This window comes from Malania oleifera, chromosome 8 (assembly GCF_029873635.1).
Source record: "Malania oleifera isolate guangnan ecotype guangnan chromosome 8, ASM2987363v1, whole genome shotgun sequence".
Taxonomy (NCBI): Eukaryota; Viridiplantae; Streptophyta; class Magnoliopsida; order Santalales; family Ximeniaceae; genus Malania; species Malania oleifera.
Window position 1 is genome coordinate 19,493,712 of NC_080424.1, and position 144,179 is coordinate 19,637,890.

The 144,179-nt window shown below is 35.6% G+C and overlaps 2 protein-coding genes across 2 annotated transcripts; one reads left to right on the forward strand and one right to left on the reverse strand.

The window, feature by feature from the left end:
* Positions 1-34,329: 34,329 nt before the first annotated feature.
* On the forward strand, positions 34,330-46,604 carry LOC131161502 (receptor homology region, transmembrane domain- and RING domain-containing protein 2-like). The gene is made up of 4 exons (XM_058117313.1): positions 34,330-34,898; positions 35,120-35,353; positions 42,244-42,660; positions 45,590-46,604. The coding sequence occupies exons 1-4, from the start codon at positions 34,769-34,771 to the stop codon at positions 46,147-46,149; spliced, it is 1,341 nt and encodes a 446-aa protein (XP_057973296.1). The 5' UTR covers positions 34,330-34,768; the 3' UTR covers positions 46,150-46,604.
* Positions 46,605-56,639: 10,035 nt separating this feature from the next.
* LOC131161503 (protein disulfide-isomerase 5-2) lies at positions 56,640-89,535 on the reverse strand. Its single transcript, XM_058117314.1, has 5 exons — positions 89,095-89,535; positions 76,484-76,587; positions 75,804-76,174; positions 71,512-71,819; positions 56,640-57,291 (listed from the first exon to the last, which is right to left on the reverse strand). The coding sequence occupies exons 1-5, from the start codon at positions 89,284-89,286 to the stop codon at positions 56,971-56,973; spliced, it is 1,296 nt and encodes a 431-aa protein (XP_057973297.1). The 5' UTR covers positions 89,287-89,535; the 3' UTR covers positions 56,640-56,970.
* Positions 89,536-144,179: the final 54,644 nt, after the last annotated feature.

A 144,179-nucleotide genomic window follows, 5' to 3' on the forward strand; every position in this document is an offset into this window, starting at 1 on the left:
GAACCCCATATATCTTGTGCATTCTAGTTGTGTTTTTCTTGTTTTTATTATTATTTTTTTACCTCTTTAGTATATTTCATCATTGAGTGTTTGCCTTAGTGATTGTTAAGTGATTCGTGATTGATTGTGTGCTTCCACAGCGCCTATTCAAGTTGAACGAAGCACCAACAAATGGTACAAGAGCTTCAAATTCTACAATGGCTGGAGCTCTTCGATGAAGTTCGACGTGAACAAGTTCGATGAAACAAGTAATTTCGGGCTTTGGAAACAAAGAGTGAAATATTTTCTAGTGCAACAAGGGATAGTGAAGGCTTTGTACTAAAATAAGTCAAACAACATAAACGAGGCAAGTTGGAAGGAGCCTAAAACAAAGGCAATTTCAACAATCTGACATTGTTTGGCCAATGATATTATGTACAACGTTATGGATGAGGAATCACCAGTGGCGATATGGTTGAAGCTTAAAAGTTGGTACATGTCTAAGTCGCTAACGAACAAGTTGTATCTTAGGCAAAAGATTTATGGACTTAAGATGGCAGAGGGTTTAGATTTTTCTCAGCACATCAACACTTTTAATCAGATCATTAACGATCTGAAGCGCATCGATGTGAGGTTCAAGGAAGAGGATAAGGCATTGATGCTACTAAATTCCCTACCAACGTCTCCTACATACGAAAACCTGGTTACAACTCTAACTTAGGAAAAAGAAACTTTGAAGTTGGAGGATATCACGAGTGCATTTCTGGGGTTCCACCAAAGGAATAAGGCCAACGACAAGGGTCCACATGCTGAAGAGCTCGTGGTAAAGGGGAATCAGGATTATGGGAAGAGCGGTTCCCAGAGTGGATCGAGTAGCCATAGGGCTCAGTCTAAATGTAGGAAGAAGAAGGGCGTGCGGTGTTTTAAGTGCGGCAAAGGAGGACATATAAAACCCAAGTGTCCGGAAAGGAGGAAGGGAGGTGATGAAAACAAGGAAGGTTCATCAACAACAGAGAATGTAGTTGAAGAAGGAGACTTTGGATGCAGTGATGGTAATATGCTCTCGATTTCATCGAGGACAGATGAGTTCGCGGATTCTTGGATTTTGGACTCTGCATGTTCACATCATATGACGCCAAATAAGGACCTGTTCACTAGGCACAAATTGATCAGTTTTGGTTTTGTTCTAATGGGGAACAATACTGCGTGCAAAGTGATCAGGGTGGGGAATATTAGAATCAAGATGTATGATGGTGTAGTGTGGACGTTGTCTGATGTATGGCACATACAAAAGATGAGGAAGAATCTGGTTTCATTAGGCATCTTGGATTGTAACGGGTTTTGTTACAAGTCCGAAGGTGGGGTAATGAAGGTGAACAAGATAGTTTTGACCGCGATGAAGGGGAAGAGAGTGTTCGATAATATTTATACACTGCTAGGTACTATGGTTATAGGTGGAGCTGCAGCTGTAGAGTCTGAGTCTGATAGTACTCTTCTGTGGTATATGCGTCTAGGGCATATAAGAGAGAGTGGGATGCAAGAACTTCACAAGAGAGATCTTTTGAAGGGGGTAAAATCATACAAGTTGGAATTTTGCAAGTACTGCATACTTTGGAAGCAGAATCAGGTTCAGTTCATGATGGCCACGCACAAGATAGAAGGAATACTGGACTACATTCATTCGCCTGTTTGGGGATTGGTGAGAGTGGCATCATGAGAGGGACATTTGTATTTCATGAGTTTTATCGACGTCTACTCACAAAAGGTCTGGGGGTATCTTATGCAGCACAAGTTGGAGATGTTTTCTAGGTGTAACTTATGGTTGAGGTGGAGTACCAAACCGGGAGAGAGTTCCTCAGGCCAGAAAATTTTTTTGAGTACGCTAGTGTTTAAGAAGTTTTGTGAGTAGGGCATGGTGTATGCAGGGCTTGAAAGGGACTTCTTGGTGAAGTTAGCAAGTATGGTGTATTTCTTAGTTAATCAATTGCTAAAGGAATCGCTAGATGGGAGAGGACTAGATTGGTTATGCAATAGACTTTGGGGGTCCAGCCGTGCACGTTTCTAGTGAGGTGGGATCTAGGCTTGGTGTGATGTCTAGACGGTGCATCTTTCTGGTATATAAGAATGATGGATTCAAGCTGGGTGATCCAATGGCAAATAGGGTGACGATTGGTGGAGACATGGTTTTAGGTGTTAAAGCCATGGGACATCATACTCATGTTTATGAAGAGAAACGGGTGCCAAAAAGCTGCAATAGAAGCAATGAGTGTGTGATTCAGGCGGAGTTAGAGACATAGGGCAGACATGCAGGGAGTCCTAACCTGAGAGATCAACCAGTGGTGCAGGTGGAGTCAGAAATTCAGGGTGGAGATGACACAGGGAGTTCTAGCTCAGATGACCAGCAGTCGCTTTGGAGCATAGCTGTAGACAGACATAGATGCATCATTAAACCAACCCCAAGATACTTTTTTCATGTTCTGGTGTCTTATGCACTTATCACCGGCAGCGGGGATCCTACTACCTATCAGGATGCAATTCATATCTAGGAGAAAGGTAGCTGGATAGGCGCTATGGTGAAGGAGATAGAGTCGTTGCATAATAATTAGATGTGGGACTTGGTGGAGCTTCCATCTGGGAAGCAGGAAATTGGATGCAAGTGGGTATACAGGAAAAATGAAGCAATTTTATAAAGGGAAAGAGAGAAGTACAAGGCTCACTTGGTAGCAAAGGGTTACTTGCAGAGGAAAGGAATAGATTACGATGAAATCTTCTCCCCTGTGGTCAGGCACACTTCCATCAGGGCAGTGTTGGGGTTGGTGGCGCAACATGATCTGCATCTAAAGCAGATGGATGTAAAGATGGCGTTCCTTCATGGTGACCTTGAGGAGCTAATTTACATGACACGGCCGGAAGGGTTTAGCCAACTTGGACAGGAGCATTTAGTCTGCAAATTAAACAAGTCATTATACAGGCTAAAGCAGTCTCCAAGGTAGTGATACAAAAGGTTCGATGCCTATATGACCCAGATTGGCTACATTAAGTGTGAGTACGATTGTTGCATCTATGCGAGGGAACTTATGGATGGGTCTCTATTTTTTTACTGCTATACGTAGATGATATGCTAATTGCCCCTAAAGACATGATCGAGGTAAATCGGTTGAAGACTCTGTTGGGAAAAGAGTTTGACATGAAATACTTGCGTGCAGTCAAGAGAATACTTGCCATGGAGATTCCTAAGGACAGAGTTGTAGGGAGACTATGGTTATCTCAGTGCGGCTATGTGGAGAAGTGTTGGAGAGGTTTAGCATGGTCAATGCTAAACTAGTGAGCTCGCCTTTGGTGAGTCATTTCAAGCTATCTACCACCTAATGCTCAAGTACGGACGATGAGGTCTAGGATATGTCGAGAGTCCCCTATGCTAGTGTAGTGGGGTGTCTGATGTATGCCATGGTGTGTACGAGGCCAGACCTAACACATACTGTCAGCGTGGTGAGCAAGTTTTTCTTAAATTCGGGGTGACAACACTAGGATCCTGTGAAGTGGATTCTCAAGTACTGGAGGGGTACAACCGGGTATAACATAGAGAACATAGCACAATAGAGTGATCCGACAGTGGTGGGGTACGTGGGTGCTGACTACGCAGGAGACCTGGATAATAGGAGGTCTACCACGGGGTACGTATTTACCCTTGTGGGGGGACCCATTTGTTGGAGGTCTCTGGTACAGTCGTTTGTGGCATTGTCTACTACCCAGTCGGAGTACATGGCAGTGGATAAGGCTACCAAGGAATTGTTGATGCTTACAGGGTTCATCAAAGAGCTGGGTGTCTAGCAAGATGGAGTTCAACCGTAGTGTGATAGTTAGAGTGTCATTTACTTGATGAAGAATCAAGTGTACCATGCGAGGACGAAACACATTGATGTGCGGTATCACAGGGTCATGGAACTAATTGCTTTAGGGCAATTTCTTCATGAGAAGGTCCATACGTCTAATAATGTGGCGGATATACTGGCGAAGCTGGTCAGGATGGATAAGTTCAAGCATTGCTTGGACTTGATCAATGTCTCCAAGTGCTAAAGGGGAGATAGATCTAATCTACAGTCCCAGGAGGAGTAGTAGTTGTGCTTTTAAATTTCCAAGGTGGTGAATATTGGCCAAGGTGGAGGCTGTTGGAGATGTGACTCATATTGGAGCGAATCACATGTACCGGAGAAAGTTACGTGAAGCAAGGGACAACTGCATGAGAGGAGTATGCAACACTAGGGCAAACTGTCGACTGATTAGGCCAAATTGTGGACAGTTTCAGGCAGTAAGCAAGAGTATTTTCTCAGCACCAAACAGTCGGCTGTTTCAGTCAGCGTAGATTACGTGATTTAAATTTGGGGGCTTGTAGGTTGGGCTTATTTGGAGTATTTTCCTCCGGAGAATCACTATAGATGTAGTTTAGTTTTACTAGAATTCTTCTATGGCATTGGGTTCATACTTAAACACTATTGTTGTAAGGACCCGAACCCGAGTGAGTTCCTACATATAAATTTTTTAGTGGAGGCAAATAAATCTAAATTATTTTTATTACGAGAGCATTAATTAGCTTTATTACAAATATATGTCTCAACTATTAAAATGCAAATTTCTAAAATTCTAAAATATACAAACATATTTTAAATTGTATTTTGCTAACTTTTTATTCTACTATGCTTTTTCTACTCCCGCCCATGCAGTTGCTACGCCAGATTTCTAGTTTTCTCTTCAAAATTATCTGAAATGTAAAATAATAATTGGGGTGAGACGACGCTCAATAAGTAAGTAAGATTATTATTAGTGTGTGGCCAAAATGAGCTTTCATAATATTACAATTTCGTAAAATAATATTTAATACTATAATTTCAAAATTGCTTTTAAAATAAATGTAAATTTAAAAATTTCTACATAAAACTTTTACCATCAACTACAGCAGTAAAATCTTATAGCCACATACTATATTGTTAAATTAAACTTTTAACTTTAAAGTCGTAACTATAATATTTAATTAAATACATATACATTTTTCCTTATACATTTCCTTTCGATCATCATTTAGGTACAAAAATGACTTTATTCACATAACGATATATTTTTCTTTCAAATCATCAATAACTTTGTACACGTAATTAAATATGTATATACATTTATTATAAAAATCACACTTAGGCCTGTTAGTCGTAAGTCATGTTTCTGTTAGCCGTAAGTTATGTTTACCCCCATGACTGAGTTGTGCGGTCCGAAAACTGAACTTAACTAGTTGGCCTGCCAAACTAAATCAATGTACATAATCATTAAGTGAGATTTTTCCTATTAAACCTTGGTCCGACTCAGGTGTGCACTCAGGAGAAATCCACTACCATATAAAACCACTTTGTAAACAGTGTAGGTGCATTCTGATCCGTTTAAACTTTAAACTACGGTAACGAGCATTCGTAATTTTCTGTATTATTTGAGCCATAAGAGGTTATGAAAACATCTTATTATATAATTTATACAATTAAAATAATATCCTGAAAATCTCATTTTTACTCATATTTTCATGAAATACGAAATGTAAAAATCAACTCATGTCATCTTTACTCATATTTTCGTAAAATATGCAAAGTAAAAATAAACTCATGCCACACAATTTTCGGGTTAAAAATATTTTCTTGAATAGAAATTAATGCTATAAAATATCTGAGGGGTTTAGAACATTTCTTAACTCAAAAATAAATGTAAGTATATTAAAGATAAAATTGATATAATTATATATGCATAAAATAAACTCAAGAGACTTTTATGAAAATAACTAATATAATCAAAATTTACTTACAAATAAATTCGAGTATAAATTTTAAATAAAAATCTAACATAATCAAATTTACTTACAAATAAATTCGGATATAAATTTCAATAAAAATCTAACATAATCAAAATTTACTTATAAATAAACTCGGGTATAAATTTTAATAAAAATCTAACATAATCAAATTTACCTACCTCTTACTTAACCTTATGATACGATCACAACGAATATCTTAAAAAAAAAAAAAAAAAAGAGATCGGAAATAGTAGGTGAGTGAGAATTTTAATTATAAAAAAATTTCTCCCTCCACCACTAATTATTTAACTCACCAATCATTCTTTTCGTTTAGAAAATTATTGTGAAAAATGAAGGTTAAGAGCTTCTTATTTATAGAAAAATTTTGGGGAAAAAAATGGAATTTGTAAAAATATTGGTAGAATGGTGAAGTTATATTTTTTTAAAAAAATAAAGGAATGGGTAAGGAATGAGCATGAGATGAGCTTGGCATTGTTAGGAACCTGTGAGCATCCAAATCAAATATGACACCAAAATTTTAACGTGGTTCGGTCAATATTGACCTACGTCTACGGAGCATACACCAAATATTCACTATCACCGAAAAAATTACAATTCTCTCTTTCTCTCCCTCTCTTCCTCTCTTCTTCCTCTTTGCTCTCTCTGAGCTTCTCACTATCTTTTGTGTCATTCCTTAGCCCTCTATTTATAAGGTTGATCTTCCAATCACAATTTAATTACAATTTAAACATAATGAATCAAAAATATAGGAAGTTACAATCATGAGGTAAATAGATATCAATTGCACTGCGTGAGATTAATTTCACCGCGTTTTCCAACTCAGCTCCTCATGGCTGTCTCCTAGCTCCAACTATAACAGGCATGGGAGGTATGAGATGGGGATGGGAGTACATGTGGGGAAAATAAGGTGTTTGCCGACACTCCCATTTAATTAATTTATTTTTTGAAATCATTATTATTATCATTGTTATTATTTTTAAGTTATGTTTTAGTATATATATATATTATGAAAAAAAATTAAGTTCGAAATTCAAAAATTTATGTGAACCCAACATAGTCTTATAGGTCTCAGACGACTTTGAGACCCAAGTGGGTCCTACATAACTTCAATAGTCTTTACACGATTTTAAGAGTCCTATACAATTTCGGGACTCACATGGACCCCACACGACTTCATGACTCATATGGGCCCTGCATGGGATACCTATATTATTATTATTATTATTATTATTATTATTATTATTATTATTATTATTATATATTTCTACAAATTATGTTAGTTAAAATATTATTTTATATATATGTACTTATTTACGTGTACGAACAGTGTCTACCCAATTTATCTTATGAAATTCCATTTTGACCAGACCGACCTCCAGGGAGTGACTGAGCTGCAGTGGTCTCTGAACACTCGCTAAAATAAGGACTTTCTTAGGTATCAAACATGAAATTAAGGATTCTAACAGAAAAACACATTCGTATTGATATTAACTTAATGAGCATTATTATTATTATTATTATTATTATTATTATTATTATTATTATTATTATTATTATTATTATTATTATACTTTAATCATGTATACATTTTTTGGGTCATTACATGCCACCCCTAACTAGGGGTGAGCATAATTCGGTGAAAACCGAATTAATCGAATTAACCGGCTGAAATTGGCCGGTTTGGTTCGGGTAAAAATCCCGTTTCGGTCGGTTCGGTTATAATTCTAGAAAATTTCGATTAATCGGTTTTGGTTCAGTTAAGGGTAAAACAAAACTTCGGTTAACCGATTAACCAAATTACTAATTAATTAGATTTTAAATACAATTTGTGAATATAAATTTTGCTTATGCAAGTGCATTAAGGAGTTTAATTAACCTATTTGGATTCTTTGTTCTATGGTAAAATATTATTTTCATTAATATAATTAATAAATAAGGTATTTAATTAAGCTGGATTTGGTTTTAAAAAAAATTTATAATTGTATTATATTTCTAGCAATTAATTTTAAATGATTTCGGTTAAAATTGGTTAACCAAATTACCCGAATGGGCAATTCGGTCGAGGTCAGTTCGGTGTCCTTTGTCAATTCGGTCGGTTTGGTTAATGGTATTATTTAACCGAATTTTTTGGTTAATTCGGTTAATTACCCGAATTTAACCGAACCGACCGTTTGCTCACCCCTACCCCTAACCATAAATGTTAAAATTGGAGAAGAATGATTTTCTGTATTGATTATCTTAATACAAGGATTACAAGGGTATATATACATAAGAGAATTGGAAAAAATGGAAAGGAAATATTGTGCTAAAATGGAAAGTGTATATATCTCTAATACTCCCCCTCAAGTTGGAGCATGGAAATCCGTAATGCCCAACTTGTGTGATAAAGTGTGGAAATGATCACGACCCAAAGCTTTGGTGAAGATACCGGCAAGTTGACTGTGGGTAGGAATATGCTTAGTGAAGAAGAGGCCAGCCCGTAACTTTTCACGAACAATATGACAATCGATTTCTATATGTTTGGTACGTTTGTGGAAAACAGGACTCTGGGCAATGTGAAGAGCCGCTTGGTTGTCACAATATAAGAGCATAGGCCGAGAATGCGGTACACCAATATCATGTAAAAGAGTTTTGAGCCATGTAAGTTCACAGGTAGTAGAAGCAAGTGCCCAATACTCAGCTTCAGTAGAGGAGCGAGAGACTATGGTTTGTTTCTTAGTACGCCGAGAAATGGGACTAGTGCCCAATTGAATGAAAAAACTAGTGGTGGAGCGGCGAGTGAGGGGACAACTAGCCCAATCTGAATCAGAATAAGCTGAGACTTGAAGAGTGTTGGCAGTAGAAAAAAATAAGCCTTGACCTAGGGATGCCTTAATGTATCGAAGAACACGTACAGCAGCATCATAATGCGGTTGTCTGGGCTGGTGCATAAATTGACTGAGAATGTTGATTGGAAATACAAGATCGGGACGAGTGATGGTGAGATAGATCAAAGGTCCAACGAGTCACCAAAACGAGCTTAGATCGGAGAGAAGAGCACCATCAGTATTATTGAGCTTCAGATTTTGTTCCATGGGAAAGTGAGCAAGACGAGCACCTAGATGACCGCTATCAGTGAGGATGTCAAGAGCATATTTGCATTGGTTGAGAAAAATGCCAGTGGGAGAGCGAGCAACTTTGAGGCCAAGGATATATTTCAATTTGCCAAGATCTTTGAGTTTGAATTTCTGAGCGAGCATGACTTTGAAAGTGCTAATAGCTGAGAGATCATTGCCTGTCATGTGAATGTCATCAACATAAACAAGTATAAGAGTAAAAGACTGACCCCCAGAGCGGGTGAAAAGAGAGTGATCGGCCTGAGATTGGGTGAAACCCACAACAAGTAAAACAAAAGATAATTTAGAGAACCAATTGCGAGAAGCTTGCTTGAGGCTATAAAGGGATTTCTAAAGACGACAAACACGAGTCTCCCCCTGTTTGCAATAACCTAGGGGGGGATCATATAAACCTTCTCATCGAGGTCACCATGGAGAAAAGTGTTGTTGACGTCCAATTGAAGGAGAGGCCAATTCCAAGCGGCTGCCACTGCAAAAACACACCTAATAGTAACACGAGTTTAGCAACAGGAGCAAAAGTATTATGATAATCCAAACCTTCTACCTAAGTGTAGCCCTTGGCCACTAAGCGAGCTTTGCGTCGCTCTATGGATCCATCAGCCCAGAGTTTTGTTTTGAACACCCATTTATAGCCAATTAGTTTTTTTCCAGGGGGAAGGGGTTGAAAAACCCATGTATTATTGGTTTCTAAGGGTTGGATTTCAGAAGTCATGGCATCACGCCAATGGGAGTGTAGCACAACCTGAGAATATGAGGTGGGTTCGGGATTTTAGGACATAACAGAAAGAAAAAGCCAAATGTGGAGTAGAGAAACGAGGGTAAGATAAAAAGGAGGAGAGACAATGAACCGTACCTGAGGGACATCTTGAAACTTGTGAAGCCGTGGAGGACTTTGGTAAAGTAGGGCAGATATAATCAGCTAAGTGAGAGGGATGTGTGACAACTCGTTTGGGTCGTGAAGAGGGAGGTGGAGGGGATGGTGGGGGGGTGGAGGGGAAGGGGGTAAGGGTGGGGGTGTCTGGGAGAGGACCAAGGGAGAAGGAGATAGAGAGGAGGGGCTAGGGTTAGGTGTGGGTGGTGGAGAAGGTAAAGAGAAGGTAGGATGTATATTAGGAATAGGAAGAGGAAGGATTGGAGAAGATGTGAGAGTTGGAGAGACGAGATGATAGGGAAAAACATTTTCTTCAAAAGTGACATCACGGGAGATGAAATTTTTTTTGTTTTCAAGATCATAGACACGATAAGCCTTATAATGAGTAGGATAACCTAAGAAAACACATCGAAGAGCATGAGGAGAAAATTTATCGCGATGTTGGCGAGTAGTTTGGGCATAACACAAGCACCCAAACACTCGCAAGTGTGTATACAAAGGGGGTTTCTAAAAAAGAGTTCATAAGGGGACTTATGATTAAGGCTAGGTGAAGGAGTGCAATCAATTAAATAGGTGGCTGTTAGAATGCATTCGCCCCAAAAGGAAATGGGAAGATTGACTTCAGAATGTAAACACCGAGCCACATTAAGAAGATGACGATGTCTACGCTCGGCAACACCATTTTGCTGTGGTGTATCCACACATGTGCACTCATAAAAAATGCCTTGATCATGGAAAAAAGATTGAAGTGGGGTGGATAGAAATTCTTGACCATTATCAGTACGTACATGCTTAACAGTGCAATTGAAATGATTTTTGACCATGGCGCAAAAATTTTTAAGGCAAGTGAAAGTACCAAATTTCATGCGCATAAGATAGACCCATGTAGCACGTGAGTAGTCATCCACAATTGTTAAAAAGTAATGTGCACTAGAGAGTGAAGCGATAGGATAACCACCCCATATATCACAATAAATCCAATTAAACAAAATGTGCTTTTATGTGTATTCAATGAAAAAGGTAAACGAGTATGCTTTGTTCTAGCACAAACATCACAAGGCAAATGAGGAGAAGAAATATTTAAGGTTTTCGGCATACATGAAATGGAAGGGTGACCGAGACATTGATGCCAAAGAGTAGTGTCAGAAACACGTTGAGAGTGGAAAACTGAAGCGGAGGGGGGTTTATAGTGGTAAAGCCCATCATGTACTTCACGCGTTCCAATCAGCCTCCTCGTTGATAGGTCCTGAAAGACACAAAAGGTGGGAAAAAATATAGTAACACAATTGAGATCAGTGGTAACTTTGCTGATGGATAATAAGTTAAATTTAAATGAAGGCACATAAAGAACATTAGAAAGAGAGAAATTAGGAGAAAATTGCATAGTGCCCATATGAGTTACAGGAACAATGTCACCATTTGAAAGCTTAATGGGCATGGCTGATTGAGAAGTTGAATATTATCAAGAGAAGACAAATTGGAAGTCGGAGGCACCTGAATCAACAATCCATTCAGTGTTAGAAAGAGAAGCAAAATGACAAAAGGCGAGATTACCACTAAAATTGGTAGAGTTGGTGTTCAAGGGTGATAAAGGATTCAATAGTCGACGACATTGTTCGTTGGTGAGACAAGGGATAGCAATCTCAGAAGAAGTTGAAGAACCAGAGAAAGTAAGTGCCGCCATTGAAAAACTAGATGCTTCTAGATGTCAGATTAGTTCAGTTCAGAGGAATCAAACCACTGAATTGGGTCAAATCCGAGTTTTGCAACGACCAAAAATATAAACCTTCAATTTAATAGTCTTCAAGTGTAGAGAAGTCGAAGGTGCCGTCCGAGTGTTGAGACCACGAAGGCGAGCCAAAGCCAGAGATGGTCAATTAAATAAAATAAAATAAAACTGCCGAAGCATATGGGCTATTGTAGTGAGTATTCTTCTGTATGCGGGTCTGGGGGCTGTTGGTATGCTGCTGATTGTGGTGGTCTACTGCAGGGATTTTCGTAGGTGCTTGTGCTACTGTTGTTGAAGGCAACTCCCGGGACCTGCTGCTGTTATGGAGTGAAACAGAGAAGAGCTGGTGTGATTGGTGGGACTGCTGATCCTCTCGAGTTCTTCAAGGAGCAGATGCAACTATGGTGAAGATCTGGAATAGAGTCAAGGCTGTTGAGTAGTTGGTATTGCTGCTGGAGTTGCTGGCTACTCTGATGTGGAGAAGATATTGCAGCAGTAAGGGGATAGCCTTGGGTAGCCTGCAGCTACTGCTGAAAGTAGAAGAAGAACCCGAGAGATGGCCAGAAAATCGACAAGGGTATAGTTGCTGTTGAAGTTCTTGAGTGGATGACAGAGAAGGCAACCCGAGACTGCTGCAAAGTGCCGAAGACAACGACGGTTGAAACAAGAAATGAGCGGAGATGCTGAGATGAGCCGGAGATACTTGAGAAACTGAGAGATATGGCCGAAACTACAAGACGAAAATGAGAAAGCTAGACTGAATGTTGCGACTGCAAGATGGAACCGAGACTGCCAGACTGAACACCGAAACCGAGACGCTGGAGAACTGAGAGATACGAGCCGAGAGAGAGGCTGAGAAGACTGTGAGCATCGAGGAGGAACCAGCCAAACGACAGAACTGAGAAACGAAGATATGAGAGTAGCAACTAAGAGACAACGGCTGCCGGAAACAGAGAGAGATGGGAGTCCGTCGGAGAGCCTATTGGACGTGCGGCGGGAAGGTAGGCTGAGAGAGAGAGCAGACTATGAACAGAGAGAGCTCGGCTAAGAAGGAGGGTCTCGGCGAATGCCGGGTTGAGAGAGAGCTGCTCGTGAGGCTGACGGCGGCGGCAGGGACGGCCGAAGAGGACGAACTGACAGTCAGAGAGACGAGCCGCGAAAGACACACCCCGGAGAAGACGCTGATGAGCGGTGACGAAGATACGTTGGCCGGAGTGTGGTCCTGTTGGGTGTGTGCGGCGGCGGCGGCAAGGTAAGAAAAACTTATATTAAAATCTAGGTTAAAAACCACTTTGCTCTAATACCATATTAAAATTGGAGAAGAATGATTTTCTGTATTGATTATCTTATTACAAGGATTACAAGAGTATATATACATAAGAGAATTGGAAAAAATGAAAAAGAAATATTGTGCTAAAATGAAAAGTGTATATATTTCTAATAATATGTAAATAATTTAATAAAATAATCTCAAATTTTAACTAATTTTTTAACATTAAAATAATTTATAAATCTCTTGTTATCTCCATAATATTCTCATTATCCAAATAACTTATACTCATTCTAAAGGGGGAGGGAGAAATACTATAGAATATAGACAGTTTAAGGCCACAGCTAACTAAAAAAGAAGAAAGTTTTTTCAATTTATCTTTATTCATTTATTTTTCTTAAAATATCTATTTTTCTACTAATTCAATGTTAAGATAATTTTCAATTAATGGAAGCACACAAATAATTAATTGGTGTTTTTAACTTTTAAAGTATTTCTTAATTTTTAAAATTCTTGAATTCTAAACTTTTAAAAATCACATTACTTCACTTTATTTGTTAACATATGTTTCTTTCTCTCTAAATAGATGGAGGTGTCGCCCTTCTTATTAAATATATATATATATATATATATATATATGTTTCTTTCTCTCATTCATTTTCTTTTAATTTAACATTTAATGTAATCTAAACTCACTGCATCTCCTAGTATGATGTGTTTTCCTCTCTCACATATTTTAATTTTTCTTTACTTTTTAAATTTCTTAAATTCCAATCATTTTTTATAAAAAAAAAAAGTCAATAATGTTTTATTCCAAATGTAGCAAAGTTTCTAATCATATCAAAACACAGAATAATATACACAAGTAAAATATGAAATGTAGAATCATAGTATAACATTTTTATACACAAAAAAGTTGTCACATGGATGTGTTACGGGTAAATTTTTCTTTTCTTTTCTTTCTTGAAGATATTCTCGGGATGTGCACATGTATAAAGCCTTATTGTTGGGATATGCTCATACCTTCATTCTGTAACGCCCCAAAAATAATTATTATAGGAAGACATAGTGGTTTCAAAAAAATATATTATTATTTAATTAATTAAATATTATTAAATTAAATTAAATAAACAAGTAATATTATAATAATAAGAATTATGAATTAAGTAATATAGCATATTAATATATTAATATATATATATATATATATACACATATATGCTAAAGGTTATTATTATTATTATATATAATAAAATATAATATAAGCAAAATAAAGATCCTGAAGGATTTTTTTATCCTTCAGGTGATTTCATTTCTTGAAAAGCAAAATACCCCCCCTGTTGCGCTCAACTCTCCATCTCTTTCTCCTCATTCTCCCTCTCACATTTCATCGTCTTAACGAGCACTGATTAGAAATCAAAAAATATCACTGGGATCCTATCTTCGCCACTAACATTTTTACCGGAGCGAATTTTTCTTAGAAGCGAAATAAGCATATTTCTTGGGGTAAGGTAAAGTCTTATTCCTACCTCAATTTTTCTTAAATCATAAGTCAAATTGACGATCGGACATCATCACGAGAATCTATGGATGATTCTCTACAAGTCTAGTGGAGCGGATTTCTCGTAGGATCATCGTATGCATAGCCCCAAAATTAGGATAAGGGGGTTATTTAGAGATTAATTGTTATTTAATAATTGTAGATTTGGAAATGCTACAATATTGGGTATTTTGGGATTGAACTCAGTAAGTAGTGTTTTTGGAATTCAAGACTCGGATGAACACCACGAGTATGATTTCGAGATCCCTGCTGGCGTAGTTCAAGAAACCAAGTAAGGAAATAAATTATTACAGTTATTTTGAGAACTACTGATCTAGTTACTACGTGAAAATATGTATATGATATTTTGTCTGAAATTATTATAATATAAATATCAGATAAAATTGTGTGGCATATGATTTATATTGAATTGTGGTGTTTTGGTTTTCAAAATACAAAAGGTGATGAAAGTGATAAATATATTAATGAGTATTTTCTGAGAAATACTGATATGTGAAACATTGATGTGTTTACGAGAAAATGATTATGAAATGAAGATATGTTTTATTAAGAAATGTTGAAACACGTTAAACATGATATATGTTATTATGAGATGATGAAGTGTGCACAGAAAATGATGAGAATATTTTTATTGAGATGAATTAAAATATACTGACACTACAAAAAAAATACTAGCTTTTAGTGACGAAATTATTAGTGACAGATTCAATTTTGTCACTAAAATCGGGTATTAGTGACGATTTTAGTAACCGTTACTAATACGACACTATTAGTGACGAAATTGAATCTGTCACTAATAGTTTTGTCACTAATAATCGTCACTACTATTATTATTTTATTTTAAAAAAAAAATTAGTTCAGAGTATTATTAATGAATTTACAGATTTGTCACTATTGGTCCATTATTAATGACGGATTTGAGAACCATCACTAATATTTTCATTTTTTAAAAAAAATTTAGTTCAGAGTATTAGTGACGAATTTATAGATTTGTCACTATTGATCCATTATTAGTGACAGATTTGAGAACTGTCACTAATTAAAAATAAAAAATAGAAAAATTTTAGTTTAGAGTATTAATGACGAATTTATAGATTTGTCACTATTGACCCATTATTAGTGACGGATTTAGAACCGTTATTAATACTTCCTTTTTAAAAATAAAAAATAAAAAAAAATTAGTTCAGAATATTAGTGACGAATTTACAAATTCGTCACTATTGACTCATTATTAGTGACGGATTTGAGAACCATCACTAAGAATTTTAATTCAAAGTATTAGTGACGAATTTACAGATTCGTCACTATTGACCCATTATTAATGATAGATTTGAGTACCGTCACTAATACTTCTCTTTAAAAAAAAAATGTTCAGAGTATTAGTGACGAATTTACAGATTCATTACTATTGGCCCATTATTAGTGACGGATTTGAGAATTGTCACTAATACTTCCATTTTTAAATAAATAAATAAAAATTAGTTCAAAATATTAGTGACGAATGTACAAATTCGTCACAATTGGCCCATTATTAGTAACGGATTTGAGAACTGTCACTAATACTTCCCTTTTTTTAAAAAAAATATTTCTGAAACTATTTGTGACGAATATACAAATTCGTCACTATTGGCCCCTTCCCCCGAATCTCTTATTTCCCCGTTTCCCCCCCCCCCCAAAAAAATGTCCCTCCATTCTCTCGTAGCCCCTCCCCCCCGATCCTCCTCTCTCTGTTGCTATTGCATCGCCCATCACCGTTGGCTCGTCGTTGCCGTCGCAGCCAGCTTTCACCCGTCGTCGTTCACTACTCCAACCGCCGCCACCGCTGCTCCTCGCCAAGATCTAGGTTTGCTTCTTCTTCTTCTGCTTCTCCTTGCCGCTGTTGCTCCTTGCCAAGAGATCCTATTTCTCCTTTTCTGTTTGTTCTTGTGGTAGATATTTGGGTAGATTGGTTTTTAGAGCTGTAGATAGAGATTTTGTATCACTACAAAGACAAAAAATCAATTTTATTTTTTTCATTTGGTGACTGAGTTCATGATATAAAACTTTTGCTTAGTTGATCTATCATTGAAGAAATTTTCTAAACTGATGCATTAATATGTTGTGGGTTTCTGCTCTTTGTTATTTGGTGATTGAGTTTTATTCTTAATCTCTTCATCTCATTTGGTGCGAAAAGGGCATTTCTTCATCTGCCACTTGGAGATTGTTTTGTCATTATATTTCCTTTTAGGATTAGTGATGTGGTTGGCCTTTTGCTTGATTTTCTGCAGATTATATAGGACTACATGATATCCATTGCCATGATTTCAAAGTTTCATAGTATGAGCAGTCAACACCATATATTCTATAATCCACGATTGTGTTTCAATGAATTTTATAATTATTACATCAGTAGGTGATGGCCTGGATGTTAACTTTGCCTTTTTCATTTTACAGTACTTTAATGATTTTAGGTGGATTTCTTGGTTTCTATAGTATTTAATAGCTTACAATTTTTAGATATAGCACGAACCTTAATTTAAAAGAATTGCAATTAAAAAATAAAATTGCTCACTATTTTTCTTTTTTTACAGATGAATTGTTTGAAATTAAAATATGAATTTTCCTTTTAGAACCAATGACATAGCTAGCGCGTGTATAAGTTCATAAAAAAGAAAAAAAAAATCAATTTGTCTCAAACTCATGATAGGTTGGAATTGAAGATGGGGGATGGAAACAAGGGGAGGGGAAAGCTAGGAGTCCAATTGGGTATTCGGTGGGAAATCAATCAGTGCAGCCTATGTGAGTTGCTTGCCTCTTTAAATTTAATTTGGTGAGATATAAAATTTAGGCTTGTGGACTTAATGATCATCTCCTCTCTGTTTTTTTTTTGGTCTCTAAATGGCGAAAATGTAATCAATGCAGCAGAGCCGAGGGAGGCCAATCTGGTGAATAAGGACGTATCAAATGGTAAAATAAAGTTTCTGCAATTTTTTTAAAAAAAATTAAAATTAAAATTGGGAAAAAACTCGAACCCTAACATGCAACCCTCAGAGGCCTATGCTAGAAGGTACAGTTCAATTTAATTATTGAGTTAGACTGAATGATGGCAGAGGAGGGCCTCAAACAAAAGTATTTGGTAATAATAGTAATGAATAATAATAAAGAATTTTCATTGCTAATACTTGGAAAAATTTACCCAAACGAATTATTTGGACTAAAATCCATTGATTAATTGAACTAAACCAGTAAATCTACGAAGTTATATTTTTTCATGCTTATATAAGTATTATTAATAAAAGGATGAGGTGACAATTTATAAATGTATTTTTTCTCTTTCTTCCAAAAAAATTTGTGGGATTGAGAAAACACATCAAGTAAACAACTTTACCTTTGCATAAATATGACATTATTTCATGTAAACAATTAAGCTCAAGCAAAAAATATTTTAATTATATCCTTATCCTAATTGAAGTATGCATGTATGTATAATGCATTCGGCAATGGCATTAAATGTTAGTTCATCAAATTATAAGGTTGATAATAGAATTTAAACATCTTAAAGCTAAAAATAAAAAGTACAAAACATGTGATTATTGGTGAGTTATTAAATAAGTAATATTTTTTTAATACTTTAGTAAATACATATCATTGTGTTTATCCTTTAATTAATTATGGCAATATATAGACTACAACTTTTGGTGATGTATGTTATATTCCAACATAGAAGTAATAGTTAGACTATTGGGTGTTCTTGTTATTAAAATTATTTAAAAAAAAAAGTGTTTGCCATAGATTCATGTTGATACATTTTCCATGTCAACCACATTACTCTTGCAAGGGAGAACCCATAAGTCCACAAAATTTACTTTCTTTAGACTGCCCCTACAAAATGGGCATGATTCCAACCTCATGTTCCTACATCATAAAAAATGTCCAAAAATACACAATTAAGAAATAAAACCAGTAGTAAACTTCAAATTTTGAACTTGAAATTCGAATATGTTGTTTTTGATTAAATTATATTGAATTACGACATTTTCGATCTGTCCATTTGATGACTAGGAAGCAAAGGTAAATTTTATTTATAACTGTGTGAACTTAAAATCTTTTGAAAATTTAAATTGAAATGTTAAATGACTAAATCTTTTTTATGGATGGTATTATGTTATATGAATTGTAAATTGAACTACTAAAATACATGCTTGTGTTGAACGCCAACTGCATGGCTGATGTAGTACATTGTGAATTGCATGTTGATAGTGGATTTAGGTTCTCACATAGTCAAACTCACGGGTATTTGCATGATGCGTATTATTGTGATTTGTTTGCTTGAATCTATTAAGTTTTAGTACAGAAATTTTTTGGGAAATGTCCAATTTATAAATGGCATGCTACCAAAATTTCGTTAAAGTTTTTCCAAAATAAAACTATGTACAAAGAAACGTATGCATGATCAGTTAAAACTTAAAGTCATTCTAACTCGCGCCTCTCACTTGTTGAAATTCATAAGAAAAGAGGCGATCTTAGGCTTATCATTGAAAATCTAAAATACTTGGTTAAGAACAACAATGTATAGAATACAGTGAAAGGTCAAGAACTAAATGTCATATGATGTAAAATGTCATATTAATTACTACCATTTCATGTGTTCATTGAAGCTTAGACCCGTTTAAGAACGGTTACTATACATTCATGCCTAATCGTACATATGAGACAAATCAATTGTTATAATTCAATTAATTATCAGTCATATTATGTTGACTAATAATCAATTGAATATGTTAATTATTTGTTTCATTTACGATTAGTAATGTTTGTATTTCAACCATTCTTGAATTGTCCAATATGGACAGTTCAGGAAGTTGTATTTACATTGTTGTCATCATTCACGTTGTGTCAATTTTCATTATATATTTCGAAGTTGTATTCTTATTTCTTCCTTTTTATCATTTTCATGATTGAAATTAGGCAGGGGTGGTCGAGCTGAGGGATGCACCTGTTTTAGAGGGGAGTCAGCAAATGACGGATTACCAAATAACTGCTCAGGTGCTTGGGGAATGAGCGGGAGGCTGAGTAAAAGGTCTTGAAAGTGGATGCGTCGCTCCAACAACATCATCATCATCTATGGGTGCGGCTGCTCGTGCTGACATGGAACGAGCGAATCAAGATGCCAAGTCTTGAGCGGAGGAGATGATTTGACAAATGCATACAGTGGAAATTGAGAACCAAGAATTGAAAGACACGGTGTCCACTATTGTAGTGGAGAACCAGCAATTGAAAGACACAGTGTCCACCATTGTAGTGGAGAACCAACAATTGAAAGAGACGGTGTCCACCTTTCAAGCCCAACTGAAAGCCATGATGAATAGGCAAGCGCAGTTCGAACAAATGATGCGCCAATCTCGACCAGATGATGCAGGTGGCTCCTCTCATTAGAAGGTATGTAAAACGTAATTTGAACTGCATGTTGGTAGCTCTGTTGGTTGTTTAATTGTATTCATATGTTGAATTGTGAATTGTTGGGAGATATTAGAACTGTATTTTGATTGTGTTGTCAATTTAATTATTTAATAACATTATGTTTTCTTTTTTTTTTGTTGAATACAGGGTGATGGTTGATCGAAACTCTAAGCTTCTTCAGAGTGGTGTTGCTACTTTCTTGGTACTGGACTTTAGTTTGCATCATAAAATATATATGCTTCCCTTTATGTGATGTATTGCTAAAAGTTATTCTCTGGATCAGTACATGTAAGAGTATCATAAAATAGAAATTGTGGTTAATTTCTATAACTGCCTTGCTTATGGGTGAGAATGGCCACCAAGGGATTTCAATATATATATACTGAATTGTGAATTGTTTCGAGATACTAGAACTGTATTGATTGTGCTGTTAGGACTTGATTTATCTTTTCTGCAATATCATATATGCGTAGACAGACCCTAAGTTGTGTACTACTGTTGTTGACTTAACTAAACCTAGGAAGGACTTTGGTGATTTGTAGGTTTGGGAAATATTCTATTTATAGGCAACATGCTGCCAAAAATTTGTTAAATTCCAACGCTTTCTTAACCTCCTCCCAAATATTTTTGTAGTGTGTTATGCTCAAGATCAATGCCAACGTGTATTGCTTGTGCTATTAGGACTTGATTTCTCATTTCTGCAATTTTATATATGCGTAGACAGACCCTAGGTTGTGTACTACTGCTGCTGGCTTAGCTAAACTTAGGAATAACTTTTGTGACTTGCAGGTTTGGTAAAAGTTCGGTTTATAGACGGTATGTTGCCGAAAATTTGTTAAATTCCAACGCTTTCTTAACCTCCTCCCAAATAAATCTTCCGAACACTATAACTTAGCTACTTATGACAATTAAAACCCATTAAAGAATCACAACTCGAAACCTCCTATGTATTGAAAACTTTTCTAGTCAAACTTAAGTTAGCAAATTAAATCCTAAGGACCAAAGACAAGCTTAAAAATCTCCAACAAAGCAAAGGCAATCTTAAAACCTTCTAAAAATCATCAACAAAGTGTACATGAGAAACAGACTTCATTCCTGCCAAGCAACAAACCTTCTACAAGACCACAAGCCTCACACCTAATTAGAACTCTAATTAAGACATTTACCACCAAAATGAACAAAAACTGAAATAACAGACTGCCATGAAGAAAATGGAAGATGTAAACTAGGATTCCACCTCTATCATTGAATAGAAGAAAAACAAACCATAATCCATTTCCTCAATCTATAACCAAACCTTTTTATGTCCATAACTGAATTCAAGAAACCCCAACTCAATCTATCACAAGCCTTCTCACAATCTAAATAATAACTTCATGCACAACCCAAACTACATCAAGAATGCTTGAGAAGTAACCTTCTGGACAAAATTAGAAAACCTTAGTTGAATTGTGTTTTAACTTTTTCCTGATAATATTTTCTTGATGGATGGTATTATGTTATATGAATTGTATATTGAACTACTGGAATACATGCTTGTGCTGAACGCCAACTACATGGCTGATGCAGTATATTGTGAATTTGTTAGCCTTGGTGTATTCTCAAGAGGGGGGTGAATTGGGTATTTAAAAATTAAACTCCTAGGTTCAACTAATCCAACAATAGTATATCTCAACCTAGGGTCTTTCTAGCATATACCAGTTGCGCAGATGAAAATAATAAATAGAAAATAATTCATGCACAACATTCACAATATAACATACACGTGCAGAAGATAAATTACGAAAATGTAAATTGCACACACGATATGTTATCGGGGTTCAGCCAACTGTGCCTATGTCTCCGCCTCTAGCTCGCAAGCTCGGGAATTCCACTAATGCTCACTTAACAGGTGGAGCGGCACCGGTTACAACTAGCTCAATTAACGGGGCTGACCTCAACCTACACCTTACCAAGATGGTGTACCTACCTTTCCTAATCGGGTCTAATCCAATCTGAGACTATTCCACAGCGCTAGTCTACCTCTTCAGGCCCACACCCAAAATACAACGAATATAAAATTTATATACACGAAAATGCTTCTTACACAAGCTAATATGTACCACAAAGCACTATCATAAATCAATGCACACCAACAGTATATGAATTGTAAGTTCAGTAATGTGTATGTGTGCTATCAACACTCAGTAATGTATGTGTGCTATCAACACTCAGTAATGTATAATCTCAAGTATGCTCAAAAGTGTACAAATAAACTATTTCTTTGAAACAAGATATAACAAATCTCTATGTTCAATTAGGGTTTCAAAGATGCTGATGAAAATATTCAAACTAACTCAAAAGATTTTCCTTAATGAAATAAGCACAAGAGTTGTTTGAAATATAGCTTGTAAAAATTCTTTGCACACAAAAATTATTGCTATAGGAAAACTTGTCATGACAATGCTAAGATCCTCAAGCTAATGAGTTTTCCTAACACAAGATTTATCGAGTTAAATCTATGGGAAACTCTCTTACTTAACTCTCAAAAATCAAACAATCAACAACCACAAAAATGAGAGTTTAAGCAATGTAAAATAAAGCGCTATCACATTTAGGAACTCTCACAATGCTTGAATGATCAAGGAAATGAGTGAGTGAGAGTATTCAGAAGTAGTATAGGCAAAATAGGCTTTTTATATTTGAGAGGATTTTTCGTTAATGATCGTGCTAATCTATTGCTAATTTTCACAAATGAGCCCCTATATAGAAGTGGGTCAAATTATGACCGTTGGGAAAACCAAGGTAATTCTTAATATTGTTTTAAAACCATTTAGAAATATTAACCTTGTTTAATCGTACTTAACCATGGTAAAAATTAAAACAACCCGAAAGTTTCGGGTGGCTAATATGAGGTTTGGTCACCCGAACAAACTCAATGAGAAAAGTTATTTTTCGAAATTCAGGTGCTTGAGTCAAGGTTCGATTGGATTAACCAAGCGATTTTCCAATCGTTCGAGGTTCAGTCGCTTGTACATAAATTTGGTAGCCCGAACAACAACCTTCGGTCATTCGAGGGTATTTTGAACATAAAATTCGGGCGCCCGGGGAAGGTGAAAAGTGATCGGTCTAAGGTTTGGTCGCCTAGGGACACTCAGTTCAATTTGGTTCGATTGCCTAAACCAAGTCAAACTTGTTAACCAATCAACCATTCGGTAGACTGAGGCAATTTGACTTGCCTAGGTTCGGTCGCCCGAAACCTTACAAACTTTGCCTAAGTCCTGTTTCAGTTAAAAATTAAGTGTAGGGACCTAGGGTCAATGTGACGCCCCGACCCGCCAAGTGGGGCCTGAGGTGTTCCAATCACTTGTATTTGATACCATAATTAACATACACGCAGCGGCACATAAATAAATAACCTCAAATAAATACCAGAGTTCTATCTAACAACCAAAAACCAACACTACAACATCCAAATATCTATCTCCACAACCAGTATTTAAAACATAATCTCGTACAAATATATCCAACATTTAAAACATAATCTCGTACAAATATATCTATACATATATCAGTATCTCACAATACCGCAAAAAGAAACTACCACAAACAGTCCCTGCCTAGGCCTTCAAACCCGGTCTCCAGAAGAACCTGAAAAATTGTTAATCCACTAGGGTGAGACACTTCTCAGTAAGGGTGAAATAAATTATAACAGTGTGTGACAAATGAGTTTTAATATTAACATATCAAAATAAACTGTTTCTCATATAATATCAATAACAACTGAGAAAGTGTACCATTAATAACATTCCCGACATCTAATATCACACACACATTTAATATGCACAAGTACATAATTTTTATGCAGGCGAAAGTCCCCAAGGATAGGGAAGATTACCCGCCCATACAAGTAACTTATCTCTGCTCTAATACTAAAAACTACCTACCAGAACACTCATCTTACTCAGTAAGCCCTCAGGTGAAGAATTACCTCGTCGTTAGTACACACATCTTTATTATTTTAAAGGCGAAGGTTTCCGAGGATCGGGATGCCTACCCGCCCATACAAGTAGCATCCCTTTGCACTGATACCAAGAAACTACCTAGCAGAGCACTTGCCTTTCTCAGCAAGCCCCTGGTGGTATGTTTACCTCGTCGCATGCACACACATGCATACACAATATGTTATGCCATTATTTTTATGTTATAATTAAATTCACATGTGCACAACACATCCCACAGGAATCATGCATCTCATACTTCATCTTCCAATGTCCTCAGTACGTGGCCCACACAGAACAACTGGGTACATGTTAGTACGTGGCCCACACAGGCACCTACATACTTCTTATCTACACGTGACCCACACAGGCACCACTACCGAAACAGGGTACATAACCGACATAGGCGTCATTATCCACACAGGATATAACGTGGCCCACACAAGCACCACTACCCACGCAGGGTATATAACATGGCCCACACAGGCACCATTATCCATACAGGATATAACGTGGCCCAAACAGGCACCACTACCCACACAGAGTATATAACATGGCTCACACAGGTGCCATTATTCACCAGTATCCAATCCCCATAACCTACCCATTATACGTCAGTAGAACAAGCTCCTTGACCTGCTAATGTCCTACCCTATATAAATGACAATATGACAAGCTCCTCAACCTGCCAACGTCATATCATGATTTACATTTAGACAATATAACAACCTCCTTATACCAACGTTATATTGAGATGCATACGAATAACCACACCAGTTAGTTCACACAGACGCATCAATGCATTTCCACACAGGAATCCAACAGATTAATATATTCCCACACAGTAATCCAACAGATCAATACATTTCCACACAGGAATCCCAGCAGATCAATACATTTCCACACATGAGTCAAGCATAACAATTCATTCACCATGTCATAATTATTCCAAACATCTCCACATGCAAACCCAAATGCCACAACAATTTATATTCAATTTATTAGGAAAAAATACTCTCATGTCACACGAATTTAATATCATAAACAATTATCCCAAATATAACCTTAAACCAAAATCATCATTTTCCCAGTAATCAAGCTATTATGAAAATCATATAGATAAATAATAAATTTCGTATGCTCGTAAATAACTGATTCACCTTAATAAAATACTGATATAATTTTATTCGCCTTTACCTGATTCCCTGAATCACGCCTGCAGGGCTCCCAAACTTATACCCGCGGCGCTCACCCGAATCCTGATTCAATCATATCAATCCCAATAAAATATTATTTTAACATTTCCTAATTTACAATAATTAAATATCAATTAATTTCTAAATAACACATTTATCCTAATTTTAGAGCTATTCCTACAACAACCCCATGAGAAGTTCGCTCCGCTAGACTTGTAGAGAATCATCCCTAAATTCTCATGGTGGTGTCCGATCGCCCATTTGACTTAAAATTTAAGAAAAATTGAGATAAGAATGAGAATTTAGTTTACTCCATGAGATATGCCCACGTTACTCCTACGACAAATCCACTTCGGTAGATATGTCGGTGGCGAAGAATGGAGTTCGTTGGTATCTTCGGATTTTCAATTGGACGAGAATCGGCCGCGAAATTGTTGAAAGAAGAGGAGTGGAGAGTAAGAGAATATATATAATTTTTCTTTCTCTTTCCTTCTGTTTAAAGCGCGTGAATCTGTTTTTTTTTCTTTCCTTCTTCTCTTCCTGTTTCTCCGAAGACTTAACCTTTAAGTTTTCTTTTCTTTTTTTTTTTCTTTCCTTTATCCTACTTTCTCCTTTATCCATTCTTTAATATATACTTATATATATATATATATATATATATATATATATATATATATATATATATATATATCCAAAATCCTTAAATTTCTTAATTTAATTAATTTTCTTAATAATAATAATTTTTTGAATTAATAATTTTTTATTTTTATTTTTTTGGGTCGTTACAGTCAATCTAAGGTCTAGGCATTTTCATTTACCCTAAAAAAACCTTGTGTCGGTCGACCAAAGTCAGCCCTAGGGTCTGTCTACAGTTCTATCCGAGCTTACATTCATATCATGCAAGATGAATGGAGTTATTACAAACCAAATTAAAAAAATAAATGCATTACAAATGAAATAAACAAATGCCTTCGTCTTCCCTTTGCTCTTTAAGACTCCATGGAACATGCCAAAATGATGATAAACATGAAGTTCCTCCTGTATTCCACTTCTCCTTATGTGTGTATTGAATTATAACATGTTCAGTCACTAGATTACACACATAAGTAATATGTGTGTCTGTCAGCATCAAAATAGATATCGGACTCAAAAAGCTAACAGAATTGCATGCTGGTAGTGGATTTAGGTTGTTGCATGCTTGAAATGTTTTATTTTGTAAAAAACCATGTTTCAGGTATAGGTTTTATGGGAAAATGTCAAATTTACAAATGGCATGCAACCAAAATTTTGTTAAATTTTTTCTCAAAAAAAAATCATGTACAAAGATAATTATGATAAAATGAATGTAAAAATATTTTTGAAAGGATGAGTGAAAGTTAAACGAAAAGTCATTTCATTAAGCCCTAAATTTGCATCTATTAACATACATGACATATCATTTGCTTTTAATTATGGATAAACATTATTATTTGTCCACCACCAGGGATATTCTGTTTTGAGAACGAGTTAAAGTGTTTACATGCATGGTTTGATGCATGCAACTGTATATATTCATACGTACGCCATTCACATTTATTTCAGTTATTCGTTTAGGGTTGAAAATTATTGTACGATGCACTCTCTATATTTTTCTTCCTGATTATACTAAGCATCAGCTCTCCATTTTGCTCTTTATTTGTATACTAATTTTTTTTTTTATAATTTTTAATTTGTAGGGTTCGCGACTGTCATAACATTAGCATGATGTCATGCATGCACTATAGTCGTCTGATGCAACTTTTGATTATTTCTTTGTAATTTTTATTATTATTTGAACAAATGGAATTTCTGTATTTTAATTTGAATTTGTATAATGTATTTGTATTTGAATTTTTAATTTTTTAAATTTTTTTTTTGTTATCTGAACAGATGTTATTTCTTTATTATAATTGAATTTGTATTTGAATTCGAAATTTTGAATAATTTATGAATTTTGTAGTGATTATGGTTTCAAGTTATGTATGCGAAAATGTAATTACAAATTTTTACAGGAATTGATGATAAAAAAATTAGTATTAAAAAATTTTTAATTTTTTAATTATTAGTGAATGATTCAAATTCGTCACTAATAGTAGGGTATTAGTGACGAATTAAAAATTTGTGACTAATAGTACAGTATTAGTGAAGGATTCAAATTCGTCACTAATAATAGAGTATCAGTGACGGTTTTCAAATTTGTCACTAATAGTAGGCTCTATTAGTAACGAATTTGAATCTTTCACTAATACTGCACTATTAGTGACGACTGCTCAAATTCATCACTAATACCCTACTATTAGTAACGAATTTGAGTAGAGCCGATGTAGAATTTATAGTGACGGTATTAGGGTTTTAGTAACGGCTATAATCCGTCACTAATACTATATTATTAGTGACTAATTTTAAATTCGTCACTAATACTTATAAATTCATCACTAATACTATACTATTAGTGACGAATTTATAAGTATCAGTGACAGATTTGATCCTTCACTGATATATATATATATATATATATATATATGTATATATTGTTTCAATGTTTCTTAATAAAACAATTCGTCAATATTGAAAGTATTTTCTGAAAAATGATGAAATATGCAGTATAGAAATGTTTTACTGTGAAATGTTGAATAATGTGAAATGAGATATATATGTATTATTATGAAATGAATTTTGAAATATGAATATTAAAAATAGGAATATTGCAATGTAAATTCTGTAATATGAATATTAAAATGTTTAAATTGAAATGTGAACATTGTAAAGTGCGAAAGTTGCAATGGGATCATTAAATAATAGGAAATGTGAACATTGCAAAGTGCAAAAACTGCAATGAGATCACTGAAATATGACTGATGAAATGTCAATACCGCATAATGATTGCAGGTATGTGATAATGATAACCCTGACGAATGGTTATGAAAACCCTAATGATGGGTTGTGATATTGAGCACAGTACCGTTGCTAATGAGATGTTAGTGCAGCCACACGGTCTCATGGACAGTGTGGTGTGGGCAGTCGACTAAGCCGTTTAGTAGAGTTGTTGTACTCCTTGAGTCCGAATCAGGGCTATAGGTCAGCCAGTCGTACTACAAACGCATGGATGAATTTCTATTTTAATCTAACTAGGTAGGCCAACCGCAGTTAGATCCAGCCTTCGGGCTGCACAACCTTATTCATGGAGGGAAGCATGACATGAAGAAAGAGATCCTCAGGGCAGCCATGAGTTACAGATGCGATGTTGATACTAGTACCAAGGATACTCATGTGCTGGATAGTGAAATGGAAATGAAAATGAATATGTGTGAGTTAATAACATAAATAATTGAGATGAAGTAAAACTCTCCACCTGAGGGCTTACTGAGTAAGGTGAGTGTCTTGATGAGTATCAATTGTAGTCAAACCCGAGTTAATCGGGTAAGGTTACAAACGATATTAGGGCAGAGGGAAGCTACTTGTATGGGAGGGTAAGCTTCCCTATTCTCGGGAATTTTGCGGGTAAATATGGGTTGTATATGAATGAACTTGAGAAATGGTTTTAAAGCTTATAAAAGCTTGTGTTTTATATCTATATGATTATGAGCATATATATTAGTGTATTTTTCTCAAAGGAATTGATGATTTGAAAAGTAAAATGTGTTATAACTGAACTTATATTGTCATACACTATAAATAATTTATTCCGTCTTACCGAAATATGTCTCACCCAAATATCTAAACTTTTTAGGAAACCGAGATAAACCTAAAGAAAGAGCTCTGAAATAGTGGGAAGCAAATACCCTGATATACAAGGTGAGTTATGGGTTAGGAATGCGTGTTTTCCCTAGAGTTCTATGGTTTTTGGGAATGTGGTAAAATGTATGTAAATGGATATTAATGCTCTAGATATTGTATTCTAGATAGTATGTACATTATGTCTTCTGCAGTTAGGTTAATATAAATAAAATATCTGTTTATCCGGTATCCAATGCGGGTCGGGTCATCTGAGTGGTATATAGTTGTTGACATGACTGATGTGATGGTTGATGAGTATTTGCTATTTTTTTTTTATAAAAATAATACAAAAAATCGAGGCATCACAGTTAATTAAATAATAATAAATTTTTTATAAAAAAAAAACCACTACATCCTCCTGTAATAATTATTTCTTGGGCATTACACATTCACCCACTCATAATAAATTATTATACTATTAAACTACTCCTAAAAGGTTAAAGGAAAAAAACATGGTAGTTTTCCAAGTGACAAAAATCAAAATTTCAATTCTACCCTTAATTTTATATTCATGTAATTTGTAATTTCATATGTGTTCCAAAAGTCAAATTGCTATAATCTTAATGACAACAAATAGATTTGTGTACAATATTTGTAGCAAAAAACTTCTATAGGACCAAAATTTGCAACTTCATTAATGTGGCAAAAACTTACCATGGAAGTCGAGGCAGTGAACTAGTAAGGAAGTTCAAAAGCAAATGTATGTGTGTCATGCACCAAAATCTGCCTAGAGCTCTCAGTGATCTCACTGACATAAAGAAGTATTTTTGCTAGAAATATTGAAGTGTAATACCTGTAATGATTTACACTTCTATGTTAGAACATTATCTCTTGTAATGTTGTTAAATTTTATTTTGCATAGAATTATGTTTCATATTCTCTTATTATGTATACATAATTGTTGAGATTGGTGAAATAAAAATTATTTATTGATAATTATTTATTTTTTTGAGACATTGGGCATTGACAGGTTCATTGTATAGTAAATTAGAATACAATGGACTTGAAATTAGCCACATGACTAGTGTTTTTATTGATTTTACACCAATAAACAACTCAAGATTAGGCAATCATTCTAGTATTAAACTACTATTATTGATCTATTATACATATTTCCTTTAAAGGAATTTGTATGAAAAACTTATTATTTTCTAAAATGGTGATGTGTTAAAGATTTTAATACAACCCAACAACAACAATAACAACAAGAAGCCTTAAGTCCCACTAGGTGGGGTCAGTTATATGAATCTTTTTTTGTCAATTCACCCAATCCAAAGAATTTTTTTTCTATTAGATTAAGGGCTATTAAATCCTACCTCATTACCTCATTCTAAGTAATTTTGGGCCTACCACTACCCATTTTCATGGTAGAAACCATAACTAACTCACTCTTCCTCAAAGATGCTCTATTAGGCCTGTATTTTAAAAGGCCAAACCATCTAAGTCGCCCCACCCTTATCTTGTTTTTAACCAATGTTATGCCTAAGCTTTTGTGTATATATATTTATTTCTTAATTTATCTTTTAATGTTAAACTACTCATTTACCTTAGCATACACATTTTAGAAACTTTCATTCTTTATATATGTTGTTTCTTAGTTACCCAGCGTTATAGAGCATAATTGACCTTATAACTGTCTTATAAAACTTTATTTTTAATTTTAAGGGTATTCTACGATTACACAATACCCTTAACGCACTCCTCCATTTTACCCAATCTTGTCTTAATTTTATATACTACATCTTCTTCAATTTTCCCTTCAATTTGTATAACAGATCCAAGATATCTAAATCTATCATGCTATTAATCTCTTGATTATCTAATTTAATCTTCTCTTTGTTGCTACTCCTTACATTATTGAAATTACATTTCATATATTCAATTTTATTCTTACTTATCCTAAACCCTTTAGATTCTAACGTGGTTCGCCAAAGTTCTAGCTTATATTCTGCTCCGCTTCTACTGTCATGAATCAACATGATATTATCAACAAACAACATACACCAAGGGATCTCATCTTAGATATTCCTAGTAATTTTATCAACTATTAAAGTAAAAAAGAGAATGACTCAAAGTAGAACCTTGATGAACACTTATTGAGATTGGGAGCTCTCTAGACTCTCCTCATATGGTCCTGATATGCTAGTTACTGCTCTATCATACGTATCCTTAATGACCTCCGTATATCTACTTCCAACTCCCTTCTTTTCTAATACCCACCAAAGCACTTTCCTAAGCACTCTATCATAAGATTTCTTTAGATTAATAAAAACCATATGCAAGTCCTTCTTTTTTTCTCTAAACTTTTCCATTAAACTTTTTAAAAGATAATTTTTTGTGTTCTACAATAAATTGAACCAAACATTGGGGGGGGGGGGGTTCTCAAGGATTTGGCACTTGCAACTTGCTATGTTTTTGAATGTTTAAAAACAAAACCCATAAATGTTAATAATTCACCATATAATTTAGCATGTTATAACTTTGATCAAGGTTGAGGGGAGCAATTTTCGTATAAATTATTAGTCTTTATATCTATTGGAAATTGTATTTTTTTTTTTCATGCATTGCACATGACATCTTTCAGTTAAAGGTTTCTTAAATGTCAATTTTTCAATCAATATAAAAAGTTAGGGTACAGTAAACTCTTAGTTTCCAATCTTAAGGTTTGATTTGTCTATTTTGTAGCTTGTATAATTCTTCTAACCCTAGTCCCTTTCTTAGAACAAGCTATTTGTTTTATCTTCATAAGATTCCACCACCCAAAATAGTGTTCAATTTTTTATAAAATTCATAAAATAGTTGCATTTTTCGATGTAGATTCGCCAATAAATTATAACATTTTTGCTGCAAAATACATGCAAAACAATTGCTTTTCTGTTGAAAAATTTTCTCCATGTGTTCAAACACTTATGATGCGTTTGGGCGCATGAATTTTGAACATTGAATTTGGATTTGTATGGATTTACATAAAATTTAAATGCAATGTTATACCACATTTCATTCAAATTCACTCAAATTGAAATCCAAGACTTCTCCCAAACATATGGTAAATGAATTTCATGCATATCTTTTAATTATGTCCAAATTTTTTTGAGAAAATGAATATTTGAATATAATGGCAATGGTTAGAAATGAGATAGAACATTTATTTTCCCTTTTTCTACTCTTCAAGAGTTTTGTTGTGCCTCTTATAATTTTAGATCTTCTTGATGATACTTTTCCTTCTTGAAATTATACCATTCTAGATGTGAATGTACCAAAGGAGTGTTCAAGTCTTCGTAAATAAAGCATAACACCACAGGCAATGCACGTACCATGCACTAATATAGACAAACGTCCAAAGGCTCAACAAAGTGTCCACTAGAAAACTTTAATTCTTATCACTTTCCTTATGAATGTGCACTTTTATTTTGAACATCACATGTTTATTACTTATCCATATTTATAATTACTCTTTTTATTGTTTAGTGCTTATATTTGGATGCGAATATGTGTTTTGAGAAGTATTTAGGGCTATTTTTTTTTTTTCATTTTTCAACATTAGGGGCGTTGATGTTTCATTTGACTTGAATACGCGCAGCAGAAGCACACAATCTATCATAAGTCACTCAACAATCACTAATGCAAATACTCAATAATAAAATATACTAGAGAAACAATTAAACAATAATAAGAACAAGCAAAAGACAACTAGAATGCACAAGTTATACATGGTTCGGCTATAGCCTACGTCCACGGGAGCAACACTTCTGTTTTCACTATGAACAATGTCAAAGCTTACATATTTGGGTTACAATTGTAACGCCCCAACCTGAGTCTGTTAAGGAGCAATGTGCCTCTCCTCCTCCACCTGAACTAAACATCAGGGGGCGGACCTTATTGGACTAATGACTGGTCCCACAGATCAACATGTATCCTTTTCAGCATGCTTTGTCCTCATTCACACACTTCTTGAGAAAACTTTCTAGAAGGTCACTCATTTCAAGATTACTCCAAATCAAGCACATTTAATCGTGGAGTTCTTATGGGAAGGCTCCCGAAAAGAAAAGTGTACCTTATTGATATGGATAGTAATATCAAATATTTTTAAATATTTCTTTCACGAGGTATCATATTCTCCCCGACTTACAGAACGCAACGTTCTCGTTGCGAACCCACATTTCCAAACCCAGACGATGTAAATCTCATCACACTTCCAGCTGGATAATTACTTTGATACCATTTTGTAACGCCCTAACCTGGGTCTGTCAGGGAGCACTGCATCTCTCATCTTCCACCTGGACCAAACAATAGGGGGGTGGGCCTTATCAGACTAATGATTGATCCCACAGACCAATACATGTCATTTTCAGTATTTTGTCCTCACTCACACACTTCTTGAGAAAACTTCCCAGAAGGTCACCAATCTCAAGATTACTCCAAATCAAGCACGCTTAATCGTGAAGTTCTTATGGGAAGACTCCCGAAAAGAAATGTGCACCTTGTTGATATGGGTAATAACATCAAATCATTTTTAAACTTTTCTTTCACGGGGTATCACATGACAAAATGGGCTATCGGGTCGGGTTTGGTTGGGTTGTAAATAGGTAGGGTTAAACGGGTTTGGGTTTGGATTGACTTGTTTATTAATGTGTGACTAACATATAAACTCAAACTCGTCCATTTAATAAAACGGGTATCCATTAAGAATCTGTTTAAAAATATAATTTATTTATTTTTAATTTTAAAAAACATTTCATATAAAGTGACAATTTTTTTTATAAAAAAAATAGCACTCTTTTATTTTTTTTTATTAATATCATGACAAAAAAACGTAAAATGTAGAAAATAGTACATCTCTTTAATTAATATTTTTTTAATATATATATATATATATATTAAATTAAATGGGTTACTCGCAACCAAAACCTGTCTAACCCATTTATTAAACGGGCCAGATTCAAGTTGACCTGTTTATAAACGAATCACATTCTACTAACCCCGAACCCGATTTAAATAGTGTCCAATCCGCTTTGCCACCCTATTTATAGTTTATAAATCATTTAAATAAGTGATTACTTTAAAGATTGAGGACAATTCATGAATAATGAAGAGAAAAAATATTATTAAAAATTTATCTTTTTCCTTAATGAACATAAGAGATTAATAATTGATTCATGACATATACTTAGTTTTTTAAGAAGTTATTTTGTATTTCATACATCCGTCCTAGAATAGTTTAAAATATATATATATATATATATATATATATTTATGTTCTCATTTGTTTTGAGAAAAGCCAAAAGCTAAATTTTAATTAATTAACATATTTGATGTATTAATTGTTACATTCTCTATTATGGATTGACAACTAGTTTTGATATGTCAAGGAGTATATCATTGTTATTAATCCTATGTTCAACATTGCATATATATATATATATATATATATATGAGTAAGGAAATAATTTTATTTCTAGATTTCAATTTTCATTATTAATTTTTATTGTAATAATTTGTAAAGATAATAAATACTTAATGAACCTTAATCTATAATTTTTATTTGTTTTCAAATGCAATTAAATCTCAAAGCCAAGGGCGGTGGGCCAATGAGGATAACGCAGCCGCTTATTTTATACAAGTAATTCAATTATTAGAGACACCCGTCACCGTGACTCATATCCTCATTCTCAGTCTCATCTACCTATAAATGGAAAACCTAATTTCCTTTCTTATCATCTGTGTCACTGTTTGTTTTTAATTTTAATTTTTTTTAATAAAAAATCTCGAATCTTATTCTTAATCTTCGCATCAGAAGGGATCCAAGCAGCATCCGATTTCCGATTCTATGAAATGGAAGCTGATGTCTCCATCTCCAAAACCCTAAATGTCCGGCACTTTCCCACGCTTTCTCCGTCGCCTGTGTGATCTGGGAAAATTAGGGTCTGTGTTTTGTTTCTTAGGCGGGTTTGGTTGTGTTGGCGGTGGTTTTTGAGTAACAATAGATGGAGGGTTTGAATCTTTTTGCTTTTTCTTACACTTTTCTGTCTCTTATGGCGTGCGTGGCTCTTGCTAAAGTTGTCCTAATTGGGAATAATGTCACCCTGTCTTTCGATGATATCGAAGCTAACTTCGGTGAGTTCTTCGTTTTCTCTAATTTCTTTTTAGCTCCGTTGGATCATGTTCTTGTTTTTTGTTTTTGAGTTTAAGAAACAAAAACAGCAGCGAGCATATAATTTTCCCTTTGTTTTTCACCAACAGAGGGCAGAAAATTAAGGGAAGGACTTTTATTGCTGTGTGATTGTGTTGTGAATACTGAATACTCATGTAAATTTTAGTTTTGTTGATAATTTCAGCTCCAGGAGTAAAAGGGTCTGGGGAATGTGGAGGGTTGTATGTGGCTGAGCCTGTCGACGCATGTTCACCACTGACGAATAAGGTTGCAGGCGTTGAAGGTGCTTGTGCTTCTCCGTTTGTGTTGATTGTGAGAGGAGGATGTAGCTTTGAGGATAAAGTTCGAACAGCGCAACATGCTGGGTTTAAAGCTGCTATTGTGTATGACGATGAAGATGATGGTGTTTTAGTTGCAAGTAATGATGATTCTCCTCTAAGCAATTTAATAATTACTATATCCTGTAGTGTTTGTTAGATATTTCTTTTGTGAACGCTAGTCATTAAGCACCTGGTTGTCAGTATGAACTCTAGTTTTAGAAAGGATGACTACCTGATTTATGCTACACACTCTAGTTCAGGTGGGAATGCAGTTTCTTGCTGGATTGAATTAGTCCTGGTAGATCCAAATTTAGAGATTTATCTCCTTGTTTTGGCTATATAAGTAATAATGAAACTGGTTGTTGATCCCTTCATATGATTCTTGGAATTTGTTTTCTTGAAGATTAGATATCTATGCCATGTTTTATGCTTTGCTATGTTCATGTTCTGTTCTTCGTCACATAGGTTAGCCCAATGCTAGGAGTGAGCTTTGCTGCTTGCTCTCATCTTGGACACTTTGGATTCGAATCTCAAAAGATTAAGCCCTTATATTAGTGGACAGTTGTGAGAAAGAGTTGCAGCACTAGGTGCCTTGGAGGTTGCTGGTCAATTTTGAACCGGCTCCTCCTCCATAATCAGAAGAGAAAAAAGGAGTCCCAAGCACTTTCTTGTGCATTCTGTGTGAAACTTTAGGACTCTGTCGATAATCCCTTTGGTGAGTGCTCTGTTCAGTAATCCCTGTGGTGGGTGCAGAGTTGCTTTGAGCACCAAAAGCAGTAATTTAAGTATTTGGTGAGAAAAAAGAGAAGCAACTACAGTCCCAAAGTAATGTTTGAGAAGCAGCGAAGGGACACGCTTCTTTTTCTTTTGCAAGAAGCTCTATAAATTTTAAATAAGTACTAAAGCTATGCTTATATATTAATAATTACAGAAAGTAATGTTAATATATGTCTAATTTTTGTCATTTCTAACACAGCATTGTTACACTATTATTAACCAAAGTTTATACTACCAAACATTTTTCAGTAGGAAACTATGACAATTTCTTTGTAGTGATTTTCAACTAGCAATATCCATTGTACTATAGTGCCACAAGATGATCTCTATTACCCTCTCTATAAGGGAGAGGGAGGTTTGGATCTTGGTAATTTGGTGTCCAAAAACATTTCTTTGGTAGGGAAATCGTTATGGCACTTTCCTTTGGAACCTATTCCTCTTTGGCATAAGGTTATTCACAAAAAAAATTCTCTGGTAGAAAACAGGTGGGATACTAAATTTGCTTGTTGCACTGAGCATGGCAGGAGACTTGCAAAAATAATGATCATGTGCTTCCTCATTGGTGCAAAGGAATGAACACTCATCCCCTTTAGACTAGTCTAGGAAAACTTAACTTGGATGGAAACTAGATTGTTAATTAAAATTTGTATGTCTTCTTGTACTTTTTGCTAGATAAGATTTGGAGGGGGAGTGAAGGGACTATATTAGCAATTCTGTTGAAGTAACGAATTCAAAATTTTGATAAATATGTGGCTTGAAGCATTGGTTTTGACTTGCCTTTTATTGGTATGGGCTTACTTTGTAGCAAAGATATGGATCAATGGTGAAATAGATGCTAAAAGTTTCTATAAAATTCAAAAAATATGAATTGAGATCCTCTTGGATGAGAACAAATAGTTACTACAACCTTGTTATAATGTGAACATCATTATTACCAATCTATTTGATACATATTGATGTTTAATTGATTTGGTTTCCTTTACATATGGTATTTACTACTAATAAACTGTTAACAAAGTTCAGTAATATTGGAATACCTAACACAATAATAGCTATCCTTCCCAATTTATAATATATCTCATGTACATCATACTCGCCATCATACACTTGCTATAACTCACGGTCACTAACATATGGTAACAACACTTTTTAAGTAATTGTTATCACTACCCCTAAAGCTAATGCATAAATATCATATGCTCCTTGCTTGTTACGAATGAATTTTGCTCGACCACCCCAAGAGTTAGCAAATACATGAGCTAGTTGGCATTCAAACTTTACATTAGCAGTTATGATGAGCTTCTATAGAAGGTTCTCTTGAACAAAATGACCACCAACCTCAATGTGTTTGTCCTCTCATGAATGACTAGATTGGAGGCGATATGAATGGCTGCTTGGTTACCACACATTAGTTCCATAGGTTTGGAATGTGGAAAATCCAGTTTTTCAAACATGTTCTTTGGCCAAACCAATTCACATGCAGTATAGACCATGACACTATACTTGGAATTGGTGAATGTGCAACCATAGGTTGTTTCTTACTATTCTGGGATATTAGGTGACTACCAACAAACACAGAGTACCCATACCTAATTGTGGATTTTGTGTTAAGAGGCTGACCAAGCCCAATTTACATCTGCATGTGTGTGTGAACACAAGTGAGACCCTGATCTCGATGGAAGAGACATCTCCAAAGTACTTAATTACCACAAGAAACAAATGACAACACCTGGTGACTTGTTATAAGGTAATCAGATATGTCCCATCTTGCGAGGTAGTTTAACTTTCCAACAAGTTTCTGACATCATCCAAGATTAGCCAAAAAGTCACCCACATTTGGCATTAATTTGCTATTAGGATATGTAAGTGTATAGGTTTGGAACTTTGGTCCAAATAGCATAGTCATGTTTAAAAGGTCTAGAATATACTTCCTCTAGTAGGGTGGTCTCGACATGATATCTAGATACCTTTGTGTCCAAAAAAGAATTTCAATGGTCCCACATTTAATCCAAATCTTTGTTTATAGAAAATGTTTCAAGTGTTTTATGCTTTGACTATCATCACTAGGAGTGGAACTTCACGCCTAGGCAAGAGAGCGAGCTATGTAGTTATTCTCTTGGTGAACTAGAGCTACATTTTTCATAGAGAAAGGTAGAGTTGATAGAACTAGGAAAAGTTGGGGGAGAGAAAGAAACGGGAGACGTTCAAATTGGTCCACAAACACAACCAAAAGCCTACCCACAACACTATGGTGGTAAAACACACAGTGAACATCTCCAAAGGCCAAACTCAAGCACTATTGCATTGGAGCTACTATACCATCTTCTAGGAGATTACTTTGGACCATATAAGAATTTTCTTTGACACACCAATGCTAACAACCCATGAGCAACAAACTCATGTGGTTGCTCCACATTGATCTCTTTTGAAGGTCAATGTGGAGGAAGGCATTAGTGATATGTCATAGCTAAAGAGATGAAAAATACACATCGAAGTAAGTTTGGAAACTTGGGACAATGTGTCAGAGCATTTTGGACTGTACACTTGAGCGTACACTAGCAACTAGGCAAACTTTTACGTGAGCCACAAAACCATCTGCTTTGACCTTCACAGCAAACAACCAGCGACATCCAACAAAGGTCGTAAATTTTGACTTGAAACTAAATTTTCGAGGCTTCAAAAGTGCAAAAATTTCAATATTAATGTGAAATTTTATTTCAATTTTTAAAAATGGTGGGAATATATGCTAATTCGGGGAGTTCTTCTATGAAACTTTAAACTATTAATGGGCATGACAATGCAAGATTTTGAACTGAACTATTTTAAAGAAAATTCATCAAGGGTAGGTGTGTCGTGTATAAGGTGCAACAATCGTAATATAATAATGGTATTAAACTTATTCTCTTAATATGAATGAAATTCATAAATTAGTTAAATATCATTTATTATACAAATATGGATAATTTAGACAAAAATGGTCAAAAAAATGTTGTAGCCAAATCTAAGTTTATTTATTTTTAATTAATTTAAAAAATTTGAAAGCTATTCACATCCTTCTTGTAATAATCTTTAGTTTCAATAAGAAAAGAAGACTAATTAATAGAAATTTGAATCTCAAATATGAATTTGAAGGAAATTTCATTCTATAGTTAAAATTTTGAAAAAATTTTTTGAAATGGAAATTGTTTGGCATTTTGATTTTGAGGGTGGTAGAAAGCACGAATTTTGACAATTTTGTGGAAATTTAAGGCCATGCATCCAATCACATACTTATCGTTGCAAAGTGGCACAAGCAACCAAATATCCTTTATTTTTTTTCTCAATAAAGCTTGCATCTCTTCATCCTTTGCATCTCTCCACCTAGAATGGGATAGGGCTTCTTGCACAAACTTGGAAGGGAAATGTATAGTCACAATAATAATATTAGGGTGGAAAAAAAATCATAACAAAAAAAGAGATCTATGTTGTGTACAGGTGCATTAACCTTTTTGGATAGAAATAGGAAGGTCAATATCAAGAGGATTGTATCATGAGACCAGAAGAATAAAGGTGCAACATTAGGATTTGGAGGAATCTCTCATACCTTGAGTTGTTGTGTGCACACTTGCAAATTAGGATGATCTAAGCAACTAGAATGGCTCAACTAAGAAGAAGACTCAAGAGTATGTCCTAGGCTAGGCAAAGAAAAGTACTCCTTAAGATCAAGGACTCGAGGATTGAGAGTAATATGGTGTATATTCAAAGAAGCTATCATTAACAAATGTTTTAGAAATGACCCAAAATAGGACTATAACATTGATACTCATTTTGAGTGAGAGTATATCCCAAAAAAACTCATGTAAGAGCATTGGGATCCAACTTGTCCACCCTTGGGTGTAATTGATGAATGAAGGACACATTATATGGGGAGGTAGTGAGATCAATGATGAATCAAGAAAAAGAGAGTGGAATAAGGTATTTTGCTTTCACCAGAAATGACGGAAGATGGCATTTTTGTTGACAGGGGAGCAAATAGTGAGCATGACACTCTTGAACACTTTGGGGACATTCAATTGATAAAATAAAGTATAAGTGACTTTCAGGATATGTATGTTCTTTCTCCCTACAACTCCATTTTCTGTGGTGTGTGGGCACAAGATGGCCAATGAATCCTTACAGTTTTAGTCACGGAGGTAGTGAATTGGGTGACAATCTCATAGTCTTAAATACCCTTGAGTGACAGTGTGAGATAGGTGTTAAAGGCTATGTGATCTGCTACAGTACTATAGAGCTGTTAAAGGCTGTTACATTTGGTTTTTTGAGTCCCTTTTTCACATTTTTTCACTCTTTGCCCTATATCAAATCTTAGAAACTCAAATTTAAGTTGATTTGTTTTAGTTAGTAATTTTTTAATTAAAAAATCATTTTTAGGTTTAAAAAAATTTCTTTAACTAGCATTCAAACAGGTTTATTAGTTTTGGTTTTCTCTTGTTTTTTTTGCTATGAGGATCTCTTGTCTCCTCCATTTTTGATAGCATCTCTCGTCACTTCTATGTTGGAACTTTTTCTATTCTCTTTATATTATATTTATGATTCCTTAGTTTAAGCATCATTTTATAATCAATAAAGTAGTGAGAAGTAGTTGCTATAGAAAGAAGTAGTGAGAAGTAACAATCGCATGCTTCTCGCCTATAGCGACTAAAGCAACCAAGATGTGATGACCACAATTGCTACCATTACACTGACTGCTTCTGTTTTTAAAACCATGCCAGAAGTCTTTATTCTGGAATAAAGCACAAGATATTATATACCTCGAAATGATCCTCTTGACATGTGACACAACTAGGAACCCACACATCAAAATAGATGGAACCTAAAAGGGCTCATGGCCCCTTTATTGACTGAAGATTCAAACAGAACAAGATGTTGCTTTCACTGAAAACACAAACACTCTAAACCAGAACAAGAACTCATATCAGGATCCAACTTTTTAACTTGTCCAATGAAGGATGGTGGAGATGATTATGGATTTGAATCGACGTGATGTGCGGTAAAAGGAGATAGTGACTCAAAATAGTAGTCCATCCCACTCATGTTCATTTAGCATTCCTCGTCTTAAATCCTGAAGAGTGAATAACAGGAAAAATGATGGAAGAAGGTTATAGAACAATTATTTGATACTATAATCTTGCTAACCGAAATGACATTAAAGGAGCATCTAGGAATATAGACAACATAAGAGGAGGAGGGGGGGGGGGGGGAGAGGGTAGGGTTTATTACCCTTATTCCCCTAAATGTAGCAGTGCTCTCATTGGCAAGGGTAACACAAGGTAAGTGTTTCATAATGCTAGGGGTGAATATGAGAATAAGATGGTTTGTACTTTCGTTATATGGCAAGTGCAGAGGATTTAGACTTAATAATTAGAGAGTGATATGGACACAGGAGATTGTGCAGTTACCTATATGAGCAAGTGATGCAATAGGAAGAGATGCTTACTGTGAAGCCTAATATTGCAGGAACTTTGAATACTCTTCCTATGATACAGATATAGTATACTGCCCTTCAATAGTTGAATCATTGGTGGCTGCATTGGCTGTTATGCGGTCCTACAATGGAAATCCCAACATTGCTCAATGGATGACCCCTTTGTCCAAACCTCAAGGGAGGTTAGTGTCTTTTTCCCTTTAAAAGAAACTTGTAGTTGAGATAAAATAAACTATTTTTCTAGTGGAAATGCAATGTTCTGTTAAGATTTTTAATTTTCTGATTAGGGTAATGATGCGTAATATCTTTCAACTTATCAATAACAATTAACAGCAATCATGATAGAATTAAGTAGCAGATGATTAGAACTTGCGGTTGAGATAAGAATTAAGCTTTTTCAGTGGAAACACAATGTTCTTTAACATTTTATATGGGAGCATGGAATTCTGACCTTGGATTTGGATTTGTATGCATTTCGACATTACATAAAATTGTATTGAGTATCTTCCAAATTCATGCAAATCCAAAGTCGAGTCATGAATCCATGCTCTGAAGCGCTATAAGGTTTTTAATTGTCATTGTTTTATCCATGAAGCTGTTTCCTGTTCCTTTTTCTGTTTTTTTGGTGTGTAATTTAATTATTAATCTGAGTTGTCAAAATTGTTTAGCTTTATTTTGAAGGGCAACCAACATATTGTTGTGTTGAGTTTGTAACAATCTTCAATTCGCAATCTTTTGCTAATGCAGTGGCAGGAAATTCTGCTGGTATAAAAATACATGCTGTGTTTGTTTCCAATGCTGCCGGTGAAGTACTTAAAAAGTATGCTGGTAAGGCTGGTGGCCTTACCAGCATGGAGTTGTGGATAATTCCAAGCTTTGAAAACTCAGCATGGTCCATCATGGCCATCTCTTTCATTTCCTTACTTGCCATGTCGGCCGTTCTGGCTACTTGTTTCTTTGTTCGTCGGCATCGTATAAGACGAGAGCGCCCCCGAGCTTCTCGTGTTCGGGAATTTCATGGAATGAGCAGTCGCTTAGTGAAAGCAATGCCAAGCCTGATATTTACATCTGTGTTAGAGGATAACTGCACGTCAAGAACATGTGCCATTTGTCTTGAAGACTACAGTATGGGCGAGAAACTGAGGATTCTGCCTTGCAGTCACAGTAAGTCATTTTGTATCCTCCGAATTATGCTATCACATACTAAATTGATGCAACTGTGTTTAGTTTCAATGGTTTAGAGTTGTTCAGTGGTGAGTTATGGATAGCAAATTTGTGCTAATGGACGGTAGAAAACCTTCTTTGACTTTTCTCCCAGTTATTAATGATTTGCAATGTGGACAAACAGGTTATGTTACCTCCCCTCCCCCCCCCCCCCCCCCCCCCCCCCCTAAAAACAATTAAGAGAAGGTTAATTCCTGTAAATATCTTTTGATTTTTCTTCTGGATTTCTTTCCCATTTTCTACAAAGTTTCATTCTATATGTTCATTATTAATTCTGAGAAATTTTGTCTGTTCAAATCAAAGGTCTTTCTTTTAACAACATATCTTGATTCAATAATCATTACATCTATTGAAAGGGATATTATTGCAAGAATTTTGTAATTCATATTGGAAGAAGTTAAGGGCTGTTTGCTATCTGTTTTCTTCCAGTAAATATCTTTTAAGTTTTCCTCCAGTCTTCTTTCCCATTTTCTACGAAGTTTCATTCTATAGGTCCATTATTTATTCTGAGAAATTGTATGTGTTCAAAGGTATTTCTTTTAACAACATATATTGACTCAAATAATCATTAAAAGGATACATCTATTGAAAGGGTTATTATTGCAAGAATTTTGTAATTCATAATGGAAGAAGTTAAGAATCTGTTTAGGATCATTTTTGTTTGCTATTTCCATTTTCGTAGCGTGACTGCACGTTTTTTTAGTTGTCCATTATTAATTCTGAGAAATTGTATGTGTTCAAAGGTATTTCTTTTAACAACATATATTGACTCTAAATAAACATTAAAAGACTACATCTATTGAAAGGGTTATTACAAAAATTTTGTTATTCATATTGGAAGAATTAAGGGGGCTGTATGTTATCATTTTTGTTTTCTATTTCAATTTCTGTAGTTTCAGTTTTTTAAAAATTGAAAACCAGAGTTTATGATTTTCAATTGTTTTTCACAACTTGTTGGAAAAATACTTTTAATATCCAGAATTAATGTTTTTGGATTAAATTATCATTTTATACATAATTTTTAATTAATATTTAAACAATACAACCATGTTAATTCAAAATAATTAAAATAGAAATATATATATATAATTCTAAACATTTTAAAAAAGAAGTCTTTTAAAAAATATTTTGACTGTTTTTCATTTGTTAGATGTAATAAGATTGTTCTTGAAGCACAAAAAGTTTGTTTTGGAACATAATAATTAAGTAAAATAATTATAATAATTTTTATTTTTATTATGCTATTTTGTAAATTTATATTCTTTTGTTGTTTTTTATTATTTTAATAATACTTTTAAATTTTATTTGATTCAAGGGTAAAATGAATGTTTGCTCAATCAAGTTCTAACTTGTTTTAATTTTAGATAATATTAACCAAATAGGTTGCTGGCTTTTGGCTTTTAGTTCTTTTTTTTCCTATGTTTTAGTTTCTTGATTTTATCATAATTTTTTATAGTGATGCCAAATGGCCCCTAAGATTCCTTTTGTGATCTATCTGGAACTTGGAGCATGAAGGGATAAGAAAATAGGAGTTCTTGTTTGTTGCACTTTTTGTATGCTATTGAGTGCAAGTATTTTACATTATTAAATCTCTAAATTTATTTATTTTTTTCAAAAATTTATGTAATTTTGAGTAGTTTTAAGCAATTACAAATGTAAATGGGCATAAACTTTTCAGCAGTAATGTTTGCTTTTTTAAACGTTCATTTTTTAAATTACTCATGAGTCCTTTTAAATATTTGATGTTGGGTGCAGGCATGTTTATGGTGAAAGGGCTTTTTTAAGGAATGTAATTGTCTTGCCAGGCTTTCTTTTACCTAATAGTGGAGATCAAGGAAAATAAGAAAGAAAGCAAATTTTATAGTTTACCAGTGAAATGTGTTTTTGGAATAGAAATTTTATATGTCAATAACCTTTCTTGCATCTTTTGCAATTAGAAAATTCTTGAACTAAGTGGGAGCTATAATTTGTTATAAATTTTGTAATGAGGTAGATTCTTAACTGCATCCGGTGTCAAAAGACCTTCTGCATGATTATAAAACCTTCGTTTATTGAACTAATCATAATAATCTTGATTACTTTTGTTAAGATTAAATTTTTGCAATGACTACACAGGACTGATGAAGTATCCAGACAACTGTTGGAAACTGAAAAGCTCCAGCTCTAAATTATATTTGAAGTTGCAAATCCATCGGCTGTACCATAAAAATATTTATTCAGAAATCAATATATATTTATATTCCTGTATTGCAAATGAAAAATTAGGACCAACCTAACTGTTTGTAATTTTAATTAATTCAACTCATTTAGCACAGGAAACAGTTTCATCTAAATGCAAGAATATCTGCTTGTTGACTGAAGTGTTTAGGGCCCAGTTGTTTTGTAGCTTGTTGGAGTCGTAAGCAAAAAAATTTGTGGCCGTTCATTATTTGTTTTTTATCAGTAGTCTTGTTCATTGGGGTATCATGAAGGAATCAATTTGGTGAAGTCAGGGGCTGTTCAAAATATCAAGAAATTTGATCTAGTTGATCTGGGTATAGAATCACATGGTCGTCTGGTGCACCATTCCTCGGTTTGGCAGAAGAGAGCTCCTTGTGTTTTAAGAATAACCTAAGGTGTCATCAGTTTAACATAGTGACAGTATTGCATGTTCTGTTGCATAGATTTTGGCTTCAAACAAGTTTTCTTTGTTCAATTTATGTGATAAGAATTTAAGCAATGCTATTATTTAGTTTACTTAACTATTTTTTACATTGATAAGTGTTTTTTTTGGCTTAATCCATACAGTTATTCTCTTGTTTCTTGTTAGTTGTCATAGACTGTCATATTAGGCCCTTTTTTAAATTATTTTTTCTTGCAATTTTGGCAGAATTTCATGCATTTTGTGTGGATTCTTGGCTTACTACATGGAGAACTTTTTGCCCAGTTTGCAAGCGTGACGCCAGAACTAGCACTGGTGACCCTCCTGCATCAGAGTGCACACCTCTGCTTTCATCCAGCCCTGCTTCCAGGGCGTCCTCATCCATATTGTCATCCATGAGATCATCATTTATATCATCATCAGCCATACAAATAGCCCCAGCAATGGCAGACTCTCGAATTCACTCCCTCACGAGCACTCCTTTTGTTCAGCAGTCTTTTTGTTCATACCACCAATCCCCTCCAATCAGTGTAAGCCGAAGCTCAGTAGACCTCAGGAATCCATCTTCCCAACTATCTCATGCATCCCATTTGGTTTCCCCCCATTCCTTTGGCTACCCATCTATATCGCCGAACTCAAGATACATGTCTTCATACATTCCAAGTTCCAGCAATGCGTCACCAAGCTATGTTGGCTCATCCAGTCAACAGCCACATCCACTTCATTGTAGCGAGTCGGCAGCAAGTTTTTCGCCTTTTGCTTCTGCTCAATCTCTTCCAGAGTGTTGACCCAAAATCTGCTGTTGGTGAGTGGTCGCAGCAATAGCTTTTCCGGTGGAGGCAAGCCAACATTGGGGTGTGTAATTTTACCTCTACGGTGTTACCCTACTAGTGCCGAATCCCCAATGGATTCTTGCCGACATTGTCCGTCGTCTGACTGATTGTATACCCTGAAAGTGCTATGGTGTGTGCTGGTTATCCAACTGCATTGTATCATATGTGTTTCCCCCATTTTTAACCGGATTATTGCTATTCTTGTGTTTGAGGTCTCTGAAATCCCCTCCACTCAATGATGAGTTCTGTGTGCAGTAGTCGATATGTTAATTACGTTCCGAGTGTTCTGTTTATTACATAAATGTTCATAGTTTGGCAGAAATGCAGGAGATGTTTTCCTTCCTCTTTTTTTTTTTTTTGTAATTTCATCAGAAATTTAATGGTAAAGATGCCCATCGTGTTTTTGAGCACAACTAATTTCCTCCTTTTTACTATTTGGATGTTTTATTTTTCCTGTCATTAGCAAAATGTTGCTCTGGGTTGCTCTGTACTGAGAAGTAATCTCTCCTATTTAAGAAATGTCCATTGTTGGATAAATGAAGTAAGAACTCTCTCACAACTCTTAACACTTCTAATATTGTATTTTTTTTATATTAAATATTTTGAAAATAAAAGAATAGTTTAATATGATTAAAAGTCAAAAAATGTTATTGATATATATAAAATTAAAATTTCATTGATTGATTTTTTTAATATTCTATTTTTTCTCATTTTTCTTAATACGAAATTGTGATTAGTTTCATGTTTTCTTTCCCTTTTTCTAGTAAATTTTATTTCCAAATGGGCCTAAACACTATCAAATACTACTTGGTTAGCCTCGGTGTGTGTCCCAGTAGCCATGGTGCCAGTAGCCACCATGGCTATTTGGTGGTTCTCATATAGCATTTTTGTTTGTGTTTTTTTTTAAAAAATAAATATGTTGCATTCAAAACCATGCTCTGCATGTAATTTGTGTTTCAGATGTCTTGAAATTATGGGGTTTAATTTCTTTCGTAAAAGCTCATATTTATGCATTTGCACAAACTATGAGCAGTTACTAATACAGCATGCAATACTCCAAAAAAGGCATGAATAGGCCCCACGGGCATGGTTCCCGATAGATGCACTCGTCAAGCTAGCAGTTGAAGCGTGTAACCGTTTCCTGTAGATGGTGAAACGAGATGGGTGTTGGGTCTCGGATTTGACCAAAGGCTAATTGATGAAAAAAGTTGTGACCGCATCTGAACTTTATCCGGTACAATGAGACCTGGGGGAGGAGGATGCTGTGCTGTGGGTTTGGCACCGTACCGGAGGGTCAAAATGACTTGTCGGTGGCTGAAGTTCCCACGTCATTAAAAAAAGAAAAAGAAAAAGGGCGTGAATAGCTAATGAGGACAGTCCACATGAAGCTACCAATAAGAAAAACCCTATCTCTTGATTAGTGATCCCATGAAAGAGAAATACAAGCAATATGTATGAGGATGATTCATAAAAGAAGTAAAACTATTTATTATGCGAGAGTGTCTCCTCCCCATTTATGCAATGATTGTGCTTATAGTGCGATGATGAAAAAGGGTGTATCTCTAAATGAGTCACATTAGTAGAAACAATTTGTATGGGAGTGATTCATAAAAGAAGAAGCAGATTATTTATTATGCAAAAGTGTCTTCCCCCCATCTCTATGATGCTTATAGTGTACTAATAAAGAAGAGTTTATTCTTAAAAGAGTCCAAGGTAAGAATTCTTGCTAATTAAATTATACAAACCCTTTTAGTGGTCATGAGGCTGCAACTATGGGATTGATTTTATTCCTAGACTCATGAGACTCAACTTATAATGAGAATCAAGATTGAACCCATGACCTTTAATAATGCTAATCTATGAGCAAGTCCTACCGTCTGTACTGAGTGTATGATTTAAGGGATATACTTATGCTTTAATATTATTTTCGTAAATATATAACATATCATTTGTTATTGTTTTACGATATTTTGAAAATTGTGAGGGGTTATTGAAAATTTTAAACAAGTTTCAAAACTTTTCAAAATTAGTCATATTTTATATATGTACCTATTATTGTCTATACTATATATAAAAATATGAACAGTATAAATCATTTTATAAACAAAAGATACCCTTATTTTTTTAAAAATAAAATAAAAAATGTCTAAAAGCTAATTTTTATACCATATCCTAATGAAATAAATATTCATACTACACATAAATATAAATATAAATTTATATATATATATATATATATATAAAAGTGGAAGTTGTGTTGATAATCTTGTGGGAAAAAAATATTATTGTTTTTTTTTTTAAATAAAACAAATCATTTATGCAAAAAAAAAAAATTCAAGAAAAATTATATAGACACACATTACATTTATAAGGAAAAAACCATTCAATTAAAAAAATAAAATAAATACAATAATTTTGTAAATATACTAAATAAAAAAATTATTTCAAAATAAAATAGGTAAACTCTTCTGATGTCATTCATATATATTTTGAAGTATCTAACGTCGCTTAGATATATAATAATATTATTTTTAAAATTAAAATTTAAAAATAAAACTTATTGAATTGTAAGTACTCCAATAATTTATTTGAAATTAAAAAAAAACTCATTAACTATTCATTAAAAATAAAAAAATAATAATTATAAATATTTTATGTAGTAAATCAAAATTTAAAATTGGTAATATATTTATTAATACTTTCAGTGGAAGAGGAAATACATTGAGATTTTCTTATAAAATAAAAATAATAAAAATAATATTTATTTAATCTCTTATCTTAATAGTCTATAAATATTAAACTTTATATTTTATGTAAATTAATTAGAGCACTTCAATCATATCGTATCTTCTTATTCCTTCATGTATGTGGTGTCATAACAATATGTCATGTCCATATTTGTGTTTATAATTTTTTTTAAAATATAAATTTTTATAAACAAATTTGAATATTCATACTTCAATATTTATAGACTAAATTATAAAAAATATGTCACTAATTTTAAATTGAATATTACATAGTATTATTTGATATGCAATGCATGGGACATATTTACTAGCAGGTATTAATCACACATATTTATAATAGGCGTATTCTAACTTTCTAAATGAACCTACTATAATATATATTATTTAAGGATTATCTTGTTTCAGAAGATATAAGTCCGCATGGAATGTTATCAAAGTTAGAGCTCCAAAGTTTGATTGGGCAAAGTGGGTTTGGAATAAATAGTTACCGAAGAAAATTGTTATCTGCATGTGGAAGGTCGCTTTTGAGTGTTTAAGTGTTGATGAAAAGGTTATAAGGGTGGGGGTTTCACTCGCTTTTGAGTGTTTAAGTGTTGATGAAAAGGTTATAAGGGTGGGGGTTTCGCTGGATGGAGCATGTGTTAAATAAGAGAGACATTGCTACTGAGGTTTGGAGGAAATTTCGGTGGAGGTAGGCGTTCCTTTCCTTAGACAAGAAAGTTGAAAAGAAAGAGTCCAAATGTGGTTTAATAGAGCTTCCAAATTTTCTCAATTGGAATCATTGATGGGCTTGATTCCTTGTTTAGTAGTTTAGAAGCTGTGGAGAAGGAGGTGTGCGGCTCGAATGGAGGGGAAATTGGAGAGTACTACAAATGTGTGGCTGTCCATTAAGTGTTGGGTGGAGGTTTTGAGCAGGAACATGACAGGAATGACTCAGTTAAAGGATGCTAATTTTTGGATATTGCAGAATCTAGAAGTGCAAATTATGAATAAAAGAATTAAAATTATGCAATGTGTGAGATGACTAAAACCGGGGCAAGGGAGGTTGAAATTAAATTTGGACGGGAGCAGCTTGGGGAACCTAGGGCCGGTGGGTGGTGGTGGCATCCTTAGAGACCATACAAGTTCTTTTGTTTTTGCTTTTTCAAAATATTTTGGTTCTTGTTCAAATAAAGAAGCTGAATTGAGAGTTGTGTTGGAGGGAATAAAGATTTGCAAACATTTTAGTCATACTAGTGTTGATATTAAATGTGATTCGCATATTGTTGCAAATTGGATAAGATCCAGTAGGTGCTCCTTGTGGTATTTGTGGGATTTTTGGGAGCAGCTGATTGGTCTACTGGAGAGAGTAGACTTTTCGATAAAGCATTGGTATAGAAAAGGGAACGAAGTGGCAGATGTCTTGGCTCGTCAAGGTGCTATGGGGAGGAATAATTTGTTTACAAATAGTAGTCAACTCTCTAAAATTATCAATGGATTGTATAAACTAGAGAAGATGGGTACGGCTTATATGAGTTATGTTTAGCTGATTTTCTATTGATTTTGATTTATGTTTTATGTTGTTTATCTTTTGTTTGTTTTGTTGCATGATATTTGTTTTGTAGGTCCTTGTTTCATTTTGTTTTACTTGAACTTGTAATCCCGTTTTGGCTGGTTGTTGGTATTGTTTTTTTTTTTGGAGACCTTTATAGTTTTGTCTTTTGTTTCTCCCATCAATTGTCTTAGAACTACAGTATTCCTCCGCCAAAAGTGAGAGTTTATCAATAAATAAATGGAGGTGTCGCCCTTCTTTAAAAAAAAAAAAGATATATTTATTTATAATAAGTGTCTTCTAAGACATATCTCCTTTAATAAGAAGCGCTATGTGTCTCTATATAAGAGATAATGTCATACAAGAGAGAAAATATATGTACAATACTATCTCCTTTCATTTTGTTCTCTATTATTATTGATTTTCTATAGTTGATATTTTATTTGGGCATTGATACGGACTTTTCTATTCTTATTTATAAGTATTCGTGTCGATAATTTTTAAGTACTTTGTTCAAAAAATACTTATTTTTGTTTAAAAAATAGGTTAAAAAATAATAATAACTCATTTAAGTGAAATAAAAATAATAAATATTTAAAATAAGTACTCATTTAAATGAAATAAAAATAATAAATAGAGGCTAAGAGGTATGTCTACTCATCCCTACACAAGATAACTCACAAATGAGTCTCCTTGGTGAATCAATTGAATTTAGCTTTATTTGTATGCATAATTAAATTTCCACACTTGAATCATGATCTTTTTTACTTTCTAACGTAAGCATACGATAATAATTTGTACGAGCCATCTTCAGTGATATGATCTTCGTCTTCTTCAGGAATCTTCACTGTACAAGCCAAGAGTGAAGAAAAGAAGATAGGATCCATTGTCCCACTTAGCTTCATCAAGTTGTTCAAAAGTCACGCCCCTTGCTGTGGATAAACAGCTTGCACACTCGATAGATCAACATGAGAAAAATCATCATTTTTTTTTTGTTTTTATGAAGATGGAGAACAACTTTCATGTACTGGATGTATATTAGCCTTTCGGCTCTGATTTATAAGCAATTGTGTGTTACCGAGAGGTAAGTTGTAGTAAGCCGAATAAAAAAAATAAAGAAATAAATAAAAGAAAAGAAAAAGGAAAAAGAAAAGAGAAAAAAGGGTTTGGTTAGAACCAAACCGTCGACGGTTTCATGAGGATCAGGTAAACCGTCGATGATTTTCTTGCAGATTCCCCAGAATTAGAAGCCAACAACCCTACAAAAATCACCAAAAAGCCCCCAAGAAAATTTGGGTCAACCTAACCCAAATACACTAGAATGACTCGAGTCAAATGACCCGAAAGCCTATACTGGAATGCCCTAGTCAACTAAACTGACTACCTGTCAACCCTAGGTCAACCAACCCGACTCGAACCCAACCCAAGTCAACTTTGACTTGGGTCAATTAACGCATTTACCCACTAACTAAACCTAGCCCAATCCTCAACCTAAACCAGTCCATAACCCAATCCTTAACTAGGCCTAGCCTAACCAAACTAAACCTAACAAACCGATATGAACCTGAAGCCCCAATAAACTCAACCTAAACTAAACCCAAAACTTAAATTGAACACCAAGCCCAAACCTAGCCAAAATCCCTTTAGCCCTGAAACGTAAGCCTCAATCCACTCAGCCTAAAACTAAGGTCCAATTGGGCCCAACATAACCTAACCTAAAACTTTATGTTAGGTAACCTAATACTATAACTCCTAAAGTTCTAGAGTTTGTGAGTGCATGCAAACTTGGGTTTCGCTAAGTAATCCTAGTAACTATTAAAAGATTGTACAAACACTGTGTACCAATCGATGCCTACACCATTCTCTACATGTTTCATTTATAGAATTGCAAAAACTATACAAGGAATTTTTACATACAAGGAAAGACTTGATAAGTGCGATATACAAGGAAATGCTAACTATAGACACATTCTAAATAAGGAGATGCAATCATGAAAGGAAACTATGTGTCCATTGGATAAAAATTAGACGAGTCAATCACCACACGTTGATTGACCGATGATAGCTCCAATCTCTGAGTTGTCTTATTTAACACTCCCCACAAGAGAAAGGGGGGTTCACGCACCATGAGCTTAGACAAAATATATTGGAAGCGATTTGAGGTGAGACCCTTAGTGAAAATGTTGTCAATCTGATCTTTTGATGGTATGTAGTGAAGGTTAACATCTTGATTAACCACCTGTTCACAAATAAAATGGTAGTCAACCTCGATGAGTTTTGTGCGTGCATGGAACACTGGATTAGAAGCAAAAGCAAATAGCAAGAGCCTTAGGGAGAACAATTTGTAAATCACATAACACCATTCTACTTGCTTAACCTGCCACCCAAAATGCACTGCAAGTGTCAACACAAATCGGATTGTAGCTGGCTTTATAACAGGACTGAATGTCTCGGAAAAATCAACCCCAAAAACTTGATGAAGCCCCTTTGCCACTAATCTCGCCTTATACCGTTCAATTGCCCCAGATGGAGTCTGCTTGATCTTGTATACCCATCGCACTAGAATCACCTTTCTATTTAGAGGTCGAGGAACCAACTCCCAGGTTCCATTGTCCATCAGCGCCTGATACTCCTCTTGCATCGCCCTACGCCAATCACTAGACACAACATCTCGTGAGTAGTAAGATGGTTCAGATATTTCAAGCACGGTGTGAAAGGCTTTTATGAGCTGTTTGGAGGCATAGAAGAGATGATAGTCTATGTATTGCTTGGGACGAGAGGAGCCGGTTTGGGATCTAGTGACTATACGTGATTCAAGAAGCATGGGTTGTGACGTAGGAAATGGGTCAGGCTGAGGGTTATTTTGTATAGGTGGGCTAAGTGGAGAGGGGGGGGGGTTCTTAAGGCTCAGGATACGAGACAATGGGATTTAGGTCTAGAGGATCAAGTATCGTGACGGGTTCAGGTGATGTGATAATGAGATTTTTAAGAACTAGAGGGTTAGATATCGTGACGGGTTGTGTGAGGGATTGTGTCCTTCTAGCAGTGTGTGTCCCGTTTTGCAATCCATTACCCACGAAAATTGTGTCTGGGCCATTATAAGGCGCTGGAGAAGCCATATCACCACTATCATTGGTGATGTGCCTCTTTGCCCTACTATCAGACAGGCAAGTATTATCTTCCAGTAGAGAGTTCGAGTGAGCTACCACGGTGGCAAGTTAAGTGGGTGGATGCTGACCTTGTTAGCTATAGTCGAATATGTGAAAGTAATCGAAGGTAGTGTGGATTTCCTTTTGGAAAATATGGCCGGCATAGGGATTAAAAAAACATCACCATTCGAGTTTTGTTTGTTTCTGAATGGCTGAAAATCCCCTTGAAATTAAAATTGATTATTCTTCTGCTTATTATTATTCCCTTGGAATCGAGGAGGGCCTTGATTTTGATTCTGTCCAGGAGGATTGGGAAACTTGGGTTGAAAGGGTTTGTTCTACTTCTTTTGGCCTCTAAGACAACAAGCCATCATAGCAAAAGTGCCCTCATTGTGCAACTATGGGACATGCACAGGTCGCTGGCTTTGAATTTGAATTTCATAGGACAATAGCTTAGAGGAAAAATCATCAAACTCATTGATTTGTCATGCAAAACAACTCCCATGGAGATCGACAAAGATGAAAAAGAGGAATTCAAACCATTGAGAACGTGATGAATTAAATCATCATCCTTTATCCGACTACAGCCAGTTGATCTGCCCATGACTTTGCATCCTGAAGATATTCCCCGCAACTTTTCCCGTCCCGATTTAAAGATTGCAACTGGCGTTTCAGGTAATTGATGCAGGAACGAGATTTTGAGGCATACCTATCGGCTAAGGAAATCTAGACCGCCTGAGCAGTATCAAGACCAAAAGTTACTAACACAACCTTCTCATCCAAAGTGGCATTCAGCCAGCTGAGAACGAATTGGCCCTTCTTTGTCCAGAGGAGAAAAGCCAGATTAATTCCAGGAGTGGAAGTTCCAGCGTTTCTAGTGGCTAGAAGAAGTTTAGCTAGGTACGATTTAGTACCATCTACGAAACCCAGAAAATCATTACTCCGTAAAATCGGAAGTAATCGGGAAACCCAGTTTAGATAGTTCGTTCCATCCATCCGTATCGAAATCAGCTGTCCCATATTCGGGGCATTAAAAGTGGTGGACGAGGAAGACATTTTTGCGGAAGTTTACAGGTACGCAAGAAAGGGCATTGGCTTGTATAGCTCTGATTACCATTAAAGATTATACAAACATGATGTAGCAATCGATGCTTGTACCATTCTCTACATGTTTCATTTATAGAATTGTAAAAACTATATAAGAAAGTTTTACATACAAGGAAAGAATTGATAAGCGCGACATACAAGGAAATGCTAGCTATAGACACATTCTAAATAAGGAGATACAATCATGAAAGGAAACTATGTGTCCATTGGAGAGAAATTACTCGAGTCAATCACCACACATTGATTGACCGATGATAGCTCTAATCTCTAAGTTGTCTTGTTTAACGACTATGTGCGTTGTGACTTGTGACTATTTGCACGGATAGACATTCTCCGTAGACGCGAAATAAATTTTAAAGACAGTAGTTCTACCATGGCTCAACTCCTTTACAATAATCTTTTCACTAGTTTAATTTAGTTATTATTTGATTACATCTTTAATTCTTATATTTTTATGTTATATATATATGATCCATTATCCCACATAACTTGGCCAAGTTGTCCAACAGTTAGGCCTCTTGCAATGGGTAAGTATGCTTGCAAGCTGGATTGACCATCATGAGTAGCATTATCATTTTTTTTGAGAGATGGAGAACAACTTTCATGCACAAAATGTGGGCATGCAAAGGATGATGGTCATTTACACCGAACGAAGGAGAGGATACCAACCAATCATGATCACCCTCAAATTAGCGACTCTCAGCCATTTAATCGTGAAAATAGTTTTTCTTATTTTATTTTTCTTTAAAAAATTAAAAAAATTATTAATTTTTTATTTTTGTAATATTTGTAAAAAATAAATGAATAATTATAAAAAATTTTGACACTGTTTACTTTTGAAAATAGTTTTACTTTTTGTTTTTAAGTTTTACGAAATATACCATGTGTTTTACAATTTTCTAAATTTATATAAAAAAATTTGAAAAATATCTTTTGTATCATTTTTTAAGATTTCTAACTCTTACATCATCTTGAAATTTAATTTTTATGGATCATAGATTGAGTTTCTTCAATCCACCTAAATTCACATTCCAATCTCAATATTCATGATCCCAAATATTACTTTTTTGAAAAATTAAAAGCAAGTTTTTTCTTAATTATTTTAAAATCTAGAAATAAAAAGTAAAATAATGTTTAGCACATTCAAACAAATTCTTTATTTTCTACATATTTGATATGAATTTTCAATGATTAAAAAAAGTATAATTCTTTGAAAAACTAAAAATAGGAGATGAAAAATATTTTTCACAATTAAATAGGCCCTTTTATTATCCAAGTATGTAAGATTGAGAAAGGTTTGGTTTGCATCAAAGATTTATTTGAGAAAAAAATGATCTTTTATTATGTTTTTGTATAACATATATGATTAAAACCAATTTTTTTTGTTGTGAACAATTAAAAATTAAGAAAAATCAAATTTTAGGAATGTGAACTTAAAGTTTTGTTCATTAAGCTATTTTTCTCACTTTTCTTAATACCAAACATGAAAAAAGAATTTGTTCATATTCTTCTTCTTAATCTTTTTCAAGTTTCAAACAAACTCTAAATATAGGGATGTTCATGGTTATTTCTAAAATTCCAATCAATATGACCTTACCCCATTCATAAAAAGCCAATTCTAAGTCGCATAGTTGAATATGCACTTTGAATTAGTTTGCACTGATTTCATTATCAGGTGAGCCGTGTTGGATTGACAGTTTAACTTGTTTAAAGGTGAAGTAGATTAAAACATAAAAATTTAAAAAGAAAATCATGTGTGTGAGAGTTTAGCCATATAAATAACATATGATACATTAAAAACACTACTTATACTAATGTCATCCAAGTTAAATATAATAGATTTGTAGATTTCTCGTTAGAAAAGAAAAATAATAGTATCAATTTTGCTTTGATAACACAATATAAAGAAGGTTTTGAGACAAATCAAAGAAATATCGTTTTTATTGTCTAACATCATACCAAAAGTAGCTACAAAAGGGTAAGTCTCGTCTCTGCAAGTAATAGATCATGGTGTATAAAGTTATGCAACATTTTATACCAAGCTAAATAAAATACCTTGTAAAACAAACCAAACCAACCAAAGTGCAAAGGAATTGATCATGATCTGTACAGGCATGGGAGACGGGGGGACTGGTGGTTTTCTGAAATATCTCAGCAAACTGCGTTTTTGGCATCAATGAGCATCTCCATTTTCACAGCATCCCTAAACAAAGTGAGTAAAAAGTCAAAAACATCGCCCAGCTTAATCTTCCTTGTCGCCCAATCGATATGGTTCTCTACCCTCAGCCTGAGGGGCTGAGCTACCATCATAATCAGCCTCATCTCGAGTACCAACCCTCAACGGTTCATCGTCTTCTTTGTTGACAGTTTGTAAAAGCATGATGATGGCAACCACAAAAACAATAAGGTAAACAGATCTGATGCCAATTAGAGAATTAATGAAGCCAATCAGCGAAGGGCCACCAATTCTTTTCTTCACTGTCCTTCCTTCCCTATATCCTTGAAGAAATTGTGTAATTTGGGATGCCTGATCCTCTTCTTCTATACTGTCGGAGCCAATGACCTTTTTGAACAAACAGAAATGTCAAGTCAACATATGTTTTCATCTTCCCTGAGCCTAAACCCATTAAATATGACAATGAACTGAACTAGAATTTTAAAAAAGGGACTGAGCAGCAAAAATAATGCAGGCATCCTTAGCAAAATGGGATGAGCAATACAATTGACATGAATAGTTGAACATGAACAGTAGGTGTGTGACAATCTTATTCACTGTTTGCAAATTAATAAGCATTTAACCTACTATAATATTTCAAGTGGTAGGAAGGGAAACGAAGAACAAAACATCCATTTCATTTTATTTTCTTTTATTTCTACCTAGCAAACATATAGCCAACGTAAACCAATGGAATAAACAGTAAAGGTAGCTAAAACTAGCACGCTTAACCATAATAATTGGCAGATAGGACACTTGCTACCAAAAACAACCATGTTCAATTGTCATCCAAAAGAAATGTTGCCTAATTTATTTTTGGAAGTTAGAAGTGCAAAAAAAAAACAAAAAAAAAAAAAAACCACAAACAGAAACGGAAACAAAAAAAACAAAACAAAACAAAAAATATAACAAAACAAGTAATAAGAAGAAGAACAAATTGCCCTTTACTTGAGTTGCTGAAGAAAAATGTTGGCTAACATCCACGTGATAGTATACTTTTTAAGACCAACAGGTAGCAACAAATCTTGTAATCCATAAAAAAAGATATCCACTCAAGCTCACACCCTAAATGCCATACATTCATTCATGAAGACGGTTCATGCAAGAATCAAGCACAATTCTGTTTGCCTAAGATGGAATGCATTTTAGTAGATGTCCTTTATTAATATTCAATCATGATAATAATAAAGCGTGGTTGCTGAACATAACTTAAGGCCTACCTCAACTCCCTCCACAATCAAAGGTAAAAAGGATGATAAAACTCTTTTTTCATCATCAGCCAACTTGAAAGGAGCTGAGCGCGCCCAGACAATAGAGCAGTTGTGGAAGGTCCACACACAATTTCCAGAATCCCATCATCTTGACACTGATCCAGCTACTGCAATGATATCCATTTAGCTCCAAATATGCACATTTGAGAACTGTTATCATCATGACGTGACAGCTCGCTCCTTTTTCTTCTTTTCTTGATAAGCAAAAGTTTTATTATAAGGGAAAAGAATGTACAGCAGAAAAGGAAAGGGAAGAAAAAACAAAGAAAGAACAGGGAGAATAAGAAGTCCTCCCTCTACATCAATAGCAAGAAGTAACAATGAAAACACATCATAAACTGAAAGCTAACTCAATAAAGCAGAGCCAACTAAGCCCGCTGCAGTTCTTCCAAAGAAACGTGAAGAAAAAAACCATTATCCGACTACCACAGGACGCAAGATAAACCACTCTAATGCAAAGCAAGTTATTAGCAGTAGCCACCCATTTGAAAATTCTAACATTCCCCTCCAACCAGATGCACCAAATAGCAGCCATATCACTGCATTGCCACAAAGCTTTCCTATCCTTTCCCTTGCCAAAATCCCTAAATGTTGTCAGATTTGCTCGATGACCCTCAATCGAGTGGTCTTTTTCTTATATAGAAGTCATTTTCCCAAATTACAATATCTCCTGATTACAGCATCTCCTAACCTTAAGCATCCTAATTACAGCATCTCCTAACATTAAGCATTGACCCCTAATTCAGGAAAGATATTTACAGATCTGTTTCCTAAATAACTATACAACAATTTATCCTAGGTTTGACAGATTTGTTTCCTAAATAAATGTAGAACAATTCATGGCAAGTTTGTTGTCTATCCTACTAACATCCCCCCTCAAATTGATGCTGGTCAATCAAGAAGCATAAATTTTCCAACAAGAAACTGATGACGTAGTCGTGTCATAGCTTTGGTGAAGACGTCCGCTATTTGAAGGTCGCTTGAGACATGTGGAAGAGAGATAACCCGAGTATCGACAGCTTCCCAAATAGTATGGCAATCGACCTCGATATGTTTGGTACGCTTGTGATATACGGGATTTGTAGTGATCTGAATAGCACTTGTATTATCAGCATGAAGAGGAGTAGGAGTAGACTGAGGAAAACCTATTTCAGCAAGTTAGCCACAGAGCCACACAATCTCCAAGCAGGCTGCTGACATGGCACGGTACTCTGACACGGTTGAAGATTTGGAAACACGATCCTGTTTCTTACTCTTCCAAGAGATAAAGGAATCATGAAGAAACATACACCACCCGGTGACAAGCCGGCAAGTATTAGGACATCCTGCCCAGTCAGCATCACTAAAAGCCACAAGGCAAAGAGGAGTACCGGTGGAGAAGAACAAGCCACGGTGAGAGGACCCCAGAGATGTCGAATAATTCAGCGGACCGCTGCAAGATGAAGGTGGCGAGGAGACTGCATAAATTGACTGACTTGCTGGACAGCAAAGGAGATGCCAGGCTGTGTAATAGTGAGATAATTGAGACTACCAACTAACTGTGGAAACACTGTGGGATCAGGGAGGAGATCCCCCTCCTCACGTCGATACTTGACATTCACTTCCAAAGGGGTATCCACTGAAGAGGATTCCTGCAAACCAGACAAGGAAATCACGTCCTCCGTGTATTTATGCTAATGCAGGAAAACCCCAGATGAATCGAACTGAACTTCCAAACTGAGGAAATACCGGAGGACCAAGATCCTTCATATGGAAGGAATCATGAAGATGCTGCTTGAGCTGATCAATGGGAGCAGAATCAGTCCCAGTGATAACAATGTCGTCGACATAAACTAGAAGAAGAACGATACCAACAGAAGTCATACGAAGAAACAACGAGGAATCATACTGGCTTTGGATGAAAGAAAACCGAAGTAAGGTAGACCGGAACTTATCAAACCAGGCCTGGGGAGCCTATTTCCAACCATACAGAGAGCGCTTCAGCTTACACACATTCGACATTGACGACGAGCAAAGGCCAGGAGGAGGTGTCATGTAAACATCTTCCTGTAAATCACCATGAAGAAATGCGTTCTTCACATCCATCTGGAAAGGGACCATCATGAGAGGCTGCAATAGCAATAATAGTATGCACAGTGGTCATTTTAGCGACAGGAGCAAAAGTCTCCTCATAGTCAACCCCATACTCCTGGCAGTTACCAAGGGCAACCAAACGAGCCTTATAACGGTCCACAAACCCATCGGGCCAAAGTATCACAGGAAAAACCCACTTACACCCAATTAGCTTGATATGAGAAGGACAAGGGACCATGTCCCAAGTCTGATTTTCTTGAAGAGCTTGACGTTCTTCCTGCATAGCCTTTCTCCAACACTCATGTTTATCAGCTTGTGAGTAGGAATTAGGAATCGACACAGTTGATAAGATAGCCCTGAAGGAGGTATGAGCGAAACCATACCTATCCGATGGATGAGAAATACAGCCAGATCGTCGAGGAGGATGCAAAACAGGATTAGGATCAGGTGGCAGATTAAACTCAGGAAGGGGTAGAGGTGGCCGACAACGTTCATACACAAAACTAGGCTTGAAGCATTCAGGAGGGCATATCAAATCATCAAAGTGAGGAAGAACAGAAACTACAGGAGATGATGTAAGAGAACTAGGAAAGAAACATTGATGCTCAAAGAAAATGACATTACGAGATATATGAAATTTATTGGAAGAACCATCATAGCACACAAATCCTTTTTGAGATAGTTATATCCCATAAAGGCAGATTTCACAGATTGCGCAGAGAGTTTGTGATGTTAATGCGGAGGTAGATGCACAAACAGACACAGCCAAAAGTGTGTACGTCAAGAAAGCTAGGGTGCTGTTTATGCAGACGATGGTATGGAGAGTCGAAATTTAGCACTTTAGGAGGCAACCTATTAATCAAATATACTGCTGTAGCTAAAGCTTCAACCCAAAATTTAGGAGGAACAGAAGACGCAAGTAACAAGTTCCTAGCAACATCTAACAAATGTCGATTTTTGCGCTCAGCCATGCCATTCTGTTGAGGCATATAAGGACACAAGCGGTGAGAAACAATTCCTTTGTGACAAAGAAACTCAAGAAATTCATGAGACATTCTCTCCACTAGAATCAGATCGTAAAGTCTTAATGCTAGTGGTAAATTGATTCTCAACATATGCTAGAAACGATTTGAATACAGCAAAGACTTCAGACTTATAGTGCAAAAAATATACCCAAGTATACCGACTATAGTCATCTATGAATGTCACAAAATATTTATAATGAGCATGAGAAATGACAGGAGTAATGCCCACACATCACTATGAACAAGGTCAAAGCAATTCTTTGCCCTACTCCCGAAAGAAGGGAAGGGAAGAATCTTACTTTTTTTCCAATTTTACATGTAGAACAATCAAAAGACAAAGCATGAGGCAAAGAAGAATCTTTTTTTCCCAACGAACCAGAATTCAGCAAATGAGATAAAACAACATTGTTTGGATGGCCTAAACGTTTGTGCCATACTTCACAATTATTGGAAACAATAGTACAAGCCAAAGAAATGATACTACGAAAGGAAAAGTATAACAGAAACAGTCTCCCAACTTTAGGCCCCTTCTCTATTGTCCTCCCCGACACTAGATCCTACATATGACAACCATCACAAGAAAACTAAACATTATAATTATCATCCACTAATTGTCCAACCGAGATAAGACTTGTAGAAAGCCCAGGTGATACAAAAATATTAGTAAGTGATGGTGCGATATCACCAACCCCAATAATCAGAAAAAGATGGCCATTAGCAACTTGAATATTAGAAGAACCAGTGTACTTACGAACATTGCTAAGCATATCAGGAGAACTGGTCATGTGATTGGATGCAGCGGAATCAACAAGCCAAGATTGAGAGGGTATAGTACCCTCACCTTGCAGCCCTAAAGCGGAAAATGCCGATACAATTATTTGCTGCACCATTTCTGGTGTAAGGGCAGGTGTAGCAGCAGTGGAAGGTGACACTGGAGCGAGATTTTGAGTGCTGGTTACCCCATTCGAAGTGTGGCCAGTAGTAGTAGCATGATAAGCATTCACGGGTCAGTTCTGAGGACATGTTGGGCATTCTTTGATTATGTGCCCCTTCTGTTTACAATAGCTGCAGAACTTTTTAGCACAATGGGCAGCAATATGCCCATAATCTTTGCAACTGTAGCACTGAACCGTACGCATGTCTCGACACCTCCCCTTGCCTTGAGCACCATATGCAACAGCATTCGCTTGCGAAAGCAAAGATTGAGTAAGAAGAAGTTATTCCTCTCGAAGAAGTGCTCCAAAACACACGTCAAGAGATGGTGAAGGATCCCTGAGCATCAGGTAGGAGCGAACAGACTCGAATTCTGGCCTTTGTTTCATTAAAAACTGGTCTCTTTTGCTAGCTTCATGGACTGCTTGAACAGCAGAGAGAGTCTCAGCCAACACGTTGGCATACACAATGTCGGAAAACTCAGCCCAAAGATTCTGAAAACCACAGAAATATTCCTGAACAGAGAGTGTACCTTGGGAATAGGCAGCAGGATCAGTTTCCAACTGAAATAGCCGAGCAGAATGATTTGTGAGGACTTAAATTGAGTATAAGCAGTGGGTCAACAGACCCAAGAATCCAAGTCATCACACGAGCATCTTTCACCTTCCATTGAACCAACTTTGTAGGATCGGTAGGTGCTGGATCACTCCTATCAACATGACCCCACAACTCCTTTCCCATGACAAAAAGTTGAAACTAAATCTCCCAGGCAACATAATTCTTCCCTGTAAACCGAGTTTGAAAAACTTCTGAGTTGGAGTAGTTAGCCATAACTAGAATCTCTCGAAATTCACCAAAAAATTGCACACCAGAACCCGCACCCAAGAAACCAGAAAACCAGAGCCTAGAACCACGAAAATTGGACCAAAGACAAGGTTGATTCAGAGAGGGGCTCTGATACCATGTCAGATTTGCTCAATAACCCTCAATCGAGTGGTCCTTTTCTTATCTAGAAGTCATTTTCCCTAATTACAATACCTCCTAATTGCAGCATCTCCTAACATTAAGCATTGACCCCTAATTCAGGGAAGATATTAACAGATCTATTTCCCAAATAACTACACAACAATTTATGGTAGGTTTGTCAAATTTGTGTCCTAAGTAAATGTAGAACAATTTATGGTAAGTTTGTTGTCTATCCTACTAACAAACGTGGTAGTATAAAATGCCTTCAAAGTGGAGAGAAAAACCCAGTTTTCACCAAATATACCAAATAATTTATTCCAAGCAAAGCAGGTAAAAGGCAGTGAATAAACAGATGTGAACAAGTCTCTCCTCTCCTCAAACAAAGGACACAAACATCAGCTGGCAGGGCCTTATTAGGCATTCTCTTATGAAGCAAATCATTTGTATTGACTCTTTCAAGTATCACAGTCCAAATAAAAGCTTTTCGTTTTTAGGGAGCTTTAGCTTTCCAGATCAAAGACTACAAACCAAAAGGATCTGCATTACTTCAAAATTCAAGGAGAAAAAAGATTTATGAGATTTTCTTAGAGGGATCTAAACTCCAAACCCTTTTTACCACTCCCCATTCCCCAACTAGGAAACACCTGTCAGTATCCAATACATATCGGACACGAACACACCTGTGACAGTAAGATACGTCTTCAACATGTGTCCGAAATAATTTTGTTTGTAATTTTTGGACATGGAGGGATCCGGGCACGGATGTACACATAATGGATATGCTCGAGACACTTCAAGTCAAAAAGATGTCGTGTTTACAAAGTCACTTTATACAAAACCAAAAAAAAATAAAAAATGCAGAGGAGCATATCCAGGAGTTTCACTATCAACCTTAAGTCTGAAAGTGGAACCTTAGCTCTCTGATCCATCCTCCCAGCCTTCGAAATTCATCGCCAACCTCCAGTCACCGGTCATCTCAGCCTTTGGCCTCTGCCCCAGCCCGCCAGTTTCCAGAACCTGAAAATCTCAGTTCTAATTTTTCCCTTACATTTAATATTAATATCCAAACCCCTTTCCAACCTTTAAAAGCATGATTTTTAGGGCACTATGACTATTTTTTAGCATTTTAGAACTTTTTTTCTTAGTACCTTGCTTTAGAGACTTTAGAGTTCAAACCATGTCAATTTTTTCTCCAAATTCTATAATGGATTTGTTCAATCTACTTTAATTATAAAACACTATTTTGTGTTCATTTTTCTATTTCCTATAGTTATATTTGATATTAGAAGTGTTACAGTCATATGCTATTGTCGTATGTAACCTAATAATTGTGAAATGGATGATTAATACGTGCTTCATTCGTGGATCTGAGAATTTTGATTGAATTGATACTACATATTTTCATTTGTTATGGAATAGAGTTGTTTTCCTTACTTTTTTTTTGTCACATTCTTTGGGTTTTCTTTTGGGGAATTTTGTCATCTAACCTCCAAAAGATTTGAGAGCAGCACTTTGGTAACTGCTTTTAATTGATCGAGGGAGAATGTCTTATTCTCCACTGATGTATTTTTATCTCTTCTTTAATGAAAATTGTTCTTATCTAAAGATAATAAAATATTATCTATTCCCTAAGGAGACACCTAAGTAGTTTGACAATGAGAAGCCTCAAGTTTAAAACTTGGGATAGGCTGAGGCCTGAAAGGGATACAGGCATTGGAGGAAGTCCCTTTGTCACACTCCCCCAACTCATTTGACCATGGAGAGTTACTCTAGAAAACAATTAGATTAAACAAGAAAAGAGAGGTTGGCTCTTAATTGAGCTTTCACAGCCACCAGGAAAGTCTTCTTTTTCGAGGTTCTTGGTGGCATAAACCAATTTCTGTGCATTACAGGGTTCTCTGGTAAGAAATTTTCTTCTATGTCATTAGAAGAGGGTGTGTACAGAAGGATCACAGAGAAGTTACAGATATTTAGGTCTGCAAAAACAGAAAATCCATGGAATAGAACCATTAGATATCCTGGGCAATTAATCAGGTTGTTATCAAACAAGTCTAGTGAATTCATCTCTATTTAGAAATGTCCAGATGGTACAGAGTCTGCAATCTCGGACAGAGATGAAGCATCAGGTTGGCAGCACCTCTTCAAAGCCTTTGAAGCAATATGGATCATCAAGACCCTTCAACAACCTCTGGTCAAAACAAGAATGCAGTTTCACCAGCCACAATACAATAACAGTGGCTGTGGAAACCTGGTGAATATGAGATGTAGATTTGAAGAGGGATATTGGTAGGACAGTCTTTAATAGCTTTTTGCACAAATTAAAACACAGGGGCTTTTAAAGGATTAAGCAAAAGTTAGCAGGCAATGGGTTTCTATGGTGGTTATGGCAGGTTAAGGCAGGCTGATTAAGCAGCTAAGTGTAGTGATTGTACATCTGCAATGCAATATTTATGTACAAATCTAATCCTTTTGAACTTTAAACATTGTGGGTTGACGGTTTTGCACATCAACATCAGATGGTGCCCCTCCTACAAAGGTAAACCTAAAGGGTAGATTCTAGGGTTTACTAAGGCAAGGATGATGGATAAGTTCAAAAGTTCCCCTTCAGTCGGGGCAAATGATATACATATATCTAAAGGCATATAATCCCTCGAGGGGTGCTTTGGTCCAGCAGTACATGTGAAACCATAGTATATATGAATAGTACACTAGGCTTCGAGATTGATGCCCTCACAATAACACAACGTGTCCCAAGGACCACATAGCTGTGCAAAACATCTAGCCAACTTCCTATCTAGCATTCTCCAACACAGAATGCATATGCAACAGGCAAGCACACGCATAATAGTGTAGTGAGAGCACACATAAGAATTCAAAATTCACAATTCAACATATTCAAAATCTAATTCCCAATATCTACAATGGAGACTCTTGTCCGTAAACCCCACCATCAAGACCACTAATAATAATAATAATAATAATAATAATAATAAAGTTGAAATTGCATTTTTTTGAAAAAAACATTTTTTTGTTTTTAAAGAGATTTTTCGGAAAAAAATTGTTTTAGACTTCTTCTCGAGTTTTTTATTTTTTAAGATAAGCAATTATCCCTAAATTAATAAATTAAGTTCCCAGAACCCAAGAATGGGTCACTACCATAAATTTATTTGATTTTGAATAATTAAAGCTAAACTAAAATAAAACAAGGTCCACCATCCCTAATCTTTGGGTGGTTAGGATTCTAATGAATCACTACCCATCATCAGGGGACCTAATGATAGGAACCCCCCACCCCCCCATAGGGCCATAATCCTATGTTAATTCAACCTTTGATTAATATAAGTAAAAAGGAGTTGTCATTTTATTATTTTTTTTAGGAAAAATAAGCAAACATCACAGTTTCAACTCTAGTCTTGGAAAGGCATCCTAAAGGCAAATTTAGGGTTTGGGAAGTTACAAGTTGTTTAGGTTAAAGGACTTCCAAAGAATTTTTTAAGCGACTCTGTTTGCCCTTTGGGTTTCCTTCTTGGGGAATTGGTAAAGTTTATCCTTCAACTAACTAAATTTAAGCTACAACCACCAAACATAAACAACGGACAAAAAATTCAAACAATAAACAAGATGGATATTAAAATCAGGATTCATACTCAACTAGTCAACCCTTATCTTTAATTAACATCTAATGCAAACTAGAACAAATAAACAAATAAGTAAATAATCACCATACTCTAAGAGTGTTCAAAATCATGCTAAGAAATATGTAAAAGAATTTTGGTAGTGGATTTGGGCTTTTGGGATGAAACCCCAAGCTATACGCTAATCCCTGTACAAATAGGGAATCAAATCTTAAGGACAATAAAATCATGCTCAGAGAAAAAAAAGTGTTTTGCTCATGGAGTTGGACTTGGGATGACACCGAAGTTACCTACCTATCCTCATTGGGGAATCATATCTGTACTAGTTCATGATCCTGACCAAAGGGGGTGGATAAAACACAGATCTTGCATATGAACACATATATACACTTCACACATCCATTAGGCAATATGATCACAAAAGATGCAATCATACAAAACAATATACATATTTCCAAGTTTTAACCACATTCCTAGAATATTGTCCTAACAAGAAAGCTAGGCTGACACATGTTCCCAATTAAGTTCATTCCAGAAATGCAATTCTAAAGAAATAAAGAAAGAACACTAAAGTAGCATTAAAGCAATATACATGAAGTCAATAGAAAACCTGAAACATGCTCCTGATTGTACGCACTAAAATGTAAATCCTAAGCATGTTCCGAGTAAAGAAAGTAAAGTAAGACAAGTTTGCCTAGCCAAAAAAGAGAGTAAAATAAGACTAGTTCAAATGTTTTATGTAAAGAAAAAAAAAATAACTCCACAGAAATAACAAAAAGAGGTTCCAATATACGAAAGAAAGGTGATTGTATGAACAAAAATGTAAATCCTAAGCATGTTCCCAGTAAAGTAAGACAAGTTTGCCTAGCAAAAAAAAAAAAGAGTAAAATAAGACTAGCTCAAATGTTTAATGTAAAGAAAAAAATAACTCTGTAGAAATAACAAAAAGAGGTTCCAGTATACGAAAGAAACCAACTCCAATGTCATGTTTGGTTTGCAGAATGGAATACAGTAGGAATGGAATGGAATGAAAATAAAATTTGAATGCAAAGCATGATGAAATCAAGTGATAAATTTGATTCCATTCCACTCCTATGTACCAAACGTGTAATATGAAAACCCAGCAAGGTTTATAGATGAATGCATGCTTCAAATAGTGTTTGATCCAAGTCTCTCTCTCTCTCACACACACATGCACGCACACACGCACACACCCACCCACACACACGCACATGCACCCACAAACACACACACACACACACATACCAATGGCCAGAAATTGGGCATTTAGAAGGCAAGAGAAGAGCTCAAGATCAAGATAAGAAAAAATGAGGTCCAACATGAAACTAGAAAAAGGGAACCCTTGGGGTATCTTGCAGCACATAAAGGGGCACCCCCCTTCACTCCTCTCACCTTTCTCCTTTTTGAGATTCTACTCTGCTTGTACTCTTTTTAGGTTTCCTTGAAGCCCTAGACCTTTTGCATGAGAATTAACTTCAAATTTGAAAATTCCCTTGAAAGAATGGTCAAATTACCAAAAATAGACATTCATCACAAAATATCCATAATAAAGATAATGAATTACCAAAAGGGCTTTTTACCCCTTTATCCACAAAGCACCCTCAAGAACGACAATAAATTACAGAAAAAAGGATATCACGGATGAAAGGTTCAACTTCATGCAATTAAATGCTGACTATTCTGTACATTGCTGGGCAGCAAGACAGCTTTTACCCTTTTCCTCTATTTTGGGTGGAATATGGGAATTTTCATTAAATATATATGAACTCTTGATGGTGCAGTTCTGGGGTTTGAAGGAAGAGTAAAAAAGGGATGGCTTTATGGACCTTCAAGGTGCATACCATACCTTGAACTTTGTGAATCAAGAGAATAGCAAGGATTTTGATTGCCAAAACTACTTCTTTCCACTTGTTATAGGACAGAAATGTTTTCTTTGGTTCTTTTCGGCCCTAAACCTTAAAACCTCAAAACCCTAAACCCTTTTTGCATTTTTTGGGTATTTTTGGGGGATTTCATTCGCTAACCTGCAAGGGGATTTAAGAGCAGCACTTTTGTGATTGCTTCTCGTTGGTTGCTGGGGGATGTCTTGTTCTCCACAGCTTGTACTCTTTGTTGCCTCTTATAAATGAAAATATTTTCTTATCAAAAAAGGGGGAAAATTTTGTCTTTCCAAATTTAAGGTTCTTAAAACAAAATGCACCTAATAAGGTGGTGCCACTCTGGCCCTCCTGGAACCTTACTTTGCACTCTAGAGAGAGAGAGAGAGAGAGAGAGAGAGATTATAGGAGAAAACCCTAGCTATGCCTTAGTGAACAAAGATTTCAGCAAATTTTCCGGGCACTGGACACAAATGCTGATGAAAAACAGAAGATCATGTTTGCCTTCACCTCTATCAAAGGTAAGGATCACCAATTTGCCAAGATCGTCTACAAGAAAGCCGATGTTGACATGAACAAAACAGATGGTGAACTCTCTGCTGCAGAGCTCGATAACCTCATGGTTATTGTTGCAAATCCTTGTTGAATGCCTTTTATACATTACTTCTAGGGGATTTGGCAAAGGAAAGAATAGGAAAGCTCTATGGCATTGCACCATTATGGCTATTAATTGGTGTATTTGGTTGGAAAGGAACACTAGAATATTCAAAGGTGTGGCTACTGTTAACAATTTGCTTTGGAGTATAATTGTATATTGTGCGTCTCATGTTTCTCTGGAAGACTTGCAAGGGGATTGGTTGGCCCTGCTACATTGAGTTTGGTTCTCTGTTTCAGCTGCATTCTTTGTAACTAGTTTCTATTGATGTAAAGGGAGGATTTCTTATTCTCCCTGTCTATTCTTTTCTCTTTTCCTTTTTCTTTCTAATTTTCTGATGTACAATCTTCTATCTTTTAATACAATTCTTGTTTACCAAAAAAAAAAAGAAGAGGGTGTCGACAACAACCTGGGTACCCAAGAAAAAAAAGAAGATCTGGGTCATTGGATAGGATTAGAACCAAGACATTCTGGGTTATTAACGACAGAAAAGAACAGGAAGGGATCTTGCCAACGGCAACCAGCATATGCAATGGTTGTCACGGGGGTCTGAGGCATAAGGCATTGAAAGAGAGGAGATGAGGAACTGTTTGTTTAGAAGGGTATATTTGGAATTATGTCAATAATTAGAGGCCATATTAGTTTTTGCAACAAAATAGGTAAGAAAAGAAGGGTTCTTCCTACAGGAGAGATGAATCACCTCTATTAAATAGAGGGAACCAATATTGCACCTGAAACGTGACTCCACTCTCATTTACAAAAGACCAAACAATTAGAATGGGAATCAGAGCTTGAATTCCAATTCCATTTTGGCCCTAACTCCACAAACCAAATGTGAAATTATAGAGTACAGCTACATCACTGAACTTTATCATGTTATTTCTGCTTCATTCGTACTATAATAAACACTTCAAAGAACTCAAAAGTTCAATTTCAACACCATGGATGGCTACAAGAGAGAACGAAGAGAAAGGAGAATTATTTCTCTCTTATGTCTGGATAACTGCAGAGAAACCATGAGAGATTTTATTAGAGTGACTCTTTACTTTCCAAATCTCTCCACTTTCTGAGATTCAAAAAGGGGTCATGATGAGTAAAGGGGTCATGACGGTTTTTACTCTCCCTCCATTTCTCTCCATTTACTTTATGAAGTGCAATCTAAACAAGTCAATTGGAGAGGGAATTTGATTTCTTTTCTTTTTCTTTTCTACCCAAATCACCCAACACAAATCAAGTATAATGGTTCAAGAACTTGAAATGATTCCATCAATATAAATGCTGTGATCTCGCATGCTGTCATTTTATTTTTCATGCTGTATTTCATTGTCTATCATTTGTATTTTCTAATTGTAAAGAAATAGTTAATCGTTAACTAGACAAGATTTGTGTCGCAGGCATCATCTTGTTTGCAATTCCAACTATCATGCACATAGAAGCCTTGTGCAAAATCATTTATCAAAGAGATATCTTCACATTTAACTGGTTATCATCCTCTGCCTCCTCATCTTTCCAATTTTCTTCTTTTTTGGGCCTCCCAGTTGATTTAATGAAAGAAAGGCCAAAATACACTTGCAATTCACAGTTTGTCCGACAAAGTAAACCCACAAAAGATTTTTCTAAAAGCTATTTTTTGACTGCAGGGGTTCACATTGAATCGTGCCTAACAAAATCTTATCCAATGAAAAATGTACCATGCACGTAAGATTGTTTATGTATGATCCCTTCTATAAAAACCCAGTACAGTCTAGTCCTTATCTCCTTGTATTGTAGATATTCAATATATCTTACCAGTCCAACAAAAGCATATTTCTAAGTTCCATGTCATTGATATTGATATTGTAATTATTTATGGTGCAGACTGCAGACAAATATTGGCTTAGTGACATACTTGAAATATCACTTACAGAAAAGCCAATTTATGCAGTTGCAATTCTCAGTTAAGCATCATAATAATCACCAACTTCTTAAACATGAAAACATAATAATAAGTCCACATCTCAAACGCATATGCAATGTTACTACAACGTATCCACAATAAAAAATGACAAAATAATTAGCAGAGCTATAGTTTGGATGAACCAGAATTAATTATGAAAAGAATATATAACTTACTGAAAGGTACTCTTCATCACCATCCCAAACAACCATTTTTGGCAGTTTCGTTTTCTTATTGGCTTCAAATGTATCAGCAAACTCTTCCCATTGCTTAATCCCAACATATCCAAAGACGAAGTCACGGTTTGCAGATGCAGCAGCCTTCAACAGCTTGATTAGTTTCTTTGATTTCTCAGCAGCCTCATCCTCCACAATTGTCAGAACGATTTTGCGGTCATCATCCTTCAGCAACTTCAATGTGTCATAGTTTATGGGCAAAGCCAAAGGTAACAAATTTTGTTTTATGAAATCTTCCAAGAATTCATCTGCATGTTTAAGATAGGAAGGTAAAACCAGCAACTTTGGCAGGCAGTTCAGATTTATAATCTAAATTTTATTAAATGCACAAGGCAGGTACTACTTTTAGAAATGTTAAAAAAAAAATTAATAATAATAATAATAAAAAAATAAAATTCTCATGCAAAAACATCCTCTCCTTCTCTCTCCAGCATTTTGCTAGAAACGTCAATAACAAGAACAGCAGGGATATAGGATCTCCTTGCTGCTTGGTCTCCTGGCTGCAAAGAAACATGTGAGGGATCTATTCACAAGGATAATAAAGCCTTTTCAAACAAAAAAATGGATGCTCAGATTTAAGATGATTCAAACAAAGTTTAAAAATCAGAATTCAGAAAGTACAACTTTTTATAGAGGAAAAATATGTGAGGGTAAGAATGCTCCCAAATTATAGCAAAAAAAAATTTTTTTTAAATAGAAAAAACAAATACAAGATTTAGACAATTGATGAGGACCTAGCTACACCTACTAAATTCCTAACACTAAACATCAAATAGGGTATCTGTTTGGTGATACAAATGCCTTTACTCAGCCAAATTGAGATAAGGCTATCCTATCCCAGGCTTCCCAGCCAAATCCATGGGCATTCCTAAGTAAGGACCAGGAAAATCTTTTGATCTAATAGCCTCTTATGCACCATTAATTCGGGTGACAGCTAGTAATAGACCGTAAATAACCAGAACAAGTGACAAGGGGCCATAAACCCATATTTTATGTACAAGTTTGACACATGTATAGTAGAAGAAGTTACATAGGACAATATTCAACAAAGGATAGCTCATTACAAATGTCACGAGAATGAGAAATAATAACAAAAGCAAAATAAACCATCCTTGTCCAAATAGAATCTTCACATTTAACATTTGAAGCTTGCAACATGATTGATGGTTGACCTATGAGGCCCAACCATGGATTATTTCTTCAGATTCCAGCAATCAGTTGAAGAAAAACCAATGAAGCTATACAATCAACTTAAATACAATAATAAATAGTCTCTACCCAACCATTTGGGGCCAGACGAATGAATCTTTTTTCACCATACAACTCAATTTAAGCTTGTAAGATTACCACTTAACCTAAAAGCTTAAGTTATTAGGTTGCGGGCCAACAATGTGTTTCAAGCTTTAACACTCCCCCCACACATGCAACCCAATAGCATGTGCAGATATAAACACATAACAAAAGACACTCATTATAAGGAATGCAATAAATTTTTAAAAACAACACAAAAAACACAAGCAACGATACTAGAACCCAAGACCTCCTGGTAATGAACTCCAATGCCATGTTAGATTACCACTTTACCTAAAAGCCTAAACTACTAGGTTGTAGGCTGAAAATGTGTATCAAGCTTTAACAAATCTATCCTCTCTGTTGCACAAAAATTTTATTAAATGCATTTTTTCACTGCCTCTGCCTGCATTCTTCGTAATCTTCATCTTGACTCATCAATCCTCTACCTAAATCAAATTATCCTTCCTTATGCATGTATTAGCCTGTTGTACATATTCAAAATCCAAACAATTTTTACCCAGTTTTCTTTCATCTGGGAGCCAGGACTTTTCTCCAACTTCAACATCCTAGTTATTTAAATCAGTATGAATTGTAACATGCTTTTCAAGGGTGCTTGAGGAATTTGTGACTGTTCTGACTTCCTTAAGCTTAAATCTGCATTTCACTCAATACATTTCCAAAACTTTTTAAAAACTAGTTGAAATATGTCACCTCTGTATTTATCCATTTTTTTAATAAAAAGAGTTATTTCTGCAATCAACAGCATTATTAGTCTAGCTATATGGTTAACAATATGATATACTATTATCAACTGTTTCTAATGAACAATTTTTCACACCTTGCTAGATTAGTTCGCCCATAAATAAGATTTCCTCCTCTACAGTATGTATGTGAGAATATCAAGGCACAAATTATGTTTTAAGTTAAGGGACAAGCTTATGATAGAATACTGACTAGTCTTAGGACTATTGGTGGAAACAATAGGGAATTTCCAATCACAATAGGGGTGCATCAAAGGATACTTTGAGGCCTCATCTTTTTTGCATTAGATGTGGATGAACTTAGTAAGAGTATCCAAAATGAGTTTCTATGGTGTATGTTGTCCGCAGATGATATTATCATGATTGATGAAACTAGAATTGGAGTAGAATCTAAGTTATAATTATGGCTAGAAACTTTAGAATATAGAGATTTTAAGATAAGTAGAGATAAGACAAAATATATGAAATGCAATTTTTGTCATGCTAAGACGATTACGAAGAAAAGATTAAACTTAAGGGTCAAAAAACTAATAGTGCTGTTAGATTTCGATACTTTGGATTTATTATACAAGCTAAAGAAAAAATTGAAGATGTAATACCTAGGGTAAAATAGAGAAGTGCTATAGGCATGTCGTGTGATCATAGGATACCTTCAAAATTAAAAGGGAAGTTCCATAGGACAGCTATAAAGCCAGCTATTGTATACAGATCAAAATTTTAGGCAACTAAGAAACAACATATCAAAAATGTAAAAGTTACCAAAATGAGAATGCTCATGTGGATGGGTGGTATGACTCAAGCATAAATTAACGATCATGGAAAGTTAAGCATGGCACATGTAGAAAATAAGATAAGATAGGGGCACTTGTGACAATTGCCAAATAATGAACCAATGATGAGGAGTGAGCTAGTTAATGTTAGTGGTGGCAATAGCAGGGGGAGCGGTATACCTAGAATAACTTGGAATCAAATAGTAAGGATCTAACAACCATCCATTTGTTAGAGGATATTGCCCAAGGTCATGCAAATTGGCAGTACATGTTGCCAAAACCACTAGTGGAATTGAAGGCTTGGTTGTTGTTGGAATTGTAAGTTAAGGGACAAGAGTAGAATGAGGGTGCAAGGCTTTTCATGATTTAAAAGTGTCTGGTAGGCTAAGTCATGTGCCCCAGTATTAAACACAAGTTCGCCAAGGAGTAATGAAATCCAATTATCAAAGCGTGCAAGAAGGATGCCTTGGTTCCCATCTATTTCTCGCCAATCCCAACATACACAGAATAATGAATTTTACTAAGAGTCAGAATTATCCAAGTTACTTGCACTTTTAGTCACTAAACATTTAAAATTTTCTATCTTAAACATTGCAATTTATTTTTTCTAAATATGGTGGTTAAAGTATATCTTAATCATTACCATGCACGTGTAAATCTACAGCAATTATTGGATTGTCATTGCAATAATTTAGAAAGAGACTGAATTTGCAGCAATTAAAATACACAGAAATTGATTTAGCAATGTATATATATATACAGCAATTGCATTAAGAGAAGTTGCTGTGACCAAAATAAATTTAAATTTTCAGCAACCAAAAGTGCTTAACTCAACTTATCTTCTCTCTTGCTAAACAAATCCTAATTGCAATTCTTCTCCATGCAGAAAGAGTACAAATCATAATTCAATTCCACTCCATGCCACAGCATATGTTTACCAATACAAAGCAAACCTAAAGCTCCATTTGTTAATACGGAAAACAAAATACTGAAGGATTCCAGAAAACTAATGCCACTCATCATAAGCAGACAAACAGAAAACAGCTTGCTGTCCACGTCTAATTCATCTCACTATGCAAAAACTTAGAGATATCAAGATTTATGCCTCATTGAACTACATCCATACCTTTCTTCCAAAAATCCATTCCCATTGAAACTGGCTTCCAGAAGTAAAATGTACTCCAAAAATTAAATTCAAATATGGGCACTTGAGAAATTTCAAATGCTGTTTATTATGGCCATGGGTCCAACAACTGTAAGAGTAGACAGTGTTGATGCAACCAGAAGTCTACAACAACTTGAATTATAAAAACTGAAATCCAATATCAAGAATTTATCATAAGCACAATGTGAGATTGTCTTTATGATCAAACTAGGATGAAAATTTTAATCTAAAAACAAAACTGACCTTCAAAGGGCCCATAGAAAATGCTGTGCTCATCATAATTTACATGACGGGATACCAATGCAGGAACCTTGTCAAAGTCATACAAAACCATTATGTCCTCTAAGAAATCTTTTGCCACAGAAAACCATGCCTTTTTCTTGTATTTGATGGCTAAATTTGATATCATGGACTCATTCAAGCCAAAGCCTACAAATATAGGAAAATAAGTGCCAGCTGCTTCCATAAAGTTACTAATAGCAGAGTCTGAATCAAGAACAGAGACATTGGGAGCAACAAATTTCTTCAGGTATCGAACAAGTAAATCTGCTTTCCTTGGTCCCTCATATTCTATGGGAACACCATGCATAAAAAGCTTGAGGGTGGGAAAACCACTACAACATGGAAAAGTACATGATTAAGTCTACATTAGAAATCAACATTTTTTTTACCTATAAATTTTTTATTCTTCAAAAAAACTTCAGAGTTAAAAAGCAATTTCCTTGGAAATTACATTGACAAGTTTGTAAGCAAGCAATATTTCTGCCAACTCGTTTCACATTGGTAGTAATCAAAAAAGGTGTCTGGATTAGTAACCTAACCTTCTAAGTTGTAGCCAAGTGAAAAATAAACTACACAATCAGAGCGAGACGAGTGTATATTATTTTCAAAAAAGATAGAAATAAAATAGCATAGTAGCTTACTTAATATCATATTTAATTGCAAGACGGGTGAACTTGTCAGCATTGACTTTTGCAATCACAATTGGCTCCTTCAGTCCAGAAAGAATAGGGGCAGCTACATCCAGCTGCAACGTAACAAATAAGAATTGTTATCATGTTTCCATCAAAATATAGCTATATTTTCATGGGTTCACACAGCCAATGCAAGAGGCTCCCCACCAAACCAGGAGAGAGAGAGAAAGAGAGAGAAATGTACATATGCGTATGTGTACACATGCATCTGTACTACATACTTGCATGTCTATGCATATACATATGTACATTTATACCTCATTTCACACATATGGATCAAATTTGGACCCAAGTGAAATTATCAAAGCATGAATTCTAAAAATCTAGAATAAGGCCTAAAATTCTGAAACTACTCTAGACACACATAGTTAAGAATTGTTAAATAGCAAGCTTCTCACAATAACACCCCTTGCAAGTCACCCCACTAGTAAAGGCATGAACAATATTTGTTGTTGATCATGAATTCGAATCCTTTACCTAGTTACCTGAAGGAGGATGGGATTAAGGCCCTCTACCCCGTGTATTAGTTGGATCCTGAAAGAGACCTAGATACCTTAGGTTTAAAAAAAAATACATCTTGCAATACACAGAAAACCAGAAGAGTATTCTCCTAAGATGCAGAGGCCAACAGCATAACTTTATATAACTACATCAAGCATCTAACAGCACAACTTTCAATAATTATATATTAATATGGTAGGTAAGTGGATCAAGGTGGAGGGAGGGGATTGGAGAGGCGTTCAGATGCAAGTGGGATGACTTTGCAATGGGTCATTCTGTTGTCCTCTGTGTATATTTGATAGGTAAGTGAAAGGAGTGGATTGATGAGGTTCCAACCCCACTCAACTGAGGGTGGCGTGAACCAACTACCACCAGGCATTCCTTTGTTCTCTAGAAACTGCATATTTAAGCAAAGGAAATCACAGAGCAACAGCAAATTCCACACATGATAAATATTACTGTGTAGACCCCTTCTATAGATAAAAAGAAAAGAGAACTAAGGGGCAGCGAGAATGTGCCAAACTGCCAATCCAAGTACAAGAAGTCTTTGCAAAGCAAATATCAACAAACTCCATCAGTTAGAGCCTCTATAGCATTGTCCTCACAAAACCGGGAAAAAAAAAAGGCAAACACTTTAACCCGCTATCACTAAGCTTTACAAAGATGATTCACCACCCTCAAAAACTTCCTATTTCTCTCCCTCCACACAATCTAGAAAATGGGGAGAGATAAGTCCAAATGCTTTCTTGGTTTCTCTACTAGCCTTCACCCCTGCCCTACATCACAGGTATTTAATGGAATTTTTGCTATCCAAAAAATAAAATATAGAATGTATGTTAACCAAAAACAAAAAAGCATACAATAGAATGTATTTTAGTCTCCAAACTAGGCGTAAGAAAAACAAGAAAAAATAAATAAAATTGAAAGAACTTAGAATATGAACATATGTAATTTAATGAGTGAAAATTTGGGGAAAAAATACATACTAAATGTCAAGGAAAATAAACCTCAAATATGATTTTCTTTTTAATATAAAAATCACCAACTAAATAAACCAACTTAAAATTGTTTTTGTAGGCTTCAATATAGGGGAAAAAGAGGGGAAAATGCCAAAAAAAAAGGGACTAAAATACCTGTTTTAGTCGTTCACAGTCACTCTCGCGCTGTAATGGCCCATAGCGTTCCATAAAGCACCGTAATGGCCGTTAGGATTGTGAATAAGTGTACCCCCAAGATATCCCCCGTAACAGTCTCAGAAGCCACCAATACTGTTATATAAGTTTATAACATCCATAACAGCAGTTGCGCACCAATTTTAATAATATGCAGAAAACTCAACCTTGAGTTTTACAATGACACAACAAAAGCAGGTAATATATATGTGTGTGTGAGTATGTATATATGAGTTGTTAAACTTGTAATTTCACATTGTCCATTTTAAGCTAACACTTAAATATCAACAACAATTTTTGAAATACTCGTCAAGATATTCCAATCCCAATAATGTCAATAAGTGGAGAATTGTCACACTTTGGAAGATGACTCGAGGCTTGGAGCTTATAGGACTTTTCTACAACTTGAATATTTTGTTCCATAGCATTTGCCTGCTCTTCAAGAATGGAATTATGCCGTCTATCATCCACACAATCAAATATAGCATCTTCGCCAATATCCACCTTCTTTTTTTGAAGACTAAGATCCCCAAGCCCTTCCTAGTATACAATAGCAACTTTGCTAGGGCTAGTTGTTTCTGAATCACCTTCCAAGGAAAATTATGCTATTTTCATATATCTCCTATTCAAGCAATCTCCTTGTAGTAGGATTTCACCATGAAATTGCATATCTGTATTCAGTGACCACCAGACTCTATTCTCCTCATGCATATAAAGACTCCAGTTCCCACTCTTGAACATGCCTTTCAAAACTTAAGCACACATCTCTGTTCCAGTTCTGATTATGCAGGCATGTACCGAAGCTTCTGTCCCTTGGGCAACACAAAAAAACATCAGAAAAAAATTAATAAATTCTAAAAGCCGATCCTCACACCACTTATTTTCCAAGGAATCCTTTCTAGCCTGTGCTAAAAGTCACCTCTAGTGTAAACTCGTCAAATCTTTCCGGCCTCTCCCAATCCACTTCCACTCTGCCTTTCATAATAACAAGGAAGGAAGGATAAGACATCCTCAATTAAATGAAAAAGAGCGTGCTGCCTTCCAATCCCTTTGATGACCAACAGCTCCTAAAAACCGGCAGAAGAATGCACCCAAAAATAAAAAAGCAAAAAAAAAAAAATGCAACTTTCTCCCAAAGAAAAATCGAAGAATCTTCTGATCTTTGAAAATTTTTGCACCTGTTGCCAAAGAACACACAAAATAAAAAATCCTGCACAATTCCAGGGGTTAAAAAAGCCTCCATCTTCTACTCTTCCCAAAACCCCAAAAAGTCACCATCAAAAAGTTGTGTGCATTCTGCAAAGCCACCCAATCCTCATCAAAACAAGCAAAGTATTCCACAGATACCTCACCACCCAGCAATGAAGAAAATGATAATCGTTAGTCACATTACCTCACAGCACAGCATACAAACATATGGACTGAGAGCACCATAAGGTCTGCTTATGTGTAGCAAATCATTCATATTAATCTTGTTAAGAACCACAATCCAGATGGAAGCCAAGATTTTGAAAGGAGCTTTTGCTTTCCAAACAGCTTTGTTCAAATGGAAAGGGATGGGATTTGAAAAGTTTTTAAGATGAAAAAGGAAAAATTTTAAAGAGAAGGACCCCGAGGAATCCCCAGCCCAAAGCCTCGCATCCCCTCTCAAAGTAGGAAAAAAGAATCCAGCACTCCCAATAAATAAGTAAACTCGTCAACTTCTCTTCCATTGAGACTTCTAAAGAAATGGAAATCCAAAGAACGAGAGCCCCCACTAAATAATAGAAAGCTGATAGATGCATTATGAACAGAAAATAGTCTAAACAAATGTGGACCAACAGCCCCAATGATGTCTCACCCACCCAAAAGTCTTCCCAGAAGAAGAAAACACAAACTACCAGGAAAAAGCTTCCAGGGGCTCTCAAGGGTAACATTGCCACTCACCCTAGTATCCATCCTTTCCAGTGAATTTCATACTTGCTCTTAATAACCTGATGCCATAAGGAGTTAGATTCTAAGGGAAACCTCCAAGACCACTTTTTAACAAAGGAGATATTTAAGACAAGGGAAACCTGCCCTTGTCTTAACCCCCGACAAAGCCTAAACCAGTCCCTACCATTGACAATTATTGGGATATTAGCAGAGATAAGGCAGCCTCTAACCCACTTACACCAAAAAGCCCCAAAAGCCTTCTTGTGCAACACTTACATCAAGGAAACCCCAATTAACCATGTCATAGGCTTTTTCAAAATCCAATTTAAAAACTACGCCCTCCTCCTCAAATTCTCGACCACCTCATTAGCAATCAAAACTGCATCTAATATTTGTCTATCTTTTACAAAAGTACATTGGGCCATCGACACAGTGACCTCCATCCCTCTAATTTTTCTCAAAAGCACCTCAGTAACACTTTACAAACACAGGTCACAAGAATGATCTGCCTAAAATCTTTCACCCCTGTGGAACTATCCTTTTCTGGAATGAGGGCAATGAATGTAGAATTTCTACTCTTACTCTTACACACCACCCCACTATTATGGAACTTTCCAAAAAACCTCATAATATCATCTTTCAACATGTCCCAGCTAACCTGGAAAAAATCCATCATAAAACCATCTGGGCCTGATGCTTTATCCCTATCCACCTCAAACATGGTCTGTCTAACTTGCAGCCTCCTCCCATAGGCCTTCATTTAAGCACCTCCACCATCAACCTATTCTTGTACTCACCAATGCACAGCATTTTATAAAAATTAGTGATCTAATCGACAATTTATGTATGATCCTCCCCAAGTCTAACTCCATACCTTTGAGACTTTTTCTCCTCCTTCCATCTGCCACCCTATGAGACAATCAAGAGTCACAATCCCCCTCTTCAACCCGCCTAACCCTCGACTTTTGACACCAACTCCTCTTCCCTCAACAAAGCACCTTCAACTCATTGCAAAGATGAACCCTCTTAACACTATCATCCTCACCTAATAAACCACACTCCTCCAACCTATCCAAGGAAATAATATCATTCAAAACATTGTTCTCTTATCCTTGATATTCCCAAACACCTCTTTATACCACTCCTTTAGCTTGTTTTGACAAAATTCAATTTTCTCATTACTTTAAAACCCTACCACCCCTGAAATCGGCACTCCTTCCACCAATCTCTAACATCATTGCGAAAAAAGGGTAAGATAGCCGCATGTTCTTGAACCTAAAAGGGCAAGGCTCCACTGAATGGGATATGATTATAATAAAAGCAAACAATGATCAAAAATGGGCCAAACTAACACCTCTTGCACAATATCTAGGAACAAGTATTCCCAAGCATCGATAAAGTGGAATTTTTCAAAGCAGAAGGAAGCTTTTCTATCCCTAGAAGCCACCCAGGTGAAACAAACATTATTTAAGGGCACATCCCTAAGGACAAAATATCGAATAAAAAAGTCAAAATTTCTCATGCTACTAGTCACCTTTGTGCCTCCAAAATTCTCCTTTGAGCCTCCAAAATTCTCCTTTGAATTTCTAATCACATTGAAATCACCCTCCACCACCTAACACAGACTACAAAGTCCAAATAAGCTAGCCAATTCTTCAATATATATATATATATTGCATTGAGAATGCTATGTTGGGCAATAAACGGAAGTGAACCACCACTCCTCAACACCCCCAACCTCTAATAGGACTAACAAAGAATAAGATCCTAAGATACTATCTTTAAGCAAAGCAAATTGTTATCCCAAACCATTATTTGGCCCCCAAAGCTCCTAAAAAGAAGGAAAAGACATCCACTCTTCAAATCTAGCGTCCCAAATACTCCTAAATAAAAGTGCATCTATCTCCCCTAGTTTCGTCTCCTACAAGAACAAAATAACAATTAACCAAATCCTTAATAGTTCTCCTCTTATCAACAACCCATAAACCTCTAATATTCCAAGATAAAAGCTTTATTTAAACTATCGATGTCCCCTGAAAAGCTACTCCCTTTCTCATAATTAACAAAAGAAGCTAAGCTAACTAATTCTCTACTTAGTTTGTTGGTCTTTTCCTCTCCTTAACGCCCTTTTTTTTATGCCTGACCTTATCTTTGATAGGAATGACCAAATCCATAAGGAGTTCCTAGGCCACTTGGTCTTCCCTCTCATCTCCAAAAAGGTCAAAAGTATTAATGTTCCCCTTGGGTTCTCGCTCCTTATGGCAATTCAGTAACTCATAGTTAGAATGAAATGACACAAGATTGGAAGAATTACCTTTAATATTGGGAATGCCCTAACCAATTCCCTTCCTTCCCCACATTAACCCCAAAGATTTTTATTTTTTTTGGAAAGTGTTCCAACCTCTTCATCACTAAACATGGGATGAAGAAGAGAGATGAAATAAAATGGAAGGCTTGTGCTCGTTATGAGAGTAAGTTTGCACCATGCAAGTTTCCTCCAAATTGTTCAATTATGGGATTCCATAAATTGTTATCTTTTATATAAAAAAAAAAAAAATGATTTAGCCTCCCTCCCCACCCTAATGGCAGCCCCAAATGAGTTAAGGGAAGAAACCCCATGTTACCTTCTGGCATCCACCAATAAAGCTCAATCTTATTCGTTTTCCTTCCCTAGGTAACAGCAAAAGAGCCCAAGATTTTTAACTCCATGATATCTCCTCCATCCCAACAGCAGTGAACAGCACCCTTTTAAGGCTCAACCTTCTCTCATTTTCTTCCCTAGATAACTCTCCATCAGCCTCCTTTACATCCAGCAGAGAGGGAATGCATTTCCCTCATTTGAAAATCCATTTTTCACATAAATGTTCCCAAGATTATCCTTGATCCACCCTTTAATTTCCTTACTCAGCATTTGAGTTTATGTGCAACCACAAAACTGGAAAAACGTCCAATATGAACAGTGTCCTAAGACTCCTTCACTTTAATCCTAAATCCCTCGGCTTATAACCACATATTCCTCACAGAGAGTTGACACTAAGTATTTGCCAGTTCAGAATAAAGGACCCTCCTTGAAATTAGACCAAGACTCCAAGAAAATCAACCTCAACAAGACCACCACCCCAATGACATAGGAAGATCAAAACCAGAAAATTCACAGAGTAAAATCTCTGTGAAATCTTTCATGCAGACAGGCTCTGAATTTTGCCCACTTCTTTCATGGGTAAAGAACTGTGTTAACCCCTCCTCCCCCCACCATCCAAGGTTTGTCCTACCTATGTCCAACACCTATGGGCTCCCCCAAAAATAACTCCCTATCCTACCCTTCTCCTGGCCCATACACACTCAAGAAAGTCCACATTAGCCCATCTTTTTGGGATTTTGTTAAAACAGTTTACTGTGAAACATCCAATCCAGCTATCCACCACCTCCAACCAATATCCTCCCTCCACATCACAAGTACACCACATGCAGTGCTCTTCGCAGGAAGGCCAAACCAAGTTTTTCTTCTCCCAAAGCCTTTTTCAAATTTCAAGCTTCAATTATCAACCTTCTCCCATTTTTCATCCTGCAAATACATAATATCTCATCTTTATTTTTACAACACTTAAAATATACATATCTTAACCAAAACATCCCTCCCAGCATTAATCAACCCCCAGACAAAGTTGGGAAATCAAGGAAACTGCAAACAACACTTGGCTGAGGAGGAAATTTCTCAGAATTCATATCTCCCACAAACTCTGCTCTGGTCCAAGTATTTGTCTCCTCTATGATATTTGGCACATTAATAGTCCTCTTTTTTTCTCATTATGGAGCTCAATTTCAGCATGATCTTGGAGTTTTGTTACTTGACACTCTTGGGAAATTCATTCAAGGTGGGGAATGTAACTGGCCTAAGAAGAAATCCAGCATTGTCAGAGATTTAGTAAGTCATATAAATTTCTTACCTAATTCTTTCTTAGCTGATTTAATGAGATGGAATCCAGCTAAGTCTGGTCTTTATACCTTTGCTACTGCTGATGAGCAGTGTAGAGAAAAAATGCGTAAAACAGATGGGGTTCATATTGTCTGGTTTAAGAATGCTATCCCTAGGCATTTATTTATCTTATGGTTAGCCATTCTCAATAGGCTGCATACACTGGATAAGTTGAAAAATTGGAGAAAGCTAAGTGATGAAAACTACAAATTATGCAAGAATGGTCTGGATTCTCATAATCATTTGTTCTTTGACTTCTCTTTCACTCAAGATATATCTTAAAATAGTTGCTCTAGCCTGAGAATTGATGGAGCTATTGCTGATTGGGATATAAACATGTTGAAGCTGAAGAATCTTAGAAATTCGAAGGAGAGATTAACTAAGCACATTTGGTCCACTTCAATTGTCATGTTTGGAGGATGAGAATTTCTTTGGTTTACACTGAAGTACCTCCTAATTTGGCTCTCGCTCTTTTGCAAATTGTAAGTGAGGAGCCTTGCTTAAGTAATTTTGTTTGCTGTAAAAGTTTAGGTGGTTGTTCTGCATTTTATTATAATTGCTCTTGTATTTCCCTTTTGGTTTTAATGAAGCTTACTTCTTGCCAAAAAAAGAAAAAAAAAACCAGGCATTCCATGAACTAAATTTTAGAGGCTTCATTGACACACTATAAAGGAAAGAGGAAATTTTCTTGTCTTCTTTCACCAAATTAAATGACCCACAACCCCTGGATTTTAATTGCACACCCTCTGTGTAGGTTGCTGCATGAAATTCTCATTCCCCAATACAAAGGCGTCCAATCCAATGCCTTGAAAAACAACCACCATCCCAAAGCTTCCTTTCCATTTAGAAGTCTCAAGGATGACCTAATCCCCCCCCACTCTGTATGTTAAAACTTCTCAACGCAAACCGCATCAATAAAAGCCCTCGTGGAGTTCTGAGTGTTTTAACCCATGAGTGTTCTGATTTAGTTACCAAAATGCATGCAAGTGTTGCCCCGCCCATTTGTATTCATTTTCCACCAAAATCCACATTGATACTTTCCCCCCACATTTGTCCACAATTCTAGTCAGCAGCCCATATGGATGTAAAATACAGTCCAGTGAAAACCATGATGATTTTACTTCTTTTCTTCTTCTTCTTCTTCTTCTTCTTCTTCTTTTTATCTCTTTATTTCTTCTAAAACAAACTTACCAGCACAAAAACTACTAAGCCAACCATGTTAGAGAACAACCCTGACGATAGCAAGGCAGAAAGTAGAGCAATTGGTTGTAAATGAAGCCGTTAAAGATAATCATTTGGAATGTTAGAGGACTTAACGATAGAAAAATGGTTTTCATAGAGCACTACCTTAAGCTGTGGTCAGGAGACCTTGTGAAGGAGAACCACCAATGAGCTTGTTTGCTTTGTACAAATAATGTAGCAAGGCATTTTTTATCAGCTGGTATGCAGTATGCACCATCTGTGAAGGCAAATGATTCAACTGGAAAGCCTGACCTACAAGAAGAACAGCTGGAGGGATGTCCTTAATTTGGAAGGCATACCTTTTGAATGTATTGAAAACTGGTTGGGTGACTTAGCAGTAGATCGTCTAGTTAAAATCTTGGTGGATGATTTATTTGGGGTACTCTTTTGTCTTGATTGACTGGAGGGGAGGTTAGGAAAGTGCATATTTGTGTAATGAAGCACCCAATGTAAGACCAAGGAGGGATAAACCTTGGTTTCTAAGAGGAGCCTCTAACATTTTACACTGGCAAGAAAGGCATGGTACTCAAAAACTGCTCATATGAGAGAATTCCAACAACAAGCCTTCCTTAAGTCCCACTAGGTGGTGTCAGCTAGATGAATCCTTTTTCCACCAATTCACCTGATCAAGAGCATTTTCCTCTATTAGATTAAGGGCTATTAAATCTTTCCTCAACCACATTCCAAGTTACTTAAGGCCTACCCTTACCCCATTTCATGCCATAAACCATAACTAACTCACTCCTCCTTACAGGTGTTCTACTAGGCTGGCGTTTCAAATGCCCAAACCATCTAAGTCACCCCTCCCTTATCTTGTTTTTAACGGTGCTATGCCTAAATTATTGCATATATGTTCACTTCTTACTTTATCTTTTAATGTTAAACCACTCATCCACCTTAACATACGCAACTCAACAACTTTCATTTTTTATACATCTTGTTTCTTAGTTGCCTAACATTCTGAACCATAAAGCATAACTAGTCTTATAGCCATCTTATAAAACTTCCTTTTTAATTTTAAGGGTATTCTATGATCACACAACAAACTTGACGCACTCCTCCATTTTACCCAGCTTGTCTTAATTCTATGTACTATATCTTCATCAATTTCCCCTTCACCTTGCATAATAAATCTAAGATACCTAAATCTATCAGTGTTATTTATCTCTTGATTATCCAGTTTAATCTTCTCTCTATTGCTACTCCTTACATTATTGAAATTACATTCATATATTCTGTATTATTCTTACTTATCCTAAACCCTTTAGACTCTAATGTGGCTCTCCAAAGTTCTAGCATAGATTTCACTTCACTCCTACTATCAAAATCAACTCAATATCATTTGCAAACAACATACACCGAGGGATCTCATTTTGGATATTCCTAGTAATTTCATCAATTATCAAAGTAAAAAGATAAGGACTCAAAGTAGAACCTTGATGTACACTTATTGTGATTGGAAATTCTCTAGAATCTTCTCCTACAGTCCTAATGCTAGTCACTACTCTATCATGCATATCCTTAATGACCTACATATATCTACTGCAAACTCCCTTCTTTTCTAATACCCACCGAAGTACTTCCCTAGGTACTCTATCATAAGTTTTCTCTAGGTCAATAAAAACCATATGCAGGTCCTTATTTTCCCTAAACATTTCCATTAAACTTCTTCTAATATAAATAGCTTCTATTGTTGATCTCCAAAGCATAAAACCAAATTGATTTTTTGAAATCTTTGTTTCTAATCTTATTCCATGTTCAATTACCTTTTCTCATAATTTCATCACATGACTCATAATACTAATTCCATGATAGATATTACAGTTTTGAATGTTGCCTTTGTTTTTATACAAAGGTATTAACCTATTTTTCCTCCATTCTTCTAGCATTTATTTGGTTTTTATAATATTGTTGAATAGATTAGTTAACCAAAAAATTCCTTTATCCCCTAAACATTTCCAAACTTCAATTGGTATTTTATCTGGTCCTATAGATTTCACACTTCTCATTTTTTTAATGTCATCTTAACTTTAAGGACTCTAATTTTGCGAATAAATCTTCTATTTTTAATCTTCTCTTTAGTTGTCACTTCCAAGTTCAATCTTTCATTTTGATTTTCATTAAAAAAACTTCTCAGAGTATATTTGCCACCTCTCTTTTATGTCTTCTTCTCAAATTAAGATTACATTTTATACCACCTAAATTTTTGCATTTTCTTTCTCTAACTTTAGCAAGTCTATAAATGTCTTTTTCTCCTTCTTTTGTATTTAGTTTAGTACACAAAGTATCATAAGTTCTATGTTTAGCTTCATTGATAATCTTTTTTGCATTTTTTTTCGCTTCTTTATATTTTTCAAGATTTTCTATATTTCTATAATTTCACCATATTTTATACCAATTTCTTTTTGTCTTAACAGCTTTTTAAACTTCTTGATCCCACCAACTTTCTTTACCACCCAAGTATCTTCCTTTGGACTCACCTAAAACCTACTTTGCTATCCTTACGATAGAATTTATCATTTTATTCCAAACAGTATTTGCATCAACCTTATCTCGTACTATCCAATCATACTCTTTGTTCATTTTATATTTGAATTTAACTATATTATCTCCCTTTAAGTTCCACCATCTAGTCCTCTTGTGTTGATTTGTGATACTCCTTCTCTTACATTTATATATATCTAATTCTAAAACGCTATGTTGTGAAGCCAAACTTTCACCTGGAATAATTTTACAATCCTTACAAAATAGATGGTTCCTGTTCTTAGTTAAGAAGAAATTTATTTGATTTTTATTGTACCCACACTTGAAAGTTATTAAGTATTCCTTTTCTATAAAGTAAGTATTCAATATAACCAAATCGTAAGACATGGAACAACCTGGCGAGGCGAAACCAAACTCCAAAGATTCAATTTCTTTGGAGGGCATCAAAATTTTGTCCTCTAGTTTGTTAGCAGCAAGGGTTGGCTTAATGTCATCATTAGTGAGAGAATTCCAAGAGTTTCTAAATTTGAATATTCTTATAGAGCTCCCTCTATAAGTGGATCTTTTGCCTGGTCAAACTTTAAAGAGAACCCTTCGCCGTTCAGAATTGACACAGAGTTCTTTCATCTGTAGATTCAAAGGAGCACTTTCTTCAAACAGCCCAAAACAACTTTTGATACCAATTAGAGACTTTGATATCACCACCAAGTTTTCTTAGACGCCAATATTATACCTTTGTGATAGCAAGAAGACTACGTAAAATTTTCAGCCGTACTGAGTAGCATTACGATTCATTAAGTCATCTAAGTTCCCGGCATTGTACAAGGACATTAAATTACAACCAGGAATAGGGTTCATAAGCAGAATAATGATCCTCAAATCACTCTCTAAGCCCATTTGAGAAAAATACTGACTTTTTTTCCTTTTTCCAAATCTAACGAATTATATTACGAGAGATATAAGAGAATTACAAAGTCAGGGAATCAAGCGTCCTCGAAAAAAAAAAAACAGAAAGTACCGACTTTTATTTATTTATGACATTGACAGGGAAGTATTTTAAGAAAACTCGTATAAAAAGTTCGAAAAAAAATTCATCCATTCAGTAGTCCATGATCAAACCTTTTCCCAACACTGAATCAACACATTAATCCATAATCGGCATCCTAAAATTGTAACAATAATCAATAAAAAGAAAGACGCCCGGCAATCTCAACAACTATACAGAGAAAAGAGCATTGATCAAGAACCTAGAGAGAGAGAGAGAGAGAGACCTCGGGGGCGAGGCGCTTGCAGTGGCCGCACCATGGGGCATAGAAGTCGACGAAGACGTAGTCAAAGGTGGAAATGATGGAGTCAAAGTTGGATTCATCGAGCTCCAGCACGGTTCCATCGATGGCGAACTCATGCGAAGAGACTGTGTAAAAGATTAAGAAGATCGCGAGGGTGAGGAGGAGCCAGCGCATGGTTCGGATCTTCAAAAGTAGATTGTACGATGGCCGGCCTTTCAATCTTCACCGAGTTCGTGGTCGTTTAGGTGTAAATCTGTGGGAATACACACCCCCACTCCGCAGAGAGGCAAGGCAAAGAGTACGGTTGCGTGATCGAAGTACGAAAAAGAAAATATATTATACCAGATGAAGCGAAAAACCATACGGATTGTTTGGATTAAGAGATTTAGAGAATTTATGCGACTTTGATATATTTCTAGGACCACTTATTCCAAAATTTGATTATATTTTATATATTAATATTTTTAATTAATGAATAATTATTTATAATTAAAATTTAAATATTTACTATTAACAAAAATATAAGATTATTATTGTTAACTAATAATAATCTGGTTACTAATATATATTTGTAACATATTTGTAGAGACCCGAAAAATTATGGTAATTAAATAATTAAATAAATGAGAGAAAAAAAAATTTTATAAGAAGGTGCAGCAGGGCCTCGTAGACGAGCAAACTCTTGGGCTCGTCAACGAGAACTTACCGAGAGGCCTGTTCTAAGGTCTGAAACTTGTCGATGAGGAAACGGTGTTCGTCGACGAGATCCCTTCACTGACTTGTCAACAAGGTGTCGTGCCTTGTCGACGAGTCCACGTGAACCAGCTTTCTATATAAGTTCAAAATCTCATTTTTTCTACGAAAAGTTGACAAAAACTCTCTCTCTCTCTCTCTCTCTCTCTCTCTCTCTCCCCTACGACTCTCTCCTCCTTCTCTCTTCAATTCCGGCCCCGTTCTTCACCCGTTCAACGATCAGAAGCCGCCACGTCACTCTTGGGAAGTTTCTCTACACATCTGCTGGAGTGATTTATTTGTTAGGCTAACTTGGGAACCATTTCAAAATTTGGGTAAGTTAGTTAATTTCAGTTTTATTAGGTTTTTGGGGTTTTTGGACTAAAAAGAATATGTTAGGAAAGATAATACTAGAGTTTTATGGAATAAATTAGGGTATTATATTTTCAGGACTAGGGTATTTTTGGGACCCTGCAGACATGAGTTGGGGACCCCAGTGAAAATTCCTAGGAGCCTAAGTAAATTATAGTCAGAAAATTACGAGTATGTATGTTCGGAGAAATATAGTTGATTTATTGGAAATATGTATATATGTATTATTTCAAGATTTTGGAAATAGTACGCCGTGAGCGTGAGGTCAAAGTTGGAGGCGAACCTCCCAGCCAGTAGGTAAGGGAAATATGTTATGTCAAATAAATTAGAATTTTTACCAGTAAAGATTATATGAGATTATGGGTATTTTTAGAATAGATATTATAAAGTTATGCAAATTATATTTAATGAATTATTAATTGTTGTGTGGCATGAGTAATATAAGTACAGTACTGAATTTATACAAATGTTACAGAATCATGAATGGTCATAGAGTTTTATAAAATTAAGATATACAAGATATACAGTTATTTACAAAGCAAATTATACAATATTTATTTCAAAGCTATGACTATCCAATATTTTACAAAATTATGTATTTAACACAGTTCAATATAGAGTATAGTTTACAGTTTTATAGTAAGCATGTTATACACGGTTTACAGAAATCAGTTATACAGTTTTCAAAATAGCATGATATACAAATCTCAGAGCAATAACTAATAGATATGCAGTTATATGGATAAGTTATTATAGTATATATTCAGAACAGACAGTACAGCTTATACAGAATATTTATTCCAGTGTTATGGCTATTACAGCAGAAACAGAATCATGGTAAATAGTAAAATACATGTATATACTAGAGTATTATATATATAATATCAGACCCTGATAGACCATTACAGATCAAATAGTAGAGCACGGTACCGTAGCTATACAATGGAGAGAGTGCAACCACACATCTTATATAGAGTGTGGCATTTTATGGTCGATTGTGCCATTGGAGAGATTGCAGACTCCTAGGTAATCTAATCCAAGTGGAGGGGAGTGATTGCAGTGCTTCTTGGACAGACCCAGGTTGAGGGGCCAATCGTACCTCAATGGAGCTATAGTTGACTAATCCTAGAGGGCCGACTAGGATTAAGTCTTGCCTTTGGGTCGTACAACCTTTTATGAGGGGATTTGAATCATGACATCCAGTTATCCATCCAGGGAAGTTTTCACAACTATTATATATGTACAGGAAACAACAGAATTATTTATAGTTATTAGAAGTGTATTCAAATAGAAAGTTCAATAACAGATATATTTTAAGAAACACAGGTGTGAGATACATGGTATATTACTATTACATGTTAATTTAGATTCAGTTAATTACAGTATATGCATATAGCTTAAAGAAATAGCATATTTCGTCTTACTGAGCGTTGTCTTATCCTAATAATTTAATATTTTTCAAGTGATCTAGCTAGACGGGCAAACCAGGCTCGTAGATGAAGGATATATCAATTTTGCCCTGTTTATAAGGTAAGTAGTTTTTGAGTGAGATGTATTTTTTGTATAGATCCTAGGGGATCTGGATTTTTAAACTTGAGTGATGTATATAAGTGGTGAAAATTCTGGTATTTGTGTTTCTGATTGCACACTTTATGTTTTCCGCTGCTTAGGCATTATGTTTTTGGGTATATATATATTTATCAAATAGTATTATGTTTATTATTATTATGGTAAAAAATATAGCATGAAAAATCGGGTCGTTACGATTTGGTATCAGAGCATAGGTTATTAGGTTCTGTAAACTCTAGAGTACAACGGAAAACAATACCAAAATTTAGGAATGGACTTTTGAGAATAATAAAACAGATTAGTGAATTAATATTGAGGAACTAGGATGAAATTTAGGGTTCTGTTTTGCAGTCTGGAAGCAAGAACTTCGGAGTGGTTTATGTGTTTTTCCTAGGGTGACGATTCCAGGAAAACCATAGTAAACTATCATCAGTTTCTTTTTCTATACGGTATAACTAGACCTTAAATTAGAAATAGGAGGTATAGAGATATTTAATTAGAATAGCATTATGCGGTTTGGATTCTCAAGATAATTTGGTGTTATTTCAAGATGGATTCAAGAGGCAGTAGCACCCACACTAGTGAAGATGATGGAATAGGACCTTCTAGTGCAGGAGGTGGGGATTCAGATGCTGTATTGCATAGTGTGGCTTAGCAGGTCATGACTGAGATAGCACAGAGCTCCAAGGAGCAGGTAGGTCCATCTACAGCACAGGGCTGCACGATAGAGAAGTTTACAAAGATGAACCCTCAGACATATTTAGGAGCAGCTGATCCTGCAGTTGCTGAAAACTGGATGCAGGAGATAAAGAAGGTATTGACTGTGCTTCACTACACTGATGAGCAGAGAGTCCTCTATGCCACGTATAAGTTGGCAGGAAAGGCCAAAAGATGGTGGACGACCACAAAGTTACTAGAAGAGCAAAGATCTATTCCAGTGCCAATGACCTGGGCCTGATTTAGGGTCATATTCTTTGATAGATACTATCCTACCACGGTCAGAGAGGCTAAAGTACAAGAGTTTCTAAACTTGTCCCACAGATCAATGACAGTCTAGCAGTACGCGGCGAAATTCATTGAGTTGTCGCGTTTTGGTCCTTATATTGTCCCAAATGAAGCTAAGAAGGTCAAGATGTTTGAGAGGAATTTGAAGTGGGACATTTATAGACAAGTGGCAGTACTGAAGATACAAGATTATTTAGAGTTGGTTGACAGGGCTATAACAACAGAGGAGGGTTTACCGAGGGAGACTAAGACACAGCGCCAGAAGAAAAGTCCCGCACCTTCAAGTTTTCCAGCGGGTTCCAATCGAGGCCTTTGGAGAGGAGGTAGATCTGGTGGGGGTCAGAGGCAGACGACAAGGCACAGTGGATTTCAGGGTGGGCAGTCTTATCCCACCTGCCCCAGATGTGGACAGAGACATCTAGGTGAGTGCCGGCTAGGGGAGAATATTTGTTACCGTTGTGGGAGACCTGGCTATATGGCTCGATCGTTTTAGGGACCGCCGATTTATGCACCAGCTCCCAGATCGAACTGGGATGGTCTTCAGGTGCCCCGTGGAGGCCAGCAAAAGAATATAGCGCCGGCGAGGGTCTATACATTGACCCTGGGAGACACCGAGACTGTTGGAGACGTTGTCACAGGTACACTTACTGTATTATCATATAAAGTTATTATTTTGTTTGACACAGGTGCCACCCATTCCTTTGTATTGTCGGGGTATGTTAAAGTGGCTGGGGTAGAGGCACAGTTATTAGATGTTGAGTTGTCAGTTGCCACACCAACTAGATCTACTATGAGGTGTAGGAAGATACTTAGAAACTTTCTAGTGTGCATTCAAGGAAAAGTACTACCAACTGATCTTATGATACTGGATATGCAGGGATTTGATGTAATATTGGGTATGAATTGGCTGGCAACTAATCACGTCATCATAGACTGTTATAAAAAAGAAGTAATTTTCAGACCCCCAGGTGAGCAAAAATATAGATTTGTGGGTACACGTGTGTGTGCCTCGCTTCAGCTAGTGTCAGCTATTTAGGCAAAGAGATTTCTTCTAGGTGGTTGTCAGGGATATGTTGTCTATATAAAGGAGCTACCAAAGGAAGAACTGAAACAGACTAACATTCCATTGGTTAGAGAATTCCTAGATGTTTTTCTAGAGGAATTACCTAACTTACCACCAGATCGAGAGATAAAATTTGCAATTGATCTACTTCCAGGGACATCACTTATATCTAAAGCGCCTTACCGAATAGCTCTAGCAGAATTGAAGGAGTTAAAAGATCATTTGCAGGAGTTGTTAGATAGGGGATTTATTAGACCCAGCGTGTCGCCTTGGGGAGCACCTATTTTATTTGTAAAGAAGAAAGATGAGACTATGAGGATGTGCATTGATTACAGAGAAATAAACAAAGTGACGATAAAGAATAAGTATCCTCTTCCTAGAATCGATGATCTATTTGATCAACTCCAGATGACTCAGGTCTATTCCAAGATTGATCTCTGGTTCGGTTATCACCAGATGAAAGTCAAAGCAGAGGACGTTTTGAAGACGGTCTTTAGGACTAGATATAGGCATTATGAGTTTCTCGTTATGTCGTTTGGTCTGACGAATGCACCAGCAACATTTATGGACCTGATGAATCGGGTGTTTCATCAGTATCTGGACAAGTTTGTGGTGGTTTTTATAGATGATATACTAGTCTATTCGAAGAGCTTTGAGGAGTATGAGCATCATCTGAGGTTGGTATTACAGATATTGAGGGAAAGAGAATTGTACGCAAAATTTAAGAAATGTGAACTTTGGCTGAGGCAAGTCACCTTTCTAGGGTATGTGATCTCCGAGGATGGTATATCAATTGACGCAGGAAAAATAGAAGCAGTAGTTGATTGGCCGAGGTCGAGAAATGTTCAGGAGATCAGGAGTTTTCTAGATCTGGCAGGGTATTACTGATGCTTTGTGGATGGTTTTTTCAGACTATCAGGTCCCTTGACACAACTCACGAGAAAGAATGCAAGGCTTGAATGGTCCGTTGAATGTGAGCAGAGCTTTCATGAGTTGAAGCAACGGTTGGTTACTACTCAGTGTTAGCTATTCCATCGGGAGAGAATGAATTCATTATATATAGTGATGTGTCTCAGAAGGGACTCGGGTGCGTGTTGATGCAGCACGGCAGAGTCATCGCCCATGCATCTAGATAACTTAAGGAATATGAGAAGAACTATCATGTGCATGATATAGAATTAGCTGTAGTGGTTTATGCTTTAAATATCTAGAGGCATTATCTATATGGTGGGAAATGTGAAATCTTCATGGACCACAAAAGTTTGAAGTATTTCTTTACCCAAAAAGAGTTGAATATGAGGCAAAAAAAAGTGGCTGGAACTCATTAAAGATTATGATTGCACTATTAGTCAGTACCCAGGGAAGGTAAACGTGGTAGCAGATGCTCTGAGTAGGAAATTAGTGGGACCAACACTGGTAGCTATGGAGGTTCAACATTCGATCCTAATGGATCTGGAGAGACTTGGTGTAGAGTTGGTATAAAGTAATCCTCAGGCATTTATTGCTAGCCTGGTTGTGCCACCTACGCTATATGAAAAGATTAAAGCCACTCAGGGAGATAACGCAGAATTAGCAAAGGTAATAGCTAGAGTACAGGATGGTCAGGGAGAGGAATTTAGTATTTCTGATGACGAGACTCTGAGGTTTTGCTCCAAATTGTGTGTGCCTGCAGATGATGATATTAGGAGAATGATTTTAGAGGAGTCTCACAGATCTCTATACACGGTTCATCCTGGCAGTACTAAAATATATAGGGATCTGTGAGAGTATTTTTGGTGGAGTGGCATAAAAAGGAAAATTACTGAATTTGTGCAGCAGTGCTTGACATGCCAGCACGTTAAGGTTAAGCACCAGAGGCTGGCAGGGTAGTTACAACCACTTTTCTTTCCTGAGTGGAAGTGAGACCACATGTCCCTGGACTTCGTCACTGGGATACTGTCGGCATCGTATGGTCAAAATATCATTTGGATAGTTGTTGATCTGTTAATGAAGACAACTCACTTTCTACCTATTAAAGTTAGTTACCCTATGAAGAGATTAGCAGAGATTTACATTCAGGAGATTGTTCGACCCCATGGAGTGCCAGTTTCTATAGTCTTGGACCGTGATCCACGCTTTATATCATAATTTTGGAAGAGCTTACAGGAGGCTTTGGGGTCTCAATTAGCATTCAACACCGTTTTCCATCCTTAGACAGATGGTCAGATAGAGAGATTGATCCAAGTACTTGAGGATATGTTGCGAGCGTGTGTATTGGATTTTGGGGGTAGCTGGACCCAATATTTGCCACTGATGGAATTTGCTTACAATAACAACTATCAAGCCAGCATTGGCATGGCACCTTACGAGGCACTTTATGGTAGGAGGTGTCGTTCTCCTTTATACTGGGATGAGTTAGACGAGAGACAAGTTTTGGAGCCAGAAATAGTGCAGCAGACGTACGATAAAGTCTGACTTATTAGAGAAATAATCAGTGCAGCTCAGAGTCGGTAGAAAAAATATGCAAATAAACGTCACCGGGTATTAGAATTTGAAGTAGGTGATCACGTATTTTTGAAAATAGCACCATTGAAGGGAGTCATGAGATTTGGGAAGAAGGGTAAGTTGAGCCCTAGGTTTATTGGTCCATTCGAGATACTTGAAAAGGTCGGGTTAGTTGCCTATCGGCTAACTTTACCACTAGTTATGTTCAAAATACATGACGTATTTCATGTTTCTATGTTAAGAAAATAAGTCTCAGATCCCTCCCATTTCATCAGTTATGCAAAATTAGAATTCAGTGATGCTTTAACTTATGAAGAAACTCCAGTACAGATCTTAGACAGGAAGGAACAAGAATTGCGCAGTAAGAAAATTCAGCTAGTAAAAGTCCTGTGGAGAAATCGTGCCACGGAAGAAGCCTCATGGGAGCTTGAAGAAGAAATCAGACGGAAATACCCACATCTGTTTAGTAGGGTACAGTAATGATTTGTATAGTTCAAATAATGACAGTTTTACTTTGTTTAGTATGAAGTGACGAATGTGTAATTATAATTTAGAATATAAGACAAGTAGAGTTTTGGTTTTGGGAGAATTTTCTTTTATGAGTATATTTGTAATCTTCTAGAGATGCTTATGTAACCACAGTGTTCCTTCGCATTAAGTGAGGGTTAGTAATAAAATAAGTAGTCCATTTTTCTTTTAGGATGGTATACAATACATATAGTAAATTTCGAGGACAAAATTTTTATAAGGAGGGGAGAATGTAGAGACCCGAAGAATTATGGTAATTAAATAATAAAAGAAATGAGAGAAAAAAAATTTTTATAAGAAGGTGCTGCAGGGCATCGTCAACAAGCAGACTCTTGGGCTCATCAACGAGGACATGCGTCTCGTTGATGAGAACTTACTGAGAGGCCTGTTCTAGGGTCCGAAACTCATCGACGAGGAGATGGTGTTCGTCGACAAGATCCCTTCATTGACTCATCGATAAGGCGACATGTCTCGTCGACGAGTCCATATGGACCAACTTTCTATATAAGCTCAAAACCTCATTTTTTTCTACGAAAAATTGACAAAAAAGTCTCTCTCTCTCTCTCTCTCACACCTACGACTCTCTCCTCCGTCTCTCTTTGATTCCGACCCCATTCTTCGCAGGTTTGACGATCGGAAGCCGCCACATCACTCGTGGGAAGATTCTCTATACATCTGCTGGAGTGATTTGTTGGTTAGGCTAACTTGGGAACCATCCCAAAATTTGGATAAGTTAGTTAATTTCAGTTTTATTAGGTTTTTGGTGTTTTTGGACTAAGGAGAATATGTTAGTGTAACGCCTCGAACCCTTAATCCCCAGTCTGGCGCGTTATACCTGATAAAATCCCTGATAATCCATAATCAACATATACACAGCGGAAAACATAAACATAATCTCCATATAACATAATACCAGAGTTTACTAATTCTAACTATAATTCATAATAAATCATTCATCACCTACATTCCCATATATACACATATCTCCCAAAAATATTCAGTATTTTCACAATCCATCATTTCTGAACAGACTTAAAATGTAAAGACATAAAACATAAAATATAAATTTTATACATCCCAAAATTAACATAGAAATATACCATTTTCTTTTGCTATTTCCCAATAATGCTATAAAACCTCAAGCTCTCTAAGCTTGACCTCGAGGAGGTCCTGAAAAAAAAATACATTTATATTCGGGTGAGACACATCTCAGTAAGCCCTCAAGTATTAGATTAATCTCGTACTCACACCATTCAACAATAGCTTACCGGTAAAGGCCCTAAGGATAAGGAAATCTACCAGTCCATACAAGTAGTTTCCCTCCGCCCTAGTACGTTATGCAGCTACTGCCACATTTGAAGCTACTAGTGCACTCGCCTTTCTCAGCAAGCCCTCGGGCGAAGTGTAATGACCTGCTATTTAACTGGGTTTTTTTTTATATATATACTATAACATTTATGATACTCTGATACCACACTGGTTAAACCCAATCATCAACTTAAGCAGCGAAAAGCAGAAATCAAATAAACATAACCATACGTAGTTATATACAATACCAGAGTGCTAAAGTGTTTCCCAAAATATACATATATGTCTGTTTTCCAGAAATATCCTTAACTGGCTAGGACTATACAAAAATACTCCCAAAAATACTCACTTTAATATCAGGGCAATACTGAGGCCCCTCTATCTGCGAGTCTGATCTGCTCGCCTACCTGGATCACCTGAAAAATGTTAAAGTAATTAGGATGAGCCAACGCTCAGTAAGACGAAATATGCTATTACTAGTATGTGGCAAATGAGTTACAGTATTATGAAAATATGTTGCTATATAATCATGTATAACTGAATCTGTAAATACAATACAAGTAATAGAAACCGCCACCATTTCCATGTTGCTTAACATATCAGTATTTTACGTTACTATTTAAAATACTTCTAATGTACATAAGTATATTCTCTGTCTCTGTAAATCTGTATATACATAATAATAACTGAAAATTTACCTATGGATAACTATGTGTCATGATTTAACCCCTTATGACAGGGTTGTGCGGCCCGTAGGCTAGATCTACCCTAGCTGGCCGACCAGAGAAAACCACTATACTCCCTCGGTCAGATCGGCCACTTCTCAACCCATATCTGATGGGGAGCCTGTCCACGTTTGGGCACTATCGACCTACTACCACGTATTTCTGTAAATCATATCCTGAAAATACTGTAAAACATGTTTCTTTACTATACCCATATTCTTAAGCCACACAAAAATTTTAAACATATTATACATAAAGGATAATTGTATAAATTTCCATCGTGAATAATCATCTGATAAAAATGTATAATTTATACTGAACTTAGTAAAATTGCCTAGCATAGCATATTGCCCTTACCTGATTCCTACTAAAATCCCCTTACTAAGACGGGTATTACACCTGCAGGGTTCTCCACTCAACACCCTAAAAAAGATAAATCTCAGAACAAAATATCAATATTTCTTTGCCTACATCATTTCTTACAATTGCTGGAAAGTCAAATTCTAAATAAAAAACCTTACCCTGGATTTGGGATGAATTCCAACTTCGTTCCACCGACGATCCGCTCAGGCAGACTTGCAGAGAACTCCGCCAAGAGCGTCGTGGTGGCCTTAAATCGTCGATCTGGCGACTGACGGGGCCAAAATTGAAGAGAGAAGGGGGAAGGGCCGTAGGAAAGAGAGAGAGGAGAGGGTTTGCGGCTGAATTTTTGCGATTAAAATCAATTTAGGGCTATTTATACTGCGGGATTCGTCGACGAGCCACGTCATCTCATTGACGAGTCCTTAAGTAATTTTGTCGACGAACCTTACCCTTCGTCAACGAAATTCAGAGTAGCCCATATTCTTCTCTCGGTATTTTCTCGTTGACGAGATGAGACCTCGCCAACGAGGTCTTGAAGAACCCTCGTCGACGAACCCCTGTATTCGTTGACGAAGCTTGGAAATTTCTTGAAATTGTTATTATCTCCAAAGCGTTCGTTGATGAAGTCTACTGCCTCCTTCGGTTCCTGTTTCCATTTTCCTCTCTCTTTATTATTAAAATACTATTATTCTTTGGGTCACTACACGAAGAGTACGCCTCACCCAAATAGTAGCACATTCTACGTACATACTACTTCTAATATCATAATACATCATTCTTTTCTGTCATTATTCATTCAAACACATCCGTTCATGTTCATAGCCTAAACATTGCATTTCATTTCACTTTAAGTGACTCTTTCCCATTTTACATTATTCACATTTCACATTTCATTTCCATTTCATTCATTTTCCTTTTCATTTCATTTCATACCCAACATCTTTCAATTGTTTTACCCAACATTTTTCAGTTGTCATACATTTACCCAGCATCTTTTAGCTGTTTTATCTAGCATTTTTTAGCTGTTACACATTTACCTAGCATCTTTCAGCTGTTTTACCCAACATTTTTCAACTGAAACCCAACATTTTTCAGCTGTTTACATGGTTGCATTAACACACACAAGCAACATAGTCCATATCATGTTTTATTCACAATGTATTACTTACTTAATCTGCATCTTGTACATTTAACATATATTTGCACAAAATTTACATTTACTCATGCCACACAATTTAGTAATAAAATTTATACAATGCCTGTAAAATAAGTCAACCAACATTTAATGTTTATATACTGAAAATACCTTTCATTTCTTACATAATTATCCTGAAAATAGTTCTCACTTTCTTCAGTTCATTTTCGCATATACATATCTAATAAACAACCCTAAACTCGAAATGGCTGGCATTTTACCTATACCGAAACATATACACGTACATATAACACAATTTATTTTTCATTAAATTCATAAAAATTCTGATTTAATATATATATTTTCTCTTACCTGATTTATTGAACTACGCCAATAGGGACCCCAAAAAGATGCTTATGGCACTCACCCGGACCTTGAATCAAAAATCTTAATTCCATTAAATCAACCTTAAATAAAATATTATTTTAATATTTTCTAGGCCTTTAAATACCAAATAAATAATTATATCCTTAAATATAACCAAATTACCAAATTTTTCAAATCCCACTCTCACTTTGGAGTGGGGCCTAGAAAACCTCAATCAAAACTTTACTTATGTCAAAATGACGACGAACACGACTAGGACACCATGGTGGTGTTTGATCGTCGATTTAACAGTAGATTTAATAAGAAATTGAAAAATTAGGGAAAAATTGCCTTACCCTAAGAATGGTGCCAACGTCGTTCCCACGACAAATCCGCTCCAGTAGAAATGTCGGTGGCGGAGTTAGGAATCTAACGGCACCTTCTGTTTCCCGATCGGTCGAATATCCGTTAAAAAATTAGGGAAGAGAGAGAGGTGGAGACGGAGAGGTGACGGAGAGCTTGAGAGAGGCTAACTGAGAAGCAGAAAGTCTTTGGCTTCCTTTTTTTTTTTTCGCCTTTACATACTTTACATACAATATAATAATATTATATTATATATATATATATATCATATTATTTATTTAATACATCAGATTTAACAATACTTAATTAATTAATTAATTCATAATAAATTTTTTTAAAAAAATTATTTATTTATTTAATAATGTTTAATTAATTAATTAATTAATTACTAATTACTCTTAATTAATATTTTTTTTCATACTATTTCTTTTTATTTGTTTATTTTAATACATTAATTTAATAATGTTTAACTAATTAATTGATTAATAATTTTAATTAATTAATTTTTTTAATTTTTTTTCAAGTTATTACATTCTTCCCTCTTTTAAGAAATTTCGTCCTCGAAATTCGTTACCTAATTTTTCATTTCCATAATTCTACGATTTACTATACCTTATACCATTCAGTAAATATATCTCCCAAAATAAATTTTTGCATCATCAATAATTAAATAAAATCATCTTCATCTTCAACATAAATTCATATTTTTCCCCTTGGCTTTATCTGCGTCATCTAGGACCATCATATAAACATGTGCTGGTCCACTTTTGCCTAGTGGTATCTGCTGGTTTCCCCCGATACCATAACCTCTTAAATCAATTAACCTAATTGTCGAATTCAAATCCCAAGTTCAAATTTCTCTACTCGGAAACATCACCATCGATGGATTTGCCATAATTTTCTAAAGGTAGCTACTTCTTCAGAAAAACACATAAGACCATCAAGAGATTTTTGCTCCCAAGCTTACAAAACATAGCCTAGAATTCCTAACGGTATCTTAATCTACCCATCACTATCCTTATCGCAACTCAATCCTATACTCTGGTATAAATCATCCCTAACCTAATACTCTAATATTTCCATATCCAGGTGATGTAAAATCAATCACACTTCCAGCTGGACATTGCTCTGATACCATAATGTAATGCCTCGAACCCTTAATCCCAAGTCCAACGCGTTATACCTGATAAAATCTCTGATAATCCATAATCAACATATACGCAGCCGAAAACATAAACATAATCTCCATATAACATAATACCAGAGTTTACTAATTCTAACTATAATTCATAATAAATCATTCATCGCCTCCATTCCCATATATACACATATCTCCCAAAAATATTCAGTATTTTCACAATCCATCATTTCTCAACAGACTTAAAATGTAAAGACATAAAACATAAAATATAAATTTTATACATCCCAAAATTAACGTAGAAATATACCATTTTCTTTTTCTATTACCCAATAATGCTATAAAACCTCGAGCTCTCTAAGCTCGACCTCGAGGAGGTCCTGAAAAAAAAATACATTTATATTCGGGTGAGACACATCTCAGTAAGCCCTCAAGTGTTAGATTGATCTCGTATTCACACCGTCCAACAATAGCTTACCAGCAAAGGACCTAAGGATAGAGAAATCTATCAGCCCATACAAGTAGGTTCCCTCTGTCCTAGTACGTTATGCAGCTACTGCCACATCTGAAGCTACTAGTGCACTCGCCTTTCTCAGCAAGCCCTTAGGCGAAGAGTACGCCCTGCCCAAATCATAGCACATTTTACATACATAAGTACTTCTAATATCATAATACATCATTTTTTTCTGTCATTATTCAATCAAACACATCGGTTTATGTTCATAGCTTAACCATTGCATTTCATTTCACTTTAAGTGGCTCTTTCCCATTTTACACTGTTCACATTTCACATTTCATTTCCATTTCATTCATTTCCCTTTTTATTTCATTTCATTTCATACCCAGCATCTTTCAGCTGTTTTACCCAGCATCTTTCAGCTGTTTTACCCAACATTTTTCAGCTGTCATACATTTATCAAACATCTTTCAGCTGTTTTATCCAGCATTTTTTAGTTGTTACACATTTACCCAGCATCTTTTAGCTATTTTACCCAACATCTTTCAGTTGTTTTACCTAACATTTTTCAGCTGTTTACCCAGCATTTTTCAGCTGTTTACATGGTTGCATTAACACACACAAGCAACATAGTTCATATCATATCTTATTCGTAATGCATTACTTACTTAACCTGCATCTCGTACATTTAACGTATATTTGTACAAAATTTACATTTATTCATGCCACGCAATTTAGTAATAAAATTCATACAATGCTTGTAAAATAAGTCAACCAACATTTAATGTTTATATACTGAAAATACCTTTCATTTCTTACATAATTATCCTAAAAATATTTCCCACTTTCATCAGTTCATTTTCGCATATACGTATCTAATAAACAACCCTAAACTTGAAAAAATATAATTTAAATGGCTGACATTTTACCCATACCGAAACATATACACGTACATATAACACAATTTATTTTTCATTAAATTCATAAAAATTCTGATTTAATATATGTTTTTTCCCTTACCTGATTTCTTGAATTACACCAACAGGGACCTTAAAAAGATGCCTGCGGCGCTCACCCGGACCCTAAATAAAAAATCCTAATTCTATTAAATCAACCCTAAATAAAATATTATTTTAATATTTTCTAAGCCCTTAAATACCAAATAAATAATTATATCCTTAAATATAGTCAAATTACCAAATTTCCCAAATCTCACTCTCGCTTTGGAGTGGGGCCTAGAAAACCCCAATCGGAACTTTACTTATGCCAAAATGACGATGAACACAACTAGGACACCATGGTGGTGGTTGATCGTCAATTTAACAGCAGATTTAACAAGAAACTAAGAAATTAAGGAAAAACTGCCTTACCCTAGAAATGATGCTTACGCCACTCCCACGACAAATCCGCTCCAGTAGAAATGTTGGTGGCGGAGTTAGGAATCCAACGACACCTTCTGTTTCCCGATCGGTCGAATATCCGTTGAGAAATGAGGGAAGAGGGAGACATGGAGACGGAGAGGCGACGGAGAGCCTGAGAGAGGCTGACTGAGACGCAAGAAGCCTCTCTGGCTTCCCTATTATTTTTTTTTTCTCCTTTACATACTTTACATACAATATAATAATATTATATTATATATATATATATATATATCATATTATTTATTTAATACATCAGATTTAATAATAGTTAATTAATTAAATAATTAATAATAATTTTTTTAAAATTATTTATTTATTTATTTATTAATTTTTAATTAATTAATTACTAATTACTCTTAGTTAATATTTTTTTCATACTATTTCTTTTTATTTGTTTATTTAATACATTAATTTAATAATGTTTAACTAATTAATTGATTAATAATTTTAATTATTTAATTTTTTTTTTTCGAGTTATTAGAGTTAGGGAAGATAATACTAGAGTCTTGTGAAATAAATTAGGGTATTATATTTTCAGAATTAGGGTTTTTTGGGACCCTGCAGAGATGATTTGGGGACACCAGTGAAAATTTCTAGGAGCTCAGATAAATTATAGTTCAGAAAATTACGAGTATGTATGTTCGGAAAAATATAGTTGATTTATTGGAAATATGTATATATGTATTATTTCAAGATTTTGGAAATAATACGTTGTGAGCGTGAGGTCAAAGTTGGAGGCAAACCTCCCAGCCAGTAGGTAAGGAAAATATGCTATGCCAGATAAATTAGAATTTTTACCAATAAAGATTATATGGGATTATGGGTATTTTTAGAATAGATATTATACAGTTATGCAAATTATATTTGATGAATTATTAATTGTTGTGTGGCATGAGTAATATGAGTACAATACTGAATTTAAACAAATGTTACAGAATCATGAATGGTCATACCGTTTTATAAAATTAAGATATATAGGATATAAAGTTATTTAGAGAGCAAATTATACAATATTAATTTCAAAGCTATGATTATCCAGTATTTTACAGAATTGTGTATTTAACACAGCTCAATATAGAGTATAGTTTACAGTTTTATAGTAAGCATGTTATACACAGTTTACATAAATCAGTTATACAACTTTCAAAATACCATGATATACATATGTCAGAGCCATAACTAATAGACATACAGTTACATGGATAAGTTATTAAAGTATATATTTAGAACAGACGGTATAGCTTATACAGAATATTTATTCCAGTGTTATGGCTATTACAGTAGAAACAGAATCATGGTAAATAGTAAAATACATGTATATACTAGAGTATTATTGTCACACCCTGAACTCGGAAATGGGACCTAGGGGTGAAATAATACTCTAACTTGTCCTTGTATCATACAAGTCACCAAAGATACAGTTCGACGAGTGAGGGTCCGACCCCGTGGGGTTCCCAAGCACCCTATACACATTCATATTCAACCATATACACAACCGAAAATAAGTCTTTCTATACAAACACAGTAACATACCAGAGTCTACACAAAGGAGTCAAACTCTGCAAAATACCACACAACCACAGGTGTTAGCCAAAACCACCAAAAGACCACCCAGTACAGTCCTAGTACTTACCCAAGTACCTCTCGTATTACACCGACCACTGTGCTCCCACACTAGAATGCTAGTTTCGGTTACTCGATGGACCTGAAAAATATGTACGTACAATAGGGGTAAGACACCTCTCAGTAAGGTAGATACAGGTTATATCAGTGTGGCATTAAAGTGTTATCATGACAGCAAAACATACACAATTAAATGCAGTTCCAGTACTAGTTTCAAAACAGTGCATACACGCACACACACTCATGATGAACCCGGTGTCGTCACACCCTTCGGCCCGCAGTTGGCCCGCGTCCCCGACACATGGCGAACCCCAGGCTCCCATGGCATCGTACTGGTACAAACTGGTGGATCCACACCCTTCAGTGAATAGCTGGTAAGGCTCGCGCCCTCGGATATAGAGTTAGACACTCTTGCCAAACATGGCTTTGTGATTTCATATGCCCATGAATATAGAGCCGGACACTCTCAGTACCTGGAACAACTTAGAACCCAGTTCCGATTGCATTCCACTAAAACACAACCATGCATGCTCATATAACCAGACAAACCACACCCATTTGGTAATCCAAAAATCATGATTTTCCAAACATATACAATTTAAATAAAATCAAGGCATGAACATCCCTATTACACAGTATAAATTATCATATACGTATGCTTTTCCAACAAAACCAGGGAATGCAGCCCAGTACCCCTTTTTCCCCAAAAATTGTTACATGAAAAACCCACAATTTTACTTGTTAGATTTCCCCAAATGAGTAATCAAAACACACATAGGATCATGAACCATAGTTCTACATAGTCCGATTTCAAAAATAACATACATAAACTGAATCCCTTACCTTTTCTCGAATGACAAATCCCAAACTTCAAAGCCCCTAAACAGCGAACCGAGTTCCAAAACCTACACACCATGATACAGAATATGCTCATAACCCTATTCTCTACACAACTGTTGAATCAGAACTAAAAACCGAGTCTTACCTCGATTTTGGGCTAAAACCCAAAAACACCTAAAACGAAGATCCGATCCATAGATATTGTAGAGAATCCTTCCACGATCCTTGTGATAACTTTGGATTAATGATTCCCGCGACGAACAACGAAGAAATCTAGAGAGATGGAGAGTAGGTTGAGTTTCTAGAGAGATAGAGAGAGAAAATGAGATTTCTTAGCTGAGAAGTAATGAAAATATCTATTTATAACCCTTTGACTCAGCCACTCCTCGTTGACGAATGGTGTCCTCGTCGACGAGCCCTTAAGACATCTCATCGACGAAGCGGTGACCTCGTCGACAAGCCTAATATTACAAGTTTCCCGAAACCTCTCGGCTTCTCCTCGTCAACGAGCACCTGAAATTCATCACCAAGAACTAGAAAGCCTTCGTTGACGAATTCTGGCTTCTTCGACGAAGCCTACTCAATTACCATTTTTGCCTTTCTCTTAATTAATTAAATCCATATATCACAGTTTGGGTTCTAACAACCTCCCCTCCTTACAAAAATTTCGTCGTCGAAATTTGCAATCTCTCATTTATAAACTCATACATAGAACCAAACACATACACACAACTTTAGAACGAAACCGGTGACTACTACAACATAGCCCCATCACAATATATACATACCCTCACTTATGACGGAGGAATACCGTGGTTACAAACATAAATTGTCTTAGGAGTTCACAAATACACACACTCCTCAAGACCAACCACCTATTCCAATACAAAGTAGGGTAATGTACATAACTCAGAATAACTGTGGATACTTCCGGCGTATCTTTGCTTCCAATTCCTAGTAAGCTTCCTCAACTTTGTGGTTCTGCCACAATACCTGCACCAGAGGTATGTCCTTGGTACGTAGCTTTTGAACTTATGGTCCAGAATCTGAATAGGTATCTCCTCATACGCTAAGTATCCTCAATCTCCACATCCTCATAGCTAATAACCTGTGAAGGATCCAACACGTACCTCCTCAACATGGATACGTGAAACATATCGTGGACCCTCGAGAGTGTTGGAGGTAATGCAATCATGAAGGCTATCAGACCCACTTGCTCAAGAACCTCAAATGGTCTGATGTACCTTGGGCTCAGCTTGCCCTTCTTCCCAAATCTCATCACCCATTTCATTGGAGCGATCCTTAAAAATACCTTACCCCCCACCTCGAACTACAACTCACAGCGGCGAATATCTGCATAGCTCTTCTGCCTACTCTGAGCTGATTTAATCCTTTCTTGGATCAAACCTACCTTCTCAGATGCCTGCTGCACAAGTTCAGGTCCTAACACCTGACGTTCACCAACCTTGCTCCAATACAGAGGAGATCGACACCTCTAACCATACAGAGCCTCAAACGGTGTCATCCCAATACTAGCTTGGAAGTTGTTGTTATAAGTGAACTCTACTAGTGGCATAAATTGTATCCAGCTACCACAAAAATCTAACACACAAATCCGCAACATATCCTCCAAGATCTGTACCATCCTCTATGACTGTCCATCAGTTTGGGGGTGGAACGCGGTACTGAAAGTAAGTTTCGTCCCCAATGCTTCCCACAAACTCATCCAGAATCGAGAAGTAAACCTCGGGTCTCGATATGATACAATGGACACCGGTACTCCGTGCATTCGAACTATCTCATGCACATATATATCTACTAGCCTACTCAAAGGGTAGCTAACCCTTATCGGTAAGAAGTGAGTAGATTTCATCAACCTGTCCACAATCACCCAAATAGCATTCTGCCCGTGAAGTGCTGGCGGCAATCTAGTCACAAAGTCCATGGAAATATGGTCCCATTTCCACACCACAATAGCTAAGGGCTGTAACGGCCCTACTGACTTCTGATGTTCAGTTTTCACCTACTGACACGTCAGATACTGCTCCACGAACTGAGCAATCTGCCTTTTCATACCACTCCACCAGCAGGTCTCGCGCAAATCCTAATACATCTTCGTACTACCAGGATGTACCGTATACAAAGAATGATGCGCTTCCTCCAGAAGCGTCCTTATGATCTCATCATCGTTCGGAACACATAGCCTGGTCCCAAACCTAAACACACCTCCCTCAGAGATGTTGAACTCTGAAGCTAATCCCTGTTGTACCTTTTCCATAACCTCTGTCAATTCCGCATCACTAGTCTGCGTGGTTTTATACGCTCAAACAAAGTCGGCTAGACCACCAAACTAGGAAGGAAAGCCTGATGATCACCATGCACTAACTCTATACCTGAGCTCTCCCAATCCAGTCTGATGTAATGTTGAGCTACAACTGCAGCTACTGCCACGTGATCCGACTTCCAACTCAACGCATCGGCTACCACATTAGCTTTTCTCGAGTGATAACTGATGGTGCAATCGTAGTCCTTAATCAACTCAAGCCACCGTATCTGCCTCATATTCAACTCCTTCTGCATGAAAAAGTACCTGAGGCTTTTGTGATTAGTGAAAATCTCGCATTGCATACCATACAAATAGTGTCGCCAAATCTTCAGTGCATATACAATAGCAGCCAACTCAAGATCATGCGTAAGGTAATTCTTCTCGTATTCCTTCAGTTGCCGAGAAGCATATGCTACTACCTTACCTTGCTGCATAAGCACACATTCCAAACCCTTCAAGGACGCATCACTATAAATCACAAATCCGCCATTCCCTGAAGGAATGGTCAAAATCGAAGCAGTAACCAGCCGATGCTTCAACTCCTGAAAACACTGCTCGCAATCACTGGTTCACTTAAACTTCACTCCCTTTTTTGTCAAACGAGTCAGAGGCCCAAACAGTTGAGAGAAACCTTCCACAAACTGACGATAATAACCTGCCAGTCCTAGAAAACTCCAAACCTCCTGTATACTCTTCGGCCTCACCCAGTCAACCAGAGCTTCAATCTTGCTAGGATAAACTAAGATACCATTTCCAGACACCAGATGGCCTAAGAATTCTATTTGATTCAACCATAATTCATACTTCTTTAACTTAGCATACAACTTATTTTCTCGCAGAATCTATAATACTAACCTCAGATGACTCTCATGCTTTTCCGAACTCCTCGAGCATATTAGAATATCATCAATAAACACCACTACAAATTGGTCTAGGTACTCATGAAAAACCCTGTTCATCAGATCCATGAACACTGCTGGTGCATTCGTCAACCCAAAAGGCATGACTAAGAACTCGTAGTGGCCGTATCTGGTTCGGAAAGCAGTCTTTGCTACATCCTTAAATCTGACCCTCACCTGATGATATCCTGACCATAGGTCAATCTTCGAAAAGACCTGTGTCCCCTGCAACTAGTCAAAGAGATCATATATACGAGGTAAAGAGTAATGATTCTTCACAGTCACCTTGTTAATCTCACGGTAATCAATGCATATGCGTGTCGACCCGTCCTTCTTCTACCCAAACAGTACTGGAGCTCCCCCGGGCGAAACACTAGGTTGAATGAAACCCTTGTCTAGTAATTCCTACAACTGCTCCTTCAACTCCCAAAGTTCTACTGGAGCCATCCGATACGAAGCTTTAGAGATCGGTGCCTTGCCAGGCAATAATTCTATCCCGAACTCCACCTCACGATCCAGAGGTAAACTGGGTAAATTATCTAGAAACACACCCGGGAACTCACTAACTACCCGAATATCCTCGAGTCTCAACTCATCCCACTGTGGTTCCTTCACACAAGCTAGGTACCCCTTACATCCACTTAAGAGTAACCTTCTCACCTGCAATGCTGATAGAATCTATGGCGTCAAACGCACACACGATCCCACAAACTCGTACTCCTACTCCCCAGGAGGTCTAAACACTACCACCTTCCTACGACAGTCAATCGCAACATAACTGGAGAATAATCAATCCATTCCCAATATAACATCAAACCCTGACATGCCATACTCTACAAGGTTTGTTGGTAGCAACTTCCCCTAGATTACCTATGGGCAGTCTTTCAACATCCTCCTACAGAATGATATACTCCCAGGTAGCTACAAACAATCCCTCATCCATGACTTGGGTCTCCACCCCACACAGTTTCACAAAATTAACAGATATAAAGGAGTGGGTTGCACTCAAGTCAAATAAAACCACAACTCTATTTAAAAGCAATACCATAGTACCTGTCACCATATTTCCCGCATGCTCAGCATCCGCTAAAGTAAGTGAGTACACTCTCGCTGGAGCTGTGTTCTTCTAGTGGGTTCCCTGGGATATCTAATTACTTCCCTGATTTTGACTCGAAGAAGGTGTACCCCTCCTCAGTGCGTGACAATCCCAAGACATGTGACCTGACTGGCCACAGTTGTAGCAGTTACCCCCAAATGGTTGGCACTCACCGCTATGCCATTTATGGCACCTGGTACAACGATCACCCACTTGGCTCATTTGAGAACCTTGATGCTTGGAACTCTGTCGATAACCCGAGCCCCTGTTCCTCTTCTTCCATGATCCTTGACGAGATCCAGACTTAGAACCAGAAGGTACTGGCCTCTTCTTCTGCTCCTGGTCCACCTCGTCCTCTCGGATGCCAGTCTCAATCATAGTGGCTTTATCCACCAAAACCGAGAACTCATGGATCTGAAGCATACCCACAAGTTTGCGGATATCCTCCTTAGGCCCTTCTCGAATCTTTGAGTCTTTTCGTACTCATTCGAGATCAAACACGGTGCAAACCAGGATAGCTTTATATACCGTGCAACATACCCCTGCACCGTCATACCTCCCTGAGTTAGCGCAGAAAAATCATCCGTCTTAGCGTCACATATAGAAGCTGGGAAGTATATGTCAAAAACACTTCCTTGAAATGACTCTATGTCATCTCCACTAGACCAGCTCTCTGCCTCTCTAGCAGACTCACCGCAATTCACCATCGACCCGCCTCCCCAGATAGCTGGAAGGTAGCATAGAGGACTCGCTGCCTATCCGTGCAGTGTAAAACCTCCAAATCCTCTTAGTCTTCTCCACCCAGTCCTCTGCTATCGTTGGGTCATGTCCCCCTGAGAACATCGGAGGATGCATGTGTGTGGACCTCTTAATATTGCACCCCGCAGGCGTAGGAGAACGTTTGCGTCTCCTTACACTCTACCCGATCTCCCACAGCACCTGCCTTGTCAAACCTCGAGGCACAGTAGGAGACTCGTCACTCGCCGTCTCCTCGGAGCCACTTCCCAAGTCATTATCCTTGGGCTCCATTCCGAAAACACAACAGAGTTCTATCAAGACTTCTACAACATGTATAGTTAACACAATTATCTAACCACAATCATGTTAACCACTACCTATCAGGTCTAGATCTTTCCTATCACACTGACACGTAAGTCACCAATGGTTTGCCGTGATTTTACTGGAATCGTCATTTCAGAAAAAAAAAAACATAGAACACCGCCGACGAATCCCGGTTTAGCAACAAAACATCCCTTAACCAACTCTACCTACATCCAACCTTCTATGCTCTGGTATGTACACACAGCTATGCCTAACCAAGTCTACAAGACTTAACAACCTGGTTAGCTCTCATACCAAGCTGTCATGCCCCGAACCCAAAAATGGGACCCAGGGGTGAAATAGTAGTCTAACCTGTCCCTAAATCATATAAATCACCAAAGATACAGTACAACGAGTGAGGGTTCGACCCCGTGGGGTTCCCAGACACCCTATACAAATTCATATTCAACCATATACACAGCGAAAAATAAGTCTTTCTATACATACACAGTAACATACCAGAGTCTACACAAAGGAGTCAAACTCCGCAAAATAACACACAACCCCGGGTGTCAACCAAAACCACCAAAAGACCACCCAGTACAGTCTTAGTACTTACCCAAGTACCTTTTGTAGTACACCGACCACTGCGCTCCCACACCAGGACTCTAGTTTCGGTTACTTGACGAACCTAAAAAATACGTACGTACAACAGGGGTAAGACACCTCTCAGTAAGGCAAATACAGGTTATATCAGTGTGTGACATTTGAGTGTTATCATGACAGCAAAACATACACAGTTAAATGCAGTTCCAGTACTAGTTTCAAAACAATGCATACACGCACACACACTCATGATGAACCTGGTGTCGTCACACCCTTCGGCCCATAGCCGGCCAGCAATACCCGGCGTCGGCCAGTAGCCGACCCGCAATACACGGCGTCCCCGGTACATGGCGAACCCCAGGCTCCCATGGCATCGTACCGGTACAAACTGGTGGATCCACACCCTTCGGTGATCAGCCGGTAAGGCTCACGCCCTCGGATATGGAGCCGGACACTTTTTCCAAACATGACCTAGCAATTTCATATGCCCACGGATATAGAGTCGAACACTCTCAGTGCCTAGAACAAATCAAAACCCAGTTCCGATTGCATTCCAACAAAACACAACCATGCATGCTCATATAATCAGACAAACCACACCCATTTGAATCCAAAAATCATGATTTTCCAAACATATACAGTTTAAATAAAGTCAAGGCACGCCCATCTCTATTACACAGTATAAATCATCATATACGTACGATTTTCCAACAAAACTAGGGAATGCAGCCCAGTACCCCCTTTTCCCCAAAAACTGTTATATGAAAAACCCACAATTTTACCTGTTAGATTTCCCCAAATGAGTAACCAAAACACACACAGGATCGTGAACCACATTTCTATCGAGTCTGATTTCAAAAATAACCGATATAAATTGAATCCCCTTACCTTTTCCCGAATGACAAATCCCAAACTCTAAGGCCCTAAATAGCGAACCGAGTTCCAAAACTTACACACCACGATACAGAATATGCTCACAACCCTATTCTCTACACAACTATAGAATCAAAACTGAAAATCGAGTCTTACCTCGATTTTGGGCTAAAACCCGAAAACACCCGAAACAAAGATCCGATCCATAGATATTGTAGAGAATCCTTCCACGATCCTCGTGGTAACTTCAGATCAACGATTCCCATGATGAACAACGAAGAAATCTAGAGAGATGGAGAGTAGGTTGAGTTTCTAGAGAGATAGAGAGAGAAAATGAGATTTCTTAGCTGAGAAGTAATGAAAATATCTATTTATAGCCCTTTGACTTGGCCACTCCTTGTCGACGAATGGCGTCCTCATCGACGAGCCCTTAAGATATCTCGTTGACGAAGCGGTTACCTTGTCGATGAGCCTAAGATTCTCGGTTTCTCGAAACCTCTCAGCTTCTCCTCGTCAACGAGCACTTGAAACTCGTTGCCGAGAACTACAAACCCTGCTCAATTACCATTTTTTTCGTTCTCTTAATTAATTAAATCTATATATCACGGTTCGGGTTCTTATAATTACATATATAATATTAGACCCTGATGGACCATTATAGATCAAATAGCAGAGCACGGTACCGTAGCTATACAGTGGAGAGAGTGCAACCACACATCTCAGATAGAGTGTGGCATTTTATGGTTGATTGTGCCATTGGAGAGATTGCAGACTCCTTGGTAATCTGATCCAGGTGGAGGGGAGTGATTGCAGTGCCCAATCGTGCTTCAGTGGAGCTATAGTTGACTAATCTTGGAGGGCCGATGGGGATTAAGTCCTGCCTTCGGGCCGCACAACCTTGTCATGAGGGGATTTGAATCATGACATCCAGTTATCCATCTAGGGAAGTTTTCACAGCTATTATATATGTACAGGAAACAGCAGAATTATTTATAGTTATTAGAAGTATATTCAAATAGAAAGTTCAGTAATAGATATATTTTAAGAAACATAGGTTTGAGATACATGGTATATTACTATTACATGTTAATTTAGATTCAGTTAATTACAATATATGTATATAGCTTAAAGAAACTCATGTGCCACACACTGGTAATAACATATTTTGTCTTATTGAGCATTGTCTTATCCTAGTAATTTAATATTTTTCGGTTGATCCAACTAGACGGGCAGACCAGGCTCGTAGATAGAGGAGATATCGATTCTGCCCTCTTTATAGGGTAAGTAGTTTTTTGAGTGAGATGTTTTTTTTTGTATAGATCCTAGGGGATCTGGACTTTTAAACTAGAGCAATGTATATAAGTAGTGAAAATTCTGGTATTGTGTTTCTAGTTGTACACTTTATGTTTTTCGCTGCTTAGGTATTATGTTTTTGGGTATTAGAGGACAGGATATATATATTTATCAGTCAGTATTATGTTTATTATTATTATGGTAAAAAAAAATGGCATGAAAAATTGGGTCATTACAATATTACTATCATGTTAAATTACGATAAAATAATATTATTAATTGAATTTAAAATTTTAATTTATTCAATGTTAATTTAAATTAATAAGTAGTTCTTGTTCAATTCAAAATTGAATTATAATAACTACTATGTATTTTTAAATATATTTTAAATAAAAATATTAAGATTTTTATAAATAAAATTTTAAATGATAATTGCTTTAATTTTACAATTTAAATTTTCTATTAACTAAAATAATATAATACTCATTATTATCTTTAATTACTTTAATCGTGTACTTATACTATTTAATAGTTTTCTAGTATTCATCTTCCCGGGTAAGAATGGTATCAGAGCCAAGTTTTTAAGGAAATTAGGATTAGCTATTTTTAGACCTAGAGATTCTAAGGTTAGGCCATAAGTCCTGTTTTGATGATTTTGGAGCGCAATAAGTTCAGGATAACCTACGGAATTGTGGAACAAAAATAATTAATTTTGATCTCTTTATGGCTAATGTCTTAAGTGCTAGTAGTATGCAAGGAAGTGAAATTGGTAAAACAATTATATGTCATGAGACATGTTGGGATGTTAAAGAGTTAGAAAATTGGAAGCTACCCGAATTCAACAAGGAAACAATATACAAAAAGGGAAAATTGTTAGATTTTAAATCAAAAATTGGCCAAAAAACCAAAGAGATTAATGTTAAGTTTGTAGATAAAACATATTCTAAATATCTTCTATCTAAAAAACTCTAAAAAATTATATTAAAATAGGATTTAATGATCTACATATTGGTTGTGATCAAATAGGACTCAAAACCACTCGTAAAAGCTGGACTTAACAATTCTCTCCTTCTAATTTTAAGAGATTATCGAATTCCGTATTACAAACAATCTATAATTGGAATGGTAGAAACATCGTTAACAAATGGACGAGTATATTTTATGTGCTATCCCAATTTTACAATAGGAATAAATGTTGATGATCATAAATAAAAATGTTTAGTAATAGATATTCAAACTCACAATTACAATTTCCGCCATGGCTCTTCGCCATATAAATTAATTTTCCAAATCCATTACAAAATAATGACTTCAGGAATAATTCCATCATTTCTTCCCCCAAATATACCTCCAAGACAAACAATATGCTTTGAAGCTTCCAGTCAAAGCCATACAATGGTTCCAAGAGTTTTACATTGGGAGGAAATTGACCTCCTAGACCAATGACTTAAATCAAAAGTTTTTGCTCCGAGATTAAGAGTCCCAAGTAGTCATTTCAGAGGACTTATTGAATACAATGACGGTGATTTAGGAATTACATTTCAACGAAACAATAGACTTTCAGATGTTGAATCGATAGATGATTTTTAAAGAGCACAACCTTCCCTTAGCAGAACAAGGTCTTACTCTGTGCGCAAAAGAATGGCTTCTGAGTTTGAACAATCTCGCCCATCGAGTTCCTCATCTAAACATGATATATCTAAACAAATAAAAGGAATAAGAATAGAAAATCAAGTAGCTCAACCGGTCTTTAAAGAACAAAATTTTTCATCTCCAATTAAATCTCAAATTGTTAAAATTTGGAGTAGAAAATAAAATCTTTATTTATGCACACTTATTACAAGGGATACAAGGGTATATATATACATGAGATAATTGAAAAAGGGAAACTGTATATTTTTTTTTATATGGAAAGGGTAGATTTCTCTAATACTCCCCCTTAAGTTGGAGCATGGAGATCTGTAATGGCCAACTTGCGTGATATATTTTGGAAATGTTTACGACCCAAAGCTGTGGTGAAGATATCGGCAAGCTGACTGTGGGTAGGAATATGCTTAGTGAAAAAAAGGCCAACCCGCCGTAACTTCTCACGAACAATGTGACAATCAATTTCTATATGTTTTGTACGTTCGTGGAAAACTGGATTCTTGGCAATGTGAAGAGCCGCTTGGTTGTCACAATATAAGAGCATAGGCTGGGAATGCGGTACCCTAAGATCATTTAAAAGATTTTTGAGCCATGTAAGTTCACATGTAGTGGAAGCAAGTGCACGATACTCAGCTTCTAGCAGAGGAGCGAGACACAGTAGTTTGTTTCTTAGTGCGCCAGGAAATCGGACTAGCACCCAACTGAATGAAAAAACCAGTGGTGGAGCGGCGAGTGAGGGGACAACTAGCCCAATCCGAATCAGAATAGGCTGAGACTTGAAGAGTGTTGGCAGTAGGAAAAAATAAGCCCTATCCTGGAGAAGTCTTAATGTATCGAAGAACACGTACAACAGCATCATAATGTGGCCGTCTAGGCTAGTGCATAAATTGACTGAGAATGTTGACTGAAAACACAATGTCGGGACGAGTGATGGTGAGATAGATCAAACTTCCAACGAGTCGCCGAAACGAGCTTGGATCGGAGAGAAGAACACCATCAGTATTATTGAGTTTGAGATTTTGTTTCATGGGAAAGTGGGCAGGACGAGCACCGAGATGACCGCTTTCAGTGAGGATGTCAAGAGCATATTTGCATTGATTAAGAAACATGCCAGTGGGAGAGCGAGCAACTTCAAGGCCAAGAAAATATTTCAATTTGCCAAGATCCTTTAGTTTGAATTTCTGAGCAAGCATGACTTTGAAAGTGCTAATATCGGAGAGATCATTACCTGCCATGAGAATGTCATCAACATAAACAAAATTGAGAGTAAAAGACTGACCTCGAGAGCGGGTGAAGAGAGAATGGTCGGCTTAAGATTGGGTGAAACCCGTAGCAAGTAAAACAAAAGATAATTTAAAGAACCAATTGCGGCTTGCTTAAGACCATAAAGGGATTTCTGAAGACGACAAACACGAGTTTCCCCTTGTTTGCAATAACCCAGTGGAGGGAGCATATAGACCTCCTCATTGAGGTCACCATGAAGAAAAACGTTGTGGACGTCCAATTGAAGTAGATGCCAATTCTGAGTTACAGCCACTGTAAGAACACACCTAACAGTAACGAGTTTAGCAATAGGGGCAAAAGTGTCATGATAATCCAAACCTTCTACCTGGGTGTAGCCCTTGGCCACTAAGCGAGCTTTGTATCGTTCTATGGATCCATCGACCCGAAGTTTTGTTTTGAACACTCATTTACAGCCAATTGGTGTTTTTCCAGGTGTTAAAATTTGGAGTAGAAATAAAATCTTTATTTATGCACACTTATTACAAGGGATACAAGGGTATATATATACATGAGATAATTGAAAAAGGGAAACTGTATATTTTTTTTATATGAAAAGGGTAGATTTCTCTAAACAGATGCATGAAAAAAATATTATAGAACAAGATACCTTTGTAATTGAGAAGAAAAGATTAAACAAGGATTTCTACTAAAAAATAAATGAAACTTTAAGAAAACATTTTTTTTTTCAAAAATACTCTGCAAAAAAAGATTGAAAAATACAAACATGAATGGTGTGATGAAATGATTAATAGAAAAGAAAATCTTAGATTCGTTGAATGGTTTTGCAACAGGAGGAAATATTGCGATGTTATTGATCAACGAAAAAAGACTTATAAAATGGTAATCGGAACAGTGGATAATACCCATCCTCCACGAGAGAAAAATTGTTTTAAATACAGGAATAATGAAGTAGAAGGTGCAGCTTTTGTAAAAACCGAATTTGAAAATCCAAATATATCAGTTACTCAACAACAAATGGAGATACTTGTAAAACAAAACAATTTCTCAAACGAATATCTCACTACAATAGGAGAACAATTTGATAGAGTAGAAATATGTTTAGAGCAACTAGCAACCATACCTTCCTTTAGAATGACCGCTCCAAATCCAAAGGATAAACAATACCAACCACCCTCAAGTTTCCCAAGCTCAGCCACTTTTTCAATGTTGGAATCAATCTTTGGGAAAAATAAAAAAGATAAAGGGAAAGAAAAAATAAAACCACTTGCCGAAGAAGAAAAATTGAAGAAGAAATATAATTTTCCTGACCCTTCGTATCTCAAAAGATGCTTTAGTGATAATGATGATATTCTTAATGAAATAGTTGAAAAATTAGCCAAAGTAAAAAATGAAACAAAGCCAAAATATCCAATTGCGAAAGTGGAAGAAGAAATTCAAAATATGAAATTGGAAGTAGAAGAACAAAATAAAGCATCTTCTTCAAAACAAGTCAACACTTTGGATAAACAAGTTAGTGATTTAGAAGCAACCTCGGAATATTCTGATCTTAAATCATTTTTAGAAGGATTTTTCTGATCATGAAAAACCATTTGAAATGACATCCTTTAATCCAAGAGGATTTACTAACTGGATAGATAATAATACAATATCAATATCCCAAACAAAAAACTATTATTCTAGACCATCTCCTCCGGACCTACAATATGAAGAACCTATTCCATATAAGGGATATTCAGGTAACATGTGATATCAGTGGAATATAGATGGATTATCTGAGTATCAAATTGTCAATGTTCGCAAACAAATGTTTATGGTAGTACATATTTATGTTTTAAGACAAAAGCAAACAATTCCAGAAGAAATTAAAGCCCTTGTAAGAGGGTTTGAAGGACAATTACATTCTTGGTGGTTTAATTATATGACTAATGAACAAAAGCATGACATAATTTTTCTCGAAAAGCGAATGAAAATAGAAGAGTAGTTTTTAATGAATATAGACAAGCTGAATATATAGGAATAACTACTCTCACTCTTTCGATTATGTTACATTTTGTGGGGAGTCCTTCTTTCTTTATATTTTAAATAAAAATATTAATATTTTTATAAATAAAATTTTAGATGATAATTGTATTAATTTTATAATTTAAATTTACTATTAACTAAAATAATATAATATTATCAATTAATTAATAATAATTTTGTTATTAATGTATATTTAGGATTGTCACATTAATTATGTTAAAAATAGTATTAATAATTAATTAAAATTTATAGTTTACTTAATGTTAATTTAAATTTATATATGTTATTTTTGTTCATTCTAGAATTAAATTTTATTTTATTAATAATTAATGGGTTATAATGCATGATAAAACAATGTATGAATTTTTAACTAATAATTATGTTAATTGATATTTTTAATTAACATTTAAATATTTTTATTAAGAAAAAATAGTATGATATTATTTTTTAATTAACAATAATATTGTTCAAGCTATCAAGTGTGCAATAATTCAAAGATGGTGGACCCTACATCTTCAAATCAAAAGCGGTGTTGTCTTTGCTTTTCAAAAGGAAGCCGGTTTTAAAGTTAAAGTTGTCCGAGAGAAGTTACTCTCCAATACATCTCAACCACAAATTATAAAGTGTTGTAATTATTAAGTTTCTTTTAATTATTATCTCCTACTTTTACTTCATGTATAAAAGAATGAAAGATTTTCATTTGTAGGGCATCGCTGTTTTGAGAGAAATTTAAGTGAGTGAGAATGTCTTTGGGACATTTCGAAAAGGTCTCATTCTCCCTCTCTATTGTAAGTTAGTTAAAAAAATTATAAATTTAATAAAATAGTGAAAGTTATAAATCATGTTTGATTATATTTAAAATAAGTAATATTTCAATACTTACATTTATTATAAGGTAATATATAATTATTTTTAAATATACTTTAATTTAAATTATCAATTTTTTAATTAATGAATAATTATTTATAATTAAAAATTAAATATTTACTATTAACAATAATATAAGATTATTATTTTAAATTAATAATCTGGTTACTAATATATATTTATACCATATTACTATAATATTAAATTACAATAAAAAAATATTATTAATTACATTTAAAATTTTAATTTATTTAATGTTAATTTAAATCAATAAGTAGTTCTTATTCAATCCAAATTTTAATTATAATAACTAATATGCATTTTTAAAAAAAATATTAATATTTCTATAATTAAAATTTTAAATGATAATTGTATTAATTTTATAATTTAAATTTTATACTAACTAAAATAATATAATATTATTCATTAATTAACAATAATTTTGTTATTAATGTATATTTACAACATATTATTGTCACATTAATTTATCTTTAAAATAGTATTAATAATTAATTAAAATTTTTAGTTTACTTAATGTTAATTTAAATTTATATATGTTATTTTTGTTCATTCTAAAATTAATATATATTTTATTAATAATTAATGGGTTATAATGCATAATAAAATAATATATGAATTTTTAATTAAAAGTTTAATTAATAGTTATGTTAATTGTTATTTTTAATTAACATTAAATATTTTTATTAAGTAAAAATAGTATGATATTATTTTTTGACAAACAAGTGATTTCTTCCGTAAAATTTGACTCTAAAGCATTAATGGCATCTTCTTTGGTTATTGTATTAATTTTTAGGTTTGAAGTTTGGCTAACTAATTCGTCAATTCTTTTAATAAGCAACTCGTTTTGTTTGTCAAAATTAAAATTCTTAAGATTATGATCAAGTATGTTAAATTCAATTGGTTCTTCTATTTTTTCTTTTGATTTACTTGATTCTCCTTTTTCGTAAGTACTGTAAGTTCTTATCTCAGTAAGATTCTCTAACTGTTCTTCAATTCTTGTTGTTTGAGAAGCTATTGATTTAAGCATCTGATTTGTATAATTATTTTGACTAATTATTTGATCAATTTCTCCTTTACCTTTTGATTCTTTGTAAGGTGATGCTAAGATTTCGTTTCCTTTATAATTAAATTTGATTGAAATTTACCATTAACTAAAATAATATAATATTATCAATTAATTAATAATAATTTGGTTATTAATGTATATTTAGGATTGTCACATTAATTATGTTAAAAATAGTATTAATAATTAATTAAAATTTATAGTTTACTTAATGTTAATTTAAATTTATATATGTTATTTTTGTTCATTCTAGAATTAAATTTTATTTTATTAATAATTAATGGGTTATAATGCATGATAAAACAATGTATGAATTTTTAATTAATAATTATGTTAATTGATATTTTTAATTAACATTTAAATATTTTTATTAAGAAAAAATAGTATGATATTATTTTTTAATTAACAATAATATTGTTCAAGCTATCAAGTGTGCAATAATTCAAAGATGGTGGACCCTACATCTTCAAATCAAAAGCGGTGTTGTCTTTGCTTTTCAAAAGGAAGCCGGTTTTAAAGTTAAAGTTGTCCAAGAGAAGTTACTCTCCAATACATCTCAACCACAAATTATAAAGTGTTGTAATTATTAAGTTTCTTTTAATTGTTATCTCCTACTTTTACTTCATGTATAAAAGAATGAAAGATTTTCATTTGTAGGGCATCGCTGTTTTGAGAGAAATTTAAGTGAGTGAGAATGTCTTTGAGACATTTCGAAAAGGTCTCATTCTCCCTCTCTATTGTAAGTTAGTTAAAAAAATTATAAATTTAATAAAATAGTGAAAGTTATAAATCATGTTTGATTATATTTAAAATAAGTAATATTTCAATACTTACTTTTATTATAAGGTAATATATAATTATTTTTAAATATACTTTAATTTAAATTATCAATTTTTTTAATTAATGAATAATTATTTATAATTAAAAATTAAATATTTACTATTAACAATAATATAAGATTATTATTTTAAATTAATAATCTTGTTACAAATATATATTTATACCATATTACTATAATATTAAATTACAATAAAAAAATATTATTAATTACATTTAAAATTTTAATTTATTTAATGTTAATTTAAATCAATAAGTAGTTCTTATTCAATCCAAATTTTAATTATAATAACTAATATGCATTTTTTTAAAAAATATTAATATTTCTATAATTAAAATTTTAAATGATAATTGCATTAATTTTATAATTTAAATTTTATACTAACTAAAATAATATAATATTATTCATTAATTAACAATAATTTTGTTATTAATGTATATTTACAACATATTATTGTCACATTAATTTATCTTTAAAATAGTATTAATAATTAATTAAAAATTTTAGTTTACTTAATGTTAATTTAAATTTATATATGTTATTTTTGTTCATTCTAAAATTAATATATATTTTATTAATAATTAATGGGTTATAATGCATAATAAAATAATATACGAATTTTTAATTAAAGGTTTAATTAATAGTTATGTTAATTGATATTTTTAATTAACATTAAATATTTTTATTAAGTAAAAATAGTATGATATTATTTTTTGATTAACAATAATCTTGTTCAAGCTATTAAGCGTGCAATAATTCAAAGATGGTGGATCCTACATATTCAAATCAAAAGGCAATGTTGTCTTTACTTTTTAAAAGGAAGTCATCAAGCATGAAAAGTAAGGTGTACTCCTAAGAGGGGGGTGAATTGGGATTAAAATTCTTTTTTTGAAACTTTAATCTAGTATAACTATTTTAAGTTAATACTGTCACAACTCAATTTAACTTGATATTAATATAATTACTATCAACCACCTTATTTATATCACCCAACAATTAATATGATGTTATCAAGTTAATATATTTGAAAGTCACTCAAGATCTTAACAAACTAGCTTTAATAGAGTAATTTACTTAACAAGATTAAACTCAGCAACTCCATAAGTACAACCAACTATCTGTTGTATGATTAGATAATGTCTCAATCAAATTTAATCTTGTATGGATGAACAATACCGGTTTGTCAAAATTCCTTTAAGCTATGATATTCAAAATCAAAGAATTACTTCTTGAATATGTTAATCCAATAAAAAAGATAAGCTTGATTTTACAATATGAAACAAATCAAAAATTTCAGCAAGTTTTAAATCTGGTTTCCGTAAAGATCAATCAACGTACTCCCTTTTTGGTTTCCGCAAAGATTAATCAATATACTCCCGTTACAATTCCCAATCACAAGTTAATTTTCTCAAATTAAACATTCATCCACGCAATTTATATATGTGCAGGAAATTAATAAGATTTAGGGAGAGAGAGAGACACCGGGATTTTTTCGAGGTTCAGCTATACCCGCCTACATCCTCGCCTTATGCAACACACTTAAAGATTCCACTATACCACTCCTTTATGGGCAGAGCAAACCTTTACAACACTCCTTCAATAGGATAGAGCACACCTCTTTAAGTGATACCCTACGCTCGATACACTCCTTCAACTAGGGTGGAGCCCCCTCTCCAAGCGATACCCCACGCTTGGTATAACGATTCAACAATCCTGAACCGTCAAGAAAATCAAGAAACAAATTGGTGTACAAAGACACTCTCAACAAGAGTAGATTAGTAAATTTGAAAACAATATACTTCAATTAAATAACAATATAGAAAGATGAAGCTCTAGTGTATATCACCGGGTTCTTTCTTATATTTAAAGATTCAGAATTTGTGCGCAATGATTGGTGAGAAAATATTAGCAAGACTCAGTAGAAATTACAACAAGTACGTGGGCAAGAAAGCTTTTGAAGATTGTAAGCAATAAGGTTTGATTACTGATTTTAATTCTTGTTGTCTTGAATCCTTTGCTTTTGGGATATTTATAGAGTTTAGAAGGTGTATTTCGTGTTCCCCAAGTGACTTGGAGTGTTTCCCAAGTTTTCATAACGTTTAGAATTCAAAAACTCAGTTTTGAAAACTTCCCGTTACTTTTAAAAATATGAATTTTGAAGGGTTAGGCATCTGGACTTAAGGGATCAGTCGTCTGGACTTTAAATTTTAGCGAATTTTGGAAGTTAATACAGGGTCAGTCGATTGGGCTTTAATGGGTCAGGCACCTACACAAGTTATGTCTGTTGTTCAGTCGCCTGAACAGATATGATCAATCGCTTGATAACTTCGACCACCTTTCAGTATTTTGGTCATAAATTTTTATATACAACTCCAAAATAGATGTTCTTGGTATCAATAGAAAACTAAGTGAAAATCTCATAACTTTCATGTTGTTGACTTTGGTGCAATCCCAAAAGGGGGGGGTGAATTAGTATTTTAAAGAATTTCTCCCCTAGGTCAATTATCCAACACCAGTATTGTAATGACCTGCTTAATTTTCTTACATTTTTCCCCTTTTATAATAAAACCAATATAATAAATCTAGCAGATCATAATCCACATGGACCCGTGGGTACCAGGGATACATCAGAAAATAGCACGGAAGCCTAAGTAGTAGAAAACATAAAATCATAAATAACTCATAATACCATAAACAATACCATCTATCATAATACCAGAGTTACTATAGCCATTGTAATTACACATGTAAACCACCCAAAAAAGTCTTAGGATCACTTCCACAAATGTCCATTTGACCCCATCACGAAATACATACCCTTTAGAAAGGGCAGATCAGCCGTAACTATTACAACGGAGCTTTATCTGCTCTCCTATCCGGGGCTCCTAAAATGTTTATGAAATTTAGGGGTGAGACACCTCTCAGTAAGGGAAATAAACTAATACTAGTGTGTGGCAACATGAGTTCATCCGTGTTATACATAAAAGCATATATAAGCATATCAAGTAAATATGTTTGTATCATTTCTAGGAAAAACATGTATAGTCATAACAAGGTAGAACATAATGAATTTTCATAGCATAAATCATCTCATAGAGTAATAATACGTAAACAATATTAGTAGGTTAGCTGACTGTTGTCATATATTACCGCCACATGACTGGGTTGTGTGGCCCGAAGACGGGACTTAACAATGGTTGGCCAACCACTGCTAAGTCAAAAGTACAGTTTGTAAGTCCGATGGGTCTACCAAACCTAATCCGTAGACCAGGGGCGCTCACACTTCTTAAAACCACATCAACCATCCGTCCTCGCGCTACTCCGTACAGCAGCGTTAACACAATATCGTGATGATCATGAATACATAGCAGCGGTACCATGCAAGTACTAACCTAAACCAAGCCAATCAGGTTCTAATAACATATAGCATATAATCAAATTGTGATACATGAATATTTCATACTATTAACTGCCAATTCAATATCATCACATTATTTTGCATATTTATATACATGATGAAAATCATCGGCCCGTCATTTCATATTTTTACCATAGCTCGGCTCATACGCCGGTAAATCATATTCATAACTCGGCCCGTACGCCCGAAAAACATATAAAATTCTTAGCCTGTACGCCGATTTTTCATTATAAAAATCCATATCTTTATCATATTCCCAGAAAACAGTATTTCATTATAAATTCTACTTATGCCACATGAAATAGGTTTCATGCATATTTAAACATATCATCTTTTACAGCAGTATTTCCCAAACATAAAGCATATATAAATATATTTATTTTCCTGAAATCAGATGTTGTAATAACATACATACATTTTCATAAAATAACTAACTTAGTTTATCCCCTTACCTAATTCCTAAGAAGCCCCTAAAATAAGCAGTCTCGCACTTGCAGGGTTCCTCGTTCAACACCCTGAAAATGATATTTCCCATAACTAAACTTCAGTATTTCTACGCGTACTATGCTTTTTACAACTGTCAAGAAGTCAAATATTGAGTAGAAAGTCTTACCCTGAATTTGGGATGAATTTCGAACTAGCCTTACCAACGATCTACTTCGACAGATATGTAGCAAACTTCCTAGGAGTGTCGTGATGGCTTCGGATCGTCGAACCGGAAATAATTCGGCTTGAGATCTTAGACAAAAGGAAGGAGGGAAGAAAATCTAGAGAGAGAAGGAGTTTCTTGCATAATTTCTGCTGAAAAATCCAATCTTAGCATACTTATACACTGGCTTTCGTTGATGAGCCATGCCACCTCGTCGACGAGGTCAAGAAGATAGTTCGTCAACGAACTCTCTTCTCGTCGATGAAATTCAGAATCACCCAAATCTTCTCTCGGTATTTTCTCATCGATGAGCCCAATTTGCCACGTCGTTGTCGACGAACGCTTCAAAGACCTGTTTTGCCCCTTTTTTAATTTCCTTTTCTCCCTTCCTTTTATTATTTAAATATTATAAATTCACTGGATCACTACAAGTATTTCACAATCTTTGGGTCAATCTAGAGCAGATAATAAGGTAAACCAATAAATGTAGTTGTAATTTAAATTACACAATTAAATCAACCAAGCATGTACAGAAAAGCGAGTAAAGTAAAAATAACGTCGGATATGTTATCGAGGTTCTGCAAAAGTGGCCACATCCCCGCCTCAGCTCGCAAGCTTGAGGATTACCACTATTTCTCATTTAACGGGTGGAGCGGCACCATTTACAACCAGGTAAAATTACACCAGGACTGACCTCAACCATTATACACTCTTCTTGCGGGGCAGAAAAGACCCTACCGATCCTTACGGGGTTAGATCAACGCCCCCTCAGGCCACGCCTCGAATACAACAATGAATATGAAATTTTGCGTATAATTTAAGCCCTTCTACACAAGCATATATGTACCACAATACAGTCCAAATAAATATGCACTCATAGATGATATGGATTTAATGGTCAAGTGAGATTTTCTAAAACACTATATTAGCTCTCAATAACAATGTATATATATGTGTATACATGAGAGAGATTACCTTTGATTCAAGACAAATAAAATCAATATATATAAAAGGAACTTTGAATCTCAAAGAGAAAATCTCAACACAATATTTTTTAGTATAAGCACAACTGAGATTTAGGGATCAAACTTGCTCAAAAAATAATTTATCGAATAGTGCAAGCAAGCTTTCGAATCTGGCAATGAAGATGCCAAGACTTAGAAGCTAACAAGAGTTCTTCTCAAATAATATTTGTTAATCAAATATATTGAGAAAAACCCTAGCTTTACTCTCCAAGAAAACTATCAAACAATGAAAGATAATGAGAGTAAAAAGCTTCAAGAGCAATATATGTAACCTCACACAAGTGAGAATCAAACTCACTTTAACTTGCAATTAGTTTGCAAGAAGGAGCTCAAGAAAAAATATAACTCTCTATTTTGAAAATGATTTAGCAAGAATAAATTGAGAGACTACTAAAAATTTGGCTTGGAAATATGAAGTATAAGCAATATAGGCTCAAGAAAAATCAGAGAGAATTTTTGCTAATTATATTTCTAATCAGTTGCTAATCACTCCAAATGAATGAGTATACATAGATATCTTAAAAAGTATTACCGTTGGGGACATAGGAGGAATTTTGGAAAATGTTTAATGAAGGTTAATTGAAATTAACCTCGGTTTATCGCGGTAAAAATTTTGGCAACCCGAGAGTTTCGATCGATCATATCACTAAGATCGGTCAACTGTGACAATTTTAAACTGAGGTTTTGGTCGACCGTATTAAGGCGATTTTAAACCTTCTGAGGTTCGGTCGACCAAGGAAGGTTTGGTTGACCAAATTGTAAGGTTTGGTCGACCAGGTCATATTTTAACTTAGTGGTTCGGTCGACTAGGTTGTTGGGAATCACCCATGTGTCAATTCGGTTGACCGAACAGTACAAGTTCATTTAAAAAATGGTCGACCAACCAAATAGTTAACCTGTTGACCCTTGTATGTTCGGTCGATCAAGGCTTCTATGTTGGTTCTGGTTCGATCGACCGAACACACTTAAAGTGTGCATTTTAAGTCCTAATTTTTATCAGAAGTCACCCCTATTCATATGAGTATAACTTTTAAGTTATAGGGGACTTGTTATGAGGTGCTTGGAGACCTAAGGTTAGTCTATGGCCTAGACTTTTAAATTAAGCCCAAAAATCCAACGTCGGTTGACCTTCCGATCATTCTATGGTCTACGAGCATTAAACCCTATCATGCATGCAAATGCATTATTACAAACTATATAAATTATTACAGACCCAAATGAATGAAATATAAATTACAAGAATAAACAATTAGGTCTTCATGTTTCCTTCGAGTCTCCATATGCACCATATGATATTGCCAATTCATGCAAGATTGATCCAGTACACAAATTTGACAAACATTAAATATTAAGGTATTTGTCATAATCAAAATGGGATATGACCTATAAGGTCATTACATGCTGAACACTTTTTAAGATAAGGAGTGTTTAATAGAGAAAAGTGTTCATCAATGTAGATGTAGAAAAAATAACAAAATTTGGAAAATCCTGTTTTCGTGCTTTTCATTCCAAAAATAATTTTAACCTTTTTCAAATGACTTTTGACCTTATAAAAAATATTTTTCAAGTATTTTAAAAGGTATCTAGGTTCAAGAAATTAACCTAAGAGCTTTAGGCATCCATATTGAAATCTTTTGTAGTACTTACATGACACTTCTCAAAACTTTAACTTTCTAAGCTCTAAGTTTTCATGTATAGGCTTCCATTCTTTGTATCTCTCTTAGGTTTTTCTTTCTTCAATTTTCTTTTGCTTCATCATGGGCCAAGAATTTAAGCATAATCTTCATGTGAGCTTCTTTACAAACACTTGAACTTGATCTTTTATAAGAACTTTTGAGCTTGATCTTTTAGGAACTTGATTTTTTATAAGAACTTTTGAGCGTGATCTCTTTATGAAAGCTTTTGAGCCCTAAAACATATCTTAGCAAAACATGTTAAGTTCATTTAATTTGTTATCATCAAAATAAGATTCTAAACCTTGTGAGACCAACAATCTCCCTTTTTTTGATGATGACAAATAAGGAGCAAAAAATTGAGTAAGCCTTAAAAAGGCCCCCCCCTTTCAATAAGCATCATCTTAACACCATTTGTAATATCAAGATCAATTTCAATATCATGCTCATATATCAAGATTAATTATCATGCTCATATATATCATCATATATCACCATTTGTAATATCAAGATCAATCTCAATATCAATTTCAACATCATGCTCAATTTTTTGCCCAAAAATTCTCCCCCTTTTGACATCAATCAAAAAGGGTAGGATATCAATAAAAATATATAAATGCTAAGGCAAAGAGCAACCATAAACAAAAGTATATATCCAGTGAAGGCACAAAATAGTAACTTTGCATTCATCATGCATAAAAAGATAGACAACAAGTCTCAAAGTAGCACGAAAAAAAAATACAAACTATTATATATTAGAATTTTCAATAATCTCCATAAATCATGATTTCATAGCTTAACAAATCTAACTCCCCCTTAATAAAATGTATTTCATGTTCATTAAATTCATAATTTCGTTCTAAAAGTATAAAATATGTATTCATGAAGCTGTCAATATTACCAACATCAAGAATAATACCAATATCATATCAATATCATAACATGCTCAGAGGGATACTGGAGCTCTAATGGCCATAAATTCAAACCAAAGTGATGATCCAACAAATCCTACAAAAAATGAAAACTCAAATCAGTATGGGATTACATTTAAATTCAAACCAAAGAGGGAATGTTTTAATCAACATGCAAATCCGTCAGCTAACTCCGAAGGAATCCGTCGATGGTTTCATCAAACCATTGATGTTTTGACTCAGCCAAGGATCTTCTCATCGACGATAACATCAAAGGTTTTAGAAAGAATCTAATGCAGAAGGAAACTATCGATAGTTTTAACTCAGTCGAGGATCCTCCCGTTGAAGGTTACATCAACGGTTTCAGACAAAACCTAATTTAGGAGGAAACCATTGACAGTTTTATCAAACCATTGACGGTTTTGATTGTTGCTGAATATTTATTGAAGATCCAATATCAATCCCACAACTTAAGGAGTATATGCTAACAAATTTGACTTTATGGGATTCATAATATCTTTTTTTAATTTACAACTATATTATGTATCTTCATTTAAATAATACTCTTTGTATAGCTTAGGTGTTCACGTTGTCATTTATTGAAATAAGATATATTAATTTTTCAGAACAAATTCTCTGTTTTCATTTTTTTTCTTTTTGGCTTCAGAGCCATTGTGAATACTAGGCAAAAAAAAAAATCACATCTCCTGCATTATTCTTTAGCCCCATTGCTTATCTTCCGCTTTATTTTCTTTCGTTTACCATGGCTACCCTCTCCCTCAATGTTGGCAACTTTATCACTCTTAGACTCACCCCAAATAACTATCCTTTGTGGCGTGAGCAAGCATTGACTCTTGCCGAGAGCCTATATTTAGTGGGGCATCTCACAAATGAAGATCCTGCACTCAAAAAATACATCATGCCAAACCCAAGCAACTTCACAAATGCATACAACATCATTCCTCAATTAACATATGCTTTTATAGCATGTCGAAAATCTGACCGTCTTCTTTGAGGGTAAATTATTTGGACACTTTCTGAGGAAACTCTCAGACTCGTCGTTGGCCTCGACATAACTTATGCAATGTGGGAGGCTCTCAAGAATGCATATGCCTAAGAATCACAAGAACATGAATTTACTTTACGTCAATAGGTTACCTTAAAAAAGAAGAGCACATAACAATCACAGAACAAATCTGCATTTTTAAAGGTCTTTGTGAAAATTTAGCAGCGATTGGAAAGCCCATTCTAGACCAAGAAAAAGTATTTTGTTTCCTCACTAGCCTTGGTCCGCAATATGAAATCTTCACAACAACCATATTGAAGCCCCCGAGACTATCCTACTATGAGTTGGTTTCTTAACTCCAAAATTTCAATCAAAGGTGCAACTGGTTTTCTAGCCACACCGATATCCAAGCTTCACCTCTCACACATCAAGTGGCATTTTATGGACAACAACAGCAACCTTCCCAGTCGAACTCTTTAGGCTATCGTGGTCCAACACAAAAATTAATGTCAACTCGACGAGGATTCCAGGCACAAAAAAATAAGTACTTAAGTCAAGCCTACACAAAAAATTCCTCTCCTAAAAATACACAGCGCTGCCCTCCACCACCAGGTGAACGTCGCATGACACTCGCCGAGAGGAAAAAATATTGTGACCAACAGTATCAATATTGTGACATGATGGGTTACATTGCTAAGATATGCTGGTGCGTACCAAAAAAATCAGCCCCTCATGATGAAATTCCACAAGCACTTGTAGCATTAACTACTTGACAACACCATTGCAGACACAAAATGGATTATAGACACCGGGGCTTCCAATCACATGACAGGAAAACCAAGTATGTTAACTAACATTCACAAATATTTTGGTTCCAAATTACTGCTAATTGGAAATGGATCTTACATGCCAATTATCGCAATTGGAGACTCGTATATAAAGCAAAAAAAAATTACCTTACCTCTAAATGATGTGTTATTAGTTCTAAACCTAACAAAGAACTTACTCTATGTAAGTCAGTTAAATACTCAATTTTCTATTAATTATGAATTTTTTAATGTTGATTTTTGTGTTAAGGAATGGGAAACAGGACAAGCAATGATAATAGGGAAATGCAAGGGTGATCTTTATGTCCTACCCACTTCACCAGAACTATATTTCTCTTATCGATTCAAATATGGCACTACAGAAATTTAGCATCAACGCCTTGGCCACCCCTAGTCTTTAGCTTTGTAATTTCTAAAAAATAAGGGATTAATTGATGTCGTAGGGACGACAAAGTCTTAACATCTTTGTGATAGTTGTCAACTAGGAAAACTTAGTTGTTTACCTTTCTCTTGTTCTGAACACTCAAGTTCTAGTATTTTTGAAAAAAAATCATTGTGATTTGTGGGGACCAGCTCTTGTTCTTTCTATTGCGAAATTCAGATATTATGCTTTTTTGGTTGATGACTTCTCTAAGTATACATGGATTATTCCTTTACGTCAAAAATTTGATTTTTTCAATGCAAATCTGCCCTTTGAAAAATATTTTGCTAGACAATTCAACAAGTAAAGAAAAATCTTCCATTCAGATGGAGGTGGTGAGTTCATAAATTCCAAAGTGTCAACTCACTTTCTTTTCACATACATTGGTCATCAAGAATCAACCCTATATACTCCCAAGCAAACTTGTATGGTTGAAAGACACCATATGACTATAAGAGAATTAGGTATGACTATGTTATTTCACTGTGGTGCTCCTTTATTTTAATGGGTAGAAGCTTTCACTACAGCTGTTTATATCATGAATCGACTACCCTCATCAGCTCTCAACCTTGAAACCCCAAACTTTGCATTGCATAGGACCCATTTGATTTAATCCACACTTTGAGCCTTTGGGTCTAAGTGTTTTCCCTACACTTAGGACACACAACACCACAAGTTTGACCCTAAAACACTTCTTTGCATTTTTGTTGGTTACAGTGACAAAAACAAGGCTTACAGATGTTTTCACCCATAAAACAATTTTTTTTTTATCTCCAGGCATGTTGTCTTTGATGAGTTAGTTTTTTCGTATAAGTTTATAAACACCTCATACATGACAACAACAAAGCCACAGGTAACTAGTATTTTCGAAACCTAGCTACCTCACCCTGACGTTTGCACTTCTACAAAGACATGTTCGAACTCTTCTGCACCTTCATGTTTAAGTTCCATACTGTCACTCCAAGACACAGCATCATCCTCACAAAACTCCGTGTCACCCGAACCTTTACCTATGTTTCCCCTTATTATAGTGTCTCATACCACGAAAGATAATATTTCCAATAAATCTCACAAGTTACCTCACAACACGGATTCACCAAAAGCATCCCCACTATACGAGTCACGCACTTTTGAACATTTGGAAATGTCCCAAGCCGAAGTTCCACATCTCGTGTCTGTTTTTTTCAAAACAAACACACTCCATGGTCACTCAATCTAAACTAGGTGTGGTAAGCCCCAATCCAAAGTATGCCTTAACCAAAATCACCTATGCCAACATACCCCATGAGCCTTACAACATAAAGAACTGCTTTAGCACACCCTGGTTGGAAAACTACCATGAATGAAGAGCTTGCTGCTTTACATCAAAACGAGCCCTGGAAACTTGTTCCCCACATGTCTAACATGCATGTCATTGGTTCTAAATGGGTATTCAAATCAAAACTTAAACCCTATGGCACTTTAGATCGACTCAAAGCATGTTTGGTTGCCAAAGGGTATCATCAAATTGATGGAATCGACAACACTGAAACTTTTTCCCCTGTTATCAAACCAGGAACTATTCCCATGATTATAACTATAGCGCTTGTTCAGTAGTGATCTATTCATCAACTTGATGTAAAACAAAATGTCTTTTTGCATGGTTTAATCTTTGAAGATCTATATATGTAGAAACCACAAGGAATGCAGATCCGCGACATCCAACATACGTTTATAAACTACAAAGAGCACTTTAGGGATTAAAACAAGCACCACGTGCTTGGTTCGATCGATTTAGTGCATTCCTTCTTAAATATGACTTCTTTTATAGTCTAGCCAACCCTTCCTTATTTATTTTTCACTCTGATATTGGCTCGTTAATTTTACTTCTTTATGTGGATGATATATTGCTTACAGGATCTACTCCAATACTTGTTGCACACTTCATTAAACTACTCAACAGTGAGTTCATGATGAAAGACTTAGGGCAAATTCATCACTTCCTTGGAATGGAAATCACGCTAACAACCTATGGACTTCATCTGTCTTAATCCTAGTATAATCTTACCATACTTGAACGCTCCAGTATGGTTGATTGTAAGCCCATGAGTACACCGCTTGAAGCTAAAACCAAAACTTGTCCTATTGACACTCTCATGGAAGACCCTAGTTACTATTGAGGGCTTGTTGGCGCTTTACAATACCTCACGCTCACTTGCCCTGATCTTTTATTTAGTGTTAATTGTGTATCCCAATTCATGCATGCTCCCACGATGACATACTTAAAAATGGTTCGACACATCCTACACTATGTCAAAGGAACAATTGACATGAGATTACATTTTTCTTCACACACTACACTTGATCTGTTTGCTTTTTTCAGATGTAGATTGGGTAGGGTGTCCTATAACGAGATGCTCAATCATAGGCTACTGTAAATTCCTTAGAGGGAACCTCATCTCGTGGTGTGCAAAAAAATAACATTCAATTTCACGATCAAGCATGGAAGAAGAGTACTGTGCCATGGCTAACACAGCAGCCAATCTCACTTGAATGACATTTATTCTCAAAGACCTTCGAATTACAATGACGTCTCCTCCCATACTATACTGTGACAACCTTAGTGCTCTTCATATGATAGTTAATCTTGTATTCCATGCTTGAAGCAAACACATTGAGTTAGATTATCATTTTGTGCACAAACGAGTTGCACGTGAACTACTTATCACTCAACATATCTCCACTACTAACCAGGTTGTAAACCTCTTCAAAAAGGTTATGTCAAAAGCCGCACTTCATTATTTTTGCGACAAACTTTGCCTCCGATCTCGGCAACGTTTGTGGGAGGGTATTAGCAACACATCACAATTCAACCCTTGTGATAAAGTAAATGGAACAATACAGATGTGTGGGATTCTTGGAGATCATAATTAAGCCGAAATCAATAAAGTAAAGTTGAGGGATACTGGAGCTCTAATAGCAATAAGTTCAAACCAAAGTGATGATCCAACAAATCCTACAAAAAAGGAAAACTCAAATCAGCATGGCAATACATTTAAGGATGGCAATACATTTAAATTCAAACCAAAGAAGGAATGTTTTAACCAGAACGCAGATCCGTCAACTAACTTCAAAGGAATCTGTCGACGGTTTTATCAAATCATTGACGGTTTTGACTTAGCCAAGGATCTTCCCGTTGACGGTAACATCAATGGTTTCATATAGAATCTAATTCAGAAGGAAACTGCTAGCGGTTTCATCAAAACATCGACAGTTTTGACTCAGCCTAGGATCCTCCCATCGATGGTTACATCGATGGTTTCAGACAAAACCTAATTCAAAAGGAAATCGCTAACGATTTTGAACGTTGCTGAATATTTATTAGAGATTCGATATCAATCGCACAATCTAAGGAGTATATGCTAACAAATCCGACTTTATGGGATTCCTAATATCTTTTTTTTTTTTTTTTTAAGTTACAACTAGATTATGTATCTCCATTTAAATAATACTCTCTGCATAGCCTAAGTGTTCACGTTGCCGTTCATTGAAATAAGATATATTAATTTTTTAGAGCAAATTCTCTGTTTTCATTTTTTCTTTTGGACTTACATAAGAAAGTTTTAAAAAATGAAAAAAAAGGGAAAAAGCAACCAAAAGGTCATCAGGTCATCACAACATTGTTAGAATTGCAAATATACAAAAATAAAATAAACAAAGTATGGAGAGAAAAATTTTACCATAATATGAATTATTATGTAGAATTGTTAATATAGATAAGTGGTGTATGTGTTTTATCGAACTCTTATACTCTTGGTTCACAATTATACAATAGTTATAATAAAAAAAAAATGAAATATTTGCAAATGTATTCATATGCACTATTATAATAATCTATGAGTGTGTTTATAAAACTAGGTATAATTTAACAAATAATGTGAAATGCGCTTCTTATTGAAGTAAATAGTTCAAACTTGTGTTTCTTGTTTCATCCATCCACATATTTTTTTTTCAAAAAAATGGTAGCATGGTAAGAGAGAGAGAGAGAGAGAGAGTATGCATGTATGGTGAGGGTGGTGTCTGTTGGCCTAACAAGGCTTAGAATCTTATTTTGATAATAACAAATCAATGTGGTTAAGTGAAGTTTCATGGCTCAAATGCTTTTATAAAGATTAAGATCAAGTGTGTGAAGAGATTGAATGACGACTATGCTTAGAGACATGAGTAATGATGAAGCTAAAGTTAATTGAAGAAAAAGCTCAAGATATACACAAAGAATGGAAGAAAATGCATGAAGACTTAGTGCTTAGAAAGTTATAGTTTATAAGAAGTCTCATGTAAGTACTTCACTATTTCAATATGGATGTTTGAAACTCTTAGGAATTATTATTGACTTAGAGACCCATTTTTAAAAACCATGGAAAATATTTTTAAAAGTCTCATTTAAGTTTTCCAAGATTAAAAGTTTAAAGTTTTGTAAACAAAGTTTTGAAGATCATATCAGCTGTAAACAGGATAGGCAACTGATAAAGTTTCATTAGGCGACAAACATTATTATGCTGACAATTTTAAGCAAACAGAGCAGAATGGTGAGAGTTTAAGTTTCAAGGAGACAAGTAGAAATTTTAATGTTGATGCGTATGAAGAACCAAAGGTAATTGTTCTGACAACTTTGCCTCAAAGACCGGTTCTTAAAGAAGTGAATTTCCTATAAAATATACTGAATAAAGATTCTTTCTTGTTAAAACAAGAAAGGCAGTTTGCACATGTTTTGTCTAGTATCTTTGAACGTATTGATTTATTTGAGGCTAACTTTTGTACAGGTAATAAGACTGATTCATTGTGGCAACTCAAATTTGGAGACTCGCCGATTTAATTTGTAGACCTGCACCCACCAGATTAAAATCCTCCTGAGCCTTCGCCAGACAAACTATGATATTTTTCTTTCCTTTCTTTTCATTTTGTTTTACCTTGTTTTATTTTTAATTTATTTTTAGGTACATTTTCCTTAGTATCGGTTTTTCTTTTCCCTTACTTCTCCACCCAGGTATGTCTTTACTTCCCTCTATGCTTTCACATTGAGGACAATGTTTAATTTTAGTTGGGGGGGAGAGAATTTGCATGTGCAATTGTATGCTTCCATGTGATAGAACTTCAATGTGAAAATTGCATGTGATGTTTGCATGTTAGTTAAGTCCACCTTTTGGGAAATACTAATATTGAGCTTAGAGTATGCTAAATTCCTTATTTGTGAACGTTACATGCCAATTTTTTTTTCTTTCTTTTTTGAGGATTTGGAACATGTAGGATATAATGTAAATCATAGTTTAAATCAAAAGAGAATTTTATCCGTTTCACTTAGTTTCAACCAAGGTAAGGATGTTGAAAGTTTTGCTACACACACTACACAGGTTTGAAGACTTAGAAAGACTACCTTAGTTCATTTTTTGTTGAAGTACTTCAGTTGTTTGGGACTCTTGTAGACACCCTAATTTTAACGAGGCCACCCCAAAGAAACCCAGCCAAATAAAACTTGGTTTTTAATCCCGAGCAAAACCCCTTATTTTGAAATTAAGACCTTGAACCCCTATGGTTGAGTTGTTTTATTTCAATTGAATAAGTTCATTAAAACTTCAGTTAGTTGTTGAATCTTTTTTTTCAATATAGTGTTTCTCAAATGCAAAAATCTTTAGTTATAATTCTGTAGTCAACGGCATTTAGTAGGATTAGCATTGAGTTTGAAGTCCCGGAATGTAAAATTCTACAAGTTGGTTTGGAAATAAATTTAAGTCACCATTGAGTTTTCTATTTCTAGGAAATTTGTGACAAAAATTTTAAATTGAGCTTTCTTGATTTAGGACCTTGTAATTAATGTTTTCCAAACTTTTTGACAATTTTGAGGGTCCAATTTTCCTAATTTGAGTCTAGGATTTTTAAATCGAGTCCTGTAAATCAAAGCATTAAATTTGAAACTGAGTCTTGCAGTCCTTTAGTCAAATCTTTGATTTTAGGTCTAATAATTTTACAACTGGGGCTTTTAATTGAATATTAAAATCAGGTTCTATTAACTATTGGTTTTGTTTAGTCAAAATTAGTCAACTTTAAAGTCACTTTTGTTGCTTCTTGAGCAGAAAGTCAAAATTAGTCAAACTTTTGGGGTCAAAATTGAAAAGTCACTTTATTAAAGGGGTGGGGGGGGGGGGGCACGTGCAGTTGAGGTACACGCCAGAATATTACAATAGGTGAGCAAGGCAGACTTACATTCAAAATACAGAAAACAGAAAAATAATAATGCAAAGTACAAAGATACAAGAAAATGAAAAGTATACGGAGAAAATAAGTTGCACAAACTATTGTTGCAGGAAATAAAACCCGAGGGTACATCACAACAGAGCAAAAAGAAAAAATTACAAAAATAGAAATAAAGTAACATATGCCCTACCCTTCATTCCTGGTTCGCCACCTGGTCAAAGGTCCCAAAGCCCTTAATTCCTGGAATGCCACCTGGACTACCCCACACACCTGCGCATGAAAAAGAATGTGCACATCATAATAGCAAATGGAAATTCATAACAAAATCACATGTGCACAAGTTGTTTAGAAAAGAATAATCCCTGATAGAATCAAGAGGGGAGAGGGAAATTTTGTTAAGCCTCGTTGGAAAGGAATTTGGCGCCAAAAAGCACCCTCAGACTCCCTATAAATAGGGAGTCGTACTGTAGTTAAGGGACACAAAGTGAGCACAGAATTACTTTGCGAAAATTAGGAGAGAAAATAAAGCAAGTAAGAGTAGAGAAGTTCTGTCGACATAGAGAGTGAATCGAAAAAAAAAGGGAAGGTTATGCTCAGCTGAGAGCCGAGGAGAGTTCTACACTGCACCATGTAAAGAACATAGAATCTTTGAGGTTAAGAGGCATGAATAGACACCCAGACAGATCCGGAGCAAGGAAAAGAAGACCGGAGGAGAGGAGAAAGGAAGGTAAAATTCGAAGCCCTCATTTCTGTTTCAATTGAGTCATGCATTTGAATTTGAATGCAGAGGAATCTTTTAGGATTGTAGGTTCATACTTAAACTAGAAATGGGTTTGAGATCAGGTTGTTCCACAAAGCTCAAACTCGAATCCCCGAACCTGAATTCAAGTTCATGTTCGAATCCTTCAAATCGGACCATGTGACCCAAACCCCTTTAACCTTCGCTCAAGTCATATTTGGTCTGAGCCTCGAACCTGAACCCTTTTAATTTAAAAACCCAAGAGGCCTATTTTAAAAGTTAATCTGGGTCAACCCGTTCTTAAAATCTTAAGAGGCCCTATTTTAAAAACTTATTGGGCTGGCCCATTTTTGAGACTACCATAGGCCCTGTTTCTAAAAATTCAAATTGGGTTGGTTTGTTTTTAAAACCAATAAGGCCCCTATTTTAAAATCAAAATTGAATCGGCCCTATTTTTGAAAGACTCGGGTCTTTTTTAAAAGCAGAAGTGGATCGGCCTTCATTTTAAAAGAACCCGGGCCTCGTTTTTAAATTCAGAACTGGGGCCTCGTTTTTAAAATCAGAACTGGGCCGGCCCGTGTTCAAATTTTTTTTAACCAGGACCACTTCCTTTAAACTTGACCACGCCCATTTTCAAAAATTAGACCAAGCCCACTTTTGCAAGCCCTAAGGTCCGCACGTGACCTAAACACGTGCAAACCGCTCGCCTAGGTTAGCTCATTGAGCTCACCCGAGTCTGTCTGGATCAATACACATGCACTCACCAGGTTGACTTGTGCACTTGCTCTCCTCACTGAGCCAAGGATGAGTTCACTCATCTTCCTCACCAACCCTGCAGCCAGACATCCAACCAGAGGCTTCAGATCTGAAGCCTTAACAAACAATGACCCCCATTGTCATTAACATAACACAGAACACATCACACACGTCACCAGTATTTTTCGTAACAAAAAAGAAACAAACGAAAAAAGGAAGGAAAACGAAGAGAAAAAAGAACGAAAAACATAAAAATTAAAAAAATTAAAAAAAACTTATCTTTCTAAGGTGTTTTCTCAAGCTTTCCCGTTTTCTAACCACTAGGATCTCGAACCCCTTTCTAGCCTGCTTCAGAGAGAGTGAGGAAGTGAGAGCAAGAAGACAGAAAGGGCTTTTGAAAAAGAAAGAGGGTTATGGAGGGAGATTGAAAGAAGAGAGAAGCATGCGAGCAGGGTTTCAATAGATCTTTAGGTTTTTATGGTTAGCGAAAAGGAGAGAGTGAGTTGTGAGAAGGTAATCTCAAAAACCCTAGTGTTTCTAAGAATACTCGAGGAAGAACAGAGAGGGTGAGTCGAAGAAGAAACCTTGGGGTTTCATTCACAAAGAGGAACAGAAGGGAACGAAAGAAGGAAAGAATAGAGGAAGAGAGAGGAGAAAAGAAGGCTACGAGAATAGGGAGTGGGAAAAATTAGAGAAGTAGGAATTTTTGGCTTAAATATGTCCTACCTTGAAACCCAGGGATCTTGACACGTGGTGCCTCCCATCACCCTATGATTAAGGTCATGCATGGACAGATCCTGGCTATTCGTCATGTGTCATGTTTAAGCGTACCAGATGAAGCCACGTTGGTCATCGACCCATCACCGTTCGATCTGAGTTGGCTTGGACGACCATGATCTGGCCAATGTCAGCGTCCCTGACGTGTTTGATGGCCACCGTTCTATTTAAATCCATTAGAGGGTCATGATTCACCCTTGTTAGCATCTCTGACAGGCCTCGCTCCAAGTCGTCTGATCTCCATTACACCAACGGACATGATTTCGCTTGTGATAGAAGAAATTATTAACACTTGCACGCACTTCCACTCGATAGTTGATGTGTGTCCATCCCGTTCTGCGAGCAATCAATGCCGGAGAACGCTTTTGTTTCTCCACCATTGAATTTCTATTCTCATCGACGGTTATGGTCTCTTCGAGCTAATAACCCTCATTGATGTTCATATGCATCACCATTCGGTGACCGACACGTGGCGAGCCCATCCCCAACGCCATTAATGCTTGAGACGGTCATATGCCAGCCGTTGGATCCGCACCCCACGGACGCTTTGGATGACGCCACGTCATTGATCCTGGAGTGCCAAATTATCTACCATTTGATATGAAGCTCCGAATGGCCAAGATCTACCCATGACAATGATCCTGACATGTCTCACCTCCACCACCCGCTAGTTGACATGTAGCACGCCAAGCCGTTGCATCTTCCTGTCGAACGAGCCTCCTTGGAGCCATTGGATCTATGCGGGCCTTTGAATGATCATGATTAGGTCACGTGGCCAGATGCTCACCCGTGCCCCTCTTCCAATAGCAAATTGACACGTCCCTTTGGTCCTGACCCAAACCTTAAAATCGGTCTACCTAGACTTGTCAACGTTTGACCGGTCCAACCCCCTCCCCTAAATCAATTCTGCTTAGTTTTCTTTTATTTTAAGTTTTAATAAACTCCTTTAAGCTTCAAAAATCCATAAAAAAAAAAAAAAAAACTCATAAAATCTAGGAAAAATGCCAAAAATATCTAGAAAAATGTGAGGAAAATCCCAAAAATATTTTAAGTCATTTTTATAATTCCATTATACATGTTTATTCTCACACACTTATGCACATGCATGTCTACACTCATTCATACAATCTCACACACTCACGCACGTAAACATGTTTGCATGCAACACATTCATATACTCAAGCATGTACTCACATACACACACTCACATATCCATGCATTCATGTACGTATACCATATTCATATGCACACATTCACGTACTGGTGCATGAACATGCATGCAATACATACAGTCACACACTCATGCACATGCATGTCCACACTCATTCATACAAACCCACACACTCATGCACATGCATGCCACACATTCATACCTTCGTGCCTATACATGCATTCACACACATTCATGCACATATGTGCATGCACTTCCATATACCATCACCTACTTATGCACGTACATGCATGTATGTAACACTCTCATACACACTCATGCATATACATGCATGCAATCATACACTTAAACACACACATTCACGTACTCATGCATGTACGTGCATCCAATGCTCACATTCATGTACTCATGCATACACAGTCATGCACACACACACACTTATGCGCATACACAACTCATGCACATGCACACACACCCTCAATGCACGTGCACATTCATGCATGCACACACTGAAACACACGCTAACACATGCGCCTCGTGGCTATTGCATGTTGACTTGGTCTTGACCAGACCCTAAACAGGTTGACCTTTCCTATTTTCTCCCTAAACCGGTGGGTCTTTTGAACTGCGATTGAGTCGGTTCAGTTATTACTACTTGAATAGATCCCAAAATGCACCAAAATCCACAAAAAAACCATAAAATTTTAGAAAAATTGCAAAAATATTTTCAAGTTTTAATTTTCACAGTTTTCGTCTTAATTTTATTTGCGCAATTTTAAACTTTGGGAAAAATATTGAAAAATCATAAAAAGTCAGAAATTTCCAGAAACGTTTTTGTACTTGAAAAAATCACAAAAATCCAGAAAAGTCTTAGAAAAGCCACAAAAAATATTTTTGAGCTCTGTGCTGTCTCGAAGGAGTCTGAAAGCCTCCCAAAATATTATTTTTTATATTTATGAAATCCTATAAAAATTTTAAAATCTTAGGAGTATATTTTGGTAAACTATTTTCTCGATTTTCCCTCCCAATGATTTCAAGAGGCATGAACTCTTTGGAGTACGATATGCCCCGGTTATGAGGGAATACCAATATAGTACCTTCATTTCTTGATTTTTGGGAAGGAGTAATCTTAAAGGCTTATTACATTTAATTTGTGGGATAATTTTTAATTAATCTGGTATTGTTAGTAAGAATGGCACATAGGGGGTGCTAATACCTTCCCCTCGCGTAATCGTAGTTCCGAGCCTGACTCTGGTGACGCAGACCAATTCTACCATTAATTGGGTAGTAATCAAGTGTTCTAACCATACCCCAAAAGGTTAGTGGCAAATCCATACACCATGTTTTCCACGAAAATCACATTTTCAAAATCACACATTTTTCCTAGTTCACAGCCGCACCCGTGCCGAGTGGTTTGGCGGGTCCAGGATGTTGCGACAACTCTAATGAACTATATCCTAATGGCTTAGAAAAAAAATTAAAAAAATAAAATAAAAAAGAAAAGAAAGGTTTGAAGCAAATGAAAACAAAAAACAAGCTAGGAATCAGTTGCAAAAAGAAGAAAAAGAGAGAAAAGAAAAAAAATGAATAAAAAAAGGGGAACAATTGTGTATTGGAAAGGGTTACCTATTACCGGGGTCCTAACTAAACAAAAAGTGGGTACTTTTTAAAGTATTGTAGCGTGAAAGCCACTATTGTACATTCATGCATTGGAAACGGCTACCTGTTACCAGGGTCCTAACTAATCAAGAAAGTGGGTGTCTTTTAAAGTTTAATAGTGTGAAAGCCATCAATACAATGGTTTTGAATTAGAGTAAGACCGTGTAGTTGTCTCAGACCAATTATTGTGATTGAAATCGTTAATTTCTATTGGTAGTCAATCTTGGAATTCCATCCTTATTCTCATGACACGTTAGTTTTGTTACTTTCTAGTACCTTGGTTGGTTTACTAATTGATGTATAAATCTCTCAGTTGATGCGTAACTTGAATTAATTTGTTTCCTATGTTCCTGAACTCATTAAGCATATTTCATGGTATGTAATTTTCATGAGTATTGGAATTTTAGTTGTTGCCCCGTTGGTTTGAATTCATTCATGTTATTTGCTAGGGACTAGCAAAACTTTAGTTGAGGGA

What these genes read in the sequence shown, in the direction of transcription:
- LOC131161502 (XM_058117313.1), top strand. Translation starts at nt 34,769, where the DNA reads ATGGAGGGTTTGAATCTTTTTGCTTTTTCTTACACTTTTCTGTCTCTT. An exon ending in TGATATCGAAGCTAACTTCG is followed by an intron (nt 34,899 to 35,119) that starts GTGAGTTCTTCG and finishes TGATAATTTCAG; the next exon opens with CTCCAGGAGTAAAAGGGTCT. An exon ending in GATTCTGCCTTGCAGTCACA is followed by an intron (nt 42,661 to 45,589) that starts GTAAGTCATTTT and finishes CAATTTTGGCAG; the next exon opens with AATTTCATGCATTTTGTGTG.
- LOC131161503 (XM_058117314.1), bottom strand. Translation starts at nt 89,286, where the DNA reads ATGCGCTGGCTCCTCCTCACCCTCGCGATCTTCTTAATCTTTTACACA. An exon ending in GCAATTAAATATGATATTAA is followed by an intron (nt 76,175 to 76,483) that starts GTAAGCTACTAT and finishes TCCATGTTGTAG; the next exon opens with TGGTTTTCCCACCCTCAAGC. An exon ending in GTGATGAAGAGTACCTTTCA is followed by an intron (nt 57,292 to 71,511) that starts GTAAGTTATATA and finishes TTGTTCAAAAAG; the next exon opens with GTCATTGGCTCCGACAGTAT.